Source organism: Eschscholzia californica, unplaced genomic scaffold, assembly GCF_041429995.1.
Source record: "Eschscholzia californica isolate CP2 unplaced genomic scaffold, dmEscCali1.0.p SCAF_3, whole genome shotgun sequence".
Classification (NCBI taxonomy): domain Eukaryota; kingdom Viridiplantae; phylum Streptophyta; class Magnoliopsida; order Ranunculales; family Papaveraceae; genus Eschscholzia; species Eschscholzia californica.
The window spans coordinates 12083755-12227933 of NW_028238420.1; the positions used below are offsets into that span (position 1 = coordinate 12083755).

Here is a 144179-nt window from a genome sequence, read left to right on the forward strand (position 1 = left end):
TTTGTCCAGTTAAAACAGACCGGGCTAATAATCACATCTAGCAAAGATTTGAATATATCATAACAAAAGATAGCACTAAAAGCGGCCTTCGATATAATGCTACTGACGCCCCAAAACGGTGTAAAACAACTAAAAAGTAATTAAAAATAGGGTGCTAGTAGCAATACTACAAGTTACTTTTAGCCTTCCCAAACTAAATTCACGCCACATAATTAGAAGTTCAAAACTAACTAGAAATAAGTCTAACGATGATGTGGCATTTACCTTAGGGTATAAGAAAGAAAAAAACAGATTTTTCTTCTTCTCTCATGTTAGGAGAAATTTTTATTTTTATTAGTGTAAGGGGAAGAAGTAGTTCGTCGTGGTGGCCGTCGAGCTCTATAGTTTCCTCTCTGTAACATTAAGTGACGGACATGGAGTTAGACGAATGGAAGGAAACAACAATGCATGATGTGAACATCAAGGAATAGATGATCCTTCTTTACCAAGTTCAATTTCAAACTTAATAGGCATATGAAGCGGATGAAGATATATGCATGTTGGTACCAATAGGGTGCAATGTGCTAGTAGGAAGCTTAACGAATTGATTTCGACTTTTTTTTTGTCGATTGTTTGCTTTAATTGATTTCAAATGTTTAGCTCATGGTTGCCTCCATAAATGTATGAGATTGTAAGTTTAGTTCTTTAATGCATTCAAAAGAACTGTCTGTGCCCCACGGGCACGGGTTACACCCTCGTAATTATATATGTTGTCACAGTTTCAAAAGTGTTGTTAACAGTTTCAAAAGTGTTGCCAACAGTTTCAAAAGTGTTGTTAACAGTTTCAAAAGTGTTGCCAACAGTTTCAAAAGTGTCGGCAACAGTTTAAAAATTGGGTTTTTTTACATTATTATTCCCGAGTGGGTTTTTTTTCGTATTTGGGCCCACATTTTGAGCTTTTCTTACGTAGTTTCTCTAAAAAAAAGTGACCCTTCTTTATTTATTTATCATTCTTCAAAAATTTAAGTTTCTAGAAGGAAAAAAAGTTAAAATAAATCCCTTTGTCCAGTTAAAACTGACCGGGCCAATAATCAAATCTAGCAAAGATTTGAATATATCATAACAAAGGATAGCACTAAAAGCGCCTTTCCATATAATGCTACTGGCGCCCCAAAACGGTGTAAAACAACTAAAGAGTAATTAAAAATAGGGTGCTAGTAGCAATACTACAAGTTACTTTTAGCCTTCCCAAACGAAATTCACGCCACATAATTAGAAGTCCAAAACTAACTAGAAATAAGTCTAACGATGATGTGGCATTTACCTTAGGGTATAAGAAAGAAAAAAAACAGATTTTTCTTCTTCTCTCCTGTTAGGAGGAATTTATTATTTTTATTAGTGGATGGAGAAGAAGTAGTTCGACGTGGTGGTCATCGAGCTCTATTGTTTCATCTCTGTAACATTAAGTGACGAACATGGAGTTAGACGAATGGAAGGAAACAACGATGCATGATGTGAACATCAAGGAATAGATGATCCTTCTTTACCAAGTTCAAGTTCAGACTTAATAGGCATATGAAGCGGATGAAGATATATGCATGTTGGTACCAATAGGGTCAAATGTGCCAATAGGAAGCTTAACGAATTGATTTCGACTTTTTTTTTGTCGATTGTTTGCTTTAATTGATTTCGAATGTTTAGCTCATGGTTGTCTCCATAAATGTGTGAGATTGTAAGTTTAGGTCTTTAATGCATTCAAAAGAACTGTCCGTGCCACGGGCACGGGTTACACCCTCGTAATTATATATGTTGTTACAGTTTTAAAAGTGTTGCCAACAGTTTAAAAATTGGGTTTTTTTTACATTATTATTCTCGAGTGGGTTTTTTTTTCGTATTTGGGCCTACATTTTGGGCTTTTCTTATGTAGTTTCTCTAGAAAAAAGTGACCCTTCTTTATTTATTTATTTATCATTCTTCCAAAAATTAAGTTTTTAGAAGGAAAAAAAGTTAAAATAAATCCCTTTGTCCAGTTAAAACTGACCGGGTCAATAATCAAATCTAGCAAAGATTTGAATATCTATTATATAAAACAGAAGGGAAAACGATGACTGGGTTGACATCCTTTTTTAATAAGGGATATTGTCTAGAGGCCCTTCTCAAAATTTAAAATATAGTCCTTCGTAGAAATAAAGTTACCAATTTAAAAAATAATATCTTTTCCTTCTTAGAAAAAAGAATTCTATTTTAAGAAAATAAGAAACAAAATAAATTTCAAGGGTTAAAAAAAGAAACTAAAATCTCTCTATCTCAATAAAATAATAACAAATTTAAGAAAAAATAAACACAAGAATAATTCAAAAAAATAATAACTAATAAAAATCTCTCTCTTTCAATAAAATATTAACTAATTAAAATCTCTCTCAAGTGTCCGTGCCCTAGGGCACGGGATATACCCTAGTATCATAACAAAAGATAGCACTAAAAGCGCCCTTCGATATATTGCTACTGACGCCCCAAAACGGTGTAAAACAACTAAAAAGTAATTAAAAATAGGGTGCTAGTAGTAATACTACAAGTTACTTTTAGCCTTCCCAAACGAAATTCCCGCCACATAATTAGAAGTTCAAAACTAACTAGAAATAAGTCTAACGATGATGTGGCATTTACCTTAGGGTATAAGAAAGAAAAAAATAGATTTTTCTTCTTCTCTCATGTCTGGAGCAATTTTTGATTTTTATTAGTGGATGGAGAAGAAGTAGTTCGGCGTGGTGGCCGTCGAGCTCTATAGTTTCATCTCTGTAAAAGAGAATTCTATGTATATATATATATATATATATACGAGGGTGTAACCCATGTCCGTGGGACATGGACAGTTTTTCTGAATGCATTACAAATCGATCAAACTATCTCATCCGAATACCGCATTTATTGTACCTGAATAACATGTGTTAACGATATTAGTAACATGTAACATCATAAACAATCAATGTAAAACCATCGTCATGAAAAATCCTAGCACTACCAGTTAGAACAATTACGCACAACAAAAAAGATATTGCAATGGGCATGGAACGGATAGCATTTTCGAACTATATCCGAGAATTTGATTTTTTTTTCTTTCGAATTGACATAGCAAATTGAAAGCAGAAAAAAAAAAGACAGAAAGGAGGTGGGGTCACTGAACCTTCTGAGCAGCACCATGCATGACTTCATCCTATTCATATGCTTCTGAAGCTGGAGTTTGGTTCCTCCTCATCTATTCCTCGATGTCCACAACTTCTTGCGAGTTGGTGTGATGAGTAGCCTACAGTCCAAACGGGTCAACACAAACTTGGGGTCATTGATGAGACATAGAAATGTCCCATCTGAGTCTCTTAATTTAGACGAGTTAGTCTCTCTAGAGCAGTTACTCTCACGAATTACTCTCTTTTATGTTCAGGTACCTTTTTACAGAGTTATGCGTGCAAAACGGATAAAGTCGGAAAGAATACAGACTAGGGGCATTTTGGTCATTTGTTGATTCTGACTTTTTGGATAATGTTGATGCTCGGATGAGAAGAGGGGTCCATGACGAGTCCGTGGGTGAAGACGGAAGTCGAATCGGAGTCCGGTTGTGCAAAATATTCAAGGTCAAAGATTGGGGTCAAAATCATTTGACCAAAACACCTAGAGCCACGTGGCGCAGATCTATCAGGAGGACATGACGCGATCTGACGGTACCAGGAGTTTGTGGTATACTGTCGGGAGGCTTGGTGGTCACGCAGATTGTATTCGGGATAACTCCTAAGACACTCACTCCGTGTAACCCGGCGCAAGTTACTTCAATACTCCTATGCTCGATCTAACGGTCTATACATTCTCCGTCCACATGTTCTAATCCGAGGAGTCGTGTCATACCAGATTCATCCAGCCGCGAAGCACTGAATACGTCGTTTCTATTCAACCAAACCGACGTGAACTGCTTCTCCGGTATCCTCTCCTCCGATTTTGCAATTTCAAATTCAAAACAGAAAGAGGAAAGGATAGAGAGGGATCTTCCGAGTCGGTTTGGTGGAGATCTCTATTAGTTTCCTATAAAACATAAGAAAGAGAGAAACATGGGGATCATCACGGGTTGTAGAGTTTTAAAGGAGAACAGTAGAGAGAGATAGAGAGAGACCCGAGAGCTTCATCATCTGATTTCTTTGTTTTCCTTTTATTTCTTTGGTTGTAGTTTCTCTATTTGTGAGAGATAGAAAGATTACAGAGAGATAGAGAGTTTACAGAGAAGGAGATTGTAGAGAGAGAGAGAGACCCGAGAGCTTTAATGGATGTATTTCTTTGATTTTAATTTTATATCTCTTTGATTATAATTAGTCTGTCTTTGTGAGAGAGATAGAGAGAGAGAATTAACAGAGAGATTAAGAAAAGAGAAAGAGAGAAACAGGAGGTTAGAGTGAGAAACAGAGTTGGAGAAGACGAGAAAATAGGTGAGAAAATTATTTCCCCAGAAGGAATCCATTTCCGGGAAGACGAGAAAATCGTTTTCCCAGAGGGTGCGTTTGGCAGATTCTTGGAAAAACAGAAGGAAATCACTTCCTTAGGCTCTGTTTGGTGGGAAAATCGCAGAAAAGTTAAGTTTCTTTCTTTTTTTTCTTATATTACTTCAAATATTTATCGTTTCTAGCATGACTAGCTAAGTCTTTTATATCTAGGGTTTTAGATGAAGTCATAATAATTATTTTAACGATAAATTTATTAAAGTTTTTACCATTTTAACGATAAAATCTTCCGGGTTTTTAGACCGTTCATGGACTAAAACCTGAGTTATATAAAGAACTCTCTAATTAGATCAAAATTAAATTGTCGTTAGAATTATTAGGAAGACGGATTCGAAAACCCTAGGTTCCCTTTTTCTGAATACCGACTTATTTCTTTATTTATTTTTGAGTTTTATATTTTATTTCTATTTTACCACCATCAAACCAATTTTAAATCTCAATAGTTTTAAGGTTAGAATTTAGTTTAACTTAGTCTCTGAGGAACGAACCGGTCTTACCGGAACTATTACTTGACGCCCGTATACTTGCGGGTGGAGACCTTTTAGGGTAACCTTTTAGGCCCATTAGTCATCCTTTTGCGACAACACAATTGATATATCCCCGATAATCATCTCAAGCTGCAAACAAGCAAAAAGAAGTACAGACTATTGCAAAAACCCACATTTCATATTTGAAATTCAGTTGCACATATGAATTTACTCAAACTTGATTTCAAAATAGTTGTTCTTTATTTGACAGTTTGAATAAAAGCTCCCGAAATCGATTGCGTTGAATAATAGAAAAAGCGGGTACATACATCAAGCATATCAAACATGTGTTGTATGATGCTTCTGAACTACCTATTGTCCATGTAAGTAGTGAACTTGTCGAGATAACCTACTCATATTGAGTTGGGTTAACTATTTAGTTTGATGATAAGCTGGAATAAATTGGCATCTAAGGTCATTGGAATGCTATTATGCTTTACATTCATCATTCGCGTTTATCTTATGACAATTGTTTTAATTTCTGGAAAAGAATACCTAAATATCATAGACTGAAATATAGTTTAAATGAGGATCCAATAGTTTTCACAACATGTCGAAGCATAACTTGAATTAATAATGGAGTGCAGTATTCATGAAAGTATTGAGTTTCTACAATGGAGATTAAAGTAAAGAACTGAGATATCGGCATAATTCTGTGCAAAGTTAAGAATCCAAAATCAAGTTCGAAATATACTTACAATCAGTTTCAATTTTGCGATAGTATGGAGGTGTATCCTCGAACATGGTCACAGGTTCATTGGAACTTTATCTGCCTGTAATAGAAAGTGTATTAACCATTTAGAAGAAAAATAAAAGCTAACACAATCGTTCACAATTTACTCAATTATCACTCACTTGTATGCAATTGGTGAATTTTCTAATTCAAAAATTAAATCAAACTGATCAAAAGAAAGAGTTAAGAGTTTAATATCTAACAAAAAAGCATTTATAAGTAGAGGGTGCAAACCTCTCCACACATTGATTTTAAGAAGAGTTTAACATCCGTTTGAGTTACCTACACATAGTTAAGAAAGAAGTTCACATCCTTTGCCAAATTCAAGGATCTTAGAGGAACTCATAGACTACCTTTTTGTCTATATTTGTGAAAACCATATTGCTACATACCCACTAGCAAGAACTACGTATCATATTTCTAATACCCAAGTTGAAGAGAGTTACAAATTGGTGGCATCAAATAAGAGGTAAGCAAAAATAGTTAGAAAGACTCGCCCTGGATAAAAATGTAGGGATGACTGGGGCGATTGCAATTTTTGAAGGCAACACCATTACCGGGTAGTAGCCAAGCATAGTCCCTACCAGGCTCAATGCGGTCCTAACACCATTCTAACAAGGTATGTAGCGAAGAGACCGAATCAAATTTAAATGTAACACTATGTCGGAAATTCATGAAAACTCGAACAACTGAAGAAAAATAAATGGAAATATTAAGGTTCTAAGAGATACCCTCATCGGTAAACTCAATAAAAGCAAAATGGAGATCAGAGTTTGGATCACCACCAATGCGACAATCAACAACTTTCAGCCAGAAACATAATTTGTTCTTGAAAAATAAGGTTTTTTTACTAAAATTAGTACCAAATTACCTCATGAAACACGTATTATCTGTCCACAGTTGATGAAAAGGGTAGCAAGTTGTTCTTCAGTGACCTTGATCCCAAACAATAATAAAAAAAAGGTCAGCTAGATGGGCAAGTGGATAATGGAACAACAAAAAGTCATCTAGTTGCGCAAGTGGTGATCAAGCTCAGCTACATAGAGAAAGACCTCAAAGTAATAACGAATTTTAATGTAACAGATTCTCCTTTCGGCTTCCTTGCACGACCAAATCTGCAAGTGGAAGACCTATATATGATTTCCATTTAATCTATTATAGTAGAAGATGAAACTATTATATATAGTAAAAGATAAAACAATTTAGTGAGGCATTTAATCGAACACCTCAAACCCAAAAAGAAATGAGTGAACCTGGTGAAACCCTGAGGCAAAATTCTTTTGAGAAAACAAAGAGATTCAAAATTGATTTAGCATCATCGAATATTAAGATCTCTGTCCACATAAATGGTGAAAGTAAATTACCCAAAAGGTCAAAAACGCATACCTATGAAATCAAAATTATTTAGTCAAATGTCAACTAAATACTATTAAAATAATTTATAAAATCGGTAATGATAAAACTAAAAGTGAATAGAAGAACCTTCTTATTAGAAACCCTAAATCGATTTGTAACAGAATGAGTTGGGGAGAAAAACATACCTGTCGGAAGTGGTTCGATTTTGAAGTTCAGACTTGGAGTTGGAATTTTGGTTGTGGTGCCAATCCAAAAAGAAAATGCTACTTTAAGAAGCATGATAGAGTCACAAAATTATTATTAGCAATGGCAAAAGTGAATGAACTCATTGGTGGAGCCTCAATGGCTTCAAATATCCTTTTTCCTACATCTTCTTGTGATAAAACCTAAGCCAATTCAGATAAGTAGGGCAGTGACAACGCAACTTTTTTAGTCTAACAAACCATTATAGCTTATTATATAGATGATGTCTATATTTGTACGTCGTTGTATTAAAATTTGAGGGTGCTCGTGAGTGAGTATTTTAATAAACAAAGTGAATGACTGAAAACAACATTAAAATGTATAAATTAACTCTTGCTCCTAGATCAGAATCAAACCACTTTCATGAAATCTATTTAGTAATCAATACAATTTAGTTGATCTTGTTGCTCCTAAACTATTGCCTAAGTTATGTTGGGCTAGGATAGGAATCTAAACAGCATTTTATAATAAATAATATGGCTGGAGATCAATAATAGTTGAAGATCAATAGCTAAAGCTAAAGCTAATTAGCTTGATTTTTAACTAAATAGCATTTTAAATGTGTATTGAACCTGTATGTATATGGGATTGGGTTTGTCAATTAGACATGTTACTTCCACCTTTAATTGATTTTGCCCATATAATAGAAAATCTAATTTCCATGGAAGAACTAACCTCCAGCAAGACAGTAAGTTTTGCCTAATTCGAATAAGAGAACTTAGTATGCATCTGATACTGGGAACCCTAAAAACATAGCAATTTTGTCCTTAAATTCTCTCAACACCACTTGTAGCCTGACTGTCTACCACAACACTAACTGGTTCAAGATTTTTTTGAGCCTTGAATCAGAATCTCAGTCTCACAGTGGGGATACCCTTGGTCCCAAAAAGATGTATCAGAATGTCACAACAACATTTCAAAACCCTAGACCAAATAAAAGCCCTAAGGAGAGAGAGAGAGAAAGAGAGAGAGAGAGAGAGAGAGATACCTGCGAAGATGAGAGAGGGAAATGCAGATATTGATAACTGCGAGGAAAATGAGAGAAGGACAGCGTTGTTGCAAGTAAGATGAGAGAGAGAGAAACATAGATCGAGAAAGAGTGTTTGGGGGTGGGGGAAGTTTAAAAAATGGCACTTACATATGCAAGACAGGAATCGACTGAGAGAAAGAGGTTTTGGAGAGAGAAGCTTCACTTCCTTTCTCTTTTACTCCGTATCCATCATGTTTTGAGAGTGAGAGAGAGAGAGAGAGACGGACAAAGATTGAGTGAGAGAAAGAGGTAGAGAGGCAGAGAATGAGCGGGAAGTGTCTTTCAAAATAGGACATCTTTGAAAGATGTTGGTTTCAATTTCCTTTATAATCTTAGCCCTTGGATGATTTGTAAAGCCAATCTCAATCATCTAGTTTTGAAAACTTAAATCTCAACCACTCTTTATAAGTTCATGAGAACAAATCTCAACCATTGAGAGGAGGGGAAAAGATACCCTCATCCCTTATTATATACATACTAGGTATAGCCCGTGCCTCCGGCACAGTTAAACTATATGAAGATGATTAAAGATATTTTGTTAGAAATCCCATCCTTCTTGAATAATGAAGGACTCTACACCAATAATATCAAAATACGGACGAGACTGAAAATAGTACAGATTTGATAATAAAATACAAGGTAATTTTATCTTTGGAAGAAGATAGTTAGCGATTCTGATTTCAAGACTCTTCTTCAGTTGTGTTAATGATAACAAAATTTATAATAGGTCTTTTTAATATCTCGTGGTTTTTTTTTGTTAAGAGTAATATCTCGTAGTTATAAAGACCATTTTTTATTTTCTAAAACCACCAAGAACAAAACGTACAAACACTTGTTCAATCTATGCAACATTAAATAGTAAGATCATTGTTCATAAAAAAAATAGTAAGATCATTGATATATTCCACTTAAAATTGGGAACACGCAGTGCACCACGCGTCTTTGTGCAATCTTCCCAGTCATAATTCCACTTATAATTGGAAAATAGAAAGCAGCAGTCTTCCCGGACACAGTCTGGGCACAAGCCATCAAGTCTCGACCAGCGAGAGAAATTGGAACAACGTGTGTGCCTTTGAATAAGTTCTTCTCTTAAACCGGTATCAGCAAAAGTATTCTCGGGTGATGGAACATTTTCACGACTTGTCTCAACCGGGATATCTTCTTAGGCATCAAAGTTAATCCCAGTGTTATCTTCAACAGCAACAGGTTCTGCAACATCATCAACGTCATTTCTGAGTGGATTAACCTCCCGGTCTGTCTCCCACGATCCCCTCCACCACTTCTATTATTCCATCCACCACCACCACCAACTCTACCACCACTCCACCAATTACCACCAAATGGAGCACCACCATTCCCAGCCCTATCATTATCAGTTGCTGGACCAGTATAGGTTGGTGCTGGAGGTTCTGATGAAGGAGCTCGATTCCGAAGATGTTGGACTGTTGCTTCACTTCCATATGGTATCCTCTGCAACCATCGTTGATTTATCGACTGCTTTTTGCTGCCAACACAAATATCCATCATGCATGCATCTTACCATTTCTAACTGCAAGTATAATTCAAGTGAAGTTTTGTCAACTCTCTCCACATGTTTCCCTTCATACCAAGTTTCCATGACTAAAACAAATTCACATAACTACACAATCCAACTTCGAAAGAAGTAGCACATACATATAAGAATACATTATAGTTATAAGAAGTGGTACCTTTAACCGTGTTTCTTACTGATAAAAGTTGTTACTTCTATTACCGCGCACAATCTCTAACAATAGCACCCCAAAAGAGAAGACACATAATTTGCCTGAAAATTTCCCTCTTAGCATGTACTTCAGAGGCATACCACTTCTATTATATATATAATAGAAGATTTAGGCATGCCCATTTGGAAATCAGCCGGTAGACAAGAATATGGATTAACAAAAGAAACCAGTTTACCACACACTAAATAGTAAGTAAACCATCATTATTAAACAAAAAGAGATGGTAGCTGAACAGATTACCACATACTGAAAATGAGAGAAACCGTTCTGGTTGGCATCCCCAACCCTGAAAGATTTCAACCAATCTAAAATCAAAACCCTAAACTTGGGAACCCCTAAATGTTCAGAGAGAGAGAGAGATAGAAAGCTTTAGTGAGAGATAAAATGTTCAGGAGAGAAAGAAAAGAAAAGGAAAAGGAAGATGAGGGGAAGGATCAGTTTAATGCATCCGTTTCAAGTAGAGAGATAGGGAGAGTGTAAAGAAGGATTTGATTGAGGGATCCGTTTCAAGTATTCCAGTAATGCTGATTAGTAATGCACTAATGCTAATCAATTGAGAGACTGAAATAACAAATTTTTGGTGATATATTGTGAGAGATCAAAAGGTCCAAATTCATAACTATGTTTACTTTGTTTTATGGAATGGGTGAAAAAATTTGATTTTTTTTAGGTGGGTAATGGATCTAAAGGGCAAGATTTGAGAGAAATCGCAACCAACGATCGGATTTGTCTTTTGGCTCTGCAACACCCTTCATAATGCTTCTGCCTTCATTCCAGAGCTCTGCTCTGCCCATACACTCTACTCACTCTACTACTGTTCCTCTTTTCTCCTCTTCAATGTTTACTGTTCCCCCCTCACACACTGTGGCAGGTGGGACAACCCTTAACTCACAAGCTGACATCCTAAACTTGTCTTTTACAGGTACTCCTCTGCAGCAGATTATGGCTAGGAAACTCGCAGAAATGGAGGCATTGACATGTCAAGAAAACACTTGAAAGTACAACCTTTCCTATTATTGATTCCAAGCTACTTCAATTCCATCAACTTCACCAAATGCCTTAAATCTATACAAAAATCACCATAACTATTAAAATCCATAACAAACACAAAATCTCCGCACATAAAAAGTAAAAAAAAAAACATAATATTAACTACATATACATTGCTTTGAAAGTGCATCGTCCACGAATCCCTTTATACAACAAATAACAATCAGAAAAGGACAAACCAATTGGTATTTGCTGGGTTATAATATGAGAGAAATAAATGTGTACCTGCAAGAGAGAATAGTGTCAGAAAAATAGGTAAATTTATATTTTTATATCGCAATATCTGAGAGACAAATAAATACCTTGAAGAGACAGATATCACTGGAAGAAATTGAGATGATTTGTTAGCTCATTGTAATTTATAATGGTGAAGAGGAAGCAGAAGAGGGGAGTTACAATTTAGTAATAATGGAGAATAAAAGCATAAATTAAAAGTGAGAGAGAAAATAAGGAGTAGATGTGAGAGGTTTTATTTCTATCATGTTTTATAATATGAAAATCATGGAACCTTTTGGTATTTCTGAGTGTATACTAAATCACCATTAACTCTAAACATCTAAAGGCTGGGCGTCACCATTATCCATATGTTTGACCCAATTTCTCATAATCCAAAAATCATGGAACCTTTTGGTATTTCTGAGTATAAAGGGTATACTAAATCATCATTAACTCTAAAAATCATATAACTTTTTTGAACTTTTCATTTTTTTTAGAGAGAGTAGAAGTTATATAAAAATTTTAATGACATTTATTATATATATTGACCATTTAGTAGAGGACATTTAAAGGAGGTTGTATCAGTGGTTTGTGAGGGTATGATAGGTTAGGGTTGAGATTTGAAGATAGTGAATCAGATGGTCATGATTTAGAGATATATAAAACGGATAATCGTGATAATGGGTGGGTGAACAGATTATGTTTTTGTTAGGGAGGTAAGAGATCTAACCGTCAAGATTTATTGTCAAACTGAACAAACGGCCAGATTTGTCTTTTGGCTTGTCCCAGACAGCAAAAAACTTTACATTTTATATAATAGATTTCTGAGTATAAAGGGTATACTAAATCATCATTAACTCTAAAAATCATATAATTTTTTTGAACTTTTCAGTTTTTTTAGAGAGAGTAGAAGTTATATAAAAATTTTAATGACATTTATTATATATATTGACCATTTAGTAGAGAACATTTAAAGGAGGTTGTATCAGTGGTTTGTGAGGGTAAGATAGGTTAGGGTTGAGATTTGAAGATAGTGAATCAGATGGTCATGATTTAGAGATATATAAAACGGATAATCGTGATAATGGGTGGGTGAACAGATTATGTTTTTGTTAGGGAGGTAAGAGATCTAACCGTCAAGATTTATTGTCAAACTGAACAAACGGCCAGATTTGTCTTTTGGCTTGTCCCAGTCAGCAAAAAACTTTACGTTTTATATAATAGATATTATATATATATATATATATATAGAGAGAGAGAGGTAGAATTTGTTCAGGAGGAAAATAAAAACTACACCTGGTTATAAAATAAATAAAGAGTTAATTCCTATATGGCCCCCTACTTTGTGACCAGCTTCCTTTATGGCCCCATTTTTTTCGTAAATTCAATTATGGCCCCTATTTTCAGGTATATGTCATTATTACCCTTCTTAATTCTAAATTTAAAACATTAAAAAAATTTATTTCCACCTCACCCCTCTCTCTCTCCACCTCATCTCTCCCTACACCTCACCCCTCTCTCTCTCCACCTCATCTCTCCCTACACCTCACCCCTCTCTCTCTCTCTCTCTCTAATTCACCTCTCTCTCTCTCTCCAACTCACCTCTCCACCTCATCTCTCCCTACACCTCACCCTCTCTCTCTCCAATTCACCTCTCTCTCTCTCTCCAACTCACCCCTTTCTTCTCCGGCAAGGTGGCCGGCCGGAAAATTTTCCGGCCGACCACCTTCAAAGCTAAAAAAAAAATAAAAAATTTCTCTCTCCTCTCTCTCTCTAAGTTTTTTTTTTAAAAAAAAATCTCTCCACTCTCTCTCTCTCTAAAACTTCGGCGAAGGGGGTTTCCCTTCGCCGGAGGATCTGTTCACGAACAGATCTGTTCGTGAACAAACCTGCTGTTCACGAACAGATCTGTTCGTGAACAGATCTAATGTTCACGAACAGAGCTGTTCGTGAACAGATCCTCCGGCGAAGGGAAACCCCCTTCGCCGGAGTTTTAGAGAGAGAGAGAGAGTGGAGAGATTTAAAAAAAAACAAAATTTAGAGAGGAGAGAGAGAAATTTTTTTTTAAGGTTTGAAGGTGGCCGGCCGGAAAATTTTCTGGCTGGCCACCTTGCCGGAGAAGAAAGGGGTGAGTTGGAGAGAGGGGGAGTTGAATTGGAGAGAGAGGTGAGGTGTAGGGAGGGATGAGGTGGAGAGAGAGAGGGGTGAGGTGGAAATAATTTTTTTAATGTTTTAAATTTAGGATTAAGAAGGATAGTAATGACATTTACCTGAAAATAGGGGGCCATAATTGAATTTACGAAAAAAAAAAGGGGCCATAAAGAAAGCTGGTCACAAAGTAGGGGGCCATATAGGAATTAACTCATAAATAAATATAGTAGTATCACACTTGAATACTTGATACATGTGGATGTAGTCTTTATATAATTGATACACTTGTTACTTGATGGTTGATACTTAATATTCGATTGCTTATATATTTGAGACTTGATCCGACTAATAAAACACAAATTCAATGATAGAGATTAGAGATTTGAGAGATAAAATAAAGATTTTGGTTTGAGTGAGCGAATGCAATCATATTTATAAACATGAAAGGAGGATGAAGATTAGAGAAGCAGAAAGTTAAGTTTTGGCCTAAATAAGCTAATGCAATAAAAAATCATAAGAGGGTTAAACTACAATTTTTACGCCCCTCCCCCACTACCCCCAACAACTATAAAGCGACCTGTTAAGGGTAAAAAAGTAAAAAGAAAAAAAACTCAACTAGCAGCTAGAGGTGCCTAAAACGAATATAGACATTGAGACAGGTCGGGCTGTCTAGCCTGTCCCAATAGTTGTCCCAACAGTCCGTCGAGGAATGTTTGGCCCACGACCTCAAAATCAAACCCGATCCAGATTGGAGGATATCGGAGCTGGCTTGGCCAGTCATGGGTCAGGTCTGGGCTGCCTTTAAGGCCGATAAGCACCACAAACTAGGGGTGGGCTTTTGGCTCGAGAATCCGGAACCCGCCCACGACCGTCTGAAAGGTCCGTGACCGTTCGATGCCCGAATCAGTCCGTACCCGCCCGACCGAAAGAGTTTAAGCGGACGGACGCGGGCATAGGTCCTTACCCGGTGTTCCGACCGGAACCCGTCCGCTTATATAGTCCGCCCGACCAAACCCGTCCATACCCGACCGTTTATCCTACCCGTTATACCCGCCCGCCTATATGGTTGATTTTAAGCCTTTAGATTTGTAGGGTTAGCTACAATCGTTAGATCTCAAAAGTAAAAATATATAATCCTAGAAATCACTTTTTTTAATATTGTCTTCGTCTCACTCTCCATAAAAATCTCAATATCTCATTAGTAACCCAAGAATCCATAATACACCGACCGTAATCCATGAGAAGAAGAATAGAACCGATCTTAATCCATGAGAAATCTCAATGATTATTATTAATTTTGTAGTCATTTACTTTTTGGAATTGTAAAGTGGAAGTTTAGAAAGTTGTATTTAGCTACTAAACAATTTTAGTTTCGAATATAAAATTCTTTATTTGATCATGAGTCACCTGTGCCCGACCGACCGATATCCGGTTTGCCCGACTATCAAAACGGTCACGGACGGGCACTTTGTTGAGAAAAATCCGAAATGTCCGCCCGTTTTGTCCGGATGCCCGAGTGGACACTTAAGACTTGTGTCTGTTTCGCCCGGACCGGTTGAGTTAGTGTCCGTTTCCCGCCCGTCCAGACCGTTTCCCACCCCTACCACTAACTCTATATTTATAGAGCTCTGTAAATAAGCCTAAGTAGCTCTGTAAGGTGGCCAATAGGTGGACAAACAAGATTCTTATGTGGGCAACTGAAATTGGGTGTACAAAATAAGCGATGAAGGGACACATGAGATTCCTATGTGGACAACCAAAAAATAGGGTTTCTATTTGGACAACTGCCTAATCATCTAAACCCCAATAAACCTGGTAGATGCATCCACTGGTTAAAGAACAATTCAAGAGAAGAATCAGTCAATCCTTGAACTCAACAATACTTAACTCAGGAGAAAAGATACTAAGGGGGGGGGGGGGGGGGGGGGTAGTGGAGCAAGACTTTCGCGGACTCTTGAGAGTCCGCGAAAGTCTGAGGCATTCAAATCCAGACATTTGAGAGTCCACGAAAGTCTGAGGCATTCAAATCCAGACATTTGAGAGTCTATGAAAGTCCGAGGCATTCGATTGTAGACAAAATATGTCCCAGACTTTGGTGGACTTCATAGTTTGATGAATTTGTGAAGGATTTGGGACAAATTTGGAAGCCAAAATGTCTTTCAAAAAACAAGAGACATTTGAAGTCCATCATGTGATCAAACAACAATAATAATATTAAAATAATAAATGTCTACCAAATGTCCATCAATGTCCACAAATATTCACAGATGTTTACGAAAGTCGAAAAATATATTTTTGAAATGTTAGTATAAATATATTATTTCATGTGATTAAACAATAATAATAATATTAAAATAATAAATGTCTACCAAATGTCCATCAATGTCCCCAAATATTCACAGATGTCTACGAAAGTCGAAAAATATATTTTTGAAATGTTAGTATAAACATATTATTTCATGTGATTAAACAATAATAATAATATTAAAATAGTAAATGTCTACCAAATGTCCATCAATGTCCACAATATTTACAGATGTCTACGAAAGTCGAAAAATATATTTTTGAAATGTTAGTATAAATATATTATTTCATGTAATTAAAAAAATAATAGTAATATTAAAATAATAAATATCTACCAAATGTCCATCAATGTCCACAAATATTCACAGATGTTTACGAAAGTCGAAAAATATATTTTTGAAATGTTAGTATTAATATATTATTTCATGTGATTAAATAATAATAATAATAATATTAAAATAATAAATGTCTACCAAATGTCCATCAATGTCCACAAATATTCACAGATGTCTACAAAAGTCGAAAAATATAGTTTTGATTAGCACAAATATGCATTACACATTTTATCAATGGACTCAAGATCTTAAAATGTCCCCAGGACATTTTGTCTATGGATCAAATGTCTTGAAATGTCTATAAAGACATTTTGTCTACAAACTCTCAATGTCTTGAAAATGTCTATGAACACATGTTGTCTATAATAACTCATCCGAAATGTCTTGAAATGTCTACGGGACATTTTGTCTATGAAAGTCTGTGAAAGTCCCGCTCCACTACCCCCCCTAAATATTTTGTTTACCTGTGTATGGGTTTGTCTGTGTCTTTGTGTGTATGGGTGTATGATAAATAATTTAGAGAGAGAGAGATCAGAGATAGCCTTTAATTTGAAATGAAAAAGACCCATGTTTTGAAACAACTTGAAACATTTAGTGAAGGATGAATAGAAAGTAAGAACAAAGAGAAGTACTAGGAGAGAACTTGATTCCTTCTTAAGAACATTTTCATAACTATCACGACGCCATAATCATCAAAAACTCCCCAATCTCAAAAAACATTTTTTTTAATTACCCACTTTCTTAATAAATGAGTTTGGTGAAGATTAACTCTGAAAAGATGAAATCCCAGGCACTTAAAAAGATCGTGAAAGATTACTTGTTAAGTTGGTGGAAGGATTACAACCAGGAGGCAATTTAGCCGAAGGTTGTTACGGTTTATTGTGTTTTTAGAGAGAGAATAAGTAAAGTTGAGAAAAACTTATAACCAATTCTGTTTTCTAGTAAATTCTTAAGAGAGAGAAACGATGAAGGATGAAGATGAAGGAGAAATTTATTTTTCCACCCATTATTGTTGTCCACATAAGACTTTTATTTGTCCAATTATTGGCCACCCTCTGTAAATACCAGCAGCCAAATCATTTTCTGAGTGCTCTCCCTCATTTCAACAGCCCTCTGATCTCTCTCTCTCTCCCTCTATCAAAAAACAGCATTTTTGATTTTCAACTTCTCAAATCGGAAACAGCAATGAGGAGCCGAACAAAGCAAGTGAAGTGAGAAGCTAGTACCAGGGTTTATCCTTAATCTTACGACAACAGCAAGGAGCTGAGCAACTAGGGTTTTATCTTAAATCTTCACTTTGCCTCTCAAGGATTCGGTTGAACTTCCAATTTTGGAATACTCCAAAGTTGGGGATACTCAGATTTCCGGTGAGTACTCGATACTTGGTTTGATTCTAACCACTTCGATTTGTAATTTGTAGAAGATATTGGAATCTGAACAGTTTGACTCATAGCTATTATTCATCCTTGTTTCTAGGGTCTTTGATATAATTTTGCTTCCCCCTTTTTTAAAATTTATCAAGAAAATTGATGAGTCTGTTTTGAGAGTAGTGGAGATGGTTTAGGTTGTAGCTCAACTGTTTGATGAAATTCCTCTTTTATGTTTTTCTAAATGCCCACTTGAAGGTTATAAATTGCAAATTAAAGACTTCAATGTTCAATCCGCTGATGATTATGATCTATGAACTATGATTCTTACTCTCTTTTAAGTTATGAATCTTAGGCAAGTTCAAATTGTGTTAATTTTCGATTGATGGTCATGATTTATGAATTATGAATTATGATTCTTACTTTCTTATAAGTTATAAATCTTAATTAATTGTTAATGAGTTGATGTTTGTTTGTTGAGTGGTGGTTATGATTTATGAATCTTATTTCTTACAAGTTATGAATCTTGGATAATTTTGAATATGATTAATTAGTCGACGTCTAATTGTCGATTGACATTGTTTATTGATTCACATTTAGTTTATTTGATTGTCGATTGATATTGGTTGATGTTGGATTCATGTTTGAAGTTTTTCTAGTCAGAAAAATTACATAAATGTGAAATGCATCGTTAAGAATATATTTTTATCACTAGAAATTACCTTTACATGTATTACATGCATCATAGGTAGAATTGTAGAAATTGATAATTTTGGGTACCGTGAAGTTAAAGTTTAGCCCCGTCTAAGTTGAAACCTTGGCTCTGCCCCTGGTTGTAAGTTTCTACACAGTAAGTAATTTCTTAATTATTTTTCGTTTGACAATATCTTGAGTTTCTTAACTCGTGAGTGATGTTCATTGGTTTTTCTGGACTTAATTATTCTTTAATTTCTCTCTCAATCCTAAAATCCTATGAAACACAGATAATTGAATTTACTAACAGATAATATTGTTTCTTTTGTTGAGAAAAAAATCACTTGTTAAGAATTCTATCAGCCTCCAAAAACTACAAAAATTAACAATAAACTTGAGAAAAAGCTTTTTGGACTGTTAGATTTCTAATTTATATGACCTTACTAAGACCTCCCACTCCCTCCATTTCAGACGCTTCTGATAGTTTACAAGGACGTCGAGACCATGTCTATCTACATCCGTTATTGCAGAGGACGATTAAATTCAATCAGAAGTGTAGGATCTGCTTCTTATTGCTCATCTTGGTCGTTCTATAGAAAAAGGTACTCTGCTTTCAAGTTATCTTATTGCTTGTTTTGAATGTTTACATCATTGATCATTGTCATGTTTTAATTGATTTTTTTTAGCTCATATGCTTTGAGATTACAGGTTATAGTTTGACACTTTTACTTTTCTTACACATTTGAATCATATTCGCGTCAAAATTTTGATACGTATAGAGAGTAAAGACTCTCGTCCACTACCCTTTGGTACCGTGGTTGGACACCCCCTCTTTAGCCAATGAGGTTTTGAGATCAAAATTGGTGGAAGCAGTGTATCATCAGGATTTATTCATGTAATTAAGGCAATAAATAAAGTAAAGGTAGGAATAGATCGGCTTTCAGTCCCCCTAAGATGGTCATAAGGGTCTTTGTATCCTTTAGGGCCCAAGATGTCTTAATCATGGCGGTTATAGTGGTCATTCACTTCATGATGTATTCAATATTATATTCATGATGTATCATGCCATGTAAATGTAACGACTCTTGGGGTCCAATGGCGTTCCGCAAGATGATATCCTCACTTCAACTGGCAGAAACAATTTTGTTTCTCATGATGCTACATCTTCATATTCAACCTTTTGTTTTGGACAGCTGAATATTAGAAACACATAGCTGATTATAATATAATAACTTGTAACAATGCATGATAAGTGACCATTAAAACAATACTTCGTTCAATATTTGTAAAAACGTAGAAAACGATCACAATCTTAAATAATGTCTATTAGACAACACTCGTACTTGCTCAAAGAGTATATAGCACCGTCACCGACGCACACATTCATGTGTTATTTCCTTTCAGGTTGTGAATAATAGCGTATTAGCCTTCATTTTCATCGAAATAGGTGGATCCCAGTGAAATAGGCTACTTTCCATTGTTCGATTAACAATTTTATTTCCATAAAGTTGCATCCCACTAACTTAGAACTCTGCAAGAAACAAATTTCTTTTTTTTTTTTTGAAAACTTTGATTGAATTAAAACGAAAACTATACAAGGAAGACAAGAAAGGACAAATTTGATTGAAACAAATTTCTCTGCTTCTTCCATGGTATTAATTCCCAGGAATTTGTGGAAATGAACACACTTCCGTGAAACACATTTCCTTGTTATGAAACACAACCTCAATGGTATTAATACCTAGTACTAGTCATCATCTATGGCAACCTCAAAATATGCATACTAGAGTCCTTCTGATCTGTTTCTTATTTGTAAAGCACTATGATTCGGAGAAGACATTTAATATTAGAGCACATGAGCACCAATAGGAACTAATGACTAAGATCAGGAAAACTTAATGGTTAAAAACCTTGAGATTGCTTAGGAACTGTTACTTTGTTTTCTGAAATCATATCTAATGTAGCTTTATTATTCTGAGGATTTTGTAGAAAAATTCTTTTTGCTCGAGACGTTCTAATTTGGTTCAGGAGTTGATAGTTAGGGCACGTACACTAGTATACTTAATGTGTGTAAAGGTGGGTACTTTAGGATAAAACAAGCTAAGTAGAGGTAAACTGAAGAGAAGATAGTCATCATCTTTTCAGTTGTGGAAGAACAGCGTTATCTTCTGCAAGTGGTTTTCTTATCTTTATCGTTCTAAATCTAACAATTAGCTTTTCAGCTTTGTCACTGCTGCTGAGCAATCAGAACCAGATAATACTTTGTCATCGACTTTCACATTTTCTTCTGGTGGAAAAACAGAAGAGAACAAGGATAAGAAAGATGACGACATACTTATCAAGGGGCCTAATGTAACATCAAGAGATTCTTCTTCAGTGACAATGCCAATGTCATTCATGACAGGGTCTGTTGTAGGAAAACGGTTCTACAATCAGGTCACTACAAGGGAGGCTGATGATAGCAATGGATGGAGTGTCATGCTTGATTATCGAACTCTTAAGACCCCTTCAAAGCGACCACTGAAGCTTCCTACTCTCTCCCTTGCTAAGGCCATTGCAGCTGAGTGGGAGTACCAGGTTTTGTTCTCCTTTCATCATTTTTTTTGCTTCATTTTTTATCTAGTGCGATATTTTTTAAAAGTATTTCTTTTTGTAGGAAATAGATGGGATCAGACCCTTTACGATGCCTCTCATGAAACTTGCGTGTACTGCATTGGAGAGAGTGCCACTCACTAGGACGAAAATAATTGAACATTTAATGAAAAAGTTCAACCAGGATTTAGTGTTCTGTCGTTCTCCTGATGACAACGATGTCTCCGCCGAAGTCCTTGGTATGTGATCTACCTATGTAGTAAATAGAGAAATAGTCCTAAGGGCTGACCACAATACAAGAGTTTCGTATATTTATTGATTCTAATTAAACATTATTTAGAAATAGTTTTTTCTTTAACTGACCTCAAATTGTGAAGGTTATATTGCCTTCCCTATTCTTTTAAGGATTTATGTAAATTCTCCAAAGGAAAGAGGGATATATATATATGTATACATATATATATAAAGGGGGTAGGTCGGTCCCTAGGAGGCAAGATGAACCAACTTTAGTTCTTTGGTTGTTTTCAATGACGTTCCATGATTATACAGGCTTTAGTTCATGTTCTTTATTTGTATTTGTTAATTCACAAGTTCAAATTGAATGTAGTTTGCGATTCAAGAATATGCCATCATATATAATTTATTTAAGGTGTTTCAGTTATTTACGTAATTTCTTCAAGTTCTAGTTCAGAACTTCTATTTCATTTCAAAGACACAACCTCGATACGCTTTAACATCAGTAACATGAACACCGGAATGAGTGTCGATATCTGACATCTGTACGAAGTATCAAATCCAATGAGCAAAACTGCAAAAATGCCAAAAGGGGGGTTCAGATGTACATAATATTTTCTAATCTTAGTTAATGTGGTGCTTTATTTTACCTATATTTTCCCTTTGGGTAAACAGAAGTTAATATGGAGTGGTAAGTTATGGTTTCAACTTCCAACACAATTATTTATTGGTACTAACGACGTGAGTGCGAGTATTTGATACGAGTATCCTGATACCAAACACCAGAATCCAGTATCCGAGTACCCAATACGGCATAAGAACTAAACGAGATGATTCAAGTCACTTACTGTCAAATTGTTAGTATTATTTTAACTTGTAATGTTATTAACAATTAGTAATCTTTGTCGTCGTTTGTTAATACTTCTTTTAGGTTCTTGAAAACACGATTAGTCTGTTTACATTCTTACATGAAAAGAGCGATTAGATGAAGTTATGCAACCGTTTTGCAAGTGTGGTTGACTATATAGATGTTTTCTCTACTTCTCATAACCAGATCTATTAGAAGTTTTGTAGTAGATGAAGTGAATCATAGTTTAACTACTATAATCTATAATATTACAAGCTATCAATAAACAAGATGAACTAGATATGTATCTCTAGCTGGATATGGTAGACTACATTGTTGCTACTGTATATTGGAGGTTGGGAAATCATCACCTTCAGCACATCAAATGTGTTTATTATGTTGCTTTTCCCATTTGTGCTTGTTTTTAGCTTTACATCTTTCTCTTACCATGATTCCATTCATAAATTTGATTTACAGAAAAACAAGTAGAGAAAGTTGATCCATTACTTGAGTGGGTAGAGTCCGAGTTTGGTCATAAGCCTGTTGTGTACTCAAGCTTTTTTGGAGGCAAACAGGAGGATGGTCTTGTGAATGCTATTGAAAGCTTTCTAAAGAAAACAGATGATTGTGAATTAGCTACCATTGACGCAATTGCTGCATCAGCACACTCTTTAGTCATTTCTATTGGACTCTTTCGTGGGAAGTTGCAGATTGACGAGGCCATTGAGTTGATTAGACTTGAGGAAGATCTTCAGGTTCTTATTACCAAACATCTTTGAGACTGCAATTTTGTTAACCTATGTTTACCTTGAGACAAGACCATGTGATTTGTGGTGTTTATCTTTTATTGTCTGAATCTGACTAACTTAAGTCTGATTTGTTCGAACCTGACATATGTTGGTTAGACGCAAAATAGTAAATTTCAGGTTATGTTATGTTAGATGATTGGCTTTTAATTCAGACTTAAATTTACATCCGACTCAATGAACCCAAAATCGGCCCGATTCAGTCATTTGGACTAGTCAAACATAGGAGTCAGATGAAAAACGAATGGCTGAGATTTGAGTCAAGTCAATTGAGATCTCGAATCAGAGTTCACATCTGAATTATAAGAAGAAAAAAACTCCAGCAAGATCACTTAAACTTCAAAGCATTATAAATCACATTGAGAATTGCTGAGCCCGTGATGGTAAAATCGTGCTCCATTTCTGCAGGTTGACCGGTGGGGGCTGGTTGAGGGCGGACACGATGTTGACATTGCTGATCTCAAGGTACAGATTTCATCTGCAATTGTTTTCCTTGGACTTTCTCGACGATTTTGAGTTATTTATGGATTTTCGATGTCTAGAAGCTTAGAAATGCAGCTTCTATCCCTTCTTTTTGTTTACTTTTAGCCCAACTGTGCTTCCTGATATATGATGCTGGGAGTACAATTACAATTTTCCTTATTAATAAACTATCTTGAGTTAAGATGAATGAAAGCTTAACAGTTTCAATTATAACTTCGTTTCTATAGATGGATATGATATTTCCCGAGCAGGAGATTCATGACCGGGGTAAGGTCGTACTCGTCTTGGTCAAATGCATGTTCCACAAGAAACCAAACCCTCGTTTTACGTTGAAGTAGTGATATTTTAACTTGAGGAATCCATGGGATTTACTTTAGATTGAAATTAGGGTTATTCAACTTGAGGAAACCACAATGAAAGCTACACTAATTTCTTCAATCATGTCACACAAATTATTAGCTTAGAAAGTATCAAAGCTTACACACTCTTTATAAGTATACTCCCCATTCCCCTTCCCCTCCCAAAACTTAGTTCTTACATCTGTAGAAATCCCCAAACACCATTTATGATCATCTATCTATATATTTAAACTCGACATCGATCATTAAGATCAAACAACACTAGGATTATCATGAAGTTCGTTATTTTCGTCTCTCTTTGTGAGTTTAACCTTCAATCCATATTTCATGTACATCGTCATTGCTAGTTTAGGTATAACCACATGATTCTTTACCACGTTAACTCGATATCGGTAAAGAATTGAAGCTGCAACAAATTTCATCTGATAGTACGCAAAATCCTTCCCTAAACATAGCCTTGGACCGCCATTGAATGCTGTGAATTTATATGCGGATTCACTGTAAAAACGTCCGTCTCTTAACCATCTCTCTGGTTTGTATTCTCTGCAATCTTTTCCCCATATGCTTTCCATCCTTCCCATTGCGTAAATGGCGTATACCACTTTTGTTCCTTTCTTTAGTTTTGTTCCATCTGGGAATTCATCGTCTTCAACAACCTGTTCAAAATACTGTCATTAATTCAATATGGAAGTATAACTTGTCGAATAATGATAAACCAACACCGAGAAAAACTATTATCTCTCTCATGTCTTGACATCTATCATCGACCTGTCATTTCCGTTCGTGGAAATCTGCATCATTTATAGTTTGATATACTCTGTTTCTTGCATGTGGTCGATGAAACATCAGTTGCTGTTATGTTTTTAGATTTTTCAGCTGTTGCCTAAGCCCTTCCCTCTATCAGGTCTGCTGGATCTTTTAGAAAGAGAAAGTGAGGAAAAAGGAGAGTAGAACAATAAAAGAGAGGAGAGTGGAAATAAAATGGCAGTGGGTGGTGGTTGGAAGTGGCGGTGGTGGTCGAAATTTGTGATTATGGCGGAGGTGAAGTGAATACGAAGATTATGGTGTAAACTACAATTAAGTTGATTTTTAGATTAAAAATAAGGTTGGCTCTAAGTCAATCTTGATTGACTAGGTCTTTATGTTCGGAATAGTAATTTAGATGCCCCGAGCCGCAACTTTTGTAAAAGAATTTGGGTTTAATAAGAATAAATCTATAAGATGAGAAAATTACAATATTCTGGAGATAAATCAGAGTGAGTCCGCAAGGTAGAGTCAATTAGGTGTGAGAATAACAAAAGTGATCTATATGGTGATGAGATTATATTTACTTAATATAGATCACTTGCTAGTCCACAGGGCAGTGAGTGTCAATTAGGTGTGAACAGTCAAAACCCTAGAAATATGTCTGTGAATCATGTCCTAGCATATACTATGGTGGTACTAGACCCCAATAGACAGGCCCTGCTCAGAGAGAAATGATCCTCCAATCGAAGCCGACTGTTTGGCTTGTGGTCGGTCTAATTTCTCGGGTCATTTAACATGACTGAAAAAGAAAATTGCTAAAAGGCTCGAAAAATTGGGATAGGCTGAGCACGGATGTGGCCGGCCCCGTCGGGCGGGCCTTGTTGAGAGAGAAACGGGCCGCCCATGGGAGCCAGCTACATCGGCATTTGGCATGTGGTCGGTCTACTTTTTCGGGCAGTTTACTATTACTGATGAAAAGAAAATCTCATTACCTCCTTGTGATCCAACGGAACAGACGGATAAAGCCTTAGAGCCTCTGATAATGCTGCTTGCAAATAATCCATTTTCTTCACTTCCTCCGGCCTAAACATAACCAAATCCTTATTTTCTTTCTTGTCGAAATCTTCTCTTCTTTCAATTAAACCACAAATTTCTTCAAGAATGCGTTTTTCGACGTTCGGGTTCTTGTCAACTAACCAAAAGAACCAACTCAATGCAACAGATGAAGTATCTCTACCAGCAAGTATAAAATTAACACAAATATCTCTCAAGAACTTATCCGAAAATGGTTTCCCTTCATCATCTTTTAATCTCATAAAAACTGTTAGGAGATCCGATTTCGTTTTCTTCGTATTCTTGAATGCATAATCCATTAATACAAGTTCTTTCTTTCTTGTATGAATCACTTCTTCTGCAAATCTATTTATCTCATATATTGATTCTTTTAGTTTCTTTTCAGACCCAATGTTTAGATACCTCATTACTTTCCAAACAAAAGACGGTGTTACGAAACGTAACACTGTCATTTCGGTAGCGTTTTCGAAAGCTTGGGCGAACGGAATATCGGGTAAACCAACTCTAAGACAGCCAGGATCAACTCCAAAAGCTATCATACAAACATTATCAAAAGTTAACCTTAAAAGAACATCTTGTAAATCAAAAGAAGATGAGTTTCGAACTGATTCTTCTGCAACAGGGAGAAGCCTAGAATGAACGAGTTCGATTAATGACTCGGTTGTTAAGTTCCGAAATTGGGCAGAGTGAAACTCAATGCTTGCTGTCTTCCTTTGTCTTCTCCAAGTTTCATTATCAGCACTGAAAATCCCATCCCCAAGAAGATCATGAACATTGTTTCGAAAAAATTCACCTTTAGGAAAATTAGAAAACTTTGTCTTAAGAAGGTGTTCTAAGTTTCGAGGATCGGCTGTAATGACAGAGTTCAAACTAGTTAACCAAGGTCCTTTAAACCTAAAAGTAGTGTTTTGTTGATTAAGTATATTGGTTAGCCATTCGTAAATATCGGTACGTAAAGCTATTAACAGAGAAGGTAACATACCGACAAATGGCCATACGGGTAAGCCATATCGTTTTCGTTGCCTAAGAGAATGTATCGATACGAAAAGTACAAAAGCGACAAATATCTCAAGGAATTTGATTTCGGGCGAGAGTAATATCCGTCGAGAACCAAAGTTTTCGACAAACTCGCCCGAGGAAACATTTGTTTGATTAGTAAGAGTACTCATAGTTAGGGTGAAAGAGAAAGAAACAAGGAAGGATATAATGAGAAAAAAGAGAATGATGGAAACCCTAATTTTGAGAGGAGATGTAAGGATAATGCATGAGGAATATGGATAAATGGTGTGAGTTTGTTCATGTGTTATAGTATGTGTTTGTGTTTCTTGCGTGAATTGTTTTGGTTAACAGTTTTGATTTGGTGAGCTGAAATTGAGGTGGAATATTTTTGTTGGGTTTTTTTTCATTTTTGGGATTAGGGTTTTGCTTTAAAGGTGTTGATAAATTATTTGGTGTTGTTAGTGGTTTGGAATTTGTAGTAAGATCAAATGATTTTTAGAGGTTGAGTGTCAAAATTAGGGTTTTTTTTAGTTTTTTTTTTTTTTTTTGTTGAAAGGATAGGGTTTTTTTTAGTTGTTGACGAATCCCTAATTTGGAGGATGGAAATTGGGTATGACAGTTGATCTGCAGAGCAACTGTCACAATTTTAAATTCCATTATGTAGTGCCACAATGAAGCTAGAATATGTTTTTCTTCATTTAGCCAATGTCTTAATCATGACTATAAATAGAATTATACTAACATTTACTAAATAATGTCTCTATTTTTTCTCATTGACACTTTTCTTAGAGGAGGTTAAATTGTTTGTTTGCACTTTTTTCTTTCCATCATAACGATGTCTTTGTTAATAAACTATATCGATATCAACACTTTTACTGAATGCAATTCCAGTTTCCTATTCTTGCCTTTGTTTAAGTTAAATTATTTAATTATACTTTATCATTAGCTAAACAATATCTTAACAACAACAACAACTGTTTGACCACTTGATTTTGCATCTACTTTGCTTACATTGTTGGTATATCAAAATTTTCTTTCATGTGAAAGTAGAACCTCTAATTTGAGTCAGCCAGTTAGGGTGGAAGGATGTTTAAGATTTAAAGAGGTTGTTGCTGGTGAAAAAATGATTTACTACTCTTAAAAAGGAATATACCTTATAGGTTGTGTGGGATACGTGCCCTCACAGCCCTAATATAAGTCTGCCCCCGCTAGCCACTAGGATCACAAACATGGTTTGTAAAGCATAAACAATGGCTTACATGATAGTTGTTTGTGTGGTTGTTAAGACGCATGAGCGTCTTTAGGATATTTTATGTCAGTTATAAGCATGCCACATCTTTATGATTTATTCATGTCAAATAATGTATGATGTATATTGTACGCTCGTATATTTTAGGCTCGTGGTTGGGCAAGCGCCCGCACTTGACTCCCAACCACAACAGGCCATATTTATTTCGGGAGTGCTACATGTACAAAGTCCTTGACAAAATTCTTGACTTAATGACTCATTTTCACTAAAAGACAAAAGTTGATCAAAGTTTTTTAAAGTTTGAGTTTGATCGGTACCGTTCACTTAGCATTTTGTCAAGAATCTTGTCAAAGATTCTTTGTACATTTAGCATTTCCCTATTTATATTTGACACCTTAGTTTATATATTAATGCATTTTGCAAAACGTTTGCATGAAAGAATGCTTGGGCCTTTTTCAACAAAAAAAAAAAAAAAGAATGCTTGGGCCTTTGGACTCTTTTATAATTGAGACGGTTTAGTTAGCCCATTAGGTGGTAGTAAAATAAGATTTTTTTTGGATTGAACTTCTTCTTTATCTATTTTATTTTTATTCTAAAATAATTGTTCTTCTTATTGAAGTTTAAATCAAATCATGGATGAGCCCATCTTTTTGTCTAGAACTTCACACAATCTCTAATAAATTCAGATTTAGCAAGAACTAGTTTGTCAAATAGAATTTTAACTTATAAAGCTTTTCGGATTCTATAACTTCCTAAATTATTTCTGGATATTATTTTTTGGCCACTGCCCTCTAACTTTTATTATGTTTTGTTTCGTAGTTTAAGAGTAATAATTTAGTTTTTGCATAAGAGAGAAATTTACTCGGATTAGTGTTCAGGTAACAATTTGTAAATTTCACATATTGAATTTCCACTCATTCAAAAAATATATATGCATGATTGAATCGATTAAACTTTTTATTTGTTAACATGAAAAAAAAATTAACTTTATATTTTAGTATAAGAAAGGTCTCGCTTAAAATTTGGCACAGGACCCCCAAATGTTCAACCATAACTCCGGTACATTGTACTCATGTAGTTAATCCTTTTTTTTTTACTTTTACTTCTCAACTTTGCTATTTAAATTCAGGTTTATTTGTTTATCTTAATCCATAAACTTTTATTAATAATATGAATTAAGATCACCATCATTCCTTAACAAAAAAAATTAAGATCAACATCATAATAATTCAATAGAATTCTAGAGAATTGTGTAACCACAGTATGATCAAAGGAATTAGATTGATTGATGTTAAGTTCGTTGGACTCTTTTTCGTTGTTGAAAGTGGACTCCTTAAAAATTCCAAGTACTCGTGTTCTTTTAGTACGTGGCGAGAAACCATGAAAGAAATCATCCTCTCTATCGGTAAATAAATAAGATAAGCTTGCTATCTTTTAGTGAAGCAATAATCATCTTAACAAATCTCATTTTCAATTTTAATTTTACCATAATTGTGTAACTAAAGTTTTCAAACCTAACTTTTTATCACGCCCAACGTTTTTCATTCATGTTATTCTTATAATTAAATTTTACTTTACCTTTAATTTGGTTGGTCATTGTTGTTCAACTACTAGGTTTGGAACTGAATATAATACCCTAAAAAGTGAAATAGTTGGATAAATTTCTATTATGATGAGATCAACCTTCATACTCAAATATACATAATAGGGTTTCACATAAAGTGGGTCGTATAAGGACAATCCATTTACATGGCAATGCTTGTCGACTATGCAATGACCCCGAAAAAGGTAAGCATGGCAGAATGGAAAATTGACAGATGCAAAATTTCTCAGATAAAGGGGGTATACTAGAAAACTAACTAAAAAAGTTGCAGCCTACACAAATCCTTAAATTTGAAATTCTTTTTGTTTTGGTAAAAATAGTTTCGTCTAGAGTACAAATCATTAGGATTGGGCCAAAATTCGACAGCCCCAAGCTAAATTAAATATTGGGGCCTATATAATGGATGTTAGAAAAAAATTAAACAAAATTTGAATAGTAGAAATGGGTGGAATAGAACTCTTGACCTCTTATCCATAATCTAAACTCTTTACCTCTAAACTACACCTTAAATTATGCTAGAAATCGGTTTAAATTATAATTATTTCTTCGAAAATTACATACGAAATAAGAACCATGAGGCCCTTGATTATTTGGGGCCAAGCAACCGTTTTGGTGGCTTTAGGCCCGGGCCGCCCCTGCAAATCAGTTGGAAGGGTCCAGGCAAATACCAAATAAAAGTGCACTTCTTTCTTCACATATATTCGTGTCGTTTATTGTTTATTATGTATCTATATAACCTTACTGTCAGATTGGAGCACGGTGAGTGCCTTGATACCCCTATGTAGCTCCCTCTATCGTGACATGCAACCATGGTCAATAAACATTATGACGCTTGGTTTTCTAACCCGGGCACTGGTACTTGTAAAAAATTGTTACGCTAAACATACTTCATAATTTTAAAAGATTTTAATCATAAAGTGTTTACTTGTGTATGAAAACAATGGTGTGAGTTTTGGAGAGACCGATGTGAAATTCTAATCAGGGTTGTTTTTGTTTATTTAAAAACATGAAATTTTTTAAAGTAAATGTTAAATACATTTCCACTCACCAAAATCATGTCACTATTTTAACTCTTAAGGATTGATTTCCATCTTTCACGTCTCTGTACTTCTGTTTACAATTGTCTTTACAAATATTCGACGAAAATAAATAGGCAGAATATACCTGTTATACCTAGTAGAGAACATAAACGATATACATGATTTAAAATGGGCTCTTGTATAGAGGGAGGTCATGTCCTGTGGCAATCGTGAAATTCCTCAAACACCTGTATATCAAGAGCGGAATATATATAACATCCGACCCTGACTCGTATTAAAATAAATAATGCAAATAATAGTAAATAAGATAAAACCCATTGTACCCTGCTTTGATTTAGAGATGAAATGAAAAGATATAGAAAGAGTAGAAACAACAATGATACAAGTACAACATGGTGTCTTCATAAATAAATAAATATACACACTCATGTACATCTTTCGGCACCATTTTAAATACGATAAGGGTACGGTGATGGCAGCGGTTTTCCGGTGACGGTTGCGGTTTTCCGGTGCCAGTGGTGGTTCTTTTTGTTTTTTCCCGTTATGTTGTTGACCTTTAGGGTCTTTTCATATTTGATCTTTAGGATCTTTTCATCTTTCTTATTTTCGTCAGTGCCTAGTCAATTTCTCTTAATACATGAGGCATTTTACATTCGAAGTTCTACGAACTTACTTATGTTACTCTCAAGTATATGTCCGAGAGGAATAATATTTTATTCCTGTAAATTTGTGATTGTATCACTTATGAAATACGGTTTCGGGGGTTTCAAAAAAAAATACGAGAAGGGTAATGTTCGTCTTTTCATACTCCCGCAGTCCCGTACCGGTATCGAAACTTGACCCGCAATAAAAGAAGTAGTACCACCCGTGGATACGGTAAGACACGACCCGTTCATTCTGACTTGGATTGGAACTAGAAGGAACAAAGAGAGAGGAACCCTAGTTAACTAGTTTTGTCTCTCCGAAACTAAACCCTCAGAGATTATCATCTCTCTGAATTCCCCCGTTACCAAACAACAAACAAACCCTAACTAACCATGTTGAACCGATTCGCGAAGCAGCTTTCAACACTCCCATCAATGGCGATAACGAAGAGATCACACAGTCTTATCCCAATGGTAATCGAACACACATCAAGAGGTGAACGAGCTTACGATATCTTCTCTCGTCTTCTCAAAGAACGAATCGTTTGTATCAGCGGCGCTATCTCCGACGACACAGCTTCCGTTGTTGTTGCTCAACTTCTCTTCCTCGAATCGGAAAATCCATCAAAACCTATCAACATGTATATCAATTCTCCCGGCGGAGTCGTTACTGCCGGTTTAGCGATCTACGATACGATGCAGTACATTCGATCTCCGGTGAGTACTCTTTGCATCGGTCAAGCCGCATCAATGGGATCTTTACTTTTAACTGCCGGTGCAAAAGGGAAAAGACGAGCTTTACCAAATGCTAGGGTTATGATTCATCAACCATCTGGTGGGGCAAGTGGAGTTGTTAGTGATATTCAAATTCAAGCTGAAGAAATGATCAAACTTAAAAAAAGATTGAATTTATTGTATAGTGATCTAACAGGACAAAAAATTGAAAGAATTGAACAATGTATGGAAAGAGATATGTTTATGTCTCCTGATGAAGCTAAAGAATTTGGGATTATTGATGAAGTCATTAAACATCGACCTGTTTCTTTGGTTACTGATGCTGTTTCAGATGGAAGTGATGAGAATAAAGAAAAAGATGAAAGCTCTTCAAATTAGGGTTTTTTTTCTTTCTCCAGTTGCTCAATGGAAATGTTAGTTCTCTTACTTTCCTCTTATTTATTGTCTTAAAACTTTTGTTACTTCTTCATTTTAGGTCAAAGTTGATTACAATTTAAATTAAAATCAGCTGAAACAGATTCATCTGAAATGAAATTAATTCAGTTGTCTTTTGTTACTCTTGCATATCTATGAGTTTATATCGAATTAGTGAAATTTTCGTTGGGTAATTTCTTGAATGTTTTTGTTGTGTGTTTGGGGATTAGGCATATGGGTTACTGTTGTTTGGGTTGAGATTGTTATTTGCTCCATCCTCATATTAGCTCAAATCATGTGTTTCTTTTCATACGCTTGTACCAATAGTGATATAGATGCCTACAAACTCTTCAAACTATTGTAGACAGATTAGAGACACTTGGGTGGATTATGATAAATGACCATAGTTCGATATCACAACTGCAGTTTAAGGTTGTCATGGCTCTAGCAAGGTTTTGAAAAGATTCATGGAGTGGATAAGAAGACATTTTTCATGTAGGTCGTGTCTATTCACTTTAAGAACATGTTAGTAGACGATTCACTTGAATCTACATTGTGATCCAAATAAGCTAACTTGAAAGACAAGCTACAAACTAGTATGATTGTAGTATGATTGGTTTTCTCTTCATAGTCGTAGGAAATAGAGAATGCCCCTTAAATTTCTAGGAGGAGTTGAATGACAAGGCTGATGGCTAAGGAACAGAATTCATAGTAGCTATCCACATTACATTCCGAGAAACTATGTGATAATAGGGTGAGCGTGGGGTTAGTGATCAAGGAGAAGCTAGCCTTGCTTCATTCATGTTCACTTGCAGATTGAGGTTTCCTGAATTCAGATTCCTAAGTCGTGTAGACTCCCTTGAAGATGCTTATTGAGTAACTACTCTTCTTCGTGACCCATGCTATTTAATTTCTAAGTTACTGACTAGTCCCTAGTTCTCGATTGATCAACTCCGACTAGCTCCATTCAGCCTCCTAGGTTCTCTAACCGATTTAAGTATTGTATAGAAATATCAATTCCTATAGTTTCAACTTTCAACTTCTCTGATTTATGAGGATATATGAGATCTGCATCCACTGCCACCTTTTCGATTTGTTTTTTATTCTGATTTGATGGACCAAAAAAGAGTTGGCAGTTATCCATTCAGGTCAGTCAAGGCCATGAGTCCTAAATTCCAAAACAGAATAAACAAGCATATCTGATTCGACTGAAAACAAATGCCAAAATGAGTGAACAGCCCAAAAAGTGGGACACAATTACGGGTAAGACCCACACAAACATAAAAATGAGTTGCAGGTCCAACTCATAAATAATTGGTGGGCCCGAGAAAAAAAGTACAAGGGGGATTGTGCAATTTTTTTTTGAAGTACCCATAAATCTGATACCCTTCTTTCTCTCTATAAGAGAAATTTCAGCATCTCCCTCTTTAAAATTTTTACAGCTTTCTTCTTTATCTCTCTAAAACAATTCTACACTTTTCTCTCTTCCTCTTTCTTTCATCGCCCTCTTTCCTACAAACTCTTACAACCTCCTATTTTAATATTTTTCTCTCACAAAATATAAACAAATATAAAATAAGGAACCCTAATCCAGATTCATTTAGAGATGAAAGAATGGTGAAGAATCAGATCGGGTGTTTTTGCGTATAACAGTGAAGAGTTGATTCGATGATTTTTAATTTACGAGGAAAAACCAGATCATTTAGATCTAGAAGCAACACATCTAGATTTTATATTTAATAGTGAAGAATTTTAGTTTGATTTGTGTGTCTATCTCTCTCTTTCTCTTTACACAATCTTAATCTAAATGAGAAACTATATCCGGATTTGACGAGATCTAAAACAACAAATCTAGATCTAAAGTAGTTTGATTTGTGTGTGTATCTCTCCCTTTCTCTTTACACAATCTTAATCTAAATGGGAGATTATATCCGGATTTGACGAGATCTAAAGCAACAAATCTGGATCTAAAGCAACTATATCCGAATTTGGCGAGATCTCCCAGTTCTCTTAGATATTGTACCATTTTTTGTTATATTTAACGTCATAGATATACGTTTACGTGTTGAAAAGTAGTGTACGTTCCTCAGTTCCCGCTACATTTATCGTTCCCAATAAGTTCCCACGTTTCCTTGTTATGTGGAAGTTTACTAGTACATTTTTAGTTTCCTTCGTCTTATATTTCTATCTTTTAGTTATTTTGTGAAGGTTGCAACGTGAAAGTTTCCTTAGAATATTTTACTAGTGTCTAGTACATAACCAAATGACCAGTACATAAAACAATTTCCGGTACACAAGAAAATTCTCAGTACAAAAAGTGTCTAGTAAATAACCAATGACTGGTACATAAAACAATTCCCGACACACAAGAAAATTTCAGTACAAAAGTGTCCAGTTTAACTTTGAAAAACTATCAAAAATGAGTTTTTTACCAATCAATGAAAAACTACCATAAAACAGTTTAATTTTGAAAAACTACCATAAAATAGTTTAATATGGAAACAAATCAATGAAAAACTACTAAAAATGAGGAAAGTAGTTTAGATTTGAGAGAGAATAATTTATTTTTGAACAAGAACCTAGTGTTCAAGTTTCTCCTTGTAGAGTTTTTTACCTAAAAAAAGTTGTTAACAAAACAAAATTGTTACCAGAACAGTTTCTCTTTGTACATATATTTGTTTGTACGTTAAGAAAATTTACCATCCATTGAATCTTTCAGAGTGATTTGTGTAAGAACCATTTGAAATTTACCGTCCGGAGAAGATACCTAATGTAGAATACATTTGAATATATACTGTAGATTTCCTAATGTACTTACTGTACATTTCAAAATGTGGAGTACATTAGAAAATGCACATTTCAAAATGTGCCTAGTACATAACCAAATGGTTAGTACATAAAACAATTCCCAGTACACAAGAAACTTCCCAGTACAAAAGTGTCTAGTACATAACCAAATGGCTAGTACATAAAACAACTTCCGGTACACAAAAAAATTCCTAGTAAACAAGTGTCTAGTACATAACCAAATGGCTAGTACATAAAGCAATTCCCGGTACACAAGAAAATTTTCAGTACAAAGGTGTCTAGTACATAACGAAATGACTCGTACATAAAATAATTCCCGATACACAAGAAAATTTCCAGTACAAAAATGTCTAGTACATAACCAAATAGCTAGTACATAAAATAATTTCCGGTACACAAGAAAATTCCAGTACAAAAGTGTTCAGTACACAAAAAAATGTACAGTACAAAACCTCTGGTTTCAGAAAAATGTACAGTATAAAAAATCTAAAAAGATTGCCCAAAATATAAGGAGATAAAGTTAGGCCGCAGCTTTGGGAAATAAAGAATAATCTCCGGGGAATAAATTATCTAGGGAATCCATGTTTTTTTTTTACATTCCCGGGGACATATTTTATTTTAGTCCAAAAACTCACTTAATCAAACATTGACCCTTAGTCTTCATCTTCTTTATCACCTTCACCACCACAACTCTCCCAAGAATCAATTTTGATTGACTACGCCTTTATTTCTTTGTAACATTTGAGGATGCTCAAAAACATCAATTTCTTTTAAGCAGCTACCATTACAATTAGGCGAACCTAGTAAAAATGAGTGCACATCAAGAACAAAAATTTGTTAGGATGTAATAGCATACAGTGGGGATGAAATGTTGCTTGAATCTTCTGAGAAACCGAAAGAAAGAACCGAAACAAAATTAGGCGTCATTTTCATTTTCCGCTGATTTTGTTTCATCTTAAATTTGTAAAACTTCCATTTTAGAGAGAGAAATAGTTAAAAGGAAGAGAGGGAGTAATGGGGGAACATAGAGAAGAGGCTTTTGGTGTTTGAATCATTGATGGAAAAAATAGGAGAGAAACTTCACGGCCATGGTTCCTCTTCACCGTCGTCGTCGTCGCATTCTGATTCTGACAAGCCATCATCAACTTCAGCTATTAAATCTTCTATTTATCGTTTGTTTGGTAGGGAGAAGCCCGTTCACAAGATCTTGGGTGGAGGAAAACTTAAGTTCAACCTTAGATCAAGGTTTATGTCATGCAAAAACTATAGTTCCTAATTTTGTGTTTAAACAGTAGGATAAACTAGACTCGGAAATTAAGGTTATTTATTGGGGTTAGTTTGAACTTTTGTTTCTTCATGAATTTGAATGCTTGCATGTGTTATATGATAAATTCGAAATTGGTAGTGTTCATCAACATCCATGAGCTAAATTTTAACCCTAAATGTGATAAAAAAGAAAGTTATAATGCCTCTTCCATTTGATCTTTAATGTCCCAAAACTTTGATATTGAGGGTTTATCCCAGTAGAACTTAATTTTCTAGTTGTTTCATACAACTGCTGATGTTTTGCTCCGGAGAAAGAGAGAGAAAAGATGAAGATTATGGGGCGATGTTTGATCAAGTCATTTTTTGGACAAAAAATAAAATATATCCTTGAATCAATATTTGTTGACCAAATCTTTATTCCTCAGAGAATTTTCTTTATTCCCCACGGCCTAAAGTTAAAGAGAAATAAAATTGTTAAAGAAAAAAAAAATATTTTTAGACAGAGAAAGTGTAAAATAAAATGAAAATATTTGCGAAAATAAAGTATGAATTCAAAAAGTAAAAAATCTAGACAGAAAAATTATAAAAAAGGAAAGAAAATCTGGAGATAAATCTAAAACTTAAGAAGAGGAATATAAATGGAATGAAATTTTTTTTAAAAGATTTTAAGAAAAAAAAACTAACGGATGAGAGAGAAATTAGGGGGAGAGATAAATCTAGAGAGATAAGGTAGTTAAAGAAAGTTTTTAATTTATGAGAGAAAAATTAGGGAGAGAGAGAAAAGTTAGAGAGAGAAGGAACGTGAATGTGCGGGTAGAGAGAGAAGGAACGTGATTTGCACGGGATTTCTGTGTATGGCATTTCCGTAATTCCGCGAAAAAGCAGGCATGTTTTGTTTTCAGTTTTTGAAGTCTGACTCCCTTGGACCTGGTCCTTATATCCCATCTGACGCGATCCTGGGCCTTATTGTTGGCTCAATTTTGGGCGTCTTGCCCAAAACCTCAAAACAAATACATTCATGTATATCTTGAACCTGCCTAGCCCTGTAATTGCGTTTAGTTCCAAACAGTAGACGACTTCGCCTCACCCATGCGCTGAAGAAGCAAAAGTTGTGCCAGACTCAGTAACTTGTAAATCCTGTTTGGCCGCACACCTGATCAACTCACTGACAACTTTGGTTTCTTAACTTAGATTTCTATCTCTTGTTTTCAGACTTTGACGTGTAAAATAACAATCAAAAGGAGAACTCCCCTTGGGAGATTTGCTGTTTGGACTCCCTTTCTTATAATTGACTTGCTGTTTGGACTCCCTTTTTCCAGAGTTGCATTTTGACTCCCTTTTTCAAAAAAAAAAAAGTTAAATATAACAATATGAGAGAGGAAATACTATTTTACCCTAACCAGATGAAATTACGATTTTACCCTTTATTTAGCCTAACCCAACCTAAGAAATTAACCCAAAATAAAATTTCTTTTTCTTCAACTATTAAGTATCAACCACCTAAATCATTCTCTCCAGACCCTCTAAACCAAAACTCTCATCATCATCATCATCTTCATCACTATTTCCATCTCCACCAAGAACAACTCCCTTCAACTCCTCTTCAACCATTTTCTGGATCAATAATGGAAGAAAACATTGAAATGGCTGAAATCATGATCAATAAATGAACTTCAGATACTTGTTCTGGTTTTGCTGAAAAAAACCATAAAAAAATCACTAAAGAAGATCAATAATCGATTAACTTCTTGGCAATTAGCTTCGATTTATCCCGTGATCTAACCCTTGAAAAATTGATTTTCACTTAACCCAGACTAAACAATATCCATGGAGCTGACCCGGGAAACTAGAAATCGGTTGTAACCTAACATTTTTCCAGGGAGCTTCTTCCTACTTTCTCTCTATAGCTTGTAAAATGATTGGGAGGAACCATAAATCAAACAGATACTACCTAAGCCACTGAACAATATATGACTTGAGAGCCAACCAAGTTCTAAACTAACAATAATTCCTCTCTAAAGTCCAGCTTCAAATGAACTCTTGTTTTACTTTCCCTTCTCAATCATCTACTTCCTCATAATTTTCAGATTTATCATCAATGAAGAACACTCAAATGTCACTTGGAAAGATAAAAAACAAATGATCAAAATTTTTTATCCCCTGTCTTGGTCAATTAGATGATGTTTATATGGTGATGAATCAAAGCCCACCTCTCTCTGTTTGGTTAAAGAAAAGGGATTTAATTCCCCAAGTATTGGATTTGAAGATGATGATGATTATCATATGAGTTACTGTGATGTGGGTTTTGTGATTGTAAATCATTTCATTATTCGAATAGACACTACTATAGCCGTAAACACCAACAGAACCACCATCATCTTCAATTCGTTTCTCCAGTTTGAAAGAATTTCTAGAGAGAGAAAGTATGAAACAGTAAACACAGACAACAATATCTCATAGTAAATCCAAGTTATAATTGGTCCAAAAGAGGCATCTGTGATCTCTTTAAGAATGTTACCAAGCAAAAATTCATTTCGGCCTTATATAAGATAGACATGATTAGGATGGGAAATTTAGTCACATGTTTATCCAACACAAAAAGAAACCCAATAAAAAGAACCAGATTCTTCAACAATCCCAGCAAAAGAGCTCTTTTGATGTTAATAACATTGTTACAAATCCTATGATTTTAATAGAAATTTTTTTAAAAAACTCCTCCAAATGATTAGGGTGATTAAGTGATTAGAGTTTTTGAGGAAGAAAATGAGTTAAAAACAGAAGAAGAAGAAGAAGAAGGAAGAAGAAGAAGAAGAAGAAGAAGAAGAGTTAAATAAATTAGGGGGTTCAAAGTGCAATACTAATTATACAAGGGTAGACTGGAAATTGTTTAAAGTATAACTTTAGGGACGGAATATTCCCGTGTGATTCCGTCAAAAGGGAGTCCAAAGTGCAACACTGGGAGTCCAAACAGCAAGTCAATTATACGAAAGGAGGTCCAAACAGCAAATCTCCCACTCCCCTTTTGTGGACTCAATTCTTGGTTGGTTCAGACTTTGACGGGTACCCTTCTTACTTATTGAGACGGCATATTAGAAATAGCATCTACAATATCTATTTTTCTTTACTTATTTTTCTCTCTATAACAACACAAGTAATTAATTACATGTTGAAGTTTGACTTTGGTCTCTCCTCTGGTGTGTTTGTGCTTATATATAGTATGGAAGTGTTTTAAAAAATGTCTTTTCTCGTGTATTGGTACACCAATTTAGTGATGCTTTAGACAAAAAAAAAAGAATTTCGGCTAGAGATATTTCCAAAATCTCAATGAGTACTACTAATCTACTACTATATGCAAATCCTTTACTCTCTGTTTCACTCGATTTGTTCCTTACTTTTGAGAAAACACTTTGCTTATATATTTGGTTTTGATCTTCACCTATCTTATAGATATACGAGTGTATAACCCGTGCCCGCCGGATACAGACAGTTTTACCATATGCGTCACGTGAGGTAATCTATACGCGCCCCACATTGCAGTTATAGGCGTCCTTCATGAGCTGAAGTTTTAAGGGATCCATAGATAAATGGGGCGCCTACAACAATAATATGGGTGCTTTAAGCCTTTTCAAAGAAATTGGATCTTTGAAAAGATGCCCTTTCTTATAATCTCGACTCTTGGTTGATTTTTAATCAAATCTGAACCCTCAAACTTTAATAGAGTAAATCCTAACCATTAGAGACAAATATAGGAGAACAAATCTTAGCCATTGGAAGGAGGGAAAAAGATACCATATTCCTTTATTACATAGATGGAGCCGATCGATCACATAAATATAATAAATGCTTCACCGATTGTAAAATTTTATAGGTGATGGCATTTTATATGGCCGAAAGGCTTATTGGTGATTCCCTCTCCAATTTCTAGTCGCAACGTGGCACCATTTATAATTTTTCAAAACAAATGCCTCTTCTTTTCCATCAACTTAATCCCATCTTCTCTTTTCTTAACAAAAAAAAAAATAATCCCATCTTCTCTTTCACCACTACCTACAACATCTCTCTTTTGCCACTAGCTACAGAATCTTCTATCTTAAAATCTTCTCCTTAGCCATCTGCATGTTTATCTTCTCACCAACTTCTCTCGCAAATCTCTTTTTCATCAGACTGTCACAAAAACTTCCATTATAAAAAGAGGGAAACACCGTCTGCACAAATAGATGAAAAAGAAATATATGGGAGAGGATAGAGAAATGGAAATGTTAAAAAAATGTTGTGGAGGACTGTGTTGGGGATGTGGAAGCTCACAAAAATACCCAAAATCTTTGAAGAGAAAGTTTTTTTTTTTTTTTTTTTTTGTAGAATTTAATGTCTAAAATTCTATAATGGGCACAAAGAAAAGAAATTTTGCACCATTTGCCTACTAAAATGTAACAGATTTTAGTTCTTAAACTATGTACTTTCTATATAAGAGATTTCGTAAGGTAGTTCACCACATTGGCAAACACAATTGTCAGAGGGGTTCGTCATGTCCATCAGCACTTTATTCTTGCATCCAAATGTGTGCTCAATCTCATAACAATTATGTTTTTTCGTGTATATAAAGTGACAATATGTGCCAAAATTGCCCCTAACTATGAGATTTTTTTTGCAATCACTACTAACTTTTTTTTTCGTTCCAACAAAATTTTTCTTCGCTACAGAAAAAAAAAAAGAAAAAGAATTATTGAAAGATCATTACTTACAATGGGTCATATATGCCAACAACGGGTAGCCCAATTAGTAAGTACATCTACTCCGTAATGCGGAAGTCCTAGGTTCCAGGGTTTAGGCCAGTAGCAAATCGCCAGTTATCGTGCTTATTACATCGTATCGGTGTATCAATGTCTTTCTAATACCATTGTATTAAAAAAAACAATAGATTATTGGTGCGTTTGGTTGTAGGATTCATGAATCCACGGATACACTTGGGATTCATGAATATAAATGGTTTCTTTTGGTTTGTTTGGAAACCAATAAGAATTCTAGGATTCTTGATTCCTTCATTTGATATCTTTTGGTTTGTTTGTCTATTATATTTGGATTCTTATAAAATAAGATTCTAATTAAAATAATATCGCAAAAACAAAATCTCATCCAAATATTGTCTCTAGGTAACTGAAATTTCATGAAACCTATTTTTTTCACGAAAATTTCAAACATAGTTATTCCTTTCTACAAAATAATTATTTTAAACATATTACTTTTTTCAAAATCATTATTTTTTTGAAAAATCATAATTTTTTTTGAAAAATCATATTTTTTTTCAAAAATCATAATTTTTTTTCAACAATCATAATTTTTTTCAAAAAACATTATTTTTTTCAAAAAATAGTTATTCCTTCTACAAAATAATGATTTTTGAAAAAAAGATTTTTGAGAAAATAATGATTTTTGAATAAAAGGATTTTTGAAAAAATAATGATTTTTGAAAAAAAATGAATTTTGAAAAGAAAATAATGATTTTTGTTAAAAATAATGAATTTTGAAAAGAAAATAATGATTTTTGTTAAAAATAATGATTTTTGAAAAAAATAATGATTTTTGAAAAAAATAATGATTTTTGAAAAAAATAATGATTTTTGAAAAAAATAATGATTTTTGAAAAAAATAATGATTTTTGTTAAAAATTATGATTTTTAAAATAATTATTTTGTAGAAAGGAAATAAATTTTTGTTGATTTTAAGTTTGAAATTTAGGTTTATTAATCCAAAATCCTAGCAAATCCTAGGGGGTAGGGTGGGATTTTGGTCCAATACAAATTTTGGAATTAGGAATCCTTAGGATTCAAGAGTCTTAGGATTCTTGGTAGCCAAACAGACCAAGGATTCATGATTCCTACCAAATCTCACTTTTGATAGGAATCCTACTTAGGAATCCTGCAACCAAACACACCATATATATTTTCAACAATAAAAAGGAGGGTTATTTCCGACCTTCATCTTTAAAAAAAAAAAAACTCTCTTTCTCTCCACCTCACCTCTCTCTTTTCTGGCGACCTTCAAACACCAAAAAAAAATTATATCCTCTAGATCTTCAAAGATCTGTTCAAACCAGACCTCAGGCGAAGGGAAACCATTCTCCGGAGTGTTTAGACATGAGTGAAATTGTTTTTTTTGGTGTTTGAAGGTCGCCGACCGAAAATTTTCCAGCCGACGACCTTCGCTGGAGAAGAGAGAGGTGAGGTGAAGAGAGAGAGAGAGAATTTTTTTAAGGATGAAGGTCGCCAGAAATTTTGACCGACCGACGACCTTATCGGAGAAGATGTTTAGGTGGCGAGAGAGATGACGTGGCAGATAGAGGTGATGAGATGGAGGAGAGAGAGTTAACTGATATTTAACGGTAATTGGAAAAAGGGGGCCATCTAGGTATTTCTTTGATAAACAAAGTATGGGCCTTTCAGCAGATAACCCTCAAAGGAAACAATGGATTATATAGATTAGGGCCGGGAAAACAGTCCAAAAATTCGAAACCCGACCCTGACCGCCCATTCGAGGCGATCCGGAGACCGAAAAGCACGGATCGGGCGTACTCGGCCCGAAATTTCGGGCGGGCGTGGGCGATACTCGGGTAGGAGGTCTTACCCGAGTACCGACCCATACCGCCCGCCCGAAATGCAACCGAGCCAGCCAGCCCGCCCGCCCGAAGTTATCCCCCCTTTTTTTATTCCTTTTGATTTGTTAAAAACCCTAAAAAAAAAAAAAAAAATCCAATGCTTTGATTCATTTCATCAACAACAATGGACACAAGTTTTGGTAAAGAAAAACCTTAGAAATTTTGGGTATTTAGCGATACCCCTCATCCCTAATGTCCAATTAGGGATGCCCCTTTTTTAATTGGATATTAGGGATGCCCCCTTTTTGCACTTAAAAGTACAAAATTATCCTTATCCTTATTGTTTCTTTTTTTTTTCAATTCCTTATACCTCTTTGATGTTATGCTTACCAACGTATTTTCGCTTCTCATAGTTTTTTTTCTCTTACAACAACATTTATCGAAAATTGATAAATCACAACAATTCAAAATAAAATTGTAAATTTTAAGAAAAATTTTAAACTTCTCATTTGTTTTTTTATTTTACGTTAAAATTGATGTATGTAACTAATTTGAAGAAGACCTCTTGATATCTATTGTTCTTTCTATTAATTATAACTCGTATACATTCAAAAAAAAATGAGTAAGTTTAAAAAAATTTCTTACAATTTACGAATTTTATTTCGAATTGTTGTGATTTATCAATTTTAAATTTTTGATAAATGTTGTTGGTAGATTTGAAAAAGATGGATAAGAAAAAAAACTATGAGAAGTGAAAATACGTAGGTCTTATAACATCAAAGAGGTATAAGAAATTGAATAAAAAAGGGAAACAATAAAGATAAGGGTAGTTTTGTACTTTTAAGTGTAAAAAAGGGGGCATCCCTAATATCCAATTAAAAAGGGGGCATCCCTAATATCCAATTAAAAAGGGGGCATCTCTAATTGGACATTAGAGATGAGGTGGTATCGCTAAATACCCCAATTTTTTATAGGGTCCATGGGTACATAGACCAAAATAATGTTAAAAAAAGGTTTATGATCCAATCTTCCCAAAATATAGATATTTTGTCCTTTTACATTGTGGACATAAAAACCCTCACTTTCTAAACACAACACCGTCAATGTCCCACGCTCAAATTTCGCCCGTTTTGGAAAGATAAATTTGGGCGTGATGTGGGAGATTTATTAGCAAAAAATGGATTGAAACAAATCATAATTTCTCTCTCCTCTAAACAGATTTGGAAATTAAATTTTTTCTTTCCTATTATCCGAATCAATCAGAAACCAAAATCCTAACCAAAACAAAACGCCATCACCACGGGTATTTTCAAATCAAATTTCTCTCTCTTATTTACAGATTTGGAAACCAAATCAATTTTCTTTATCTTTCTATGTAAATTTTTTTTTTCGATTCAAATCAATTTTCTCTCACTTAACTTTCAGATTTGGAAAGAGTATATTTTCTGGGATAAATTTAGCGTGATTTGGGGGTTAATATACAAAACATATATATCACTTACTCTCACTTATCTTTCAGATTTGGAAATAGTACATTTTTCTGGGAACATGTATGGGCAAATATCCGCCCCACGAGGTGCCTGTACAATAAAGGAACAACCGTTTTGTAAGGGTAAAACCCGCGAGGCTAAATAAGAAGGCCCGATAATGGCCCAAGTCGTTACTCCGGTCACCGAATCCATACCCGCTTGACACTAAGCGTATCTGACACGTGTCACGCGATAGCCACTCACCGGTACTAGGCAATCTTACGGCCAGAGGAATATTGCGCAATCCATAACCGCACTAGTGATAAGTATTCCGTATTTGCCACTTAAAGACGGGCGTTACCGGCCAGTAGCTTACCGCACATGCGGCAACATCCTGGCCGTCCCTCGAGAAATTCAAATACTCATCTGATGGTCAGATCCTCTAGCCCTTAACGTATCTCTCATGAGTAATGACACAGAATAAATACGTCGGTTACTAGCTGGTTGTCATCAAGGCAATCCCTCTCCACCACTATAAATACGAGAAGCAACACTCAGACAAGGGCATCCAATATTTGACAGCAGTACTCGAGTAGCCTAATCCATTCTCTCCACTCACTTATTCTCTCATAAACATCTCAAAGATCTGCCGATTCCCTCAAAGTCTCTGACTCATCATCTTAGAAGTTGGGAAATAAGAGTCTGGTAGTCACAAATCGTACAGTAATTGGCTAGCCGTATCGACACCATTACCACCACCACCTTATTGCATAAGAGAGCTCTCCGATCTAATATATCTCTCATCCAACGGTAACTTGCTGACCGTAACCCCCATCCAGCGGTAACTAGCTGGCCGTAACACCATCCGTATACGACCACCCCCTTATTGCTTCATTCATTTAGCGACAAGGAGCTAAGCGTATCGACACCGTCCATCTACGAATCATCATCGTTCGATCCACTTGCGGCCAGAGCCTTATCGCAAGACTCATTTACGACCAGCGGCTTACTGCAAACCCCACGTACGACCAACACCTTACTGCGAAGTCCACTTACGACCAGCAAGTTAACGACAGTACATCATTACCGTCACCCTCCTCATTACAGTAAGTATATCATTACCGTGGAGATTTGTTCCGACAAGTCCACGAGCCGCGACACCTAAGCACTCCGACGACGGTTACCTCCTTATCGCCCACTTTCACTTTATTTATATTTGATCGAGTATCTGACTTGACCGTCAGAGCCCCCTTAGGCCGGCACCATTCCGGTGTCCCAGAGGCTTCACGATCTTTTCTCCCTTTTTGTGTGCAGGTTCTTTTCGACACGTAGCCGGTCCCCGAAGCATCTGACCCGACCCGACAAGACTTTTGACCGTCGACCCGTTGACTGTCAGACTTTCCGACCCGTAGACATTTTACCGTCTACAGAACATTAAAGCAGCATTTCTTTTCGTTTTTACTAATACATAAATACACAGCGAATACAAATTATGAAACAAATACGTAAATTATGTGTTACTTATGACGAGAAAACCATCATTTGTCATGTATACAACGTAATTTATCAAATGTCTTGTTCAATCAATTACACATAATTTCTTTTACATTACAAATCGTTTACATTATGTTACAAAAAAACGTACAAAATCTTCTCTGGTTCAAAAATGATGCTCATCCATGTATTCTCCATTTGTAGTCTTGAGCAGGACAAACAACAGTTACATTATATTGTCGAAGAGCATATCCAAATGTTTTTGCACCATCAGGAAACAACTGACCAACTTCAGTAAATATTTTATCCGAGCCATCAGGTTTTAGTTTCGTTGACTTACTTTGATTTGATGATTCTGTTTGAAATTCTATGTCTTATATCAAATCTACACACATAAATACACATACATTAAAAAAAAATCATATATTGTATTATAAACTACATGCACAGTTCCGTAAATTATGTATAATGTTTGTCAAATTTTGACAATATTTGAAGGTTTTGAGTAGTTTGGTAAGCTTAACAAGGCTACTGTTTTGTGTGAAAAGTACGCGTAATGGTAAACAAATAATACATAATTTATGTGCACTTATACGATATTTTAGAATTTATTATAAATTATATATAATGTATAACAAATTACGCTTATTTTACATTCTCTTATAAAAACATGGTTCGGAAGATGTTTGCGTAATGTATTAGAAAGTATGAAAATTTACTGTAAATTACCTATATTGTATACTCTGTTATGATAAACTTACGGAATAACACCTGGTTCATAAAATTGTACGAAATCAAAGATCTGAGGTGAAGAAATATCAGAAAATCAATAAGCTTAAACCTAAATCTAATGAAAAATGATATAATAATCGGATGAAAACAAAACATAATCGATTTGAAGGAATCAGTAAAGAAGGATTAAACATCAAGATTATAAACAGTTATGAATATCTTAGAGAGAGAAAATAAACAGCAAATCGAGTATGTTAATGAAATAGTAATCAAATCTTTGAGATCAAAATCACAATCATATATGTTTAACTTTAGAGAGAGAGAGAATCTGTTTGAATATCTGAAAAGCAATATTAAATCTTATTAATGGTACGAACAAAGACTTCTGAAAATGTAGTTTATCCTGATGAACGATGAAGGTGTTTACAGCTGCTTTAATGAAGATGAAACAAGATTTTGATATTAATGGAGGATTATCAGATGATTCAGATTTAGCGAGAGAAAATAAACAGTTTCGGTTACTGAAGATAATGAAGATAGAAGTTACTTTAGTTAGAAACGTGATTGGAGAGAGAAGGTGGGAGATAAAAATGGAAAAAGATATTTAGGGATTTTGAAGGTAAATCTGTTTTTATATATTAGGAAGGTTAGTTTAGGTATTAAAATTAATGTTGCATTCTAGGGATTTGTGTTTTCTCTCGAGATGGATACAAATAGACTAGAAATCAACTTAACTTAATATTTTGGTTTTTAAACCCTTTACGGGATTAGAGAAGACTAAAACTATGATTAAGACCCGTTTTTGGGTCTATACGCTCAAAAATTCTTTTTGATATCTGAAAAATAAAATAAAAACTCTAAATTATTTCTTATTGAAAAATCCGAAACCCGTCCGTCCGAACCCATTAGATCCCGATCGGGTTCTCAAGTAACACCGGGCCGCGGGCACTAAATAGTGCTTATGTGTCCGGACCGATCCGCCCTATAGGGCCGATTGGACACAACCTCATAGAACTCGATCCGCCCGAACCCGTGCACAAAAAATCCAAGCCCGACCGAACCCGCCCGATTCCCACCCCTAGGCCCTAGCTGGTGGTAGATTGTCACCTTGACCCCTCTTCTCACCGAGTCAGCTCAAAACCACAATTTTTTACTCTATTTTCCACAGTACCCAATTTCTTACTCTCTCTCTCTCTCTCTCTCTCTCTCTCTCTCTCTAAAATCACAATTTCTTAGTTGTTGATTCTTACTTTAAAACTCTGCTCTTAACCCCCTCACGAACAACCTCTCTCTCTCTCTCTCTAAACGATCGAAGGTATTGCTAAACACTGGTTCTTCTTCTTATTATCTTCATCCTGGACGCCCCATTTCTCCCTACTCCTATTCATCCGAAAAGATATATGAGAAGAGTTTGTTTCAGTCTTATTGATTGTTAGATTCATACTTGTTTCTCCTTTCATTGGTTTTACGACCAAACCAAGAAGTTGGAGTTAGGGTTTCTATCGCCATGGCTCCGGGGCGTAAAAGGGGAGCTAACCGATCAAAAGCAAAAAAATTGTTCAGTTTGGGGGATCTTGTTCTTGCTAAAGTCAAAGGTTTCCCTGCATGGCCAGCCAAGGTGGGGTTATTATGCTTTTATAGGGTTTCTTTATCTTCTTGTTACCCTTTTATTCTTATGATGATGCTTCACTACTCACATGGAGAATGATGATTTGTTTTTTAGACATTAATGGTGGTAAAAAAAAATTATATATTAATTTACTAATCTTCTTAATGTGTTAATGGGGTTTTCTCAATCTGGTTTGGAAACTTAACTTTCAGAAACATTTAGTTCCCAAACTGTATTAAGTTAGAGCACTGAGGTCTGATTGACAGATTGCAATACTAGGGTTTTGGTTGAATTGGGTTGCTAGTAAGAATTGTTTTTAACTTTTACATTTACCCTTTTGATTCGAACTGTTGGTTTATCGGGGATTTGTCTATATAAGTTGTAATATTAGGAAGTTTTCTTGTTGGATTTTATGTTTTATGGCCACCTAATTCCAAGTATTTGTTATATAACTAGGTTTGCAGTATCCGGTTCTGAATTTTTTTATTGCATATCTAATGATGCAGATAAGCCGCCCTGAAGACTGGGAGCGAGTTCCAGACCCTAGGAAGTACTTTGTTAATTTCTTTGGTACTGGCGAAATGTGAGTATATTTATCTATCTTGTCCCTCGTGTATGTTGGTCGAATGTCCAAAAAACTTTATTTTGAAATGAACTTGTTTTATTAGGATAAATAAATTAAACCAAGCATGAACAACATTCTATCGTTTGTCGGGGTTACAATCATTGATATCATCTATATCTCACTGGAGTAAACAACTATCGTGGGCTAAGAATTTATCTTTCCTTGACCTCACTGTACATGCCTTTGATTAAAACACTGTAATCTTTGTTTTTCTGTTTTTGGCAAACTTTTGTCTGCAAAAGTTACAGTCCACCTTTAATAGGACCGCACCCTTCTTGTACATCAGTTTTTTTTTCTTTTAATTTGATCAAAGTATTACCAAAATAAAAAGTGTTGATATTATCACATATTGTCTTAGTTTACCCTATGATGTGACTCGATTAATACTAGCGTACTATGGATTACGAAATTGGTCTTGTATCTTGTGTTGATTTCCACGCTTATGAACTATGAAACTACACATGTGATATCTGTTAAGATTTTTTCAGAACTTCTTTTTTTTTTTACGGGTACATTTTCTCTGTAGCCAATTGAAGACCCCAAATTACTTGGTAAACCTAAAATTAGATTTGTACATCCTCTTCGGTTCACAGTATGAAACCTTGTGTAGGACTAGATCCTGTAAACTGACATTGTTGAAACTAATATGGTTTTGATAGAGATGGTATGCCTTCATTATTCCAACAAGGAATTCCCAGAATCCCATTGTGAGAATTTCAAAGCTGCCTTATTTTGAGAATGACCTGAAACACTCTAAAGCATTCAATAGACATATATTATCAGAAAAAGGACGCTAGTAGAGTAGTTTCCTTTGGCTAAAATAGGGAGGCTGGCACCGTAACAGTTAATAGCAGTTAGTGGTATACCGCCATACTATGAAGAAAAAGTCGGGATTAATCCCCGAGTACACCCCGACTACTCCTCAGTCCCCATCTTGCCGACTCGACTAGGAGCCAAAACCCTAGTCCCGTGGAATTCCGAGTAAATCCCCTACTTGGTCCGACTAGGACCAAGTCGACTAGTCGGGCCAGTCGGGATTATTTAGCTGAGCCTTTTTTTCTTTTGCTCAAATCGACAAAGGTGGTTTAGGATTTGCTCATTCGGCTTTTCACCCTTCCTCTCCCCTCCAAATATCATTATAACCAGATTGAAGTAATTTTGAAGTTTTCTTGCTCTCCAAACAAGATTCCAAGTTTCTCTATCTTCTCAATCTTTTTTTACCATTTCTTTTTAGAACCCATATTCTACTATTTTTCTCTATAAACTCAAATAAATGTTAGTTGTTAGTGTTTTATACTTCATTAATGTTGTAGAACTTGTTGATAATTATATGTGTGCTTCTTAGGGATGAATTTTTAGTGTTTATACTTCATTAAGACCAAATACTTATATTTATACCTATATATAATTATATATTTATATTCTACGACTAGTCCCGTGTAAATACGACTAGTAGCGACTATGCCTAGTCCCAAGTCCGCCGACTAGTCTCCCTTGCCGACTTTTCCAACATAGCCGCCACACATTCATTTCTAAGATTGTGGCTGTAGGCTCTACTCTTTCCCTTTAATTTTATTCTTTGGTGTTTTCTTGTTAATATAGGCCATATTTTATTCCTTATAAATCTTATTATTGTGACAGTTATCTCCTTACCTGAGCCCAAATCATATGTTTATGCATTCTCATAATCTATTTGAGATCTTCGGAGACACTTTTGCAAATTATGAATGCACTTACCAACTTACGCTTCTATATGTTCATTGTTCAAAATGGGTAACCATAAGGACGTTGTAAATGTCTTATTAGCTTATAGTTAGTCTTTCTGTTGAATTTGATTTCATGTTCTTGTATTCTTTACTTTTTGTTGAACAACTCGCTCCGAAACTTCTGTCTTTTAGGGTTTCAGCTTGTTCTCCTAATGCTTACCCTAAGAACTAACCTTCGTCATTGTTTTCCTCTTTATTTAAGTAACGAGATTTGACTCTTGATCTGTTGGCCGCTTGTAGTCCATTTTAAGCATCTACTTGTTCTAAAAGTTGAACTTGTAAAGAGAATCATTAATGTGAAGTTTATGCGGACCTAGGACATGAACTCATTCTATTTTAATGCGCTCTTTGTTTTGTTCGCGTACAGTGCATTCATAGCCCCTTCTGACATACAAGCGTTTACGAATGAAACTATGCGTAAATTGTTAGCTCGTGTTCAAGGTAAGATTGCGAAAGGTAGTACGATTAGTGATTTTGCCCGTGCTGTGAAGGAGATATCTGAAGCTTTTGAAGAACAAATAAAGTCAGAACACTGTAAAAGTGATCCGGGTCCCCCAGTTGAGAGTGGAGATGTTGATTTAAAAGGTCAGGTTCTGATGGTTGGGAACAAGGAAAGTTTGAGTAAAGAGGATTTGCACGAGGAAGGGTCTGGGTCTGCGGAGTTGTCACACAGGGATGATAAAAGTACCTGCCAGTATGAGACAAACATTTCTGGTAAAGCAGAACGACACTCTCCGGTGTTAGTTGTTACAGAAACAAATAACACATCTGATGATGGCTCACTTTCGCAGAAGCAGGATGTGAAATTGATATTTAATGCATCCCATCTTCGGAATGAATCTGGTTGTATAGTTGAAGATGGAAAGCGGAACGACCTTCTACTCAGTAAGGCAGATGACAATTCTGAAAAACTGAGCTGTGGAACAAGCGCGCATATGTCTGACAAAGAAGGGGATTCCTCCAGTGGCTTTGCAACTGAGGGAAAGAATGATTCTCCACCTCTGGCAATGGCAATTTGTGCCAAACGTGTTGGTGATCGCCAGAAGACAACTGTAGATGGCAACGATCCAAAGAAAGTTTCAACCATTAAAAAATGGAAAGGTGATGTTTCGGTGGATGTTCACAAGAAACCACATTTTACCTCAGCATCTTCAGAGAAAGGGCACTCTGATATTGATCAGGATCTTGCTGAATCTGGAAAACATTTGAATCCTTGCAACAGCTTAAAGGGAACATCTTCTGACACAATTAATACTCGTGAATATGTCTCCAATAAGAAGAAAGATAAAAACATGGTCAAAGCTAAGAAACAAGTAGTTGGAACAAATATTTCTTCTGGTGCTCATGACATCGGCAAGCACATAAAACCCAATTCTGAGGAAAACAATGAAAATTTCTTGGCGTCTGGAGACCATGGTAAAAGAAAAACTAATTCTAAAGATAGAAAGCATGAGTCGGATGCTAGTGAGGACCCACGTGCTGCCAAAAAATCAAAACATGTTCATGCTGATGCTGATAAGAGATTCATTATCGATAGGAGAAAGAAGGATCCTACATGTGCTGGCATCCTTGTTACTAAGGGAACTAAGCAGCATCTTGACAGTAAAATTCCCCCATCAGGTAAAAAAGCTGAAAAGCATTCAACATCAAGAACTGCAAAGAGTAATGTTGGGACCAATGTATCAAATGATGAGGCTGTTTTATCCCTTTCAAAGCGCCGTGGCTGGGAATCGGAGGTGATGTCTGAATGTGCTGTTCAAGCTGGAGTTCGGATAAGGGAAAGCCGCTCTGGCGTGGATAGAGCTCCTGCTGTTCAAGTTAAATCGAGGCGGAGGGCACTTCTTTGGTTTGATGATGATGATAATGATGAAGAGCAAAGAACTCCAATTCATGTTAAGCCCAACAAACATATTCCTGGAGATGTAAAAGTCGAATTATCTGATTTAGTGCCCAATAACCAGCTTCCTGAGGCTGTGGTGTTACCTACCAAACTAATGACTAATTCTTTCTTACCAAATGCAAATGACTCTGAAGATAAGAGGCCAAGACCAGAAAACTTAGTCACCCCAAAACTGAGTCCAAAGGAAGAGAAGCTTTCTCGGCTTTCACCTAAAAATTCCATTGGGGTTGCTGTCACCAAGTCACTAGAGCATAGGGCTAGCAAGCCTCAAGTTAAAGCATCTGCTTCTGTCAATTCAATTAATGTACAGATAAGGTCAAGCAAAGGGTCAGGTCAGGCTTCTGATACCACCAAACGTTCTTCTAAACGAGTGGGAACTCCTAAATACAGATCTATAGTCTCAACAGAAAATTCAGGAATCACTCCCAGGGCTAACTTGCGGACAAATGAAGTCGCTGAGAATGCTTTTTTGCTTGGGGATAGGTATGCGAATGTACTGACCTTTTATAAATACTTTTTTTACTTATAGTTTTCATATTTACGTTTGAACGGTTTAATGGTTAAAGTGCAGATTGGAATATGCTATGGAGGATAAACCCACCAGTTTCACGATAGATTCAAAATTTGAAAATTCTTTTACCCCAATGAAAAATCTTATTGCTGCAGCTCAGGCAAAAAGGAGACAAGCTAAATTGCGACCTTTTTCTCATGATAATCTCATTCCTTATTTTCTTTCTTCCGGTCCTGTGGTTCGCGAGAGAAGCCCTCTTCCTGTGTTGGCAGTTGCCTCTAGTGTTATTGCGCAACCTGATGCAGATGGATACCATGGCCATGCTCAGACAACTTTGGGTTCTCCATCATCTAATTGCCAGCAGCTCACTTCACATCTGGCTCCTGAAGAATTTGAGGAGGGTAGAGTTAGTTCAGGTAACCGAGTACCTGGCAGGTCATTAAGTGGTGGTACTGAGGCAGCTGTTGCTCGGGATGCGTTCGAAGGAATGATAGAAACACTGTCAAGGACTAAGGAAAGCATTGGTCGCGCAACTCGTCAAGCTATTGATTGTGCCAAGTATGGCATTGCTAGCGAGGTTGGTATAGTAAAAGTTTTGTAGCAGTCCGATAATTTACCTTCTCCTATATTCCGATAAACTGTTCGCTTAATTTGCTCAGGGAGCACCTATATTGCTAGAATTGTGAACTCAAGTTCATGGAAATGCTACCACTTTATCTTTATGTTCTTATGAATGATTCACAAGAAATAGGAATGACTCTTAGGATAATTTACCTTCTACTGTCTTCTCTTTTTCCACCACCAGGTGTTCTTAGGAATGATTCTACGATCCTTGCCCTCTCTCTAGTTTGAAGCAATGCCAATGAGTCAGACTCTTGTTTAGGCTTATTAAAATTCCAATTTCCAAGTACCAACAGCCATTATTGGTTAGTTTGGAGGCCGGTTAGATCTGCCTAAATTTCTTCCTTTCACACGTTCACAGTATATTTGTCTACCGTAGAAAACAATATGTTGGAATTTGTATTATTCTATCTGATAATGCAGTTGGTTGTTTCTTGAAACTTCAACATACCACCAACTCCAATATTCACATATGACAAATTAACTTCTATTTTATTGCCAGTTCATGCACTAGCTCTTCTAGTAATCTTGCACTGGTAGGTTGGTGGTAGTTGCCGTTTGGACAAAGTTATGGTTTGTACTTATGAGTTGTAAATATTTATCATCTGTACTTCACATACACAGATGATATAGACCATGTAGATTTTTGTCGTAGATGCGGTAGAGTCCGCTTAATCGGTAATTTCAAATGATGGTTACTGTTGTAGCCTTTTAGGTTATGGATATAAGTTTCTTTTTCCGGAGTTTGTACTTGACTAATACTTATTGGCTTGTGCATATATATTTAAATGTTTGATTAACCATACTAGTTATTTACGTTTCCAAAAAAGAAAATTAGTTACTTTACTTGTTTGAAAACTGTGAATTAATAAAGAATGAGGTAGAAAGATGTACGTACCACATAGCAGCCTTAACCTCCCCAATGGAAGAAGGCAAGAAGACAAAAAAAATTACATAAAAATATAGATGGACAGACAGTAGACAGATGCTTAGTCCACTGTAGCTTCCTATTCCAAAGGTAGAACCGTAGAAGAAGCATTTGGAAGAGAACAAGATGTTTTCCTTACTTAGGTTATTCCCTTTGAAAATGCCGTCATTCCTGGCCTTCTGTAACGCCCATACCACTGCCTTAGGAATAAGCTCCAAAATGTGCTTCGTATTCTTTATCCCTTTGATACCTTTCCAAGCCAGGATAGTGTCCTTGATAGAGAAAGGGAGAACCCAGGTTACCTCCAGGCTAGAGAGAAAATTATTCCAAACTGAACGGGCTACCTCGCAGTGAAGTAACAAATGAGAAGCTGATTCCTCTTAGCTCTTGTGCAAAAGCACATATGTTAGGGCTGGTGTTTCCTCTATTCCTCAACATGTCCATGGTGGGAATCTTTGCCAGAGATGCAGCCCAGAGGAAAATGTTCACCTAAACTAATTATATACACAATGTTGTGCTTGTTCTAGCCCAAGTATGTAATATGCTCCAATGACAAAGGATCTTCCTGTCTTTGGGAAGTTGAGACTTTCCCATTGCTCTAAGCTCTTTATTGCGTTCCAGGGACTGCTCTTATACTTTTTTAATGCTTTTCTTCTTCTCTCCTTCATTCCTACTCTTCTCCTCTATTTCTTCATTCATCTCCTTTCATGTTAAAAGTGTTCTGAGTTGTAGATTTTAATTGGTATTTCATTTTTGTCAACTATGTGTACAAATATCATACTTCCCTTGGATTAATTTTTGTAGAAACCTGATAATAAAGGGAGTCATATAAGATTCTTCTTGGTTTCTTTGGTTGCATCTGACACAAAATTATGCCCTGTTTGTACGGTTAAGGAAGTTTATTCAATATATTTAGCAGAAAGTTTATCAGCTTTAGGTTTTGGAAACTCAATGAAAAGTGTCAGGCATCAAAGTGATTTTTATGAAAACTAAAACTCGAGCTCCTTTAAAAATTCAGGAGTCGGAAAGGAAGCATGATGAATAGGTAGAACAAAAGTAGCTTCTCAATTTTATCAGCAATTCAGCATTGATAAAGTTCAGAATTTCGCGGCATGACAACAATAAGCTGAACTTAAATCTCAGTTATTCAATTCGAAAAGTAATCTAGGATATAAAATCACAGTATGAACACACACACACACACGAATATATTAATGTATGTATGTTCTAATGGAGATGATAGATTTACTATTTGGGCATACACACATACCAATGGAGATAATAAGTTGGCATTTTCTTCTGCTATTGATGATGCTTTTTGAGGTACGTGAGCTCTAAAGTCGTTTACTACGTGCAGGTTGTGGAACTTCTCATCCGAAAGTTAGAGACTGAACCCAGTTATCATCGTAGAGTTGACCTGTTTTTTCTTGTAGATTCTATCACGCAGTGTTCTCATGGTCAGAAAGGTATGAGAAGGTGGCGTAGCCTGCAGTAGTTGTGTTTGCTTTAACTTTTCCCTTAATTTAATTGGTAACATGTTTTTTGGACTTGTAGTGAGGGGATTCTCATTATATCTTTTTTAGCGAAGGAATAGTTTATATATCTGCTACAAACCTATGTGATTACTCCTTGTATTCCCTCTTCCTCACAAATGCTTAGTTATGATTACTCTTGTTAAGCAGATAAGGTGTTCGACACCATAATCCTTATAAAGTTGATAGTTAGGTAAATCCTACTGAAATATGTTTTTCTTCTTCCTTAAACTCTAGGAATTGCCGCGGCGTCATACATTCCTGCAGTACAAGCAGGGCTGCCAAGGTTATTAGGTGCTGCAGTTCCAGCAGGTTCCCGCGAGAATCGCCGCCAATGTCTTAAGGTAGTTTAGTTTGTAATTCTCAGGGAATTCCTTTATTTCAATGCGGATAAGCCAACAAAATCCTTTCCCAGGTTCTACGGTTATGGCTTGAGAGGAAAATCTTACCTGAATCTGTTCTTCGACGTTGCATGGATGATTTTGGAATTTCAGATGGAGATATGGGGATTGGTGTTTCCCGTAGACATCCATCTCGAGCTGAGCGTGCATTAGATGATCCAATTAGAGACATGGAAGGGATGCTCGTTGATGAGTACGGAAGGTACGATTTTTCTCTGACAATTGTGTGTGGAGTTACCCTCGTCCTCTTTATTGCATTGTCGGAATATGATTCTTGCTCTGTCCTCTATCTGAGTATATTGGAAAGGAGTTCATGCTTCTCTGAGCGTACAAGACCAAGTTTTACTGATACCATCGTTACTTAATGATGTCTGTGCTGAATCACATGTTATTGATTTGCTATTTTAGTGCCCGGATTTAAGGTTGGTTTTCATGTGGTTAAGACTCGAGAGTCATCCTAGGCCCATGCAGTAATATTTAGACATTGCAAGTTCGCAACCGTTGAACCTAGGGAGGTCGCATTACTTTAAAGTCAATTTCTTCTAGGAGGTCCATCTGTTGATAGCCAGAATGCTTGATCAAAATGACTCGGAAATATCTTCTCTGTTGCTCCATCCACTCTCAAGTCTTCTCAGTTTTTACGTAGTTTACATAAGAAGCATTCTTTGAGGTTATTTTTTAACCGCTTTTAGCTTTTCCGGCCACTCATAGTCAATGCTGCACTAGCTAGTGATTTCCTCCTGAAATTAATCTACAATTCTTTAAGTGCTCCTCTTAATGGATTATCTCTATATTTTCATCATGTAAAAGTATTTAATTTTCTGATTTATGAAGTTAGGGACATTTTGCACATCTAAGTTAGAGGATCCTCCGTTTGAGGGCATTTGCCGATGTACCTAGTAGACCATTTCTATAACTGGCTTTATGCAGCTGGGTAAGTAGCATTTCTTGATACATTTGTCTGTGCCTTTGCAGCAATGCAACATTTCAGTTGCCGGGGTTTATATCATCGTGTGTATTTGAGGACGAAGATGATTTTTGTAGCAGTATAGACAAGGAGGTTGGTGAGGAGATACCTTCGGGAGCTGCCTGTATTTCTGAAGGACCAGAACAAGGGGCAGTTAGTCCAAGCGATAAGCGCCATCTTATTTTAGAGGACGTTGATGGTGAGCTTGAAATGGAAGATGTTTCAGATTTTCCTAAGAATGATAGATTCGCCAGTCAAAATAGTTTAAATTTAGAATCTTGTCCGCTGAATCAAGATAGTACGACTACAGCTTCAGATCATCAAGCTGTCTTTCCTCCTGTACCATTGGGTTCCCCACCAATGCCTTTAGATTCCCCACCTCCACCTCCACCATTACCACCTTCACCACCCCCGCCACCACCTCCACCACCATCATTCTCGCAGTCTCCACCTCCGCCTCTACCACCAATGCCATCGCAGCTGCCTCCACTATCTCAACCAAGTCCAGTTCCTTCCTCATCATTAGCACTTCCACCGTCACGTCCACCCCAACCGACAATTTCCTATGAACCCTTAGTCTCTCATCGGTCAATGCTGCTGCAATCGCCAATACCACCTCAACCATCGGTGCAGCCTCATCCATCAATGCCACATCGACCATCAGTTCCACCTCAACATTCTTTCTCGCCGCCACTTCCTTATCAGCAACCTCCATCTCGAGAATATTGTGTAGCTCCCAGTGTAAGTATATTTGTTTTTGGGTTTTCTTCCATTTTCATGTATGTTTTAGTTACTGCAGCTACTCTGTCTGTGTAGGGTAATCATCTTCTCCGAGCAGATGGAGTTATTCCTCCCCATGGCCGTGTTCCAACTGGTCCATGCTGCCTACAAGATACTTCCGGGTTTAATTCTTCAAGGCCTTTTGAACTTGCACAAAATGACATGTATCCAATTCCCCAAGTGTCTCAACCCCCAAACCAATTTCAACCAACTAATACACCTTTTGCACAGAGACCTCTCCATCATGGCCCTACTACACAAACCCCACCTAGTAACTTCTCATATCCAATTCCAACTGCTCAACACCTTGAGCAGCAACATCACCCCCGTCTTTACCCACTGCCATCCATTCCCAATGGCCAGAGGCCACATCTTGTTGATGAACAAAGGAGTATACCTTCAAGTGATGGGAATCCAGCAAATCAGCATGATGCTTGGGTAGGTGGTGTGAGGAATCCTACTTGTTCTGGACCACCTTTTGTTCCTGAAGGTATGTTGCTGCCCTCTATAGAAAGAATATTTTAATTGTGGAAAACCACGCATGTGACACTCAACACCTCAAAATATGGAATACTGAACTATGTATTGTTTGCTTGATTGTGCGGATTTTGTATGATCGGGCCAACAAATATATTGTAATGCTAGGCATGGATGAGTTGGAAAGACAAATAGATTAATAGGGCGTTTACATCTTATTTGTGGGACTCAAATTCCAACTATGCATTAAAGTTGCATCCGTTACAGCATTTGTATTATCATATTGTAGGTAAAATATCACTAAGCATCTGATACATTTTGATTAATGGTGGTTGCAACCAAGGAGTGAAATTTCAAAAAAAATTGGTATTTCACATTACCGACACGAAATCTAAGCTTACATAAATTTCTTGTCATATTTTGGTCGAAATCTGCACGAAATTTCGATATATTCGAAAGATTCGAAACAATGGTGGATTATTCAAAAGATTTTTTCCCTAATTTGATCATAGACTCGTACCTTCGTGTTAGATTATTCAAGAGATTTCTCTGTTACTTTTCTTCAATGGATTTCTTCAAATTTCTTCAATGGATTTATTTAAGAGATTTATTCCCTAATTTGAGAGCAAGAGGGGTTTCTCTTGACGTATATCTGAGAAATTAGGGTTTACTAGGGAGAGACTTTCTGTTGTTACTAAGCAGGTACATCAAGTTTGATGTTCGGTTTATTTTATCCCCCTAAACTAACAGATGACTATTTTGTGGGTGTTATTTTCATTAAACAATTCAATTTAGCACCAAATGTAACTGTTTTACTGCATATTAACCCTCTATTAACAGTTTATTACAGATTAGCCCTTTGTAAAATTTCCTAACAGACCGAAATGTTTCCACTTTTAGACCGACTGCCGAAACCAACATTTCATTCCTTGGTTGCAACTGTATGTTGATGCTAAGTGGTAGTAACTTTTACCCAAATTTGTTGTATAATTTGGAAATCCCTACCAAAAGAGTAAAGCTTAATTGTACGTGTTTCCTCAAAATCTCAATAATGGATCTCGTTATTACAGGATTTTTTCAGCAACCAATTGAAAGATCAGTAAACAATAATATAGGTTTCCAGCATCATATGCAGAATCCTCAAGCCTCTGGAGCTCCAATGCCAAGTGATCTTTAGTCTCTCTTATTTGTGTAGCCATGTAAACATTTCAGCATTTAAATCTGATTGGGAGCTCTGACTAATCTCTTCGTAGGAGTTCCTGCAGGCCATGCGGCTAGACAGATGCTTTCATGTAGGCCAGACATCTCCGCCCATAATAGTTGGAGATCTGTGTAAGAAGCATATGTCACTACCTCTGATTTGAATCATCAGTGAGTTTCTTTCCGTGCAGTTAAACAATACTAGTTTTTAAGAACAGTGACTACAGTTGGTTTACTTATAACTTATAAGTCTTTAATTTTCTGTTTGGTCATCGTTTTCCGTTGAACTTTGGTATAGTCATAGACATGCAACTGCGTGGTTCTACTAAGAACAATTGTGGGCATTGCATCACGAAAGATATTACAGAGATTGATGTTGAAACCATGACTATTTACTATTTGAATCTTATCTTAGACTTCCAGAATTCAGTATGAATACAATTGTGACTCCAATTTACGGGATAAACCCTCCAGTATTGCATGGTTCGTGGGGCTAAAAATACAATTGTGACTCCCATTTAAGGGATAAACCCTCCATTTTTGCACTGATTCGGGGGCTAAAAATTCTGCTATTGAAATGACACCCCAACAATTTACTATTTGAATTTTCAATTCAAGACTTCAATCTTATCTTGGACTTCCAGAATTATGTACGAATACAACTACGACTCCTATTTACGGATAAACCCCCCATGTTTGCACTGACTCGCGGGGCTAAAAATACTACGATTCAAGTGCAAGCCTACAATCCAACACCAACTTATATATGCCCTCTTCTTTTAAAGTAGGGAAATTCAGATTCTATTCTTGTATGAAACAAAAAGGTAATACTAAAAGCTTATTAATTTGTTACTCTGTCAAGCCAATATTTTCTGTCTCTCTAGATCTATATTAGATTTTTGATTATTCTCCATTATCTATGGTATCTACTTCAGAGTTTCAATTATTTACTGGCAGTTTATATTTTAGTTCTTTCTACCAAAATAGTGTTCAGAATCTTAGTCCAAATTTTATTTTGAACAGACTGTTCATCAAAACTTTGGTTATCTCAATTATTTAAGCTGGAAATATATACAAAGGGAAATGGAAACTGACATGTCAGTTGAGTCCGAAATGGAAAATATTCCAATAATCTAGGTGGGAAATATACCAGTTAATCAAAGATAGTGTAGGAAGATATTATCTTACGTTTTTCTGTTTAAATATACGATGTGATTTAAGAAACCCTAAGTGACTTGGAAAAGATTAGTGAGTTCTAGAAACCAAAAATCTAGTACTAAAAAAACAAGACTACGTTTACATAATGCATGGGGTTTATTTTGTTATGTTGGAAAATTAATCGTTGATTGGAGCATGTCCTCCAAAACTTGTGCCGCAATGCAGGTGTACCGAGCCGTGCAGATAGAATCACACTTTAAATATCTTTAGTTGCAAAATGATGGTTATTAGTGAATAAAGTGCATTTGTTTGGAATGGTATTCGACGTTTGTGATGAATTAACTTAGTGAATATTTGGTTCTCATTGTTTAATTATCCTCCTTTGTGATGTCCCCATGATTTGGTGCAGATGACCTTAGTTTCAAAGTGAGAATGGTCAGCAAACGGTAAAAGATATTGACGTCCGGCAGAGGCACTCGGAGGGATTGTGTATATTGTAATGTTTTTCCTGACTGGGCTACTGCTGAATGTGAGCATGTATTCTTACTTGAGAAATAATTTTTTTTGTTTTTCTGATTTATTTTACTTCCAAATAAAGAAATATGCATAAAGCAGTAATACTATTTTCGTTGTTCGTGTTATTCAACGTTATAGTATTTATTTCATCCACTTAGGCATTCATTTAGTTACTCTTTTAATAACAACATTTTACATTGAGATGCATGTTTTCATGGTAAATTTGTTACTGCTTCATATTTCCTACTTTTATATATCCAAGCTGCCGCTTAACTTAACAAAACTGACTTCCCCAGTCATAAAGTTATCTGGATCTTGGTGAGTGGTAAAATTATCTACGGATATCCTGCCAAAGACCCACATGAATCACAAAACTGGTTTTCAGAGACCTTGCATTGTCCATTGACGACTAGATTTAGAAGAGGACAAACAGTTGCTTCCTTCATCGCCGATCAACTAGGATGGTTGTAGGAGTTCATCACCTTCTTCCAATGCTGTCTAGACTTCCCTCTAGCACCAAATGTAGCCTCCAAATTATTTACTATATCTTTGCACACGATAGAGGCACAAGATAGATGGATGACACAAGTTAATACCGTTCTTTTGCTAGTGGGTGTCGAAAGACCCAGATAACAAAATAAAGTAGTCTTAGGGGCCTAGGGTGCAACATCCTCATCAAATTAGTAAATTACAACACTTAGTTGATTAGGGCTTGGCAAGTTACCTCCAGTCCTCGTAAGTTGGATAAAATCATATGTTTTCCTTTCGTTTCCTATTAATAATACCAAAATCATATGTTTTATCATCCCGAATTGTTTAGTCATTTAAGACATAATAGAAGAAACACTAATTAGTTTTTAGATAAAATCCGAGATGAAGGTCCGGTATCCCAAAAGAGTTGATTGGTCATCATAGAATATAGGTGTGAAGTCTACACAACAGGAAGAGTTAGTATCCGTATTTCACCTCTGTCTAAGCAAGTTAGGTATGTTGTTCAGTTTGTTATTTCATTTATAACTACTACTTATCCTTTTAGTTGTATTGCTTCTGCATTTTTCGATAATGGTAGTAGCTCATTTGGTGTGTACGGTCCTAAACACTTTTTTAGTTTCACAGAAGGGGTACAATATATCAATTTGTCGATATCTTACTATTTGCAGGTTACGGCAATGATGGAATAATGGTTCTTGAGAAGTTATTTATTTTTTCGTGTTCAGTGGTGAGCAATGTGGCGAAGCTTCTGGTAGATGAAATGCTGGATATGTAGAGGCAAATAGTAGGATTCTGGGCTATATCACTATCATCTCAGCAAGAGCGCACTCAGTTTTGATATTGTTTTGAGGGCAAAGGATGTGAACTTCTGCAAATGTCGAGGTAATACTTAGAGTTCCCAGGAAAATGAAGTTTATAACTTGCATTAGTTATTAAATTGTTTACGTGATAAAATCTAATTATTGAGTCGTCAAATATGTTCCCTTTTTTACTCGGGATAGTTTTCACACTGTTGGGTCGTCATTTACAATTGTTATATGTAGTTTGTTGAAGCATGATAGTACTAATGACTTAAGTGCTTCAATTCTTAGACATTTCGATACTAAACTGGTTTGAATAATTATGCTATAACATGAACAATTTTTTTCTTCTTGCCAGTTTACCATTGAAGATAGATTCATGGCTGTTCGTAGTATATTGATCCCTTGTTTTATATCCGAATGGAGCTGATTGATCAATTAGTTGCTCTTGACTTGTAATTCTAAGATGAGCATTCGTTCAGTGAGGTTCTATATTTCTAGGTCAGTGACTCGGTTGTGGTTAGAAGTTAGACCACATGAAGCAAGATAGTATATATTACCTATAAGTTGTAAGTTTCGTCTTGCTCCTGTTTTAATTACTCAATTGTCTATCTCATGTATTTGTGACTGTGATTATTATCTCTGCCAATCATATGGACGTATATTTTTTCCTTTCTGAAACATTTTAGTATATATAGTTGTTTTTTACTCTGATAAACATATTTTTGAATGACAGTTCGATAAAAACGTGGACTCAAACCAAAACTTACATTTATATATAATCTGTCCATGTAAAAGAAAGGCCAGCTAACCCTCCACATCTAGTAAGTCGGGGTTTTTTTAAAAGAGTATTTTTGTATCTAGAGTATTGGTCAGTAAAATGATCAGTTTGATTAGATACTCACTACAATATCACATCTGGTTGGCGAAATAGCTTCAATATTTGCTAAATGAGGAAAATGGGATTTGATAAACTTCAAAGATCTTACAGCACAATACAGAATTTGTCAATGCTCTTTCATTGGATTGGGTCGGTACGGCTGGACTTGTGAATGTTGGTTTTCGCCTTCCAAATGTGTTGGCCTAGACTCTCCATCTTGTTTTTGTTTATGTTTAAGCAGCTGATGGGGTGCGATTCAAATTCCAAATAGAAACTGAGATAAAAATGTGTAAAAAAGGATAGTGTACACTCCTCCCCCAACAAACATTTGGTTTTCAGAGTTTCAAAAAAAAAAAGATCGTTTTTTATAGAGAGAAAAGAAGAAGATTTGAATCATCATCATCACAATACCATCCAAACTAGAACCAATCAAAACCAACAACACGATGAGAAAATGGATTATCTCTGCGTAAAAAAAAAAAAAATCAACTTTTTAACAAAGAAATTACTAAAAAAACAGTACCAAACTAAAATAAAGTGAGATTTGTTAAAATAAAAACAAAAATCACACAAAAAGTAGAGAGTTGTACAAGATCCAGTACAAATCTTTAAAAAAAGGATTTTTGAGCTAAGGGTCCAAAAATTGGGGGGTAAAACGAAAAAAATCCTAACTTGCCAAAAAATTCGGTGCAGGTTCTAATGTCAGGGAAAATATTTTTTTTCCTTTTTTTTTTCTTCCTTTCTTCCCCCTCGACTTGACCCAGCTCCTATCTCCCACGATTTTTGAGGGATCATTAAATATCCGTCCATTCCGTTGCAGCCAATCACATCATTCCCTCCCATTTCGCGCCAACCTTCTCCTTCCTTCTTTCCTTTTCTTTCTCTCTCTAAATTCTCTCCATTTTCCCTGAGTTTTCCGCCCATTTTGTCAAAATTTTTGGCGAAATTTTTGGGATCCCGCTCTTTCTGTATTCACTTTCAAAATCTTTCAAAAATTTTTAAATTTCATCTTCCAACCTAGGGGTGACCGTCCGATGCCCGAATCGGTCCGTACCCGCCCGACCGAAGGATCTTAAGCGGACGGACGCGGGCATAGGTCTTTACTCGGTGGTCCGACCGAGTTCGCCCGCTTATATCGTCCGCCCGACCGAACCCGTCCACACCCGTCCGTTTATCCTACCCGTTATATCTGCCCGCCTATATGATTGATATTAAGCCTTTAGATTTGTAGAGTTAGCTACAACCATTAGATTTCAAGAGTAAAAATAAATAACCCTAGAAATCACTTTTCTTAATTTTGTCTTCGTCGTTCTACTTCTCTAGTCTCTATCTCCTCCAAAATCTCAGTATCTCATCAATAACCCGAGAATCCACAATAAACCGGTCGTAATTCATGAGAAGAAGCATAGAAACCGATCATAATCTATGAGAAATCTCAATGCTTATCTTGCGATTTTGAATTCATTTACTTTTTAGAATTGTAAAGTGGGAGTTTTAGAAAGTTGTATTTAGCGACTAAACATTTTAAATTTCGAATAAAAGTTTCTTTATTTGTTCATTAGTGATCCGGTGTCCGCCCGACCGATACCCGGTTTGCCCGACTATCAAAACGGTCACGGACGGGTACTTTGTTGGAGAAAAATCCGAAATGTCCGCCCGTTTTGTCCGGATGTCCGAGTGGACACTTAGGGCTCGTGTCCGTTCTGCCCGGACCGGTTGAGTTAGTGTCCGTTTCCCGCCCGTCCGGACCGATTCCCACCCCTATTCCAACCTATTTATACCACCGACTGTCTTAATATCTTCCAACCAGAATCTGTTCTTATCTTCCAACTTTTTCAGGTAATGCCTCTTAAATGAGCAAATCCCATTTGTCTTCAATGATAGAATTTAAGGAAGCTGAATATTCCATTTGTTCTTTTAAGGAAGATGATAACGCCATTTGTAAATGAACAACTACTCATCTAAATCTATGTTGCAACTTGGACATTCCAAAATGACAGACAAAGTGAAAGGATTTTTTTTCTTTTCTGTACATTATCGTTTCATACCTTCTTTATTTTTTCTTTTCCCTACAGTATACAATGGATATTAAAGGAATGCTTTCTGGGGACATTGTTGCACGACGTCCTCTCTGGTGAAACAAACTTCAACTTAGTTGTAACAGTATACAATGGATATTGAAAGTTTTTTTTTCTTTTCTGTACATTATCGTTTCATAGCCTTCTTTATTTTCTCTATCTATCCAGGTTGGAGCGTGATTTTTTCGGCTATACTTCATCTACTTCTGCTGCAACATCATCTGAAATGATGAACCACAATCAAATATCTAATAAATAAGTTTGGAACTAATTTGAACTTTACTGTTTCAGTATTGTTTGACTTAAAATTATAATTTGGTGAGTACACATTTTTATTTACCGGAATCCAAACTCTGGTGAGCACATATTTTTCTTTACTAAGAACAAAACTGTTTCCTTACCTAAAAATAAATTTACCTGTGCCATTGATATGAACCAGTAACAAATGTCTAATAAGTATGTGTGGAATTCATTACATATTGTTATTTGTTGTGTACTGATAACCATCCCTTATTTTACGGTAAATAAAAAAGTTTACTGGTTCAGTATACATGAATACTTAAAATTTTGATGAATACATATTTCTGTTTACCGTGAACAAAAATATGGTGAGTAAATATTTTTGTTTACCGAAAACAAAACTGTTTCCTTACCTAAATTAAATTTTCTCCTGCCAATGATATGTTTTTCTTGTATTGATATTTAGTTTATTGTTCTGATTTATCCGAAAACAAAAATATGGTGAGTAAATAGTTTTGTTTTGTGCAGTGTCCCACAGGATTTTTCAAGAAATGCACTTGGACGATATTCCATAAAGCACGAGTACAATTTTAATTATTTGAAGAATGATCTTGATCGTATTACTTGCGTATGCAAATCCCCAAAATGTTCTTGGACCATTCACGCTGTGGCTCCTCTGAAGTCAAGGTCAATGTTTGTTCTAAAAGCTTACAACCATGTGCACACTTGTCAAGACTCTATAATGTCAGAGAATAAGCCAACGCCTTTCGAAATGCACTTGGACGATATTCCATAAAGCACGGTTGAGGATGCATCTACTGCCATTGTCAAAGCTGAACCTCTAAGGTCTGCTAGCTGGCCTGAGGTGTTTACACATTTGGGGCAGGAATTCCCTGGAGGCGCCAACGCCTTTCGAAATGCACTTGGACGATATTCCATAAAGCACGGGTACAATTTTAATTATTTGAAGAATGATCTTGATCGTATTACTTGCGTATGAAAATCCCCAAAATGTTCTTGGACCATTCACGCTGTGGCTCCTCTGAAGTCAAGGTCAATGTTTGTTCTAAAAGCTTACAACCCTGTGCACACTTGTCAAGACTTTATAATGTCAGAGAATAAGCCAAGATTATCAACCGAAACTGTTAGCTTATTAATAGTCGTCGATGACATTAGGGAGAATCCGACCAAAAGTACTAAAGATATTGTCACATCTTTCAAGAAAGACTATGAAATTAAACTCAGCTACTACTATTCATATAAGGCTCGAAACAGGAGTATTTCTTTGGCCTATGGGGAGGAAGCTGATTCTTATGCCAAACTCAACTGGTATGTTGATGCCCTATCACGTTCTAACCCTAATAGTGTAATTGATCTTCAAGTTGATAAAGATTCCCACTGTTTTGTTCGAATATTTTTTGCTCTTGGAGCATGCATCCAAGGTTTCAAGCACTGCCACCCATTGATATTTGTTGATGGTACTTTTGCGAAAACGAAATACAATGGATGCATTCTTGTAGCTGTAGCGAAGAATGGCAATGATGGTAAGTATTTTACTAATATTTTCCGTCCGGTACACATTTTTATTTACTGGCTTTTTTGTTGTTTCTTAACCTAAATATTTTGGCTGAAATATGAATTAATTTCCTGTTCTTCCTACTGCGAATTAATTCGAATAATATGTACTTTGCAGGTTTTTTTGTTCTCGCCTATGCTGTCGTTGATGTAGAAAATGATCAAAACTGGACCTGATTTTTTTGTAATTTGGCGAAAATGGTTGATATTAGTGAGTCTTTGACTTTTATGTCGAACAGGCACAATGGTATTATAAATGCAGTTTCGAACATTTTTCCAACCACGCACCATTCATTCTGCGTTTGGCATCTACGAAACAATTTGAATATACGTGTAAAGAATGGTGCGAAGAAGTCAGACTATTTCCAATCCCTCATGTTTAAGGCGGCTAGAGCCCTTACTATATCGGATTTTCAGAAGTACACTTCTGAACTCGTAGTCATGGGTGGCAATGTCGTGGATGCATTTCTTCACTCTGTAAATCCGGAACATTGGGCTGATGTTTTCTTTTCAGGAAAAAGGTACGGTTTAATATGTTCTTCGCTCTCGGAATCCTTCAATTCGTGGATAAGGGATGAGAGAGTTCTTCCAATAACCGTAATGCTATATATGTTGAGGATTAAAATTATGAACATGATGAATGCAAGAAGAACTAAGTCGGCAACTTGGGACTCTTTCTTGTGCCCTAAGGTCAACGAAAAAATGCAGTCCAGATTCAACGTTGCCTGTAGCTGGAAGTGCATGCAATCAGGTAAATTTGTATATGAAGTAATGTCCATGCCGAGTCACTCTGTGGACCTTGGGGCTCTTACATGCACATGTCGTAAGTGGCAAGTCCAATGTATCCCTTGTGAGCACGCCATATTGTGTATTAAAGTGCATGGAGGTGATTCATCATCCTTTTTTGATCCCGCTGTTACAACGGATGCATACTGTAAGACTTATAGTCATTCCATAAATCCTGTCCCATCTTTCGATCAACCAAAAACGTTTGAGGAAGCCAGCAAGATACTTCCTCCTTTAACCAAGAAACGTCCGGGCAGACCACGTTCTGTAAGAGTTGAAAGTTCTGGAAACTTTAAAAAGAGACAACGGATATGCGGTATGTGTAAAAAGCTCTCTTATCACAACCGTGCTTCGTGCAACGAAGCGATTTAGTGATTGAAATCGTTTTTATATCAGCAGCAAAAACTAGGGGCACTCTACAACTTTGAAAAGCATTTACAGTGTTGGAGCTTTTCAAATTTTTGAAGAGAGTCATATTTTAGCCTTGTGCTGCTTTGATTTTTTTGTATCTTTTGTCGAACTTAATGTATTTGTGTTTGAAGTTAATGTATTATATTATATTTTGTTAATGTGTATTGTGCCTGAACATAATGCATTACATGGAACTTTTAGTTTTGTCCAATACATTATTTTATTTACCAGAAATTTGAAGTTTCCTTGGATATATGATCTTTATTTCTAAGTTTTGTCCAGTAAATTTTTTTATTTATCGGAAAGTTTAAGTTCTCCCATGGTTTAGAATATATTTTTTCTAAGTTATGTCGAGTACATATTATTATTTAACGGATAGTTTAAGTTTTTCCGGATTTTAGAATACTTTTTTCCAAGTTTTGTCCAGTAAATTATTTTATGTACCGAAAATTGTTTTTTTTTCCGGGATTTTTTCTAAGTTTTGTCTAGTACATTTTTTTATTTACCAGAAATTGTTTTTTTTTTGTCCCGGGATTTTTTGGGAAAAATTTCTAAGTATTGTCCAGTACATTTTTTATTTACCGGAAAGTTTAATTTTTCCCGGATTTTAGAAATTTTTTTCCTAAGTTATGTCCAGTACATATTTTTATTTACCGAAATTTTTTTGTTTTCCCGGTATTTTTTTATGGAAAATTAACAAGTTTTTTCCAGTGCAAACATATTTTTGACTAACAAAAGTTTCACATAAACACAACCATAAGTTTCACAACCATAAGTTTTTTCCAGTACTTAGTAAAACTTAAAAAATTTCACAATAACAAAAATTTCCAAGTTTTTTCCAGTACTTAGTAAAAGTTAAAAAACACAACCATAAGTTTCACATAAACAACTATTTATGACCCTTCATTTGTCATCCTTCTCCATACCTCCTTTGATTCATCCAAAATTTTGAATGTTACTTCTACCCTCTTTCTTCTTGCTTTGCCTGCATAAGTTTCAAGCTGCGAGCAGCACCCGACAAATTGGACTGGTTGCTTATGTTGAAGATATCCTCCAACTGGAGCATTACGTATAGGCCACAGTCTGGACTGTTTGATTCAAAAATAAAAAGTGAGTTTAAAGAAACTTAATAACTACTAAAGTAAGGAAGCAAATTTTAGACTCACCTATCCCCTTGCTGAGGGCAATCAACCTCCTTTACATAGGATATCTTTTTCGTCATCCTTTCTTTAGCGTAAGGCCCACTTCGTTTGCGTGTGCACTTCATCTTTATCAATGTTTTTGCCAGCTGCGATGCAAATTTCTTTGCATTATTGTTGCATTGGTTAGCCAGGTTAGTGTCACGCTGCAAAGAGTTGTAGTGCTTCCATTCATTCTCTTCGAATTCATAGACAAGTAGAGTCCAGTGATGACCCTCGAATGAGTCATCTGTGTACGGAGTATTCAGTGGCGCACACAACGTTGTAGTATGATCTTTGATGTATTGCGCTTCCAGCCGCTGATTTAAATTGGCCTCAATACTTGCCTGACTCCGCTCTTGTTTGATCAAGGTCTGCAAATCGTTATATATTTTAGACTACTATTTATTCAACACCATTTAAAAATTAATTATATGTTTGACAAGGAAACTTACAAAAAGCAATGAAGATAGGAAAATAACTTCTTTGTTCACGTCTCTGGCGTCCTGTGCCAGGTGGTCCTCAAACCAGTCTATGATTTGCAAGTCACATCCCAGATTCATCATAAGTTCATCCAAATCTTTCGCTTTCAGGCAATGTTCTTTGTCCTTGTTCCACACTTCGAGGCTGTACAAAGTAACATACATTTCACCAGCCACACAATTATTTTCCAGAAAGATATACATTTACTACACAAATTGTTTACCAGACATTTAATTATTTACCAGTTACTGAGTTATTTACCTTGTCCACCCGTATGTCATGAATTCTAGCAGTAGTGATTTTTCTTTCTCTTGGACGTAGGGCCATAACCCTCCCTTTTTCCAGTTACTTATTGGTTCTTTCACTTGTTTCTTCATTGTTATCGACTCTACATCAATCACAAGGAATTTAATGGCAGCTGCTGCTTTGGATGTTTGTTTTTGTGTTCTGGGATTATCCTTTACCCTTTTGATAAGAGATGTTGGCTTAGTCATTGACCCTTTGTGTGTCTTCGATACTACTCGTTTTGGGGGGCTGACGTGCGGTGATTTTATTTTTCTACTTGTTCCAACATGATCCAAGTTTTTGGATACTTGTTCCACCGATGCTCTCCCCATTTCTGCAATATCGGAGAAATTCTCTTCAGCTGTTTTACAAACCTCATCTTCCTTCTTCTCCATGTCCAGCTGTGGTGGTGGAGTCCATACAATAATTTGCGTCCCAAAGTTAAGATCAAAACTTGGGAAATCATTTGTAATATCCTTCATACTCTCTGTCAAATAATGTATATTCAGAAAAATAATGTTTTAACAAACTCGGAAACTTTAATTATTTCACCACATAATTTGCCAACATTACCTATCTTGTAAGGCATCTCTTTTTCAATAGTATCATCCACCCACCCTGGCTCCTCACTTGACAAATTGATTCGAACCTCATCCTCATCATCCATCTCAGCATCGCCTTCATCATTCAGCTTGCCTTTCTTTGCTTCCTCTCCCTCATCGCCTTCATCATTTAGCATACTTCTTATAGTTTCTCAGAATAAAAAATAAAACTGAAAAAGAATAATATTTCCTGAGAATATAAAATAAAAAAGAAACTATTTCATTACCATCTTCTTTGCCATCGCTATCATCTTCGTCACTGTCTTTAAGTTGATACTTTTTACTCTGATCATTTTTCTTTTCCTCCCTTTCATCTTTCTCCTCTTTCTCCTTCTCCTCTTTGCCACTTCCATCCTCGCTTCCATCTTTCTCCTTCTCATCTTCGTCACTGTCATCATCTTGTTCCTCATCATCATCTTTCTCATCATCTTCCTCATCATCTTTTTCTATACCCTCATCCTCACTTTGTTCTCCTTCATCATCTTCTTCTCCCTCATCATCATCTTTTTCTACACCCTTTTCCCCCTCATCTTTCTCGTCTTTCTCTTTCTCCTCTGTCTTCCCCTTCTCCTCTTTCTTCTATTTCTCTTCTTTCTCTTTCTCCCCATCTTTTGAATCTTCCATCTTACTCTTTCCCTTACGCCTCTGTGCGTTTAGCTCCTCCACATTATCCGCAACCTTGATCAGGCCATCTTCTCCTCTAACCTATTCTTCTACAGGAACTAACAAGCTTTGAAGGAGTGTTGAATACGCTTTGTAAGAATCATCCCTATCCTCGCACGCTTCCAACAGTTTTGCTTGAAGTTCAGCATTTTCTTTTTGTAGCTGTTCAATCTTGAGAAGCAATTCATCTACCACTTCTGTGTTCTTTGGGGTTGACAACAACTCTGTTTCTTGATCATTTGGTGGGTACACAAATGATTCACTAACCCGATTTAATGTACAATAAACGAATTTATTTACCAGGAACCAAACATTTACTAGGAAATATTTTTATTTACCAAGAACAAAACAATTTAAAGGTTCAGTTTTTATTTACCAGAACAAAACAATTTCCCATTACACTGATCAAATGTATACCTGTTCTGCAGTAAGATTTGCAAGCTTCTGGTCAAATGTATCATCTATATTCGTCAAAGACCACCTCACGATCCTAGGCACCTCATCCATAAACCTCTCTTCTCGATCAAAACATAGAGTATGCTCGCAAAACCACAACTATAAAAAACATAGAGTATGAGACACATGAAGTTAAGTTTGAATTTAAATGATAAAAAACATACTCACATGAAGTAATACAAGGCACCCTGAAGCTTTCAGTGGGTCGTTGGGGGTACTTATTGATTCGATCGATTAGGTATGAGTGCACTGCTGTTGGCCAACACAAAGTTTGAATTGATTCCATTGATTGCAAGTTGAATAGAATACGCACTGGAACCGCGTAACCTGATAGCGGAGCAAATAAAACATTTGCAGAAATAGACATGATGATCAGCCTGATCACATCCATGTCATCTACCTCTCCGTTGACAGCGATTCTCAGGGCATTGGATATTTGTATGCATGATACCGAACCAGGGATCTCACCGAAGTACTTCATACAAAAATCTATTTCTGGCTGCTTTAGTGCTCTATTTTTAGGGAAGATTTCTCTCACCTCTCTTGACAATGGCATACCTAGAATTAGGACCACATCTTCAGGTTTCACTTGCATTTCTTTCCCCGCCAATGTAAACCTTTCTGTCGAACTAGAATAAAGGCAGAGAATTTCAAAGATAGCCTTGTTGGGTTTGTTTATGTTATCCCAATCTATTTTGTCTTCAACAAAAGCCATCACCAAATTTTTGAATGGAGTAGCGGCTAACAACTCTTTTTGTCTAGTCGACATCTTTGGATAAGTGGTCTTCAATTGTCTCCATGTATTTCGAAGGGCATACTTATTAGCCTTCGGCAACAGTGCTGCAAGGTTGGGTGGTCTATTTTTCCGTTCACCTGTTGAGCTTCCAACTTCAGTTTTTGATTTCTTTCCCTTCTTTTTTTTACTTCTTTCTTCTCTTTCTGGTGCAGCTTTTCTCTTGCCTTTTGCATGGTCTTTTACTTCAATGGTCTCAGTAGTTTCGACCTGTAAAAAATTTACCAACCAGGAATTTAGTTGTGTCACACATTACAACAAACACTTCAAATGCATGGTCATCTTTACCAGGAACAAAAAAATTCAGGAAAAATTTATATTTACCATGAACAAAACATTTGACAGTATACAAAATTATTTACCAGGAACAAAACAATTTACTGTACAAAACATAATTTCCCATTACTACTAGACAAATCCCTATCACTTGGAACAAAATAATTTCAGTACAATAAAATATTTTCAAGGAACAAAACATTTTACAGTAAACAAAATTATTTACCAGGAAGAAAACAATTTACTGTACAAAATATTATTCCCATTAACACTAGACAAATCCAAATCACACTAAAACAAAATATTTTCAAGAATAAAAAACATTTACCAGAAATTTATTTATTTACCAGGAACATAACAAATTATTTTTTTTTCAGTTACATACCTTCTTCTTTCTTGGACTAGTTCTTCTAGCCAGAATTTCTGCTATAGGTCTTTCCTTTTCTGATATAGTTCTGGTGGAAGTTGGTTCTTTGATAGTCACACCCTTTGATTTCTTCGTTGTATTGTTACTTTTCACCATATCTGCGTCAAAAAATGAAAGATCATTCACAAATTTTAGGGTTTCTAAAAACTTGTATGAAACAAACAATAAGAGATTATTTCTATAAACTTTTAGGGTTTCTAAAAACTTGCGTCAAAAATGAAAGATCAATCACCATATCCGCGTCAGAAATTTTAGGTTTTCACAAATTTTAGGATTTCAAAAAACTTTTATCAAACAAACTTTTATCAAACAAGTTTAGGGGGATGAGATAGAAGTAAAACCTACTTGAATCCCTTCACAAACTTGTAGATTTTTGCTTCAAACAAACTTGAATCCCTTCTTCAAATCTTGTAGATTTTTGCTTCAAATAAACTTGAATCCCTTCTTCAACTTAATAGCAGTAGCTGTTCTTAAGTAAAAGTTGAAGGATTTTGGCTTTTTCTTCAGAACTGTTTTTCAGAAGTAAAAGTTGAAGGAGGAAGATGCAGGAGGAAGATGAAGGATGAAGGATTTTGGAGGTTGGAATTTCTTGAGAACTAGCAACATGACCTGGGAAGAGGCGTGGGATGGACTCGGGATCAGTGATGTTTCCTGCAAACGGTCACTTCCGTCCCTCCATCCGTCAGAAATCGCGCAAAAAATTTCGCCAAATCCCGGTTAAATTTCGATGGCACGGGTCGTAAATTCGATGAACTCGGAGGCTATTTCCGTCATTTTAAGTCCCTGCCTGACACATTGGACCTCTCGTTTATTTATGGGCAACCGTGGACGTCCAGCCCATTTTGGCCCTCGTTTTGGACGTCCAGCCCAATCCCCCTTAAAAAAACTCCAAATCTGTTCAAGAAGATACTCTATTAGCACCATTTTAAATACGACAAGGGGTAATGTTGTCTTTTCAGACCACGGTACCAATAGTTACAGTGGAATGGATCTAGTATCCAAACGTGAGCCGCAATTAAAGTATTAGTACCACCAACTGATGATCAAATTCCAGATGAAGAACTTCTCAAAGTTATAAAGAGATTGAACTGTTATATGCTGGACACACAGGACAAACTATTGAGAGAATTGAAGAGTGTATGGAAAGAGATATATTTATGTCTCCTGATGAAGCCAGAGGATTCGGGATCATTGATAAAGTCATTAAGACAAAGTTAGATTAGAATCAAAAATTAAAATCAGCTGAAACAAATTCATAGTTTTTTACTAGTATATAATTAGAGTGAAATTTTTGTTGGGGAATTTCTTTAGTGGTGTTTGGGGATATTGGTTATTTGCTGTTTGAGTTGAGTTTTTTTTAGGTCATAATTTCTTATATATATATATATATATATATATATATATATATATATATATTCTAGAATCAGAGGTGTAAAGTGATTTGCATGGTAATTGTTTATTATAAGGATACATGAGATCTTCATCCACTGTGACCACTACCATCTTTTCCATTTGTTTTTTTTTTTTTTGGGAAAATGATAGCTCCCAACTTTATGACCGATTTCCTGCCGAGCCCCCTTCTTTATCAAAAATACTCAGATGACCTCTTTTTTTAGATTCCGTTATAACACCGTTAACTAGTCATCACTTCTCTCTCATCCAACTCATCGTTACTCTCTGCCACTTCATCTTCTCGCCACCTCATTAAAAAAAAGGTTATTTCCATAATAGCCCCCCCAACTTTATGACCGGTTTCCTGCCTAGCCCCCTACTTTATCAAAAATACCCAGATGACCTCCTTTTTTAGATTGCGTTATAACACCGTTAATTGGTCATCACTTCTCTCTCATCCAACTCATCGTCACTCTCTGCCACCTCATCTTCTCGCCACCTCATCATCTTCACCGGCGAAGGTCGCCGGCCGACCAATTTTCCGGCCGGCGACTTTCAAACATTAAATATATATATATATATATATATATATATATATATCTCACCTCAGCATCTACAATATCTAATTTTTTTTTTCTCTTCCATAACAACAAATTTAATTAGATGTTGATTTTTGAATCCCGACTTTGCTCGGGTGTGCGTGTGTATAAATTTGGAAATGGTTTAAACAATGCCTTGTCTCGTGTATTGGTACACCAATTTAATACGGTAGACAAAAAGAAGGAATTTGGAATGCAGATATTTCCCGATTTTTACAGCATCTCAATGAGTACTAGTGTACTACTAATCTACTGACCCTTGTCATTGAGCCAATTATAACCAAATCCTTTACTCACTGTTTCACCCTGAATTGTTCCTTACCTTTTGGAGAGAACACTTCGCTTATATATTTGGATTTGATCTTCACCTATCTTATCAAATGCTTCACTCATGGTACAATTTTACAGGCGATGGCATTTTATATGGACCAAAGACTTTTAGGTGATTTCATCGTTACTTAATGATGCTGATGCTTAGTCCACTGTAGCTTCCTATTCCAAAGGTAGATGAAGCATTTGGAAGAGAATATGCTTCTCTGAGCGTACAAGACCAAGTTTTACTGATATCATCGTTACTTAATGATGTCTGTGCTGAATCACATGTTATTGATTTGCTATTTTAGTGCCTGGATTTAAGGTTGGTTTTCATGTGGTTAAGACTTAAGAGTCATCCTAGTGTCACGGCTATCTTGTCAAGCCATGTTGGTATTGCCGATGGCCCGTGTCTTTTTGTTGTTTTGTGCATTGTAATATATCTCGCATATGCCTCGAGCTAGTCCGGCATATGCCTCGAGCTAGTCCGGCATATGCCTCATGCATGTAGTAAGGTGCCTCTTGTATATAGGTAGCTTCCTAGATACCTCCCTTTGGCACGGGGACATAGATGTCATTAACTCCCAAACAAAAGAGTATGCTTGGTTAAAACTTTGATGTTTCCTTGTAGAATTAGGCAAAACGGTAATTTTGCATATATGTAGGGGAGTGGATGATAAACTTTGAGTGGAAGACCCCTTACCTTCCAAATAGTTGGCAACCAAAGAGCCATAAGCTTCCCTAGCCTCTAGGAAGCTTCTTTAGTCATATGCTTGTTGTATCTTGTAAGCTTTCAATTACCATCAATAAATTCTTATTGCTTTCAATTTGTAGCTACCCAATATTTGTACCCATCTATTGTAATATTCCTTTGTAAGGCTGACTTGTACCTAGAGTGGGCACAAGTGCCGCACGACACCTTCTGAGAAAGAAAGGTCGTGACACTAGGCCCATGCAGTAATATTTAGACATTGCACATACGCAACCATTGAACCTTGGGAGGTCGCATAACTTTAAAGTAAATTCTTCTAGGAGGTCCATCTGTTGATAGCCAGAGTGCTTGATCAAAGTGAGTTGGAAATATTTTCTCTGTTGCTCCATCAACTCTCTCAATTCTTCTCAGTTTTTACGTAGTTTATATAAGAAGCATTCTTTGAAGTTATTTTTCAATTGGTTCTAGTATTTTTTCGGTCACTCATACTCAATGCTGCACTAGCTAGTGTCTTCCTCCTGAAATTAATCTACAATTCTTTACGTCACTGTTATTTTCACGATATTAGTGCTCTTAATGGATTATCTCTATACTTGCATCATGTAAAAGTATTTAATTTTCTGGTTTATGAAGTTAGGGAAATTGTGCACATCTAAGTTAGAGGATCCTCCTATGTATAGTTACTAAATAGCTGAAAGCCGACAAGCAAACGGATATTGAGCTAGGTGCATGAATTTTACGGTTGTGTTTGTTCTTTTACTTCCCTAGGCTGTTGAGTTTAACAGATTAGTGGTCTGCTTCCTCTGATGGAACTTCTTGAAGTTCCTAAAAATCGTGTCTGTATGCTAATTTGAGTTATTTATCTGCTTTTACGTTTCAAAATACTTTTTGTTCCGACTAATGCAGTTTGAAGTGTCAGATTCCTTCATGTGATTATCTTCGACAATCGCAGGTAATATGCTTTGTGCTACAAATCATAAATGAGATAATGAAGGACAATACTGACATACAAGAAAATGCTTGTCTAATTGGGTTGGTAAGTTCTTTCTCACCTAGGAGTGTGCTTAGGTGAGGAGGCTCACACTCTGCAACTTGGAACTTCATCATTATGTTTCGGTGTCGTAAAATCCGCATGTAGGATAGATAGACTCTAACAAAGCGATATTTGGTTTTAAAACTTAACCGCTAGCATTATTACTTAATGAATACAGATACCTGTCCTGATGAGCTTTGCCGTGCCTGATCGATCGTCCACGAGAAGTTCGAATGCAAGCAGCTTATTTCTTGCAACAACTTTGTCAGTCCAGGTTTACAGTTACTCATTTAAATCTTCTATTATTTATAAGATTTTGAGCCCTCTGTTACTTATCCTAGCTTCTATGTCTAGCTCCTCGACACTGCAAATGTTCGTTCCTCGTCGTGGAATACCTGTTCCGGTGGGGTTTCTTGACATTGATTATGCGAAATACAGGTTTGAACTTTGAACTGAACAACAATGTGTAAACGTGCGATCGCCTATGTTTTTAAAATTTTGTTTTAGCACTATGCTTTGCATTTTGACTCAGCTGTTGAATGTATCATAAACTGCTGGAAATATTATTGCTTAAGATATTTCCAGTAAAAGATAAAAAAGAAAAGAAAAGGATAATTAGAATGTCGAGATGTCTCCTAGGCTTCTGGTTGAAAGAGCATGGTCTCCATTCTTGGACTCTTCCTTCTGCATTGCCTTATTGTATATGTGTACGGGTGTTAGACCAGGTGATTCGTATCCCTTACCCTCAGATATGGCGTAGTTGGAAGGGCATGACATCTATGAGTGTTTGACCAGGTCATTTTCATGTCTTATATTTATGTCATCAACAATTCTTTGAGCATGTCATTGGAGACTCCTAATTAAGCCTCTCTCTTAAATCTTGACCCAGTAACTTAATCAACATCGTTCATTGAAGTAAATCTTGATTGTCTAAATTCAGCCCCCCCAGGGGCTATCGACTCTCTCCTTGCAGAACATTACTTCTTCTACCTGAAAGGTCTTCTACATTTTTACCAGTCCACGTTTGAGTTTTTGTTCACTCATTGATGTTATCTGTAAATCATTTCACTTTCGCTTCGCTGCAAATTTGTAACAATATTCTATAAAGACTACAAGTTCAACTAGGATTTCCGCCACACATTTGTAGCCTAAACTCTAAAAAGATGATACCTTAAAGCCTAAACCATCAAAATTGAGATGTCTTGAAATATTCAAGATCCCCACAATCAGCAAACCCTTTGAACTATCCTAATCCCACAATTCCAACCAACAGTTCAAATTAAAAAAAGATAACTTTATTAAAGCCCAGTAGTTGGCACTACTCAGTTGCCAATGATTACGACCCAAAACCAACAGTAAAACCACTAAGTATGCGGTAGTGGCCTCTTTTTATAACTTCAAACATATAAACCACTTTGGCAAAAAATTGTTTTTGTACTTTAACAATGTTTCAAACTGTTTTTGCATTTTGACATCCTATTTTATCAAGTTCATATAATCTTTCATCAAAAAAAAAAAAAAAAAGGTTCATATAATCTATAACACTATTAAATTGCTACATGTTGTAACAGTATATTGTTGAAAATGGTGACGAGGTAAAGTTATTTAGTTTGAAGCTTGAGGTGGCATTAACGAGCTCTTGGTGTCAACTACTATGTGAGGTGTCAAACTACATGAACCACTTATTGTGAATGAGACATCTCACTTTGGTGATAAGTCTCCTACCATTTGAAGTGGCCATCTATCAAGAATACACCATAAGCTTGTGAGACACCTCATATGTTGAGGTGTTCACACCATGTTTCTCCTCCAACACTATAAAAGGAGATGAAAAACTTCAATTCAAAATCATCCCATTCTCATCCGGTCCATTCCATCTCATAAACAAGCCAAGTGAAGAGAAAGTGAGTTAGTATTAGAAAGAGAGTTTAGTTTCTTCTAAATACTTGTTTTTCCTTTGGTAAAGAGAGAGTTGATAGTATATCTCCTAGAATAAGAGAGAAGTTATTCATAATTGTTATCTCCTTATTTAGAGAGCAGCAGTTGCAAGTAATTCATCTCTAAGTGTAAATCTATCTACAATGTTGTTCATCTTCGTGTTATTCGATATTCGACTTTAGTTGCATTACGATCCCTAATTCGACCGGACTAGATGATCTTCCTGATAAGGTCATCGTAGTCTTATTCGACAAACTGTGCGCATTGCCATCTTGGTCGAACGACACTCCTTCAGACCGAAAGGATATATCCTTCAGTCTCCCACTTGTACTTAGAACAAGTGCAATGCTCGATTCCCATGTCACTTCGCATCTTATCTGATACGTCATCTCGTTCAGACTTTCTTGATTTGGAGAACAACTGTCAAAACAAATGATTAACTAGCTTCATGTGTATCATGCCTTACCCGGCCTCCGCCTTTATAACCTCCTTTTACGGCCCAGCGTTTCACGGGACCAGAGCTCGACATTCCTTACATAAGATGAGTGGAACACTCATGTTTTGAGGAATCTCTCCAACTTTGCTAATTGAGAGTTCTGACATTCAACTTATGAAGTACTCTCAATTTCTGGGTTTCCGGTGTACTATAGACCCATGAAGTTTACTTGAGTACTCAATATTCCTATAACCCAAGAAACAACGCTATCAGTCAAACTCTCATGCTAGTCTTCATTGTTGGGTTTCATACCTATCTATAGGAATATGATACTACCTAATGTTGTAAGCGGAATCTCAATCATCATATGTTAACACTAAATTGTCCAGGATCTATACATGAACATATCAATGAACTAGAATCGGAAAGATGATTACCTTAATCGCTTTCCCACGAACTAAATCCCGACCAGTATTCGGAAGATAAGAGCTCTAATTGTAGCTCCTCTACTTGAGACACCGAGTGTATGACTTGAACTCCCTCCTTCGAGCCATCTAGGACCTTCTTTAAGGTTGAGATGAAGAACTCCTTCTTCTTGACTAGAGAGTTGAGAGAAACTTCCTTTCTCTCTCTCCGACAACTCTCTCTTTCTCTCTAAGAAATACACATTGAATTGCTTTTTCAGCTGGCTTGAGTTCAGTTTGCTTTTAGGTTGTCTAACTTGGTCCTTATATAGAATCCTTAAGATAGGTGTTTGACCCAAACTAGGATTCATAAAGACTCAATTAGAAGGTATTTCCCAAAATACCCTTTTAGAGTAATCTTAGTGTGGCCGGCCAACATAGCCCCTTTATGGGCTTCCTAGGCAAGCCCACCTAAGCTCTAACCGGCCATGAGATGGCCGGCCCCTTGCTTAGGTCGGCCATCACATAGCCAACCCCCTTAAAGCCTTCCTGGGCCTCCCTCTCGGGCCCGAATGTGTGTGTGTGTGTTCGGACTCCTCCGAACTAATTGGAATTACCAATAATGGATCCCATCCACCTATTTGCCAATCTCCCAATAGTCAATTATTTTCGTTCGAACCATCACTCTTATGTGTAATCCTTGTAGGATCCAGTCTATGTTAGCCGCAGATTATCGAAGTGATCCGACGATCGTAAGCGGCTTCTAGCTAAGCATTACATCCCCTAATTCGACCAGATTAGATGATCTTCCGAGTACGGTCATCAAGATCCTATTCGCCAAATCGTACGCATTGCCATCTTGGTCGAAGGACATTCCTTTGGAAGGATACCATTCCTTCAGACCGAGGGAATATATCCTTCAGTCTCCCACTTGTACATAGAACAAGTGCAATGCTAGATTCCCATGTCTTTTCATATCTCATCTGATACGTCATACTAATCAGACTTTCTTGATCCCGAGAACAAACTGTCAAGTCAAATGATTAACTCTTAATCCATTTGAGCATGGCCATTCTTTTTCCAGTTGTTACTCATCAAGTGGCCCAAAGATACTTTATCATGATCTTACTCAGGAAGACATATTCCATTCTTGTACTCCCACTCAATTTCATGTTTGTCTTGTTTCACCCAGTAACCACTTTTATCACCTCTTTTTACGGCACGACGTTTGGTGGTACCAAAGTTCGACATTCCTTACATAAATTGAGCGAGTACTTATGTATTGAGGAATCTTTTGAATTTGCTTAAATGAGAGTTATGACGTTTCATAACTTCAACTCTTGAAGTACTCTCACTTTGGCGGGTTTCCAGTGTATCATCTATACACCGATGAAGTTGACTTGAATACTCCTATTTCCATTGCCCAAGAAACAACGCTATCTTGTCAATCACTCATGCTAGTCTTCTTAAGTCATTGTTGTCCAACCAATGACCTGGACTAGGGATAGTATAATGGAATGCTTCCATGTTCACTTAGCAGGGTTTCTTTTATTAGATCACACACCTAATAAACCTACTTGGAACACTCCATTATTGTGGACTGCCGTCTAAATTCCAAACCAAAATTTAGATGACGAAATAAACTAAGTTTATTTCGGATAACAAGAGTTTGTAAAATTTGAGCACCCGCGTGAACTCCTTTACGTTCTCAATTTTGCAAGTCTCTTAGGATTCTCTACTTTGATCCTAATTCCTTGGTTCCGTACATCTTTCATGTTCGTTCTAAGGTGACAGTTTAGATGTGGATTTTAATCCAGTTACGTTTTCACTTTGCTCTTTATTATCATGCTGAAGAACACCTTCATCAGCTTTTACGATAATATCAGTTTCTTAAACTGAAACTAGTACTTCCTAAGTTCTAATTTTACTTTCTTATCTAGTAGAGTTAGCAACGACTCCCAGCATGAAGACTCCTTTTCATCTGTTTGTCCTTCCTAAAAGATTCTTAAATTTATTTTCGGAAGATTGCTTTTATGACTTTTTTCAACCTTTGTTTTCATAGACTTAATCCTAGATGCTCCCAGCATCCTAGGCCGTTCTCTGATATTTATGGGTGACGGCATCTTTATACTCTAAATATTTATCAGATGTGCAGGTAAACATCAATCATCTCCATGATCGATCTTATGTCTTAGACATAAGTATTTCTCTCATGTTTGCTTTCGCTCATCAAAATTTCCAAATTCTGAATCTTGCTTGGCAGTATTCCATGCGAGATGGGTAGAGTCTCTCTCTAAGAGCAATTCTATTTAGATTTATTCAAAAATTTCTTTCCAACGAGTCTTATCATCTCTTTAATATATTGCTATAGACTTTCATGCCCAAATTAATTCACCCTCGTCTAGTGTCTTATTGAGTCAGTTCCCTAACTGTTTTGACATTCCTAATGTTCTTCTCAACCCCAGTATGTCCCTACATACAGACCTGAAACGAACTTGTTTCACTCCCCCTTACCTTCTTGTCGAACAAGATTAACATTCTTCTGAGAAATTGAACTCTTTGAATTTCATCACGAATGTTAGAAACCCACTCTTACTCTTATCTCTTTTGACTCTCAGCCTAATTTCGGAGTGGTTCTGCTACAGCTTGTGTGAGTCTGACGAGGACTCACTCGAGATTTTTGAGCAAATTTCGAGAGACCTTCTTAACTCTTTAAGAAGTTCCCTAGCGAGTAATTTCTTTACTCCTATTGGTTGCTCAATTCAAATCTTGATTCTGACATTTTCCTCCAACTTGTCTTCTTTATAAAAACCCTTCTTTCAAGTAAGATACCATCAAAAGCAACAATCCAATTGTGTTTCGATGATTTGCGAGAAAACCCCGTTATTCTTCTTTCGAAGAACATATGTCTAAAGGATTTAGACTTCGAATAAAAGACTGGTTTTAGAATTTCTTCTAAAATCCATACTTGTATGGAATTCATTTGTTCACTATAGAGATTCTAGGTTTTAGTGGGTCGGCAGGTTTGTATTAGACCTTTTGTTTTGGAAGACTGTATGACTTTAGACTTATGATCTCATCTTAATCTTTAGTCAGATTGATCCTTTACTTGATTTAGGTTCAGTTTCTAAAACTTGTCCTACAATCTAGTATTTAGTCTATTCTAATCTCATTAATCACACTCTCATGTTTAACATAAGTTTCAATGATTAATTGACCTCTGTGTTGTCGCAAGAGATCTTGTCAAATTTCTTAGTTTGAACCATGATTAACTATCGTTGAGAGATATTTGATCAAACAACTTTAGCTTCATGTTTTACCAAATTTATTTGACCAGATTAGAACAACTAAATTGAATCTTTTGGTACTATTGTTTAAAAGTTAAATAGGCACCTTTAAGAACATCATAAAATACTAAATATTTTATTTATTTCCATAATCTCATTACAGAGCCGATGTTCGAAAAGAAAAAAAAAAAAACTAATTAAAGTAATGCCTATGGAGTCTATGATCTTTCTTGAACTTTTTCAGCAACTCTTGCCTCCTTAGCTTTTGACAGGTTCATCTCCTTCTTCAATAAATACTCAACTCCCACTTGCTCATGTCATTCATAATGAAAAGAGCTTTTAGGTATCTGATACCTTAAAGGGAAAACTATTTGATTGAATCAACTTATAACATTTGTACCTCAGTCGTAACTCTCAGCTTTGTTATTTAGTTTTTCTTGGCTCTTCTTCTCCCAATAATTCTCTTATTCCCGTTGATTTCTTTCCCCTTTTTACTTCCAGGAACTCATTCTTTAGTCTCAGGAATGTTGATTTTGCTTTCAGCAGCTTCCAAAGTTGCGAGCAAACTTTCAAAGGAAACTTTTCCAAACTTTTGCTCAAAGTCAGTTCTTACATCCTTATAACTATCACCCAGTGAAAGCAGGATGATGTTAATCGCCAGTTCGACTGCCATAGAAGATCCCAGCCATTCCATGTCCTTGAAGTGATCAATCATTTCAAAAATATGGTGACGAACTGGTATCCTTTTCTCAAGTCGTTTCTCCAGTATTATCCTTGAGATTCTAAATCTCTCCATTTGATATTGTGTTCTAAATACTTCTCTGAGTTGTCGAATGATAGTGTATGCTTCCATGTCAACAAAACTATCTTGATATTTCCTTTCCATGGACATTAACACTAATTCGATTACTGGCGCTAACCTCCTTCGGATAATGTCTGCTTGCTTACGCTCTTCCTCAGAAGAGGTTTCTGAAAGTACGGGGATAGGAGTGTCCAATACATCTAATCTTGCTCCGAGAACCTTTCTCAGATCTCTTTCCCATTAAACGAAGTTGGTGTCATCCAACTTTACAAGTACCGTATGGAGGTTGAGGATTTCGTTGTTGTCAAAATTAAACTACATGTAAGAAACGTGAAAGTGACTTTAAACTTGTTATCCTGCCATAACTCTTAATTTTCCTATATTATTCTATATTTGTTGTCCCCTAAGAATAATATAATTCCAAGATCCCATTCCTTCAAGGTTAAGCGTACTTGGGCATTGCCCTTAACCCGTCGTCCTGGGTGAGTAACATTTTACTGATCATAATCCTATGATTCTTGGTTGACGAAGTTCATACTTAAGTGTCAAATTGTCCTTTAGCCCCGAAATCCAAAACCCTTTCGCTGACTCGTTGAGAATAACCATTTAGACATGTAGACCTCTTCATATATCTACCCGTATTGTCCCGAGGTAAAAGATGGAACCCTGCTTTGGCAGACCCACCATCGATGAACAAGGGTTCAACAGGTGTCTTAATTTGGGTAGGCTCTACTCAAAATTCTTTTTGGGACTATTACGTAATTTATCAAGTTGCTTTACTGTGAACTCTCGCATAATCATTCATGATTTATTACGTAAAAGTTTGTGGTTTTGCGTAATGATTTATAAAATCTTAGTATAACCCCTAAAAGATCTCATCTTTTAGGTTATTTCTTGTTCGCCTATGGTTCGTTTGAATTCACATCCTTTAACCTCCATTGATTACTCCCACTTAAACCATGATCTCATCGTTCGGTTCATCAATGGATTCTTAGACCCTACACTCTAAGTATTATTCGGGCACACACACTTGTGCTTAGAAACAAAAATCGATTACTTATCTAAAGGCATACTAATCTACGCAATCACATACATTTATGCATACAATAATATGACATTCATAATTTAAAATAAAGTATGTATCCTAGATTCGTTTATAGGTTCGCTACGTTTCGTATAACTAATCGTGGGAAATTGTGACATCTCTATGTCTAATGGGCTCTAAAGTCTATTTTCGTAAAATTCAGACTAATGGAACATTATGTTTCTTCCTTAATGATTTCTAAAATCGATTCAAGTAAAAACTCTGCTTGGGCCCTCCGATGGTCCGGGTCAATGTCGGAAAAATATGTTTGGAATCAGGAGAAAAAGGATGGAAAAACTCCCACTTGGGTCAAGGCAAAAAATTCCTCGAGTCAAACTCGAAAAGACACAAGTCAACCCCGGTCAAAGTCCTTTGACTAGTCTCAGGTCAACCCTAGACTTGTCTCGGTCCAGCCTAGGCATAGGTTGGACCTAGGGATAACACGTTCCTATCGTGCTCTGTCCCTCGGCCAGACGCGTCATAGCCTAGCTAGACGCGTTCGAGACAGGTCAGTCGCGTCCTAGACGCTTCTGACCTAGGACAGACCATAGGCATCTCGGATGGGATGCATAGGATGCGTTCTGGATGCATCCTAGACGAGTCCACACCATCGGGTCATCTGTGCACTCTCTCGGACTCAAGGTCCGAGAGATGTTGGAACAGTCAGACGCTTCCTAGACGTGTCGCGGGTTGGGACAACACGTTGGCCATCTCAGATGCACGGTCCGAGATGCCTTGGTGCATCACAGTCGTGTCCTAGACGCTTCTGTACACAGACGGCATAGGCATCTCGGATGAGATGCCTTTTGACGCGTCCAGATGCGTCCTAGACGCTTCTGGTCGCTCCAGACATGTCCTAGACGCATCTGGATGCTCCAGTCGCATCCTAGGTGCGTCTGGTAGCTTCTAGACGCATCTTAGGTGCGTGCAGTCGCTCCAGACGCATCCTAGGTGCGTCTAGTCGTTCCAGACGCATCCTAGATGCGTCTGGACTTGCGTCCAGGGTCTCAGTCCTAGATCGTGACCAACTAGGATTCCCCATACGCGTCTGGGACGTCCGAGATGCATCTGTCTCGGACGATCCTAGTCCGTCTCGGACTGGGATATCCCAGACGCCTCCTGGATGCCCTGGGATGTCCGAGATGCTTTTGTCTCGGACTCCTAGTCCGTGTTCGATTAGGAATCCCGGTCCTTCACGGACTGGGATTTCCAGTCAGTGTCCCACCCGGTCTCGGCCTACCAGTCTGAGACCTGCTGGTCCGGGTCGGATGCGTCCTGGCTAGTCCGGCCAGCCGAGTTTCTAAAATTGAAACCCTAATCTGCTCCCTTCTTCTTTTCTTGCTGTTTCATCTTCCAAGCTACTGTTTGCTACTGATTTTGATGAATTCCTTCATCAAAACAGTAGGTTTTGAAACTTTTTGTTAAAATCTTTAAAACTTAAAACTAGTTTTCGAAAACCCTTTTTAAAAAACTAAGATTTTACTGTTTTAGGTCATTAAATCTCATCCAAAAACCCTAATTCATCTAATCAAAACATGTTTAAATCTATATGCAAACAATTCTATCTAGTTTTTCAAGTTTGAATCTAATTCGCCTAGTCAAAGATAGTTCATGCAAACGGCTCTGATACCACTTTTGGGTTTCATACCTATCTAAAGGAATATGATACTACCTAATGTTGTAAGCGGAATCTCAACCATCATATGTTAACACTAAATTTTCCAGGATCTATACATGAACATATCAATGAACTAGAATCGAAAAGATGATTACCTTAATCGCTTTCTCATGAACTAAATCTCGACCAGTATTCGGAAGATAAGAGCTTCAATTGTAGCTCCTCTACTTGAGACATCGAGTGTATGACTTGAAATCCCTCCTTCGAGTCATCTAGGACCTTCTTGAAGGTTGGGATGAAGAACTCCTTCTTCTTGACTAGACAGTTGAGAGAAACTCCCTTTCTCTCTCTTAGACAGCTCTCTTTCTCTCTCTCTGAGAAATACACACTGAATTGCTTTTCAGTTGGCTTGAGTTCAGTTGGCTTTTAGGTTGTCTAACTTGGTCCTTATATAGAATCTCTAAAATAGGTGTTTGACCCAAACTAGGATTCATAAAGACTCAATTAGAAGGTATTTCCCAAAATACCCTTTTAGGGTAATCTTAGTGTGGTCGGCCAACATAGCCCCTTTATGGGCTTCCTTGGCCGGCCCACCTAAGCTCTAACCGGCCATGAGATGGCCGGCCCCTTGCTTAGGTCGGCCATCACATGGCCGACCCCCTTAAAGCCTTCCCGAGCCTCCCTCCTTTCGTAATACCCTACCCCAGGGGAAGTCGAATCCTCCGAACTAATTAATCTTACCAATAATGGATCCTATCCACCTATTTGCCAATCTCCCACTTGTCAAATCTCTCTGTTCAAACCATCACTCTTATGTGTAACTCTTGTAGGATACAATCTATGTTAGCCGCGGATTACCGAAGTGATCCGACGATCGTAAGCGACTTCTGGCTAAGCATTACGACCCCTAATTCGACCGGATTAGATGATCTTTCGAGTACGGTCATCAAGATCCTATTTGCCAAAATAAACTATTTTATTTCAGTAACAAGAGTTTGTAAAGGTGAGTTTCCATGTAAACTCTTTTACGTACTCAATTTTACAAGTCTAGGTCATCCTTGTATGATCCTTTTATCTCAAATTTTATATGTCTCTACATATTTCTTCTGAGGAGACAGTTTTGTTTTGGATCTGATCCATCAATTATTTTGTTTTATTATCTTTTAAGTGAAGAACGCTTCCATCAGTTTCTGTGATAATATCAGTTTCCTAAAACTGAAATTAGTATGTCCTAAGTTCTAATTCTTTTCTTTACTTTGTAGAATTCGCAACAATTCGCAGTGTGAAACTCTTTTCATCTGGCTGTCCTTCCATTATTAAGATTGTTACATCTTAAATTTGGAAGATTGCATCTTATGACTTGCTTCAACTTTTACTTCCTTATTCAGAGTTTCTCTTTAGATGCTCTCAGCATCATTTGAAGATCTCTGTTAGCAATTCAAAGTCCTTAGTTTGAAATTTTGGGTGAAGACATCTCATACTCTAAGTACGTAAGACGTCAAGGTATACATTAATCATGAATTTCATGATCGGTTTTATCTGCAAGACACAAGTATATTTCTCATGTGTAATATGAGAGTTGTGTAGAATTTCTCTCTCAGAGTAATTCTCATTAGATCTCTTCAAGGCCTTTTTGAACGGGTCCTGTCATCAACTTTATCTATCGCCATAGACTCCTGGTGCCCAAATGTATCTTACGTTTGCTTGGTGTCCTTAGTTTGACTCAGTTCTCTAACTGCTTTAACATTCTAAATGTTACTTTTCAATCTCTTAGTACGTCACATACATACAGGACATAAAACAAAACCCTGATTACTCCTACTTACCTTCTTGTCAAATAAGATTTCTACTTCATTCTATTAAGAATTTAAACCTTTTGAATTTTCTTACGAATGTTAGATACCAACTCCTCCTCGTAGGCATTATTTCATCGACCCTCGACGAAGTTTTCTTACTTTTCTAGTTCCATTAGTCAGTTATCTCCCAAATGCTGATCTCCATGTACTAGTCGATCTTTTATGGAATTTTGTGATAACATGAAGTTTTGAGCATAGTCTTTTACTATGAATCCGTAATCTTGATCCTTCACAAATTTCAGAAAATCTAGATGTTTCCATCGTTTTCTGCTTGAAAATCCAATTATATCTTATTGGCATCACTTTGTTTAAGTAATTGGATCAAGTTCTGAACTTGATTTCAAAGATAGATTCTATTTCTGATCTTATGGGTGATGGGCCTAGAAAGTTTCCTAAATAGGTCACCACCCGCAAGTATACGGGCGTCAAGTAATAGTTCCGGTAAGACCGTTTCGTTTCTCAGAGACTAAGTCAATCTATTCTAAAATCCTATAACTAATAAGGTTTTCTTTTGAAATTGATTTTTGTGATGAGACGATAAAAATAACAAACTTGATTAAAACAACGGAAATATAATTAATGGAGAAACTTATGAGGAGAAAACCTAGGGTTTCAGAATCCACCTTATCATGTATGTAAAATGACCTAATTCTCCACAACTTAAATCTTTTTATAACTCAAGAGAAGGTAACCATTCGTACCAAACCTCGGATAATAATAATCTTTCAAAGCGACATACACATCTATTATTTTAATTTCGAGACAAATATTTAAGAGATGCTCCAACTATTGCTTATCAAACCCTAAGTATGATACATTAAAGACACTAAGTCTAAACATGTAACATCAAAATGTAAGCATAATCAATGAAGGAGTTACTATGAAACAAGTGCAAAGAAATTAAATTTGTCTATCAAAACACATCAAAGATTTTTATCGTGAGAAAAATGTCATTCCCTCATACAAAACTAAGGCTTCATCCTAAACCTAGATTAGATGATAAGCTACTCATGACTAAAGAGATCATACTTATGGTAGGAGAGATAAAAATCAATAAAATAAGTGAGGGAGAAAGAATTGGAGAAGAAGCAACCTTTTTCTCGCAAATTTTCCTTCTGATTTGCAACCAAACAGACCCTATAGGATGTATTTTCCTGCTGTTTTTCCAGAATTCTGCCAAACACACCCTCAGGGAAAATAGTTTTCTCGTCTTCTCAGAAAATACTTCTCTGTGGGAAAATTATTTTCCTCACCTGGTTTTTTCTCTCTCTCTCTACTGTTTTCTCCTTCTTTCTCACTCTAAACCTTCTCTTTCTCTCTCTATAACAATAAGAAACTCTCTCTTTCTCTCTATAACCGAACCAGTAAAGGGAGAAGAAGATAAAGAGATTTAAACAAAATCGATTTTATTAATATGAAATCTCTCTCTCTTTACAGTATCTCTCTCTCTTAACTCGTTCTTTCTAACCTTCTCTCTCTCACAAAGAGAAGGATTAGAAGATGAAAAAGAAAAGAAAAAACTCTTTCACTCACTTTCTCTCTCTACCCTCTAGCTCTCGGTTTTTCTCTGTTTCTTTCTCTCTCTAAACCGAGAGTTAGTTGTTCTCTCTCTCTAAACTTCTGTGTCTGTTTTAGCCGTGGAGAAGAGATACTCCCCTTCTAAAACCGAGTGTTTTCTATATAGAAGGAGAGAATGATCCTCAAATTCGAAATCTCTCTCTCTCTAAAAACATTCCATACACTCCTCTCTTTCCTTCTCGGTTCTAATACCACAACTCTCTTTCTTTCCTTCTCTTCTTTCTTCTTTCCATTTCTATATGATCCGAAATCTTCACTTTCCATCTCTGTACGCTCTAGCTCTCTCGGTTTCTAAAAATCTTCTCTCTCTACTGTGTTTCCTAAGAGAGAAATAAGAAAACTTGTGTAATTTGGATTCAATCCGCGTGAATGGGTCGTTGGCTGTCAAAGGAGGCTGTTAACCTGCATCTCGGAGCTGCTTAATAAGTTGCGTCTCACGTCCAGGACCAAGGGATTGGGAGGTGAGTTCAGGAGCCGTTCGATTTGGCTGACGTGTCAGGGGCTACCAGAGTATCTTGCATCCGTACATACCGGGTCTGGTACATGCTGAAGAGATCCCGAGTGCTTCCCATGGTGCCCACCGGTATACCGAATGTGGCCCACTTAAAATCTGAGCCGCCCGATCTGTATCCCCTCTGCGCGCCACGTGTATCAATTAATCTCATGCTGACCTTGATCAACTGACTTTGACTAAAGCTTTGACCAGCTATAATTCATCCATCCGAACTCCGATTCCACTTCTGCTTTCGCCGATAGATTCGTATTGGACTCTTCTTTCACATGAGCACTAATATTGACCAGAATACCCTCGTCATTAAAATGACCAAAATTCCCCTCAAGTATGTCTTCATCACGATGTTTTCGCATCGAACTCCGTAAATGAGACCTGAGAAAGGAAATCAAACAAATCATCAGAGTAACCGCTCGAACTGGACTAAGTAACCCGAGTTAAGAGATTCAAATGAGACATTTTCATGTCTCATCAAACATCCCCAAACTTAGATTTTGCTAGTCCTCGAGCAAAACAGAAAAATAAAACCAAGCCCAGTTCACCACTTTCGTAGGGAATCACGATTGCACTTAGCACGTGCAACAAACCGTTAAACCTCTAAGTTACCCTAGAGGACGAGTTTTGTCTCGTGAGGGTTTCCAGTGAATATACCCACAAAATTCAAGAATTTCAAAAATGTAGAAGGGTTTAAATATGATGTGGACTAAAAATGTTTATCCGGTAGACTTTCGAAAGTTAATTGAAATTAAATCCAAGTCAATCAAACCATACAAATGCTAAAAATCTCTTCACTAGTAATCAAGACTCGAAGTGCACGTGACCAGCCAATATGAGTATCATTTCGGTTCTGAAAAGACAAGACCTTGATTACTTTCTCGATACATTTCGCCTCGACTGTTGCCTCACGGTCATACACTCAAAAATTTAAAGTCACTCAGAAATGGTTCACTCAATGTGCGAGTATGAGTATGAAAGAAAACTTAACACATTACAAAAGATGGACTAAATTTTTCGTAAACGACTGATCTCATAGAAAGGAAACAACCACTACTATGGAATGGGGAAACTAACCAACTCTTCTCACCTGATCAACTGTCTAGCAATGTTTCCTAGAGGTCAATAGATGCTAAGGATGAACTAGAACTCCTAAGAATTCGACGTCTTCAAATCTTCAAGAATTTCTTCGAAGGATAAACACTTAAACTAAACAAACAATTTTTTTCTTTGATTTTTCTATTTCTTTTCTCTTTTTTTTTTTTTTTTTTTTCAATACACTTTTTTTTTCAAGCTTATATGGTACTATACTCAAAATATAAATACTTCTTTCTTAATACTTTCCTTGGGTATAATTCTCTCCACTTTACTTCATGCCTTATTCTCAGGGTTCTAAATGGTGAATGGAGTTCCTATCTTCCTCTAGTTGACACTGCTTTCAAGTTTCTCATACTACAAAAGAAGGTTTGCATTCCGGATGACATCCTTAGTAGTTGTAGAATTTGAACTCAAGAGATCAAATGAGTTCTAATGAATATTGCGAGGTTGAGTAGCTCTCTTCACTCTACTCGGAATTAGCTCTGAAGAGGTCACTCAAAACAAAAAGAAAGGCCCAGAATCTCACATGGGTTAAGTCTCCACTAATGATCAATTAAGTTCTCTCAGAAAAGTCTACTCTTCACCTATCTAACACTCACATGGTTAGTGCACAGACAACTTCAAGACTCGAAATTCATGGAAAAACCTTTAGCAAACGGATAGTCCGACCAACTAGACTCTATAACTATTAACAAGCAAAAACAACTAGACTCATATTTTCAATCCAAAAATTAAAAATTTTGAACCCTTTTGAATTTTTGAAATAAGGACTAAAAATTTCGAACATTGTCCTCAATGTTCTGAAGACTATGCAAAAATAACATGGAAAGTTATTACCTGATTCCGACGTCCAATCCGTGGGTTGCCTCCTAAGAAGCGCTAAGTTTAACGTCTTCAGCCAGACGATACAGATGTTTCAACAATCCTTAAGTAACATCTCCATAAACCAATAGGCGAAACATCTGAGGATCTACCCAAGACACGAAGTGATTAGTGAATGATAGTCTCACACTTGTGTAAATATGTTGCAGTACTCGTGAGACTATCGTGATCAGGTAAGAATCCCCAAACTTAGACGACAATAAAGTCGTTAAGTTTGGCCATGAACTAGAAAGGGTATAGTCCTCGTAGAAAGGATCTAGGTCTGGAGGAGAAACCAAGTGAGGTATTGCACAAAAACATGCCTTTAGATTTATGATCTCATCATTCGATCTTTAGTCAAGTTGATTTTGTACTTGATATACGTTTAGTTTACTAAAACATGCCTCTTTATCGAGTATTTTCGTTCATTCTAGTCAAATTAACCATCATCTTATGTCAGGTACAAGTCTTGATGATTAATTGACCTCTGTTTTGTCATAAAAGAATCTTGTCAATTTGTTAGTTGAAACATGAATTACTAGTGTTAAGTGATTCAAAATCAAACACCAGTGTCATCCTTTCGGATTTCATGTTCATTCTAACTATACGACTAGATTTAGAATAACTAAATCGAATCTTTCTAGTTTTAGTGTTATGAGTTAACTAGGCACTTTTAAGAACATCATAAAATATTGAACTTAAATACTTTATTCTCCATAAATTCTAAATACAGAGACGATGTTCTAAAACAAAACTAAAATCAAAATTAAAGTAATGCCTATAGAAGACTATGATCCTTCTCGAGCCTCCTCAGCAACCCTTGCTTCGTTTACTTTTGATTCATTTCTTTTTCAGTTAAATACTTAGCTCCCTTTTGCTCTTGTGATTCAAGATGGTATGAGAATTTAGGTATCATATACCCTTAGGAAAATGTATTTAATTGAAATAACTTTTAACACTTATACCTTAACCAGGGACTCACAATTCCGTTCTTCTTGTCTTCTAGAAGTTTCGGGCAGTTTCTATTCCAATGACCCATGTCATCACAGTAGAGACACTTTCTAGAGGGAAGAACATTTCTAGGCTTGGTCTTGGCAACTCGTTTGCCTCTCCCTTTTCTAGATCGTTTTCTTTTCCGACCGCTTCCCTCTTCCAAACCCTTACCTTCTTTTGTACTAAGAATCTCATTCTCAGTTTCTGGTAATTTGATATTCTTTTCAGCTTCCTTAAGGGTCGAGAGCAATTCATCCATAATGACATCCTTGATCTTTATAAGATCTTGTCTGACTTCTTAAAAACCATTATGAAGAAAATGCAGAATAATGCCTACCGTCGTCCAAATTTCTATAGGAGTTTCCATCCGTCCCATGCATTCTATGACTTCAATCATTCTTAAAACATGTGGAAGAACAGGTTGTCCTACCTTTAGAAGACTTTCAAGTATTTCCTTAGTGGTCCTTATTTTCTCCATTGCGACTTCCCTTTGAGATAAATTCCTCAGGCTTCGAATGATAGTGTAGGCATCTTCATCCACGAACAGATCTTGAAATTTTGGTTCCATGGACGCTAACATAGGGCATGTCACTTGATTGGACTTTCTTGCTTGCTCACTATCCTTTTCAGACGAGGTATCTGATAATATCGGGATCAGAGTGGCTAACACATCTACTTCGGCTCTGGGAGCCTTTCTCAGGTTTCTTTCCCATTCACGAAGTTTTCATCGCTCAATTTCTCCTCAACGAGGATTGAACATGGGCTGAAGACTTCTTCTTTTGTCATTCTTAACACTACATGAAAGAAATGCAAAGTAATTTTAAAACTTGTTATCCTAGCAAAATTCTAGTTTGCCATATTATTCAAGAAAAATTGTCCCATTTTAAATAATATGATTCCAAGACCCCATTTCTTCGAGGTTAAGCATACTAGGGCACTGCCCTTAACCCCGTTGTCATGAGTGAGTAAACTCTTTACTGAGCACTCTTATGACTCTTGGTTGATGAGTCACACTTTATGTGGCAGATTCATCCTTTGCCTCGAAATTCAAAACTTTTTTGTTGATTCGTTGCGAATAACCATTTAGACGTGTAGACCCCTGCGGAGGCAGACCCACCATCGATGAACAAGGGCGCAACAGGTGTCTTAATCTGGGTAGGCTTTACTAAAAAATTTTTTAGAGACTTATACATTTTTACCATGCATGCATTACTGTGAACTCTACCATAACCATTCACGACATAAAACATAAATAAATAAGTAAATGCGCGCGAGAAAGTAAATCAAGAAGATAAAGATTCTAGTATGATCACTAACCTAAAAGATCTAACCTTAGGTAGCTTCTTGTTTCGCCTTTAGTTTGTCTGGATTCCATCAATGAATCTCCATTTATTTCTCCACTCGAACCATGATCTCATCCTTCGGTTCTTCAATGGACTCTTTAGCCCTTAACCTCTAATTACAAGACTCAACGATTCACATATCGTATATGATGATGCATAAAATGTCCAGACGTTGACTAGCGTCTGAAGAGTCAAGATCAGACCTGAAGTCCAACGGGTCAACCCGGCCTAAGGCAGCAGGACCGCTAAACCCTTGACGATCCACTACACACTCCCCTAACTGGGAGGTCGGCTAGAGGAAACCAACCTTGTTACGCTTTGACATGACCAGATCAGCTCTTGGGTCTCTAAAAGAATGAGGGGGTCCCGCGTAGGTTTGGTCGATGCCTTACGCCTAGAACTGGGGAGGAAGAAGCGCACTGATCTACCGACTTAACCCCGAAATATCTTTAAAGATCTTAGTTGGTTACAGATCTAGAAGTGTTTAAGCAAGCTTGGACTTTAAGAGTCTTAAGGGAGGAAATACCTCCTTGAAGATCTATCACCTCGGCAGGATATCTACGAAATATCCTTGAACTTAGGATATTTCTATTTATCATAGATACATGATAACTACAAAGGAAAACCTTAATTCGGCCTATAAAAGGGCCTCATGCCATCTTCTTCAAGGTGCAATCATGATTCCCTACGAAAGTGGTGAATTGGGTTTGGCTTTATTTTTGTGTTTTGCTCGAGGACTAGCAAAATCTAAGTTTGAGGATGTTTGATGAGACATGAAAATGTCTCATATGAATCTCTTAAATTGGCTTAGTAAGTCTATTTTGAGCAGTTACTCTGATAAATTGAGTGTTTTTCTTACTCAGGTGTCTTTTACGAAGTTCAATGCGAAAACGGATAAAATCGGGAGATAGACATACTAAGGGCGTTTTGGTCATTTGGCGATGAGGGTAGTCTGGTAATTTTGGTATAGTTGATACTCCGATAAAATCTAGAGTCCAAGACGAAACCCAACTGCGGAAACAGAAGTCAAATCGGAGTCCGGATGAGAAGGATATTCCAGGTCAAAGTTAGTTGACTAATGGGCAGTCAAGAACTCCAGAGGCACGTGGCGCAAATCCAACGACGATTGAACAATTTTTCGATATTCAGGTGGGATGCACGAGTTACTCTTTCGGGATCCATTAGAGCAGAAGATATTGTGTACCCGAGCGCACGATGTTCTCAGGCTTATCTCGGTTACACATCCATATCTGATGGTTGTGACGGATTCCGCACACATGGCTTTGTCTAGAGAGGCATGTTGCACAGTTTTTAACCAACCGCGATGCGCAGGATCGTATCCGTTAACAGCTAACACACGGATTGGTAGAAATAGAAAATGGAAGGATCTTTCTTTCCTTTATTGGCGCTCATCCCCTCTCTTTATAATCTTTCATTCCTTTATTATCTCTTTCTCCATATTAGAGCATCTCCAATGCAAAACTCAAAAAATCTCTATTCGTCCTATTTGTCAAGTTCTAATTGAGATTCTCACTCTTAGGTGTCGAAAATAGAGATCCTCAATTCTTGTATGTCTCCAATGCAACACTCTAAACTCTTTTATTTTACTTATATGTCATGGTTATTTTTGTAAAAGAATAATTAGTTATTTTGGAAATATACAAAGACTTGATTTCTATTGGTTGAAATTTAAATATTGATGAGTTGGACAATTAGAGATATCTCAAGAGGACACTCTATTTTCAGAGTGTCCTCTTGAGATATCTTTATTCCACTCTCGACACATCATCTTTGAGATCTTAGTTGAGTTTTGCATTAGAGATGATTTTTTTAGAAAAACTCTGAAAATCTTATGTGGCACTCCGAGTTTCTAAGATTGAGTTTTGCATTGGAGATGCTCTTATCTATACATAACAGGGAAAGATTAATAGAGAGAGGAAAGGGATTTATTTAGAGAGAGAGAGGGCGTGAGATATAACTCGATAAAATCAGATAGAAAGGAAGATTGAAGAGAGAGAGAAGTGAAAGGATAGCTGGAGATTTTCTTAGATTGAGAAATAAATTAGAGCTGGAATTATTTTACAGTAGAGAGAGAGTCATGGAGAGCTGGATATATTGATTTGAAAATCAGAGATAAAAATAAGATTGGATTTGATTGGCTCAAGATTTTGAAGAGAGAGATAAAGATAATTGATTTTTTTAGAGAGAGAGATTTTTTGTTGATACAGTAGAGAGAAAATCCGACTATTGCATTATAAAAAACAGAGCTTCATCACTTTTTTCAGGATCTCGCTTTTGGGGGGATCATCTCCTCTCTAAAGCTCAACTAAAACAGAAACATTAGAGAGAGAGCATCTCGGTTTTGGAAGAAAACAAGAAATCAACAATACTTTTATCACCTTCTCCTCTTGTTTTTCTTTATTTATTTTAGTGAGAGAGAGAAATTAACACTAGAGAGAGAGGGATTAGTAGCAAACAGAGAGTGAATCTTCATTTGGTTTATACTCATTTTCATTGTTCAATTTTCTACTTTTGTGAGGGAGGTAGAGAGTTGAGCAGAGGGAATCATCTCTGTTTTTGTTATTGGTTGTAGAGGGAGAAACAAAGAGAGAAAGAGATTTCAGAGAAACAGAGAGAGAGAGAGAGAGAGTGATTGTGTTCTAATTTCTTCATTTAATGCAATCCCTTTATCTTCAAACTTGTTGGTGTTAGTTGATTTGGATTAGAATAGAAACAGAGAGATAAACAGTAGGACGAGAGATAGAACTTTGGTTGGAGAAGAAGACCACGTTTGGATCGGGAGATTTGCTGGAAAATTATTTTCCCACTTTCAGGAAAATTATTTTCCTTAGGGTGTGTTTGCCTGTCGCACGGGAAATCAGCAAGAAAAGTCTAATTCTTCTTCCATTTTCTCTCTTATTCTTCATATTTATTTTCATTTCGTATTATGATTAGCTAACCGTCTAATCTAGGGCTAGGATGAAACCCATATTCTCTTGATCGTGTTTAACCGATATATAACTTTTAGACGACATATAGTTAGTTAAACTTATTCGCTTTTCATTTTCTATACTTTTAGGTTTGATACATCATGCTTAGGTTAAATCCTTTGATGGTGTATACTTATCAATTGATAGATAATAGTTTAAAGGTTTGTTTTTCAAAATAAAGTAATTACAAGTTTATGAATCGGGTTTAACGAAAACATCTTCCGGAAATCGAGTAGTTCATTATCTTGATTTTTGAGTTATAAAATGGAGTAATTTAATTTGTCTTATTATTTGTTCTTAAAAGAGATTTTATGTGGTGAATTTAGAAACCCCAGGCTATCTCCCCCATTTGAGTTCATTTGACTATTTGTTTCAGTATTTGATTTTATTATCACCAAAACAATTTTCAAAGAAAACGTGTTACTTCTAAGTCTTAAAATAGGTTTCACTTAGTCTCTGTCGATCGATCCCGGTCTTACCGGGTTTTACTACTTGCGGGTGGTGACCTCTTAAGGAAACTTTCTAGGCCTCAGTTTCCCTTAATAGTGTGGACACACCTACTTTATCCCTTTAATGGGCTTAGCTTGGCGGGCCCATCCCTTTTATGTGGTCGGCCAGATCAACCCATTAATGGGCTTGATCTGTCCGGCCCATAAGTTCCTTTTTAGCCATCCCGGGCTTCCCTTTCGAGCTCGATTCTATCTATCTTTTTGCACCTATCAAACTAGATCACATCTATTTATAGGTAAGCTCCCACTAGTCAACTCTCTCCAATCAAGCCACCAATCTTTGGTGTAACCCGTTGTAGGATCCGGTCTATGTTAGCTGCAAATCACCAAAGTGACCCGACGATCGTAAATGGCTTCTAGCTAAGCATTACACCCCCCTAATTGGACCGGACTAGATGATCATTCGGATAAAGTCATCGTTATCCTAACTGACAAATTGAGCGCATTGCCACCTTGGTCGAAGGACACTCCTTCAGACCGCAAGGATATATCCTTCAGGGAGAATACGGGTAAACCTATGAAGAGGTCTACATGTCTAAATGGTTATTCTCAACGAGTCAGCAAAAGGGTTTTGGACTTTGAGGCAAAGGGTGAGTTTGACACTCAAGTGTGAAACTCATCAACCAAGAGTCATAGGAGTATGATCAGTAAAGAGTTTACTCACCCAAGACGACGAAGTTAAGAGCAGTGCCCTAGTACGCTTAACTCAAAGAAATGGGATCTTGGAATCAAATTATTTAAACGGGGACGGTTTGCATTGAATAATATGGCAAAACTGTTTTGTGCACATTGAATGTAGTACTTAGCAAAATCCTTCTTCTGATTCATGTAGAGTAGAAATGACATATAGTATTAGTTTGCAATTAGATTCATTCCTTGAAAAGGAAGAGGTGGATGTATATAACCTTCTAGATTGGAAGAAGGATCTGAGAAGTGTTCTCGATACTTCGAACAAAGAAAGCGTATTAGAGACTCCAGTAAGAAATGAGGAATTAAGTGCCTATGTTATAGAGGTAAATTTGGCAGATACGACTGATTTCCCCTCATGGGTATTTGATACCGGATGTGGAGCTCATATAATGTCGGATTCAGATGGGCTAAAGGGAATCAGGTATCTGACAAAAAGCGAGATGGTTCTACGAGTCGCAAACAAGGCAAGAGTTGTTGTTGTAGCTGTAGGAACATATCATCTAAGTTTAGAAACTGGATCGATATTAGTATTGCATAATTGCTATTATGTACCATCTATATCAAGGAACATCATCTCTGTGTCAGTTCTCGACAAAGAGGGATATCATCTAGTAATAAAGAACAAACGTTGTTCTCTCTACAAAGGTGAGGTGATCTATACCAGTGCTAAACTCTGTAACGGTCTTTGTGTTTCGAACATAGAAGACGAAATCCTCAACATAGATACGAAACGACTTCGTACTCATGATTCAGACCAAGGTTATCTCTGGCATTATCGTTTAGGCCACATTAATATGAAACACGTGCAAAAGCTTCATGCGAATGGACTTCTGGGTTCTTGTGACTTAGAGTCGTAAGATACATGTGAATCATGTTTAATGGGGAAAATGACGCGATCACCCTTTAAAGGGAAAAGTGATTGAGTTAGTGAACCATTCTGATACATACACCTATGAGTACACTGGCGAGAGGAAACTTTGGATACTTCATCACGTTCACTGACGATTTCACTATATATGGTTACATATATCTAATGAAGCGTAAGTCGGAATCTTTTGAAATGTTCAAACAATTTTAGAACGAAAAAGAGAATCAACTTGGCGAGAAAATAAAAGCCATTCGATCAGATCAAGGTGGTGAATATTTGAGTCAAGAGTTTGAGGATCATCTTAGGACTTGCGGAATAGTATCCTAACTCACTCCGCCACGAACACCTCAGATGAACGGTGTGTCCAAAAGGAGAAATCGAACTTTGTTGGACATAGTTCGATCGATGATGAACTTAACCAGTCTTCCTAACACTTTCTAGGGATATGCTCTTGAAACGGTTGCTTTCACACTTAACTGTGCTCTGTCAAAAGCTGTGGAAGACGCCATATGAGTTATGGTTTGGAAAGGTTCCAATGTTGTCTTTTCTCAAAGTCCGGGGTTGTGATGTTTATGTAAAACGTTTACAAGGAGATAAACTAGCACTTAAATCAGAAAATTGTCTCTTTGTGGGTTATCCAAAAGAGACAAGGGGCTATTACTTCTACAACCCTTCAGAGAACAAAGTGTTTGTTGCTCGTGATGGTGTCTTCATTGAAAAGGAGTTCCTTTCCAAGAAGACAAGTGGGAAAAATATAGAAATCAAAGAAATTTGGTCTGAGCAACAAACTGGCACTGATGTACCAATGTCAGAAGTCGCGATTCCCACCTTTTCAGAGCCGATAGAAAGGGAAAGTGAGGAAGAGATGGAAGATCTCGGAGATCCTCCCGCGTAAAGCGAATTATATTCGCAGAAGAACCCTCAAGGAGCTGAGAGTGTCTCAACTGTTGTTTAAGCCCCACGTAGGTCCGCAAGGCTAATTGAATTATCTCAAAGAACAGATCTCCTGTTAGTAGAAGATAAAGAACCTAGCCCCTACAAAGAAGCTATGACGAGCCCAGACTCCGAAAAAAGGCTTGGAGCCATGTCCGAAATGGAATTCCTGTTTGAGAATCAAGTTTGGAACTTGGTCGATTTGCCCGATGGAGTAACACCTATTGGTTGCAAATGGGTTTTCAAGATGAAAACAGACAAGGATGAAAACGTTAGTGTTTTCAAAGCTAGACTCGTGGCAAAAGTTTACAAGCAGGTTCATGGTATAGACTATGAAGAAACTTTTTCCCCTGTCGCGATGCTTAAGTCCATTAGGATTATTCTAGCAATAGCCACTCATTAAAATTATGAGATTTGGCAAATGGATGTCAAAACCGCCTTCCTGAATGGAAACTTGGAAGAGGATGTGTACATGACACAACCGGAAGGCTTTGTAGACACCATGAATGCTGGAAAGGTATGCAACCTTCAAAGATCCATTTATGGATTGAAGCAAGCAAGTAGGAGCTGGAATAGATTTGACGAGAAAATCAAAGAGTTTGGTTTCTTGGAGAACGAAGAAGAATATTGTGTATACAAGAAGGTTAGTGGGAGTGACCTAGTTTTCTTGGTCATGTGTAGATGACTGATGGGCCTAGAAAGCTTCCCTAAAAGGTCACCACCAGCAAGTATACGGGCGTCAAGTAATAGTATCCCGGTAAGACCGGGGTCAATCCTCAAAGACTAACTGAAACCTATTCTAAAACATGAAAGTAGCACAGTTTTCTTTCGAATGGTTTTGGTGATCAAAATACTAAAATAACAAAGACAAATAGTACCGGTAAACAAATCAATGGGGGAGAGGACCTAGGGTTTTGAAATCCACCGTATAACTCACTTTCAAACACACGAAATTAAAGGACTAACTCTTTCGTTTTATAACTCAGACTTTCAGATAATGAACTATCTTAATTCCGGGAGATGTTTTCGTTTAAAACCAATAACCAATACAAATGTAATTGTTTTATTTCGAAAACATAAATCTCTAAACTACTATCTATCAATTAGTAAAGCATGCACCGTCAAATGATTTAACCTAAGCACGATGCATCAAATCTAAAAGCATAGATAGTGAAAAGAAGATTGATTTAACAAACTAAAACAAATTAAGCTTTAAAGTATAATCAAAGAAATCAATTAAAGATATGTTTCTTAAAGATCGAATATGGTTTCATCCTAGCCCTAGATGAGATGGTTAGCTAATCATAATACGAGATTAAAATAAGTATGAAGAATAAGGGAGAAAATGGAAGAAGAATTAGGCTTTTCTTGCTGATTTCCCGTCTGGCAGCCAAACACACCCTAAGGAAAATAATTTTCCAGCAATGTGGGAAAGTGATTTTCCAGCAGTAATCTCATTCCAAACATGGTCTTCTTCTCCATTTCTTTTCTTCTTTCTTCTGTTTCTCTATTAATCTCTCACTCTCTGTTTTTTTTCAATTCAAAACAACTAACATCAAGAAATTGAAGATCAAAGATATATTAAATAAAGAAATTCAAACAATACTCACTCTCTCTACAACTTCTCTGTTCTCTCTAATATAACAGTAAAAGAAGAAGAAAACTCCTCTCTGAATTCTATTTCTTTCTCTCTAAATTATATCATTGAAGCACAAAGAGGAAGAAGAACAGAGAGATGATTTCTCTACGAAGTTCTCTGTTAATTAGTTTATGTCCCTTCAAAGATGAGATATTTCCTCTTCTCTGTCTCACTGAATTTATAAAAAGGAGAAGAGAAATCAACACTGGTCGAATCCCCTGTTCTTTACTGTAAATAGAAAGATATTCTCTCTCTTTCCTGTAAAAGAAAACAACCGAATCTTCCTTCTTCAATCTTTCCTTCTTCTCTGTCTAGAGATTATTTTGACAATGTCTCTCTAACCAATCTCAATCAAATCCCTCTATCACTCTCTCAATCTCTGTACTGTAAATAGTGAATACTCTCTCTAGAAATATTTATGTCACTCTTCAAAAATCTCTTATGGAATCTCCAGCTAAGAATCAACCAGAGAAATCTATCTCTCTTTCCTTTCGATTCCAATTTCCAGCCTTGCCATATCAAGAGAAAACTCAATTCTCTCTCTCTCTAGTATCTTCCAACCGAATCCTCCCTGTTACTCTGTTTTCTCTTATTTCTCTTTTTATCTCTTAAAGAAAATCTCACCCTCAATCTTTCCTCTTTCCTTCTCTGCAAAATTCTCACGATTTCTTTGTCTCTCTCTCTAACTTCTGTTTTGAAAACTTTCTCCTTTCTCTCTCTAACGTTGGAGAAGATAAAGGAAATCCCAATAATTTTGGGAAGCTAATCGTGTGCTGATGCGTTGGCTGGAAGAGAGGCGATTCAATGCTTCGCGAAATAGGTTAGTAAATTGTGGCACTCTCTCAGACAAAGCCCCCTGACGTAGGAGTGAAGCCAACCGTTAGATGTACTTGAATAAACGAGAGGAGTACGGATGCAACTGTTGCTTTGACTGTACTAAATCATGAACTCCGTCTCGTCCCGATACACAAACACGTCTTACCGAAAAGAGCCCGCTCCCGCTCCGAGCCATCAGATTTGCCTCCTTTCTGCGCGCCACATGTCATTGACCACCATATGCCCACATCTGGTCAACTGATTTTGACTCAACTTTGACTTGCTCTATTTTCCTTGCTCAGACTCCGATTTGACTTCTGATTTCGACGTTGAGTTTGTTTTGGACTCTACTTTCACATGAGCGCTAATATTGACCAGAGTGCCCTTGTCATTAAAATGACCAAAATGTCCTTAGTATGTCTTTCTCCTGATTTTATTCGTTTTTCGCGCTTAATTTCGTAGAAGACACCTAGATAAGAGAAACAAACAAATCATCAGAGTAACTTCTCGAATTGGACTAACTAGCCTCAGTTAAAAGATTCAAATGGGAAATTTTCATGTCTCATCAAACATCCCCAAACTTAGGTTTTGCTAGTCCTCGAGCAAAAGTGAAACTAAACCTAACTCACCACTTTCGTAGGGAATCACGATTGCACTTAGCACGTGCAACAAACCGTTAAACCTCTAGGTTGCCCTAGAGGACGAGTTTTGTCTCGTGAGGGTTTGCATTGAATATACCCTCAAAATTCAATATTTCAAAATTCATAAAGGTCCAAATATAACAAGGACTGAAAATGTTTATCCGGTCAAATTTTTGAAAGCTAATAGAAACGATATCCAAGCCAACCAGACCATACAAATGCTAAAAATCTCTTCACTAAAAATCTAGACTTGAGGTGCACATCACCATCCAATATGAGTATCATTTCGGTACAGAATAGACAAGACTTTGGTTACTTTCTCGATACATTTCGCCTCGACTGTTGCCTCACGGTCATTCGCTCAAAAATTTAAGTCACTCGGAAATAGTTCACTCTATGTGTTAATATGAATATGAAGGAAAACTCAACACATGAAAAGGACGAACTATAATTTTTGTGAACGACTGATCTCGTAGGAAGGAAACAACCACTAATACGAAATGGGGAGGAAGCTAACCAACTCTTCTCCCCTGATCTACTTTCTAACAATGCTTCCTAGAGTTCGATGGGCCTAGAAAGTTTCCTTAAAATGTCTCCACCCGCAAGTATACGGGTGTCAAGTAGTAAACCCGGTAAGACCGTAGTCGATCCGCGGAGACTAAGTCACACTTACTCAAAGACCTACAACTAACTTGGTTTTTGAATTCGATTTTGATTTTGACGATTAAATAGTAAAGTACTAAAATAACGAAGATAAATAGTAACGGTGAACTGGTTAATGGGGGACAAGCCTAGGGTTTCGAATCGTTAATATCAAACTCAAATATTTACTAAAATCTCAATTTTTTTCTGACTAACCACAATCAATTTTTCTACGATTCTAACTATTGCCTATCGACTATCAAGTATTCGTCATTAAAGAATCTAACCTAAATATGACGAATCAAGATGTGTGAAGCATAGGTAATGAAAGAGAAACACACTTTCAACATTCGCCTATTAACTAAGAAGCATTAGTCATTAAAGATGCTCACCTAAACATGACTAATCAAATCAGAAATATAACCGAAGAAGAAATTATGAATAACTATCGAAAATCTATCAACTGAGTTTGTCTTTCAAACTGTTAAGATAATAAATCAATAATCAGATAAAACATTAACTTCATCAAAACCCTAGACTCAAGGAACTTAGCTACTCATGCTTGACTAAATTCCAGATTTAAAATTAAATGAAAACAAGCATATATGAGCTAGAATAATAAAAAAGAACAATCTCCCTTTACCAAACAGGTCTTTGGGAAAATAATTTTCCTGTGAGAAAATAATTTTCTTGTGAGAAAATAATTTTCCTAAAAACTCCCTGTTTTGCCAAACGTGTCCTTCTTCTTAACACAAGATGATGATTGTTCAAGTACAAATAAGATGACCAAAATTGATATAATCAGTAGCTTCTTCAATAGTAATCTCTAACAAATTGCTCAAATATCTCTGTTTTTCTTCTCTCTCTCACTAAAAGAAACAAAACAGGAAAAGAATGAAGATGGATGATAATCACTGATTTTATTTGATTAATTGATTTCCCTCTTTCTCACTACAATCACTCTTTCTCTCTCTATTAATCTATCTTTCTCTCACAAAAAGAAAGGATTTACAGAAGAAGAAGAAATTGAAAATGGTAGATAAAAGTCTCTGTTTTTTATTAGCCGTATGGAGATGTCCTCTCTGTTTTGTTCTCTGCTCTGTTTTATAGAAAGGAAGAAAATAAATTCGAAATCTTCCTTCTCTTTCTTTCCAAAAATTCTGCTGAAATCGCTATCTCTGGTTTTGATTTAGGAAACAATCACAGTGTTCTTCTTTCATTCTCTGTTATATCCTTGATTCCATTAATTGAAAATCTCCAGCTCTTCATCTCTCAATCCAATATATCCAGCTAAAACTGAGTCCCTCCATGTAAACAATCTTCTTTATCTATTTCCTTCTCCAAAAATCTCTTTTTAATTTGCCTTTGATTTCCATAGTTAATTTGTCTTTCTATCCTCTCTCTCTGTACTGTTCTTAAGGAAAGAAATAAAATGAGAAAGAGATAAGGATAATGGCTGATACCTAATCAGAAAGCGTGGAAGCCTTCCAATTGATAGCTGTCACGTGTCAAATAAGTGGAGATATAGTGAGTCGCGCAACAGCTTAAGCGGGTGGGGCGTATTTCGGGGAGCCGCCACCTTCCGTTGGTTTGATACAACCTGTTAGATCGAAAGAGCGTGGAAACGGACAGGTAGGTCCCCCGGATCCATCGTAGCAAGTAATTTCGTCAAGCACCGTAGCCGAACTCTTTTGGATCCCGTGATCAACAGCTGGCGTCAAGGGGATGTTATTCTACATCTCGGCCAGTTAACCGAAAGTGAGCTGGGCATGAGATTTGATCGTCGCCCACGTGTAACAGTAACGTCCGAGTGCCATCCTAACCGTCGCGAGCGTGTACCGGCTGAAGAAGTTGAAGGAGATGTCCTTCAACCAAGATTGCAATGCGAGCAATTTGCCGGCTAGGACAACTGATGAAGAAGATCATCAAGTCCGATTGATTTAGGGGTCGTAGAGTTTATGCTAGAAACCAACTACGATCGTCGAATTACGAAGTAATTCGCGGCTAACTTTGATCGGATCCTACATCGGGTTACACATAAGAATGGGTATTTAATCGGATGATATGACTAGTGGGAGTCTGATATAACCATGGGAGTGTCCCATAAACATATCCCACATGCCTAAAGAGAAATTAGGCAAAAGATAGCAAAAAGACCCAAAAACAGGGTTTTGGGGCTAAACCGATCCGGACACTTCTAGGGCTCGGATTGGGCTGATTTTTGGAGGGCCAGTTCCTTATGTTAGGAACATTAAATCTGATAATTTTGGCTGGGTTTGGACGTCACCTCCTCAAGGAATTGAGAAAATATCAACTAGTTGCTATTTTCGACAATTTCCTCAAATCTCATTCTAAAGGGTCTTTTAGGAAACCTAATTGGAGGTGGATTCTTATTAGGGTTCTATCTAAAGACTCTTAGGGCAGAGAATAAGGTGTGGAATTTCTCCTTAAGCTTTCTTACTCTACCACATCAAGTAGAGAGGAGAAAGTGAGCTAATTCCCAAGCTAGCTACTAGTCAAGCAAGAAGAAGGTCTTCTTATTATAAAACCACCATTGGAGTTCTAGAAAGCTTTCAAGGAGGGAGATTAAATACACCGTTCGGTGTTAAAAGTAGAGGAGCGACGATTGGAGCTCTTTGTCTTATTAATCTATTGGAATAGTTCGAGGGAAATAGCGATTAAGGTAATCTACTATGTCCGATTAGTTCAATTGCTAGTTTATGCATGATGATCTTGGGACATACTAATGTCAAGACATGTGATGTCTGAGATTCCGCTCATACGACATTAGTAGACACCAACATAACCCAGCAGTGGCGTCAGAGCCTCTTGCAATTAACAAATTTTTGCTAAGAATCGAACTAGTTCATATTTGATATGCTTGATAGTTTGATAAATTGAGTTTTTAAAAGGGTTTTAAAAGTAATTTAAACTCACAATTTGATTACAATGAATAGGATTCAATGAGTTTTCAAATTGAAAATCAAAATTTATGCTTGAAAGTGTTCCAAAAAACCTCGATTTTGATCCAATCTATGCTTGTTTAGATAGATATTAGTGTTTAAAAGTAATTTAAACATAAAATTTTGATTGATTTTGAATAAGATTCAAGAATTAGTCAAATTGTTTCAAAAATTTATTCTTGAAAGTGTTTCAAAAACCTAGATTATGATCTAAAATTGGTTTGATTAAGAGTTGTTTTTAAGTTTTGAAACTTTTTAAAAACAAAATTTGGAATTTTTAGAAGTGTTCTAAAAAGATTTGGAAGAATTTTAGAAGTGTTTTAAAATTGAAAAATAGTAACTTAGAGTTGCAAAAGAAAAAAAAATATTTGGAAACATGAGTTTGTTAGAAACTCATGAAATCCGGCCAGGAAGCTTCCTGGCCGGACCAATAGCAGCTGTGGACGCGTCTGACCCGACGCGCCCCAGCACTGGTGGACGCGTCTGATGCACCCGAAAAGGTTGCACACCCAAGCGGAGGTATCAAGTAGTAATCCGGCAAAGCTGGGATCGATCCAAGGATAGGAAGGTGATTCGGATAACGAAGGAGTCTCGTTCGCCGGTCTAGGTATCACTAGCTAACTTAGACTAAAAAGGAAAGGAACAAAGATAAATGAGGGGTTTAAAGATTGATTTAAGAGGGAATAATGAAAACAAATAAAACTACTAAACAATCTAAGTAAATGGGCAGGAGAGATTCGAGAGAAGTGTCGGAGGAGCAAGAGTCGGGAGGCAACAAGAGTCGGGTGCTAAATAAGTGAGAGAGGTGTCGAACCGAGAATCCGATAATGATAAACCTACAGCTATGTATGGTCCGATCTAATGTTCAAAGTATAACCCATGTTCGACTCCTAAGGTGATGTCTATAAGCACTACGTATATCCGGAGATCATACTTAGTCAAACAAACATCATAATCGGTTAATCCCGAGTCAACGAAAGTGTTGTCTAGTCGCCTAACTATGTGAAGTGCATGACAAGACACATGAAAATATGACTTAGACTACGATCGATATCGAATACTTCGTTTCGTCTATTAACTATGCGAAGTGCTTGACAAGACACATGAAAATACGATCAAAACGATAATCGAATTAAGTGAACATCAATTCATAATCAAAACATCAAATCATATTAAACATAATCACGAATTCATCACATTTCATCTCATATAATCGAGACACAAAAGTTAGCTAAAGATGGTGATTGAATAAGAAATGGAAAGAAAATGATGAGAGAATCCCCCTTTTTCGATGTGGTTCGAGGCTAAGATCGTCGGAAAATATGAGTCTTTAAGGTTCAGCCGATCTCCCCTTAGCAAATTCTGGGTTCCCCATAGCGACCACCATCATCTTCTCCATTTAGAACACAACCTCCATTAAAGCTAACCCTAGCTTTCTCTCTCTAGAAGATTTCAAGTCCAAAACCAAATCAAACCACATGAGAAGCAAGCCAAGGACATGAGAAGTAAAAGCCCCATGATTTCGGATCAAGAAGGTTGCCGGAAAACTCATAAAAATCTGATCAAAGAGTGAAGAAATCTGGCCAAAAATCAAGATAAGGCCAAATGAGTGCTGTCCGAGCCTTGCAACTCCAGCCCGAGCTGTGGACGCGTCCCGTGCACGTCTTATGCCCGTCCGCGCGTTCCAACAAGTCCCGTCCGAGCTGCTGTTCGGTTTTCATGGCTGCCCGTGCACAACAGCTTGCTGTTTCGTTGGAGAAGCTTCTCAAGCAGGCACTGGTCGCGTCCTCCATCCGGTGCAGCAGCAGCTGTTGCGCGGTCCCGTGCAGCTCTCCCGAGCAGCAGCTCGTGTGCTGGCCGGCCTATGCTTTGGCCGGCCTCCTCCTTCTTGCTCTTTTCTCCTACCAAAACCCTAGAACTCAAGAACTTGAAAAATCCTAAAAGCCTTGCCTCCTCTTTTCTTTCTCTTACTTGGTGAAGAAGATGATGAATAGTTCCTCCTTTGATTTCTTTTTCTCACTTGTGTATACACAACCCTAGACTTAGTCAAACTTGACTAAGTCTTAGGCCATTTTGACTTGGACCAAAAAGGTGCCCATAGAATCTCTATTATTCTCTTCCTCTTTGGGCTCTTGGGTTGGGCTTCTTTCTAAAGCAAGGGAGTGCCTTCATAGAATCCTTGTTTTAAGACCGAACCTCGGCTTCTTTCCTTCACAACTTCTCCGTCCGAACTCCGAATCGACTTCCGTTTTCACCGTCGGACTCGTCATTGACTTAACTTGTTGTTTGACTTCAGATTTTGACCAAAATACCCCTGGTGCTCTTTTCTTCCCTTTTGCCGCATAAGATGAAAATGTGATAATTCGCTCTCTTTATTCCGAATTACACGCCAAACCCCAAATAAACTACCTAGCAATAAAAATACATAAATAATTAGAAAATAAAACTCGAAAAGAACTAACTAATCAAAGTTAAGTGACCTAAATGTGGCATTTTCACGCCACATCAGCGTCTGACCAGACGCGTCCCAGCTACTGGTGGACGCATCTGGCATAAGCGTTTAGCTACTGAGGTCGCGTCTTCCAAACGCGACCAGTAGCCATACCAGGACGCGTCTGGGATGCCTCCTTGAGACGCGACCAGACGCGTCCAGTAGCTCTCGACCGGAGGTGTTGATCAACTTCCTAGAATGAAAGAATAAATCTGAGAATGTTTTTTAAGATGACACAAGAATACGAGTTCAACATTGAATCACACCTAAGGGAGGTGTTGATCAACTTCCTAGAATGAAAGAATAAATCCGAGAATAGTTCTCAGACTCAAAAGGAAAGCGTACTAGAATATCCAATCCCAATGTTGACTCATACCGGAGAAGGTCAAAAGCCTTTTGCAAGCAATCATGTAACGATCTCTTTGAAAGAGTAATGGATGCTAGCACGACCATTGAGACAAACTGAGGAAGAAGTTCCTACAGAAATCATAAATGGAGAGGTACGAGACCTCCAAGGCAATCTGAAAGTCATCATAATGGAAGACAACATAATTCATCTATCACCCAAAGGTAGACAAGACCTTAGATGAGTCACTCAGATTGTTACGAACAACTAAGCAGAACACACGGGAATATCAAATCTAAGAAAGGTTCTTGAGATTTGATAAAAGGAATCTAAGAAAGTGTTTCTAGGGATTGAAAAGGGCAAAGGATCAGTCAAGTGAGACAAACATTTGATCAAAGAAAAGCAGTTGCCGAGTACATGATCAAGAGTATTCCTCATTATTGTAAATGTTTTCAAATAATGGTTAGACCATTTAAAACGAAACTACCTTTAGCACCTGGAGGACAAAAGAAATGGAATTATGAATTCCGGTTCCGTATCCTTGTTAACAAAGTTAAAAACAAGTATCGTAAAATTCCTTCATTTAGTATTTTAAAAAAAATCGGATGCGTGGCTCTGTAAAGCTCAAGGGAATCACATACTTGACTAAAAGAAGTAAAGATCCAAGAGGAAGCAGAAGCAGTAATGCTAGGGATGTTGAAAGGGATCGAAGTCTTCCTTTAGACACTGATCTAGTGGTAAAATTAATAGAAGGTTAATATTGATAATGGTTGATATCAAGAGATTCAAACTCATTAAAACTTCAAGATTGTCAATTGGGTCTTAAAGACTAATTGACAAAGTCACCATTTTCAAAAGGCATAGAGACTAGTAATCTATTAGCTAGGACTCATACAGTGGTATGCAAACCTATAAGTTTACTTGCAGAAGCTAACGAGAGAAATTTCAACACGTACTGTGACAACTTCATGAAGTATGGAAACGTACAAATCATACAGTATAAGTCGGAATGTTTGAAAGGTTCAAACAAAGTACAAACCGAAGTAAAGAATCACTTTGACAAGAGAGTTTAAGCCATCCGATTAGAGTGGTGAAAACTTGAGTCAAACACTTGATAACCATCAAAGGAGTTGAGAAACCGTTTCCCAACTCGCTCCATGGAACACATCTGAGGGATGGTGGACTCAATGGGAGTAATCGAACACTGCTATGCATGATTTGATCAATGATGGGATTAAGCCAAGTCTTCCGAATACTTTGGGATATATTCTAGAAACGATTACTTTCACACTTACCAATATCTGTCTAAAAGCTAAATCTTGTGTAAAAGTGTTTTACGAGGATACAAAAGCTAGCTAAAATCTGACGCAATTTCTTTAGCAGAAATATGGGCTTCTTCCACCATATACAATCAAGAGAACAAAGTGTTTCTTGCTCATGATAGTATTCTTATAGTAATTAGCATCTCCAGTACTAATTATTACAAGAATAAGTGGGAGAAATGTACAGGTCGAATTAATTCGACCATGAGAAAAATCATGAAGAGCCATGAAGAACAATCATGAAAATTGTACAGGCCGATTAAGTTCGACCAAGAGCAACAAAAACTGTTGAAAGACATTAAATCGCGGTTCCTCGGAAAAGGAAAAGGTAAAAGATGTGATCTTAAAAACTTACGCACAAAAGAGAATGTCATTCGCATGAGAACTCTCAAAGTACTCCAAATTCTTGTTCAAAAGCCCTAAAGGTCAAAGAGTAAAATCTCAAAGATTTAGAAGATAAAGGTTATCTCTGAAGACCTGCGCAGAGACAGAAACTGACTCTAGATATTGGCTAGAAGCCAATATCATCATGGAATCCATATCTCATCAAGACATGTAGCTTGATAATTTAAGTCAAAAAAAGACCTAAATTAGTTTTCTAGAATAGAAAACTGAGAAGGATGGAAACATTCGAGTTTCCCAAAACTAGACAAGAGGAATTAAAACTCCTCCAGTCCAGTTATGTCCATACGCATGCTTCAAGAATCCATCGACGGATTATAGCACGCAAGAGTCGGAATCTTCGATTCACAGAGGTAATCAAAATAGTTTTGATTCTTGAGGAATAAAGAAATTCTTGAATCACGAAATTTAAAGAAGGTAAGTGGGAGCAACAAACCTTCCAGGTCCGTATGCAGAGTACATACAAAAGATTGAGTACGACATAAGATGTTGTATAACAATAACATACTGACTCAATAAAAGGACCACACACAAGGATAAAAATGCCATTTTGGGCATCTAAAGATCTATTACCATAGATCAAAAAGATGACAGAATTATAAAGACTCAGTCAGACGCTTGAGATCCAAAACCGAAAATCTGAGATTCGGAAAAGTCTAAAATAATTTCGACCCAAAAATTCATGACAAACAGCGTTACAAAAATCGGAGTCTAAAAGACACTGATGAGCAAGCACGCATGAGAGAGACCTCTATGTTCGAAAACATAAAGTTAATCATGTCGGACGTGATAGCATTTAGACATTCAAATTCGGATTGGAAAACCGAATCACTACTTAAAACATCCTAGAAGGCTAAAGGATGAAGTAGTACAAGAGTTGAAATAAGTCATCGTAGCAAATTTCCAGACATGGAAGGAAAGTAGGCTAAAAGTGTTTAAACCGGGAACTGTTGCAAATTCTACATAAGTATTAAAAGCCTTAACTCTAGTAAAGGTTACTAGAAATTATCAAGGTTGAAGATAGCAATCTTCAAATTAATTGATAATTAGCAAAGTTTGAAACCGACTACCACTGTAGTCAAACTAAACTGTCACCTAAGACAAAGTATGAGACTCATACATATGTCTAAGCATGAGGTATATTTTAAATAAACCTCGACAAGTAAAACTGAGCGGATAAAAGGAGTTTTACGGAAGAGGCTCAGATTTACAAACTCCCGTTATCAGAAATAATTTAATTATTTCACAGTCGTCTAAATTTAGTTTAGTATTTAAACAACAGTCCACAGATAATAAAACATTCCGAATAGGTTTGTCAGATACGTGATCTGATGAATGAAACCCTATTAAGTGAACTTGAAATATTTATTATCATCTCCCTAGTCCAGGTCGTTGCTTGGACAACAAACGACTAATGAAGACTAACACGGGAGTCGATGGGATAACGTAGTTTCATGGGCTATACGAATAGTGTATTCAATTCGACTATGGGGGTGTGTAAAAGGTTTATACACTGGATAACCCTCAAATGAGAAGTACATCACTCGTGATGAACGTCAACACTTCTCATTAAGACAAGATTGGAGAGATTCCTCAAAACATAAGTGCTTCACTAATCTTATGTAAGGAATGTCCAACTTTGGTTCCGTTAAACGCCGCGCCGTAAAAGGAGGTTATAAAAGCAGATATTGGGAAGGACAGGATAGACATGAAGTTAAGTGGGAGCGCAAGAATGGTCTGTGTCATCCTAATGACATTAGGTTCAAAGTGTCTCAAGGCTACTTGATGAGTTAGTAATTGAAAAATGCGTGGCCGCGCTCAAACGGATTAAAAGTTAATCATTTGTCTTTTACATATGTACTCGGATATCAAGAAAGTCTGAATGAAGTGACGTATCAGATGGGACACGAATTGACACGGGAATCGAGCATTGCACTTGTTCTAAGTCCAAGTGGGAGTCTGAAGGAGTTGAAGGAGATGTCCTTCGACCAAGATTGCAATGCGAGTCATTTGTCGGCTAGGACAATTGATGAAGAAGATCATCAAGTCCGATTGATTTAGGAGTCGTAGAGTTTATGCTAGAAACCAACTACGTTCGTCGAATTACGAAGTAATTCGCGGCTAACTTCGATCAGATCCTACATCGGGTTACACATAAGAATGGGTATCTAATCGGATGATATAACTAGTGGGAGTGTGATATAACCATGGGAGTGTCCCATAAACATGCCTAAAGAGAAATTAGGCAAAAGATAGCAAAAAGACCCAGAAACAGAGTTTTTGGGCTAAATTGATTCGGGCACTTCTAGGGCTTGGATTGGGCTGATTTTTGGAGGATCGGTTCCTTATGTTAAGAACATTAAATCTACCAATTTTGGCTGGGTTTGGACGTCACCTCCTCAAGGAATTGAGAAATCGACAATTTCCTTAAATCTTATTCTAAAGGGTCTTTTAGAAACCTAATTGGAGGTGGATTCTTATTAGGGTTATATATAAAGACTATTAGGGCAGAGAATAAGGTGTGGAATTTCTCCTAAAGCTTTCTTACTCTACCACATCAAGTAGAGAGGAGAAGGTGAGCTAATTCTCAAGCTAGGTACTAGTCAAGCAAGAAGAAGGTCTTCTTATTATCAAACCACTATTGGAGTTCTAGCAAGCTTTCAAGAAGGGAGATTAAATACACCGTTGGGTGTCCCAAGTAGAGGTGTGACGATTGGAGCTCTTGGTCTTCTTAATCTATTGGAATAGTTCGAGGGAAATAGCGATTAAGGTAATCTACTATCTCCGATTAGTTTAATTGCTAGTTTATGCATGATGATCTTTGGACATACTAATGTCAAGACATGTGATGTCTGAGATTCCGCTTATATGACATTAGTGGATACCAACATAACCCAACACCGGCATGCACCTATACCGTTCGTCTTCTGTTCCTGAACACGCCACGTGTTGCTGAAAGTGTTGGTCAACTAATTTTGTCTCCGTCTTTGACTTTGGCTATATTTCGTATCCGGACTCCAATTCGACTTCTATTTTCGCCTACGGACTCGTCATGGACTCTCCTTTCACCTGAGTATCAAAATTTCCAAAATCAGTAAATGACCAAACTTCCCCTCATGTGTGTCTTTCTCCCGATTTTAACTATTTTTTCACACCGAACTCCGTAAAAGACACCTGAGAAAGAAAATCAAACAAATCATCAGAGTAATCGCTCGAACTGGACTAACTAACCCGAATTAAGAGATTCAGATGGGACATTTTCATGTCTCATCAATGACATACTGCTTGTTGGAAACAACATTTCGATGTTAGAATCAGTAAAGGACTGATTGCGGAAATGTTTCTCAATGAAAGACCTAGAAGATGCATAATATATTTTGGACATCAAGATCTATAGAGATAGACCGAGGAAGATGATTGGACTCTGTCAAGAAACTTATTTAGATAAGATTCTAGGGAGATTCCAAATGAAAGACTCTAGAAGAAGATTTCTACACATGGTACAGTGCTTAGCAAGACTCAAGGTCCTCAAGACCCAGATGAGCAAGCACATATGATGAAGGTACCTTATGCTTCGGCAATAGGATCCATCATGTATGCCTTGATCTGCACTCGCCCAGACGTCTCATATGCTTTCAGCATGTGTAGTCGCTATCAATCGAATCCGGGTGAAGCACACTGGACCGCTGCCAAGAATATCCTGAAATACTTGAGAAGGACAAAGGATCACTTCTTGGTCTATGTGGGAAAGAATAACTAATCGTGGAAGGCCATGTGGATGCGAGCTTCCAAACAGACATAGACGATTTCCGGTCGCAGAATACCTTGCCGATTTAGAAGCAGCCAAGGAAGGAGTTCGGATTAAGAAGTTCATTTCCGAACTCGGTGTCGTTCCTAGCATATAAAAGGGAATAGCTCTATATTGTGAAAACAATACTGAGAGCATACCAGAAATCCAAACAAATCCAAATCAAGTACCACGTGATAATGAAAATCACAGAGAGAAAAGATGTGGTCATTTGCAAAGTTCATACGGATAACAACGTAGCGGATCCGTTAACTAAACCACTACCTCAGCCCAAACATGAGAGTCATACGAGGGGCGTAGGAATAAAGCACATCGTAGAATGGATTTAAAAGTTTGTAATTGGATTAATTAAGGAGTTAATGTAATCAATTAGCTACATTCAATAAATGAAATAACTTAGTTGTTTCGTCATTAAATCATGGTTCAGTATTTAATCGACAGTCCAAAAATAATGAAGCATTCCAAGTAGGATTATCAGATGCCTGATCTGGTAAATGAAACCCTACTAAGTGAACTTGGAATATATTTATTATAAAATCCTTAGTCCAGGTCATTACATGGACAACAATGACTCAAGAAGACTAGCATGGGAGTTTAACTGACAATGCAGTTTCATGGGCTATAGAAATATGGTATTCAAGTCAATTACATGGGTGTATGATTGGGAATATACACTAGATAACCCAACATGAGAGTTCTCAAGAGATGAAAAACGTCATGAACTCTCATAGGCAAGATTAGAGAGATTCCTTAAACATGAGTGTTCCACTCATCTTATGTAAGGAATGTCGAACTTTGGTACCGTTAAACGCCGTGCTGTAAAAGGAGGTTATAAAAGCGGATTACCGGGTGAGACATGATAGATATAATTTCAGTGGGAGCACAAAAGTGAATTATGTCCTCCTGACTAGGTTAGGATTAGTATCTCCGGGCCACTTGAGGAGAAGCAACTGGAAAATGTGTGGCCACACTCAAAGGGATTCATAAAGTTAATCATTTGCTTTGACAATTGTTCTCTAGATCAAGAAAGTCCGAAAGGTATGATGTATTAGAGGAGATACCAAGAGACATGGGAATCGAGCATTGCACTTGCTCTAAGGACAAGTAGGAGACTGAAGGATATATGTTCGGTCTGAAGGAGTGTCCTTTATCCTAGTGGAAGAGTTAGAAACCCATGGATATTAAATACATGGTTCAATTAATAATAAACAAGTAAAAGAAAAGAGTGAAGAAGATAAAACCGAATTGATATTTGATGAAGCCCGTTACTCCCGTCTTTCTCCAAAATTGTCTTCAATATAGCTCTTGAATCTCCCAAATTGTTGCACCCAAAGAAGCTAATTTATCTCTAATGTTGCTCCTCTAAACTTGATCTTTTCACTAGTGTGTGGGGGTGTGTCTTTGGTGTGAAGTATTGGTCCCTATTTATAGAGTGGTAATGGTGGACTTAACAGGAACACTGAGTCGGCTTGGGTTGTAAGGGGCGGTTGCATTGGCATGAAACTTCTAAAAAGAGAAAGTTGCTGTCCAAGAAAGCTAATTGATGGAAATTGCTAAAACCCCTCTGAATTCCTTCTACGAGCACCCAGCTAAATTGAATAGGTGGACCGTGTAAACTAAGATGCTTCCCAATTGATTGGAAATCAAAACAGTAACTACTTAATTTGCTTAACTTTCACGTGGGACCCGCTATTACTTTTCTTACTCCCTCTCACGTCATCATCCAATTTACTGATCTTCTTGGCAGCAATGCCTTATTATTTATTTAGATTTCTATCCAAGCAACTCCTGGTACTTTAAGTTTAGTCCCTATGGACCCCCATTTGACTATGCTTTCGAACAACTTCCATCTTCCATAAACTCCAAGGCACAATTTCTTCTAATACACAACTTCTTTGTATTTTAGGGAGTTTCCTGCAAAAACCATATAACGTAATCTATTCCACTAAAATTAACATGTAAAGACTATAAAATACAGTCTGAAAAAGGAGTACTTTACATACTCATCAATGTCCTCCTGACTAGGTTAGGATTAGTATCTCCGGGCCACTTGAGGAGAAGCAACTGGAAAATGTGTGGCCACACTCAAAGGGATTCATAAAGTTAATCATTTGCTTTGACATTTGTTCTCTAGATCAAGAAAGTCTGAAAGGTATGATGTATTAGAGGAGATACCAAGAGACATGGGAATCGAGCATTGCACTTGCTCTAAGGACAAGTAGGAGACTGAAGGATATATGTTCGGTCTGAAGGAGTGTCCTTCGACCAAAGTAACAATGCGCTCAATTTGTCAGCTAGGACAACGATGACCTAATCTGCAAGATCATCCAGTTCGGTCAAATTAGGGATTGTAATGCTTTTCTAGAAGCCGCTTACGATCGTCGGGTCACTTCGGTGATTCGCAGCTAACATAGACCGGATCCTACAACAGGTTACACATATGAGTGGTGACTTGATCGGAGAGATTTTACTAGTGGGAGCTAGGCTAAAGATGGATTAGATCCAACTAAATAGGCCAAAAGGGTTCGAATGGAGATTAGAAACAAAGATAGAAAGAACCGGGCTAGAAAGGGGTGACCGGAGCAAGGCTCATTGGGCCGGCCATATGATGGCCGAACAAGGTGGGTGGGTCGCCAAGCAAAGCCCATAGTGGGTTGCTCTGGCCGGCCACACTAAAAGGGAAAACCCTAATTACCCGAAAAGGGTGTTTTGGGTAATATCTTTTCTGTTGGTCCAAATAGAAATCTAATTTGAGTGGGACTTCTATTTTAGGGTTTCTATAGAAGGACCAGTAAGAGAACAGAAAAGGTGTGGAATTTTCTCAAGAGAAAATCATCTCTCTCAGACAGCTTAGAGAGAGAGAGAGGATTTTAGAGAAAAAACTCTCATTCTATCTATCTAGTCAAGAAGAAAGGTTCTTCTCAGACTTCCATTAAGTTCTAGCAAACATTAAGGAAGGAAGATCAAGTTAACCTACTTGGTGTCTCAAGTAGAGGAGCTATGATTGGAGCTCTTGATCTTTGCATGCGATTGGAAAGGTTCGAGGGAAAAATAGCGAACAAGGTATTCTTTTTTCCGATTTTAGTTCATCTTTAGTTCTTGCATATGATCCTGGTTATCTAATGTTAAACATATAGATGTTTGAGATTCCGCTTACAACACTAGTAAGTAGTCTTAGAGACGCATAAATCCCAACACTTCTCGGACTGGGATTCCCAGACGCGTCTGGGATGTCTGAGACTATCACGTCTCGGACTCCTAATCCTACTCGGACTAGGATTCCAAGTCTGACTCAGACAGAGAGATCACAGACCCGATCGTTGCGCGTGTCGTGATATCTCCTGAGATTCACTTGAGCAGTCCAGACGCGTCCTGGCTAGCTAGACCGTGTGGTTTCTAAAATTCTTTTTAGAAACGGCCTTCTGCCCCCCTTTTTTTTTTATTTCAGCTGTTGTTTTGTGACGATTCGATCATTAAACCAAGATTTAAAAAACTCTTTTCAAAATTCTTAAACCCATCAATCTTGTTTTCGAGAACTATTTTCAATAAACCGAAAATCTTAGGTTTTAATCCATTGAAACTCTTTCAAACCCTATTTGATTACGCCTAAATCTTATTCAAACCAATCAAATTGATGTTCGGATCTCTATTCAAACTCATTAATCTAATTAAACAAGTATGAATCTAACTCGTTTAGCCAAAATTAGCTCATACAAGAGGCTTTGACGCCATTGTTGGGTTATGGTGTCACCTAGTGTTGTTAATTACCAGAATCTCAGGCATCTAATATTTCTAGCATTAGTTTTGAGGATCACATGCAAGAACTTCCTTCTTTAAGTAAGTTATGACCTTCTTGAGGGTTGAGAAGAAGAACACCTTTCTTCTTTGACTAAATAGATAGACGGGAGCTTTTTCTCTAAAATCACTCTCTCCACTTAATGGTTGAAGAGACCAATTTCCTTTCTGAGAAAATTCCATACCTTTTCTTTTTCTAATTGATCCTTATATAGAAACCCTAAAATCAGAGTTGTACTCAAACTAGGATTCAATCTGAATCACGGAAAAGATAATGCTCTGAAAATCCTTTTCAGAGTATTTTAGGGTTTCCTTCTTATGTGGCCGGCCAAATCAACCCATTAATGGGCTTGGTCCAGCCGGCCCAATCACCCTAGCCGACCATCATATGGCCGACCCTTTTTAACTCTTTCCAGACCTTCCTTTCGGGCATGGTTCTTTCTATTTCTTATCCGGACTCCTTCCGAATCTTGTGGGCCTATCAAACTGGATCTAATCCATCTATTGCTAAGCTCCCACTAATCAATTCTCTTCGTTCAAGCCACTACTCTTTGTTGTAACCTGTTGTAGGATGATCTGACTATCGTAGTTGGCTTCTAGCTAAGCATCACGATCCCTAATTCGACCGGACTAGATGATCTTCCTGATAAGGTCATCGTAATCCTATTCGACAAATTGTGTGCATTGCCATCTTGGTCGAACGACACTCCTTCAGAAGGACATCTCCTTCAGACCGAAAGGATGTATCCTTCAGATCTTATATTGATAAGCAATGTAAAAGACACCAAAAGTTGCTACAAATAGTATACTTGCTACAGAGAAATGACCGTTTCTCTTAAAAATAGTGGAATGGATCTAGTTCTTTATTCGTTTATCAATAGTTTTTGGTCCATACGGTAAGACTCAGACGCGTATATCCGTGTCACTTAGGAATAAAAGGAGATTATCATCTCTCTCAAATCTCAGTTAACAAAAAAAAAACCTAGCTAGCCATGTTTAGCCTATTCGCGAAGCTGCTCTCATCACTTCCATCAATGGCGATTACGACGAGATCGTACTATGTTATTCTGATTTTAACTAAACGCGCGAAGCAAAAAAGGAGAAATCAATATGTTCTCTCATTTTCTCCATCAACAAATCATTTGTATCAGCGGTGAGATCTGCGACGAAACCGCTTCCGTTGGCGGAAAATGGACCGGACAGTAACAAATTGCTACTGAACAGTAAAGAAAGAAGAAGATGAACATTATCGATTTCTTTATAGTGAGAGGAATTTTGAGCTATTGCAAAATTTTCGCTCTATTCGACGTGAGCGTGATTAGAGTTTAGAGTTGTACTGCAAGTACTTTTAGAAATCGAATGAAGTTAGACTGATTTTTTTTCTTATTGTATAGAGTAAGACTGAAGAAAAAGAGTGACAGAGTTTTCCGACTTTGTTAACCGTGGTTACCGAGGTTTTATGTGGACCGTACTAATGATATTTTTCAATTTGAAGTTTTAGAGAGGCCTCCCATAAGTACTATATGACCCTCAATCCTTCACAAACTCCCTCTCAATTTATTTTCTTTGTTTTTTCTTAAATTAATTTATAAATAAAAGTAGTTTTATAAATGTTTAAAATAATTTTATTTATAAATATTTAAAATAATTTTATTTATACTTTATTTGAACTTACCAATTGAGTTTATTAAATAACCAATTTATAAATGAAAGTAATTTTATAAGTGTTTAAAATAATTTTACTTTTGAACAATTTGATTTATATTTATTTGAACTAACCAATTGGGTTTATATTATTTATTTTATTTAGAGTATTATGAATGATTAAAGTTTTGAGTTAAATGTTTGAAAAGTTATAAAAAGTCTTTTTAAACTGGTTAAAATAATTATATTCATAAAACAAGTCTTTTTAATCTGTTTACTTTTTTTTTTGTTTCTTTATTTTTTTAAATAATCAATTTATAATTGAAAGTAGTTTTATATTTGTTTAAAATGATTTTATTTATGTTTAAAATTTGATTTATATTTTATTTGAACTAACAAATTAAACTTATATTATTTATTTGGTAAAAAAATTATTTTTTAAATTCTACTTGTGAGTATATATACGTTAAACTAATAATTTTAATCTTAAATCAATTTTAGGTTAGTTGCTTATCTGTGACACATCATGGAACTTACCCAATGGCTTGTTTCTCTTAATAGACGGTACAAAGGTAGACGGCAATCCTGGTTCAACTCTTGAATTATGAAAATCAGTCTTCTATTCAATTTTTAGGGTACAATAGGATGTATAATTTACAAATGTTATAAGGGCTTCTTTCATATACAAAGTCCCACAATTTATTTTGTTTATTTTGTAAATAACCAATTTATAAATGAATGTAGTTATAAATGTTTAAAATTATTTTATTTATAAATAATTTGATTTATACTTTACTTGAACTAACCAATTGGGTTGTTTATATAAATGAAAGTAGTTTTATAAATGTCTAAAATAATTTTATTTATACACAATTTTATTGATAAACAATTTGATTTATTTTATTCGAACTAACCAATTGGGTTTATATTATTTATTTTATTTAAAGTATTATGAATAGTTAAAGTTTTAAGTTAAATGTTTGAAAGGTCAAAAGAAGTTTTTTAAAACTTTTTAAAACATTTATATTAATAAAATGAGTCTTTTTAAAATGTTTACTTTATTTTGTTTTTATTTGTTTAAATAACAATTTTATTAAAACTTTATTTAAACTAACCAATTGAATTTATATTATTTATTCGGCATATACGTTAGAACGAAAATTTTGACTCTAAGCAATTTTAGGCTTGGCTAACTTCGAATCATGGTTCCGCCCTTGCGTTGTGGTTCCACAACTTCTACTCCTCGAATCTGCTGGTCCGTCTAAACCTATAAATATATAAAGGAAGTCTAGACAAAGATAATACAAAAGGTTCGAAAAGAGGGAATTTGGGTCGGGGCATCAAAGGGATGTTTTGGGCTCAAAAGAGTGAGTCACCAGATCTGCTCTAATAGGGTCGGCCAGATCTGCCCAAGAAGGGCTTGCATGGGGCGGCCACTCTTAGGGAAATATGAAAATAGAAAGTAGTTTTTATTTTCGACTATTTCCTTAAATTTTATTCAAAAGGCTCTCTTAGGGACTTGAATAAGGTGTGGAAAATTCTCAAGAAGCTTTCTTCTCTACAACATCAAGTAGAGAAAGAAAGAGAGATAATTTCCAACTATCTATTTAGTAAAAAAAGGTGTTCTTCATCTGACCACCATTGGCGTTCTAGCTAGCAACAAGGTGGGAGATCAAGGTGATTTTTCGGTGTCCCAAGTAGAGGAGCTACAAGTGGAGCTCTTGATCTTCTCAAAAGCGATTGGAAAGGTTCGAGGGAAAACTTACGGAAAAAGTATTTATGCAACTAGTTTTACTTAGTTATCATTATTAGCTTATGCATGCGATCCTGGGAAATACTAGCATTAGACATTAGATGTTTGAGATTCTGCTTAGAACACTAGAAGGCACCATAACCCAACACAGAATGGGTACTTCACTGTGTATATAGACCACCATCAATAAATAACCGTATCATTTTCTGGTCGTCTTTATCTATTATTTTTCATAGTACAAGTGCTCCTGTCTGTTATATTAGTGATATGAATGCATTAAATAACAGAGTAGAAAAGTTTGGAGGTTCAAATCAAATTCCTTTTATGGATTTCTTTGGCAATTTTATTAATAATCACAACTTGATTGATTTTGGATTTATTGGACCAGCCTACTATACTTGGTCCAATAACAAGTCCTTCAGGAACCATACTAGAGAAAGACTGGACAAAGCAATGGCATCAATTAATTGGTGTCAAAATTTTCCACATAGCAATGTGTATCACTTACCTCGATACAATTCAGATCATGCACCTATACCCAAAAAAGGGATATGCCTCTTGATAAACCTCATAATAAATTCATATTTGAGGCATCTTGGATTCAACACAGAAAATTTAATGATATTGTAAAGAATTCATGGTCTAATACTTCTTGTTCTCTGACACAGAAAATACAACATTTAAGCCTTTCACTACTTACTTGGATCAAAAGAGACATTGCAACATTTAAAAGAAAATGAAAAGTCTTATGGCTAGACTCTTACATGTTCAAGAAGGAACACCAACTCCAACCCAAGTTAATCTAGAGTTCATACTACAACATAAATTAATGGGGCTTAAAGAAATGAATCGAAACTTTTGGGACAAAGGGTGAACAACAATGGGTTCACAACGGAGATAGATACGCAAAGGCATTTCATGCCTCGGTGAATAATCAAAGAAAAAAGAATAAAATCAAATATCTCCGATCCAAAAATAACTCTTGGATTACAGATGCTCGGGAGATAGGAAACCTGTTAACATCCCACTTCAGCCATCGAATTTCAGCACAACCGGTTCAGTCTATACCTCTTGAGATTCAACAACCTTTTCCTCCAATCACATCAGCCGAATGCGATAATTTGATTCTTCTTCCTTCGAAAGATGATATCTTTGCAGTTTTAAACAATATGGGAGCTCTCAAATCACCAGGACACAACGGGTATCCTGTAGTATTTTATAAAAAGACATGGCCTATAATCGAAACTGAGGTTTCAGAATTCATTGCAAATATTTTAAGAAACACTTCATTTTCAGAGGGTTTAAATCATACATATATTACTCCCATTCCGATTAATAAAGATTCACAAAAAGGGACAGACTTCAGGCCAATTGCACTTTGCAATGTTCTTTATAAAGTGATCATAAAACTTTTGGCTAATAGAAAGTCATTACTGGAAAGTCGAATATCAGAATTTCAGAATGATTTTGTTCCTGTTATATATATCTACATATATATATATTGTTAGTACTAAACGTTTGCGAAAGCTATCGAACCTATCCTAGAAATTGATCCGATTATGAAAATTATCGAAAAGCTAAGCCAAAATCTAAATATGCGAACAGAATTAACGAGGTTCGGCTTTAAAGCCTACGTCCTCGGGCGAACAAGAAATCTTTATTGAAGGATAGATGAAGACGACTCACACAACCCGCAAGTTCGTCCCAAGATGGTACCGTATAGAAATCAACCTTCTATACTAAATCTTCGACGACAGAGAAATTAAACACTGCTCAAAACTATGAACAAAATCTATCTCACTTGCTCGCTCTCTAGCTCTCTCTAAAAAGAGTTGTTGTTGAGTTGTTTGTTGATGATGTTACAAAGAACTCAACCCCTTATTTATAATTATTATAAGCCGGTGGCATTGGAATTGCCGACTCCAAATTGGCTCAAAAATTGAAAACTCAATTGAATTGAAAACCGCCTCTTGCTTGAATTTAAACCGCCTATGCTCCACAATTCAAACTTCAAACCGCCTCTTCAATAGGCTTTGTTAAACCGCCTCCAATGAAAACGACCTCTTAAACCTTTTAGAAACCGCCTCTTACAATTCTCCACCTCGTACACAATTTGATATACTTCAAATTTTGGACGAACACCAGGATACTCCTTGTAAGATATATCTGCTTCTTGTAACTTCATCCGACTGCGCCATATGATCATGGCTGCCTACGTACCCTTTTACAGGATCAAGCCTACCGTAGTTCTACCAACCCTTCACATAAAGATTATCTTGTCGCCATTACGCCCTTTCGGGCAACTTAACACGAGCCGATTTGTAGCAATTCCAGCAATGATGAAACTTGCTACACGTCACCACTTTAGTCAACATGTCTGCGGGATTCTCATCTGTGTGTACCTTTATGAGAGAAACATCACCTTCCTCTATGACATCTCGTACAAAATGATACCTGACATCGATATGCTTAGTACGAGCATGATGGACCTGATTCTTCGCCAAGTGGATCGCACTTTGACCATCACACCATACATCTACGCACTCCTGCTTAATCCCTAGATCATCAAGAAGACCCCACAACCACAATGCTTCCTTCACACCCTCGGCCATAGCCATATACTCGGCCTCCGTAGTAGATAACGCAACTGTAGATTGTAACATCGATCGCCAACTAACTGGAGCACCATGTACCCTAAATACATAACCAGTAGTAGATCGTCTTCTATCTAGATCGCTAGCATAATCTGAGTCAACATAACCGCTTACCTGGCATGTGTCTCCACCAAAGCACAAACCCTTATCAACGGTACTGATGGGCCTAAAAAGTTTCCTAAATAGGTCTACACCCGCAAGTGCACGCGTGTCAAGTTGTAAATTCCGGTAAGACCGGTTCGTTCCTCAGAGACTAAGTCAAACTCAAATTCTAACTTTAAAACTATTGAGATTTAAAAAGTGAATTAATGATGGTAAGATGATTCAAATAAAAATAGCACAAGAAACTCAAAAAGAAAACAAATAAGTTGATATTCAAAAAAGGGGAACCTAGGGTTTTCGAATCCGTCCACGTGACAATCCTAAAGACAATGTATTTGCCTTAGTCAACTAAGTTCTTTGTTTTACTCGGGTTCTATCACATGAACGCTCTAGAATCCGGAAGATGTTTTCATGAAAAGCAATAAGGACTTTAAAAGATATGAAGATTTAATCTAAAAATTAATTGACTTGCATATAAATTGAATTGATAAAATTCTCGTTATGGGCTTCATCTAAACCCTAGATGGGAAAATTAGTTTCTCATGATAAAGGATGGAAGTTTAACTATATAGGATTTGGGAGAAAAGTAGAAAAATTGAATTTCTTACTGATTTTGCAGCCAAACAGAGCCTTAGGGAAGTGATTTCCTTCTGTTTTTCCCAAATTTCTGCCAAACGCACCCTCAGGGAAAACGATTTTTTCGTCTTCCCGAAAATGGATTCTCTGTGGGAAAATAGTTTTCTCGTCTTCTTCAACTTTCTTTCTCTCTCTAACTTTCTGTAATCTCTCTCTCTACTATAACTCTTCCTTTCTATCTTTCTATCTAATATAACTAAAAAGAATGGAGTTATAGTAATGAAATCATTCAAAATAAATAACTTTATAAACCTGAAATCATGATGACTCTCGGTTCTGTCTCTCTCTCTCTACAATCTCTCTCTCTCTCTATCTCTCTCTGTTCTCAACCTCTTTCTCACTAAGAAACAGAAAACAAAAAGAAAAATTAAAAGAATAAAACAAGTGATGATCAAAACCGAGTAGATGATGAGCTCTCCCTGTTTTGTTTTCTCTAAACCGTGATAGCCCTTCTCTGTTATTCTCCTTCTCCTTTATAGAACCAGACGAACCCACTCCTTCAATCTCTCCTCAATCTTCTTCCAATCTTTATCCATTATTTGAAAATATCCTCAGCCAAGTGGATCTTCCCTTTCTATTTTTTTTTCTAACCAACATCTCCTATATTCTCTCTCTATAAAATCTTCTTCCATCTATACATCCATTTCAGTTTATCTAACCTTCTCAATAATTCGATCACTCTCTCTAAGATCTTGTTTCGGTTCTTCCTCTCTCTCGGGTCTAGTATGAGGATATCTCCAATCGTAATTTGAAAACCAGAGAAGAGATAAGGAAGGTCGTACCACTTGTTCACGTTGAATGAAATCTCCATTTGATTCAGTGCTTCGCGGCAACATAAGAAGAGGTGCACAACGTGTTCTAACAAAGCCACGTGAGTGAAAATGGCACCGGGTGTTGGATCTTGCATCTCACGTACAAGAGCAGCGGGGTATGATGTCTCGCGCTATACGAAATCAACGTGAATAGCTGATCCCGAATCCAACTAGCACGCCCACTAGTGTACCGATAAACTATCCCTCACCCTCAGATTAGCCGCCACGTGTCTTTGACTAGCTCTAAAGTGGGTTTTATTTTAACCAAACTTTGACCGGCTCTATCTTGCTAATGCGGACTCCGATTTAACTTCCGTTTTCGCCATTGGGTTCGTCTTGAGCTGTACTCCTCATCCGAATACAGAGTGCACAAATCACCTGACTCAACAAATGACCAAAATGCCCCTCGTGCGTCTTTCTCCTGTTTTTATCCGTTTTCACACTGAACTCCATAAAAGACACCTGAGAAAGGAAATCAAACAAATCATCAGAGTAACCGCTTGAACTGGACTAACTAACCCGAGTTAAGAGATTCAAATGGGACATTTTCATGTCTCATCAGGTACCCTTCAAGTACCTCAAGACCCACTTCACAGCTTCCCAATGTGTCTTCCCCGGGTTTGCCATAAACCTACTAACCACACTGACCGCTTGTGAAATATCCGGACGAGTACACACCATAGCGTACATCAAACTGCCAACTGCACTAGCACACGGTACACGATCCATATGATCCTTCTCCACCGTAGTAGTGGGAGATTGTTTTCCGGAGAGCTTGAAGTGTGGTGCCAAAGGTGTTGACACCGCCTTTGCATTCTGCATCCCGAATCGAGAAACTACTCGTTTGATGTAACCTTTCTGATTCAAGTACAATTTCTTACTTGACCGCTCTCTCTTAATCTCCATTCCCAGTATCTTCTTTGCAGCGCCCATGTCTTTCATCTCAAACTCTTGACTGAGTTGAGATTTCAACTTATCTATCTCCACCATGCTTCGAGAAGCAATAAGCATGTCATCAACATACAAAAGGAGATAAATAAAGTCACCTTCGCGAAGCTTCTTGATGTATACACAACAATCATAGTCACTTCTGCGAAAACCATGCTTTAGCATGAAAAAATCAAATCGTTTGTACCATTGGCGAGGGGATTGTTTCAATCCGTAAAGAGACTTCCTCAAACGACATACTTGATTTTCTTTACCCTCAACCTTGAATCCCTCAGGTTGAGCCATATAAATTTCTTCTTCCAAATCACTGTGCAAGAAGGCGGTTTTAACATCGAGTTGTTCCAGCTCAAGATCACTGTGAGCAACAATACTCAATAGCACCCGAATAGAAGTATGTTTCAGGAACGGTGAGAAAATCTCATTGTAGTCGACCCCTTCTTTCTGTGCATAACCCTTGGCCACTAGTCTTGCCTTATACCTTGTACCCTTGATTTCGGAAGAATCCTCTTTCTTATTGTACACCCATTTACAACCAATAACAGACTTTCCTTCGGGCAATGGGACAACCTCCCATGTCTTGTTCTTGTGAAAAGACTCCATCTCTTCTTGCATAGCAACCAACCAACTCTCTCTTTCCGCCGCGGTAATAGCTTGTCTGAAGGTGACCGGCTCGTCGTCTTCCACCGAGAGTGCATATTACACCACATTTGCCAGCCCGTAATGCCTAAGAGGTTTGTCTGGCCCTAACCTCTGCACCGGCTTATATAACCGTTTCGGCCTAGTGTGTACTGAAACATCCTGTTGTTGTTGTTGTAAAACTTGTGTACCTTCCCATTGAACCTCCTCATGATCGGGTTCATCAATTTCCTCATCCTGAGTACTATCCTGATGCTCCACCTGATCATGATTCCTAGAAACCCATTGGTCTTCGGCTTCTTCTTCCACTACTTGAGCTTTAGTAGACCCAACATCACCACAACTAGGCACTGTAGCTTTCGCCATAGCTACAATAGATGACTCATCAAACACCACATCTCTGCTGATTACAAACTTCTTGTCTTTCGTACACCATAGCCGATAACCCTTGACTCCTGTAGCATATCCTAAGAAAATTGCCTTCTTTGCTCTATTATCAAGTTTGTTACCTTTAACATGGTAATAGGCCGTACAACCGAAAACCTTAAGTCTCCCGTAATCTGCATGTTCACCTGACCACACCTCGTAAGGTATGCCGCCATCTAAAGAAGAATGTTGAGACCTGTTCACAATATAACAAGCTGTAGCTACAGATTCTGCCCACCATTCTACGCCTAATCCCGAATTGGAGCGCATACATCTAGCCTTCTCAAGTAGTGTACGGTTCAATCTCTCTGCGACTCCATTCTGCTGAGTTGTGTTTACTACTGTCAGTGCCTCATAATGCCTTCCTGATTACAAAATTCCTTGAATGCCCCATCCGTGTACTCGGTCCCATTATCCGATCTTAACGTCTTCAGCTTTCGACCAGTTTTATTCTCAACCATTGCTTTCCACACCAGGAATGTGTTGAATACCTCATTTTTATGCTTCAGAAAATAAAGCCAAACAAATCTCGAATGATCATCAACGAATGTAACAAAATACCTGGAACCACCCTTGGAAGGTAACTTTGCTGGTCCCCAGACATCGGTATGTACGTAGTCTAATACCTCTTTGCTCCTGTGCTTGCTTGTAGAGAACGTCACCCTGTGTGCCTCCCGAACACACAATGCTCACAAAACTCCATGCAAGGCTTATTCATGTCCTTCAACAAGCCTTTCCCGCACATCAAAGATAAACCCTTTTCTGAATATGCCCAAGGCGCATATGCCAAAGCCTCGTACTAGCCGTTGGATCCCTTCCACTGATTCCTACTGCTACATCTCCCGTAATTGTTGTCCCCAAAAGTTTGTATAAATTACCGTAACGAGTACCTCTCATCACCACCAAAGAACCCTTAACGACTTTTATGGAGCCATTCTCTATAATTATCTTACAGCCGTTCCGCTCTAACACACCGAGGGAAATTAGATTTTTACGCAAATCGGGTATGTGTCTTACGTCCGTCAATGCTCTCACCACTCCATCGTGCATCTTGATACGTATTGTTCCGAGTCCCACAATTTTACATATACTATCATCACCCAGTATAACTGTACCACCATCTATACTCCTATAGGTAGTAAACCACTCCATATTTGGACACATATGGTGTGACGCCCCTGAATCAAGCATCCACTTATCGGAGATCTTCTCAGACACCTCTGTCACCAAGAAACATTCGTCAGGGTCTTCTGACACATATCCCGCCTCTTGCATCTCTTGTTTCCCTTTGTAGCCTTCGTTCTTTTGCTTCAACTTTCTCTTTGGACAAACCGCTTTAAAGTGGCCAAGCTCACCACAACTAAAACACGTTTTCTTGAAAGAGCCTCTAGATTTGGATCTAGATCTCCCGCCCTTTCCCTTTCCCTTTGATTACTCCTCCCCCTCGTTACAAACAACCCTTGTGCTTGATCCTTGTCTACTCCACCTGACGTCATACTGCTAGTAGCAACCTTACGAAGGTCATCCGCTAATAACGAATTTCTCGTCTCTTCTATGGTTAGACTATCACCAACAAGCATCAAAGTTTGAACAAGGTTCTCATAGGATTTAGGTAATGAAAATAACAATATGAGGGTTTGGTCTCCATCCTCAACCTTAACATCAATATCTTTCAAATCTGAGATAATCCTGTCAAACCTATTCACATATTCCTGAATAGAAGAACCCTCTTCCATTCTACATGTGAATAATTTGGATTTTAAGTAGACCCGATTCGTTAAAGTTTTCGTCATGAAATTGCTTTCTAGCTTTAACCACACACTCGCCGCTATTGTTTCTTCGTCTACTAGGAACGTCACGTCCCTCTCAAGACACAACATAATGGTAGCCCGTGCTTCGAGATCCAACTCTTCCCAATCCTCATCTAACATATCTCCTGGTTTCTTTCCCGTCAACGTCTTGTGTAATTTCTCCGAGATTAGCAGATTCTTCATCTGCATCCGCCAATAAGAAAAATCGTTTTTCCCATTGAACTTCTCTATCTCATATTTCCCTGATTTGACCGTACCACTTCTCGATCCCATCTTTTCTTCGTTCAAACTCAACAAGGCTCTGATACCAATTGTTAGTACTAAACGTTTGCGGAAGCTATCGAACCTATTCTAGAAATTGATCCTATTATGAAAATTATCGAAAAGCTAAGCCAAAATCTAAATATGCGAACAGAATTAACGAGGTTCGGCTTTAAAGCCTACGTCCTCGAGCGAACAAGAAATCTTTATTGAAGGATAGATGAAGACGACTCACACAACCCGCAAGTTCGTCCCAAGATGGTACCGTATAGAAATCAACCTTCTATACTAAATCTTCGACGACCGAGAAATTAAACACCGCTCAAAACTATGAACAAAATCTCTCTCACTTGCTCTCTCTCTCTCTCTAGCTCTCTCTAAAAAGAGTTGTTGAGTTGTTTGTTGATGATGTTACAAAGAACTCAACCCCTTATTTATAATTATTATAAGCCGGTGGCATTGGAATTGCCGACTCCATATTGGCTCAAAAATTGGAAACTCAATTGAATTGAAAACCGCCTCCTGCTTGAATTGAAACCGCCTATGCTCCACAATTCAAACTTCAAACCGCCTCTTCAATAGGCTTTTTTAAACCGCCTCCAATGAAAACAACCTCTTAAACCTTTTAGAAACCACCTGTTACATATATATATACTGAAACTAAATTCCCTCTATCAGTTTAAATAAACTTGAATGAAAAATAAAATAACTTATCTATTTTTTATGAAGACAGTGATTTATATCCTGACAAAAGACCTGCAACCACAGAGAAGTTAGAAGGTGAAGAACTAAACTGAGGCACATGTTCAACACGATGTCCTTAAGACTAAATTTGCCCCTGCTATCCTCTCAGAAATGCTATGCAGTTGAATGGACGATGGCCTCTACGATTCAACAATCAATCAGAATACAGTAGCATTACGTATTTTTTATCTGTAAGATCTTGACAGTGTATGAAAATAAAAGAACTAAAAATTTGAGAAGAAGACTGTGTATAAGAAATAAGAGACAAGAGATAGAGAAATTTTTATGTGTCTGAACCAAAGGGGGGACCCCTTTTTATAGTGTTGAAAGTTCAGTTAATATGTGACATAATGTAGATATTCTATATGGACGGTCTAGATTTTGATAAAAAAACCTCAGCAATCCAACAACTGAATTAGATTTGAAACCTCTGATTTAACGGTTAAAATAGAGAAGGAATATCAAAGGAATGAGAGAGAATATGTCATATTTGATTTTATATTAAAGGACAATAAAATCAATAATAATGACAAATTAACCAGATGAGGAAACAAATGATATTTGAAACCAAGGCAATAAAATAATGTTATATTCTCTCAAAGAAGGAAAATAAGTTAACTTTGATTTGAAATTTGAATTTGAATTTTAGATAGACCAAGATTTTTGTTTGAAATTTCCTTTCATGATTTTCAACCAAAATTTCATTCAATTTTAATTACTTTTTAAGAAATCTTTTAGTTACCAAAATAATTATAACAATCTCCCACATGAATGAAATAACGATAAATCAAAACCAAAAATTTCTAAGCTTTAGTGAAGGTGTCTTTTGGACTTGAACCTTTACTTTGTGAGAGTTTGTTGAGACTACTGGTTGGTCAGTGAACACAATGTCTTGAACTAACCTTCCATGTTGTAGACACAAACAACAAACTTCACGCATAACTATATTCTTTACTGTCAAGATCTAGCAGCTGTGCTCATTTCGGTCTTGAGCCATACCTCAGTATTCATGAGTGTTCTATGGAATTAGCCAAATTCTCATAGGAAACGGTCTCACTTCCACACTCATATAGATGATTCTATCAAGAGTAGCTTGTTCCACCCCACTTGGAATTTCTAAGCTATAGATCTCATCCCCCACATTGAACAGGTACCACTCTTATTTTGTAGTAGGGATGGGTGGGAGTTACCTCCATAGAGTGGTTATTATCCTATAGATCTCCAAGAGTGGCCTGTTCCACCCCCACTTGGAATTTCCAAGCTATAGATCTCATACCCCACATTGAACAGGTACCACTCTTAATTTGTCGTAGGGATGGGTGGGAGTTACCTCCATTGAGTGGTTATTATACTACCGTCTACAACTTAGTTGTCCCATTGAACCATGTGCATAGGATTTCCAATTCTAAGGTTGGGTATCCGTAATAAATGGTATCATGTGATGATAGGCTGTAGCCCCATCCCCCTCGATGTCTCATCTATTACTTCTCTCGATAATCCTTTCGTCAAAGGATCTGCAAGGTTATTCTTAGACCTTACAAAATCTATAGATATTACTCCATTAGATAACAATTGTTTTATTATGCCTATGACGAATATGTCTAGATTCCCCATTGTAAATGTTATTTTTAGCCTTAGCTATGGCAGCTTGAGAATCACAGTGAATCAGAACCGAAGGCACCGGTTTAGGCCAAAGAGGTTTATCCACAAAGAATCTTCTCAACCACTCAGCTTTTTCTGCCGCTTTGTCTAGTGCAATGAATTCTGACTCCATTGTAGATCGCGCTATACAGGTTTTCTTAGAGGATTTCCAAGTTATAGCTGCCCCACCAAGTGTAAAAACATATCCACTAGTAGATTTATAATCTTCTGAATCAGAGATCCAATTTGCATCACTATATCCTTTCAACACAGTAGGATAATGGAAATAATGAAGACTATGGGAAAGAGTATACTTTAAGTATCTCAATACTCTAATTAGAGCATCCCAATGAGTGGTCAGGATTGCAGGTATATCTGCTAAGCCTGCTTACTGCATATGCTATATCACGCTTAGTGTAGTTCATTATATACATTAAGCTCCCGATGATTCGGGAATACTCTAGCTGAGATATGGGTTCACCTTTATTTTTCTTTAAGTTGTTTGTGTGGTCAAATGGTGTTGTTATGCCCAATCGGGGTTAATGTGAACAATACGAGTAATCCAAGACAAGCAATACGAATAGTAAATAGCAATCAAAGAACAGAACACAGAGATTTACGTGGTTCGGTTGGTGAGACCTACTCTACGGCGACAACGGCGCGATGATTTCCACTATGATAAGCAAACAAGTTTACACAAGAGATTCGTGAGATTGTGTCTTACTGATATCTCCTTAGGGTTTAGTTTATATAGCCACTAAACCCTAATCCCACCGCCTCACCGACTCTCTCTTTACAACCGACATTATACACGAATAAACATTAATCACCGACATAAGCCTAGCTTCCGTATTCCAGCTCTGTCTCGGAGTCCAGCTTTGCCTCAGAGCACTGCTTTGCATACCAGCTCTGTCTCAGTAATCAGCTCCGCTAATGGGTCTAAGCTTCGGTAGGTTTAACCGGGTTCGATACCCATCCATATTCGAGTCACTTCTAACAATTCTCCACCTTGACTTCAAGAAGAAGAACATAAGGCACCCGAGACATGTACTCCGTCTCGTCATCAGTTGTTGGTGACAGTTCCCCCGAAAGCTTGAAGTGTGCTGCCAATGGAGTACTGACAGGTTTTGCCTCAGTCATACCAAAACGTTCCAACACCTTCTCGATGTACGTTTTCTGAGACAAAAACAGTTTCCCAACAGATCTGTCTCTCCGTATCTCCATACCAAATATCTTCCTTGAGGCACCCAAGTCTTTCATCTCAAACTCACCCTTTAACTGATCCTTTAACATGTGGATTTTCGACATATCCTTGCAAGCTATCAACATGTCATCCACATACAGGAGTAGATACACATAAGAACCATCCGATAGTTTCCTATGGTACACACAACTATCATACCTACTTCTGTCATAGCCGTTTTTAACCATAAACGTGTCAAAACGCTTATACCACTGCCTAGGAGACTGTTTCAGTCCATACAAAGACTTCTTCAGCAAACAGACCTGGTCTTCTTTCCCGAGAATCTCAAACCCCTCTGGCTGACGCATATAGATTTGTTCCTCCAGCTCTCCATGTAAGAATGCAGTCTTAACATCAAGCTGCTCCAGTTCCATATCATACAAAGCAACCATAGCAAGTATCACTCTAATGGAGCTATGTTTAACAATAGGAGAAAATACTTCATTGAAGTCCTACCCCTTCTCGCTGTGTAAACCCCTTTGCTATTAACTGTGCTTTGTAACGTGCATCTTCCACCCCTGAGATTCCTTCCTTCTTCTTGAAAACCCATTTGCTACCAACAATCTTCTGACCCTTAGGCAGCTCGGCCAATTTCCAGACCTGGTTCTTCCGAAGAGACTCTATCTCTTCATTCATGGCAAGAGACCACTGCCGTGAATCATCGCTCCTCATAGCTTCTTCGTAGGTGCATGGTTCACCTCCATCTATGCTTTCTCCCACACTAAGTGCAAATGCAACCATATCTGCCATCCCATACCTTTCTGGTGCCAGTATGTCTCTCCTTCCCCTGTTCCTCGCAAGACTATACTGAACCAGCTCTGGTTTAGCTTCCTCAGCTTGCCCATCTACCTGAGGCCAAATCTCTTCGGGAGTGTCTATCTCAAGCTCCACCTGCTCCATATGATCTTCTTGCTCCACCTGTTTACCAATACCCTCCAGTACAGACGTTACCTTCTGAGTTACCATGGCTAACTCATCAAAAGTAACATCTCTACTTATGAGAAACTTCTTCGATTTTCCATCCGAATTCCACAATCGATAACCCTTAATTCCAGGCTCATACCCAAGAAATACACATTTCTTAGCCCTCGGATCAAGTTTACCTTCTTTAACATGTGCATAAGCCGGACAACCAAAGATCTTCAAGTTCTCATAATTACCAGGATAACCAGACCATACCTCATTAAAAGTTTTACACTCAATAGATGTACAGGGTGAAATATTTACCAGATACGCTGCCGTGTTCACTGCTTCAGCCCAGAACACCTCAGGCAGCCCTGCATTCGAAAGCATACAACGAGCTCGTTCTAATAGAGTTATGTTCATACGTTCCGCCACCCCATTCTGCTGTGGGGTCTTTCTGACCGTATGGTGTCTCACTATCCCTTCGTCTACAAAGAACCTATTAAACTCGTTTCCGCAAAATTCCATGTCATTGTTAGTTCTCAAGCGTTTGATCGATTTTCCAGTCTGCTTCTCGATCAAGGTCTTCCACTGCTTGAACTTGACAAATGCCTCATCTTTGTATTTCAGTATATAGACCCATACTTTCCTGGAAAAATCATCTATCAAGGTTAACATATATCTACCCCTACTATGTGAGCTGACCCGAGAGGGACCCCAAAGATCTGAATGGATGTAATCTAGAGTTCCTTTGGTATTATGAACCGATGTACTGAACTTTACCCGACACTGCTTCCCGAAGATGCAATGTTCACAGAATTCCAGTTTTCCAACCTTCTGCCCACTGTGTAAACCCTGCTTGCTCAGTATAGCCATCCCCCTTTCACTCATATGTCCTAACCGCATATGCCATAGCTTGGTAGTCTCAAGTTTCTTGTTTTATGATGATACCGCTACAAATCCGGTAACTGTGTTACCCTGTAGCACATATAGACCATTCTTTTTCAACCCCTTCATAACTGTAAGACTCCCCTTAGAAACCCGAAGAACACCACCTTCACCAACATATTTGCAACCATTATCATCCAGAGTTCCTAAAGAGATTAGATTTTTCTTCAACTCTGGAACATGTCTGATGTCTGTTATAGTCCTCACAACACCATTGTGCATCTTGATCTGAATAGTACCAATTCCAACCACCTTACAAGGAGCGTCGTTTCCCATTAACACCTTACCGCCATTAATGACTGTGTAAGTGGAAAACCATTCCTTATGAGGACATAGATGGAATGTACAACCAGTATCCAAAATCCACCTATCTTCTGTGAAGCAGGCATTGATCGCCAAAACCATAGCTTCATCACATTCTTCAATGATTGTCAAGACACTACCATCATCTTCTTCGATGACTGCTGCCTCTGCTGGCTTCTTCCTAAGCTCAGGACAATTCCTTTTGAAGTGCCCCTCCTTCTTACAGTTAAAGCATCTGTACTTCTTAGGTTTTGATTTAGACCGATAATGGCCCTTCTCATCGACCACATGCTGCGATCTTCCCCATACCACCAAACCATCACCTGAACTGCTTTCTTCCATTGACCTCCGTCTCAACTCCTTCGAGTTCAATGCTGCTTTAACATCCTCAAAGGTTGTAGTTGTTTTTCCAGACATAAAAGAATCAACAAAGCTTTCATATGATGGTGGCAGGGATGCACGCAATAGTACTGCCTTATCTTCTTCCTTGAATTTGACATCTATGTTTGCCAAATCTAAGAATACTCGGTTGAGTTCATCCATATGGTCTTTCAACGATTCTCCTTCTAACATCTGTAAACTAAATAATTTCTTCTTTAGATACAAACGATTAGTTAGAGATTTCGTCATATACCTTGTCTCCAGCTTACTCCATAGCCCATCGGCTGTAGTTTCAGTCGCTACTTCCCGCAAGACCTCATTACTCAAACAGAGTAGAATCTGACCATGAGCTCTCTCCATGAGATCTTCCTTCTCTGCTTCTGAAAGTGATTCAGCGAGTGCAGCCTTCCCATTCAACGTCTTCAACAGACCCTATTGAACTAATACTGCTCGCATCTTAATCTTCCAAAGATTAAAATCGTTACTTCCATCGAACTTCTCTATCTCGTATTTCGCCATCACAAAAACCTCAAGACCACAGCTCTGATACCAGTTTGTTATGCAAAATCGGGTTTAATGTGAACAATACGAGTAATCCAAGACAAGCAATAAGAATAGTAAAAAACAATCAAGAACAGAACACAGAGATTTACGTGGTTCGGCTGGTGAGACCTACTCCACGGCGACAACGGCACGATGATTTCCACTATGATAAGCAAACAAGTTTACACAAGAGATTCGTGAGATTGTGTCTTACTGATATCTCCTTATGGTTTAGTTTATATAGCCACTAAACCCTAACCCCACCGCCTCACCGACTCTCTCTTTAGAACCGACATTATACACGAATAAACACTAATCACTGACATAAGCCTAGCTTCCGCATTCCAGCTTTGTCTCAGAGTCCAGCTTTGCCTTAGAGCACTGCTTTGCATACCAGCTCTGTCTCAGTAATCAGCTCCGCTAATGGGTCCAAAGCTTCGGTAGGTTTAACCGGGTTCGATACCAATCCATATTCGAGTCACTTCTAACAGGTGTCTTAGCTGGAGACGAGTCAAACTGGCCAAACTTCTTAAGTACGCTTTCAATGTAGTGGTTTTGACTTAAGATAACACCATATGGTTTTCTTATGATTTTAATCCCTAAGATTACATAAGCAGGACCTAGATCTTTCATTTGAAAATTTCTAGTCAACATGTCCTTGGTAGTATTGATTACATCTAAGGAAGTTCCTAAGATTAACATATCATCAACATATACGCACACAATCACATAAGACCCATTAATGCATTTAGTATACACACATTTGTCTGACCCATTGATCTTAAAACCATTAGATATTATGACTTGATCAAATTTTTTATGCCATTGTTTAGGAGCTTGCTTTAACCCGTACAAAGATTTTAGAAGTTTGCATACTTTGTGTTCTAGTCCTTTTACTACAAACCCCTCAGGTTGATCCATATCGATCTCGTTGTCAAGTTCACCGTTTAGGAATGCAATTTCGACATCCATCTGATGTACTTCCAGGTTGTACAGGGAAGCTATTGCTATAAAAGTTCTTATTGAGGTAATTCTAGTTACTAGAGCAGAAGTTCAAAGAAGTCTAGTCCTTCTTTTTACCTGTAGCCTTTAGCTACCAACTAGCTTTATATTTTCCTATGGTCCCATCTGGTTTTCGTTTTCTCTTAAATATCCATTTATTCCCTATTGTTTTACTACCTGGAGGAAGATCAAGTAGTTCCCAGGTTTGGTTTTGAAGGACAAAGTCCATTTCACTTACTACAGCCTCTCTCTAGAAGGGTGAATCTGGAGAAGTCATTGCTTGACTGTAGGTTAGTGGCTCATCTTCTGTTAAGAAAGATATGAAGTAGGAAGACTACTAGAAGGTAATACATCCATTTTTGGTTCTTTTCTTTTAAGGGTTTCAAGTTTCTTAGGAAATATGTAATCAAAGAATTCAGCATCTCTAGATTCTATTATAGTATTCTCACTTATGCTTGAAATCGAAGAGTTGAAAACTAAGAAGCAATGTGCATTACTATTTTCTGCACAGCCTATGAAAATACTATCTACGGTTTTGGGACCTATCTTTGTCTTTTTTGGGAAAAGGAATTGCTACTTTGGCTAGGCACCCCCACACTTTCAGGTGTTTAAAACCTGGTTTTCGTCCTTTCCACATTTCATATGTAATTTGTTGTTTTTAGAAGGTACCCTATTCAACACATAACAAGCAGAGAGAATGGCTTCCCCCCACAAGTTGTAGGGTAACCCTGAACTTATTAACATTGAATTCATCATTTCTTTTAGTGTTTTATTTTTTCTTTCTGCCACTCTGTTAGATTGATGTGAGTATGGAGCGGTTGTTTGGTGTATTATTCTATTATTCTTGCAGACTTCCGAGAACAGATCTCCTACGTATTCTCCTCCTCTCTCTGATCTAAGTATTTTTATTGTCTTATTAAGTTGATTTTCTGCTTCTAGTTTATAAGTTTTAGATACATCTAATGTTTCATGTTTATTATGTAATAGGTACAGATGACAATACCTAGAATGGTCATCTATAAAAGTTAAGTAGATTTTAAGTCTCCTATGTTAGTGTGAATTAGTTCTAGAGGTTTATTAGTTGTTTTGTTTTTAAATGTTTTTCTTTTTAGCTTGGATTCTACACAGATTTCACATTTATCTCCATCTTTGAATTTTTCTTTAGGTAAATATCCTAGATTCATTAGTTGATGGAATGAGGAAGAACTTATGTGTCCTAGTCTACCATGCCACACATTCATATTAGATAATTCAATAGAGTAAGCAAAAGTAGATGCTTTATTCATTTCTGAGTCAAGGACATTTAATTTAAATAAGCCCTCAGTGGCATAATCCTTCCCCACATAAACTCCCCCTTTGGTGAGAATAACTTTGTCAGACTCTATTACAAGTTTCAAATCTTTCTTGTTAAGAACTGAAACAGAGATTCGATTCTTCCGAATTTCGCGGACGTGAAGGACATCATTCAGAGTCAAGTTTTTCCCGGAGGTGAGATTCAGGACCACCTTTCCCTTGCCTACCACAATAGAGGAAGACGAGTTCCCCATGTATAACTTTTCTCCATCTTTTATTGGAGTATATGAGGTAAAGACCTCTCTTTGTGGCCCCTGTATCCATCCACCAGTCCCTCACATTGGTCACTAAGTTAACTTCAGTTATCACAGCACAAAAATTCTTTGTTTTAGCTACATTAGTGATGATGCATAAAATGTCCAGACGTTGACTAACGTCTGAAGAGTCAAAGGTCAGACCAGAAGTCTCTCGAAACAGCTCGGCTTGAGGCAGGAGGATAGCTAAAACCCCTGATGGTCCACCACACGTTCCCACAACCGGGAGGTCGGCCAGAAGAAACCAGCTCTGCACAAAACGCCCTTTGCATGGATAGATCAGCCTTGGGATTTCTAAAGGAATAAAGGGGGGTCTCCACAGGTTCGGCCCATATCTTACGCCCAGAACTGGGAAGATATCAGCGTTGCGCAACCTAATGACTTCATCCCGGACTTTCCAGAAAGATCTGAGTCGGTTACACATGTTAAAGTGTTTAAGCCCGGTTGGACGCCACGTATCTAAAGGAGGAAACTTCTCCTTAGAGTCTATCACTCCGGCAAGATATCAACGAAGTATCCTTGAACTTAGGAACTTTCACTTATCAGAAATCCGGGATAGACTCGAACAGAAACCCTAGATACGCAAAAGAGGTAACTTCTATTACGGTTTGACGGCCACCGCCTCACCACCGCCACTAAGAACAGTCGGCCTACCTTCGCCTATAAAAGGCCCCCCACATCGTCCTTCAAAGGACACGAGCTCTAGAGGGAAAAACAGACTCTTTCTCTAAGACACGATCTCTGGAGAAAGAACACACCATCTCTCCTAAAACCTAAGATCTCTTCATTCCAGAAGGATCGCCCCCCAAAAACAGAGCTCTCGTAACTCTCCCCCCAAGAGGATCAATCAATATTCATTCTTTTACTGCAAAGAGCACCCTGACTGTCTTGAGCGTCGGAGCAGTTTTCGAACCCTTTGCAGGTTTTCCCCCCCGGGAATAGACGAACAGGAGCAAGGAATCAGGAGCTGGAGCAAGAAGCAAGGAACAAGGAGCAGAGAAGCAGAGCAAAGGAGCGGAGCAGAGTAGAGAAGCAGAGCTGAACAGAGGTATCTCACCTCTCCAAGTAGAATATTCTATCATAACGGAGGTTGTCATGCATCAACTCCCTTTTTCATGCTAATTTAACCGGAAGCCAATTTTCGACATTAGCATTTGGCGCTAGAAGAAGGGGCATCTCTCCAGCAAATCCTCACATTCAGTAACTCGAATCCTACTCAATACTTCTTCAAACCTAATCATCTTTTCCTAAAAGACCTTCAGGCAGACATGCCAGCTGAAAAACGAACACCCGGTGAAGACCGAGAAGGATCTCTATACCTCATAATGATCTCAGCGGCTCTCGAGCGGCTTAAGGTTGGAAGAAGGAAACAAGAAGAGAGAATAACAAAACTTCAGGACAACCTAGACGTAGCAGAAGCTAGGTTGAAATCCTTACTAGGTAAAAATTCCAGAACAGCAGATAACCTGAGGGGCCAAACATTCTCGGGAATAGGATCGCTCACAGAAACAAAAAACTTTACTAATCTCACCCAAGCTCTCCTCGACGCGTTCGGAAAGCCCTCCGACGAAAGGACCGCCAACTTAAGTCAAAAAAGCCAGACTGATAGCCAGGGAGCTCGAGACACGATCCTAGCAGTAACAACAATCAGGCCCTTGACAGTACTAGCGAAAGAGCTCAGCGAAATATCAAAAAATCTGGTGGAAATATTCGCCGAGGCGGAAACGGAATCCGAATCCGAGGGCGAAGAAAGTGTCAACGTCATAGCTGGAGGGCCAACTCATGCAGAGGACAGAAGTAACAAATGACGACGGAAGAATCCGGAGATCATGATGGTACGAGACGAGGACACACCTCCGATAATATTCACTGTTGATGACTTGAGAGGAGTAATCAAGCCTCACGCAGACTCCCTAGTGATAACAGCGCTGGTTGCCAATCGAAGAATAGGGTGTATCCTAGTTGACACGGGAAGCTCCACAGAGATCATAAGCCGAGCATGCCTCCAAAAACTCTAGGTGAGAGCACATCACACCGAGACTTATGATCATTACTTGACAGGTTTCGGCGGAGATCGACTACGAGCTGGGGGAAAGGTCACTTTACCCATACTCATCGGAGAAGGAACGACTAGCCGAACATTAATGATGGAGTTCGTGATCATCGACGAACTACACGCGTACAACATTATCCTGGGAAGGAACTTCTTGAAAGAATCACGATCTGTGATTTCCTTGAACCACTTAACTCTGAAATTCCCAATTCCGAGAACGAATCTGGTAGGAGCAATAAAAGGAGACCAAGCGGTAGTCAGGGAATGTTACGCCATGTTGGCTCGACACTGTCGACGGCAAGAACTGGTTCCCACCCTTCCAAGCAACGGAAAAATCACTGACTTCAATCACACCGTAAACCTGCAGGAATACCTTCACCAAGGTCAGTATTGCTCAAGAGTACCTACATATATATATATATATATATATATATTATTTTAGCCGCTAGGCAAGAAAAATAGTGTTGCTAGCTACATATTTTATCTATATATACACATATATATATATATAATATATATATATATATATTA

The 144179-nt window shown here is 37.2% G+C and overlaps 8 protein-coding genes across 16 annotated transcripts; 5 read left to right on the forward strand and 3 right to left on the reverse strand.

Annotated features, from left to right (window-relative positions):
- Positions 1-17278: 17278 nt before the first annotated feature.
- On the forward strand, positions 17279-24839 carry LOC147548459 (ATP12 protein-like protein). Of its 2 annotated transcripts, XM_086667487.1 has the most exons (7): positions 17314-17595; positions 18760-18890; positions 20511-20865; positions 20945-21119; positions 22439-22716; positions 23176-23232; positions 24514-24839. In XM_086667487.1, the coding sequence occupies exons 2-7, from the start codon at positions 18793-18795 to the stop codon at positions 24529-24531; spliced, it is 981 nt and encodes a 326-aa protein (XP_086523613.1). In that variant the 5' UTR covers positions 17314-17595; positions 18760-18792; the 3' UTR covers positions 24532-24839. The 2 variants fall into 2 exon arrangements, with proteins under 2 accessions (XP_086523612.1, XP_086523613.1); XM_086667486.1 differs by lacking the exon at positions 24514-24839 and having other exon boundaries at positions 17279-17595; positions 23176-23460.
- On the reverse strand, positions 23680-27594 carry LOC147548460 (cytochrome P450 86B1-like). The gene is made up of 2 exons (XM_086667485.1): positions 25349-27594; positions 23680-24265 (listed from the first exon to the last, which is right to left on the reverse strand). Exons 1-2 carry the CDS (start codon positions 26597-26599, stop codon positions 23861-23863), a joined length of 1656 nt encoding a protein of 551 aa, XP_086523611.1. The 5' UTR covers positions 26600-27594; the 3' UTR covers positions 23680-23860.
- Positions 27595-31196: 3602 nt separating this feature from the next.
- On the forward strand, positions 31197-32253 carry NCLPP7 (nuclear-encoded CLP protease P7). The gene has a single exon (XM_086667488.1). It carries the CDS (start codon positions 31359-31361, stop codon positions 32076-32078), a length of 720 nt encoding a protein of 239 aa, XP_086523614.1. The 5' UTR covers positions 31197-31358; the 3' UTR covers positions 32079-32253.
- A 15239-nt stretch (positions 32254-47492) lies between these two features.
- Positions 47493-63439, forward strand: LOC147548462 (ENHANCER OF AG-4 protein 2-like). 8 transcript variants are annotated; one of them, XM_086666114.1, is made up of 14 exons: positions 47493-48093; positions 48591-48667; positions 50843-52858; positions 52947-53463; positions 55793-55901; positions 56205-56311; positions 56383-56570; positions 57344-58076; positions 58152-58605; positions 59663-59758; positions 59846-59963; positions 61360-61479; positions 62627-62840; positions 63117-63439. In XM_086666114.1, the coding sequence occupies exons 1-11, from the start codon at positions 47983-47985 to the stop codon at positions 59926-59928; spliced, it is 4491 nt and encodes a 1496-aa protein (XP_086522240.1). In that variant the 5' UTR covers positions 47493-47982; the 3' UTR covers positions 59929-59963; positions 61360-61479; positions 62627-62840; positions 63117-63439. The 8 variants fall into 8 exon arrangements, with proteins under 8 accessions (XP_086522240.1, XP_086522242.1, XP_086522241.1 ...); XM_086666116.1 differs by having other exon boundaries at positions 62684-62840; XM_086666115.1 differs by having other exon boundaries at positions 59846-59924.
- A 3625-nt stretch (positions 63440-67064) lies between these two features.
- LOC147548463 (uncharacterized) lies at positions 67065-67708 on the forward strand. Its single transcript, XM_086668053.1, has 2 exons — positions 67065-67500; positions 67650-67708. The coding sequence occupies exons 1-2, from the start codon at positions 67065-67067 to the stop codon at positions 67706-67708; spliced, it is 495 nt and encodes a 164-aa protein (XP_086524179.1).
- A 21-nt stretch (positions 67709-67729) lies between these two features.
- Positions 67730-68689, forward strand: LOC147548464 (uncharacterized). The gene has a single exon (XM_086668054.1). The coding sequence runs from the start codon at positions 67730-67732 to the stop codon at positions 68687-68689; it is 960 nt and encodes a 319-aa protein (XP_086524180.1).
- Positions 68690-69449: 760 nt separating this feature from the next.
- LOC147548465 (uncharacterized) lies at positions 69450-72201 on the reverse strand. The gene is made up of 7 exons (XM_086672459.1): positions 71504-72201; positions 71248-71397; positions 70651-71161; positions 70362-70533; positions 69895-70280; positions 69574-69816; positions 69450-69516 (listed from the first exon to the last, which is right to left on the reverse strand). Exons 2-6 carry the CDS (start codon positions 71339-71341, stop codon positions 69690-69692), a joined length of 1290 nt encoding a protein of 429 aa, XP_086528585.1. The 5' UTR covers positions 71342-71397; positions 71504-72201; the 3' UTR covers positions 69450-69516; positions 69574-69689.
- A 157-nt stretch (positions 72202-72358) lies between these two features.
- Positions 72359-73987, reverse strand: LOC147548466 (uncharacterized). Its single transcript, XM_086672460.1, has 2 exons — positions 73850-73987; positions 72359-73398 (listed from the first exon to the last, which is right to left on the reverse strand). Exons 1-2 carry the CDS (start codon positions 73985-73987, stop codon positions 72463-72465), a joined length of 1074 nt encoding a protein of 357 aa, XP_086528586.1. The 3' UTR covers positions 72359-72462.
- Positions 73988-144179: the final 70192 nt, after the last annotated feature.

What these genes read in the sequence shown, in the direction of transcription:
- LOC147548459 (XM_086667486.1), top strand. Translation starts at nt 18,793, where the DNA reads ATGTCTATCTACATCCGTTATTGCAGAGGACGATTAAATTCAATCAGA. An exon ending in CAGCTGAGTGGGAGTACCAG is followed by an intron (nt 20,866 to 20,944) that starts GTTTTGTTCTCC and finishes TTCTTTTTGTAG; the next exon opens with GAAATAGATGGGATCAGACC. An exon ending in GACTTGAGGAAGATCTTCAG is followed by an intron (nt 22,717 to 23,175) that starts GTTCTTATTACC and finishes CCATTTCTGCAG; the next exon opens with GTTGACCGGTGGGGGCTGGT.
- LOC147548460 (XM_086667485.1), bottom strand. Translation starts at nt 26,599, where the DNA reads ATGAGTACTCTTACTAATCAAACAAATGTTTCCTCGGGCGAGTTTGTC. An exon ending in TTCCGTTGGATCACAAGGAG is followed by an intron (nt 24,266 to 25,348) that starts GTAATGAGATTT and finishes TATTTTGAACAG; the next exon opens with GTTGTTGAAGACGATGAATT.
- NCLPP7 (XM_086667488.1), top strand. Translation starts at nt 31,359, where the DNA reads ATGTTGAACCGATTCGCGAAGCAGCTTTCAACACTCCCATCAATGGCG.
- LOC147548462 (XM_086666114.1), top strand. Translation starts at nt 47,983, where the DNA reads ATGGCTCCGGGGCGTAAAAGGGGAGCTAACCGATCAAAAGCAAAAAAA. An exon ending in ATCGCCGCCAATGTCTTAAG is followed by an intron (nt 56,312 to 56,382) that starts GTAGTTTAGTTT and finishes ATCCTTTCCCAG; the next exon opens with GTTCTACGGTTATGGCTTGA. An exon ending in ACCACCTTTTGTTCCTGAAG is followed by an intron (nt 58,606 to 59,662) that starts GTATGTTGCTGC and finishes TCGTTATTACAG; the next exon opens with GATTTTTTCAGCAACCAATT.
- LOC147548463 (XM_086668053.1), top strand. Translation starts at nt 67,065, where the DNA reads ATGTCAGAGAATAAGCCAAGATTATCAACCGAAACTGTTAGCTTATTA. An exon ending in AGCGAAGAATGGCAATGATG is followed by an intron (nt 67,501 to 67,649) that starts GTAAGTATTTTA and finishes TGTACTTTGCAG; the next exon opens with GTTTTTTTGTTCTCGCCTAT.
- LOC147548464 (XM_086668054.1), top strand. Translation starts at nt 67,730, where the DNA reads ATGGTTGATATTAGTGAGTCTTTGACTTTTATGTCGAACAGGCACAAT.
- LOC147548465 (XM_086672459.1), bottom strand. Translation starts at nt 71,341, where the DNA reads ATGGATGATGAGGATGAGGTTCGAATCAATTTGTCAAGTGAGGAGCCA. An exon ending in TCCTATCTTCATTGCTTTTT is followed by an intron (nt 70,281 to 70,361) that starts GTAAGTTTCCTT and finishes AACGATTTGCAG; the next exon opens with ACCTTGATCAAACAAGAGCG. An exon ending in TGCCCTCAGCAAGGGGATAG is followed by an intron (nt 69,817 to 69,894) that starts GTGAGTCTAAAA and finishes TGAATCAAACAG; the next exon opens with TCCAGACTGTGGCCTATACG.
- LOC147548466 (XM_086672460.1), bottom strand. Translation starts at nt 73,987, where the DNA reads ATGGTGAAAAGTAACAATACAACGAAGAAATCAAAGGGTGTGACTATC. An exon ending in CTAGTCCAAGAAAGAAGAAG is followed by an intron (nt 73,399 to 73,849) that starts GTATGTAACTGA and finishes AATTTTTTACAG; the next exon opens with GTCGAAACTACTGAGACCAT.